Genomic DNA, 144,179 nt, shown 5'->3' on the forward strand with positions numbered 1-144,179 from the left:
GAGTTTTGAATGGGCAATGGAGACTCAGGAACAGATAGCCTCAGTTGCTTTGCCATAAACACAAAATACGAACGCACTGGGAACAGATTAATGGTCACAAATAACACCTCAGTGCGGTAACTTCAAATTATATGTATACTGATGAAAGTATATTCACATATTTATCGGTTGTGAAATATGTGTGTTTATTTTGTTATCTTGTGCAACCGCATGCAGGTATTAAACAGACCTTAATAAGACAAAGATTCTTCATAGAAACAGAAGTGCAGAGGTCTGGTTTCTGTTGTATGATCAGTTTGTCATTCAATTTCGTGTCCACGGCTCATAATTGTGGCAGCAGTGGAATGTTTGGCATGTTCTAGATGGAACGCACACCGTTCCGGGGACCTGTCTTGTCTTGACTTGGCGCCAATTTCTGAAGCCTATTTTCATCTTTTCTTTTGAATATGCGGTGAACAGGATCGTCTGCTGCTTATCCTTCATCGCTAGCCGCTAGGGTCCTCTCTAATAATTCCAAACACACACTTCTACGGAAGCAGTAGGCCTAGTCTGGCAAGTCGATGGATGCCGCTGTCCTGACAGTTTGCCCCTCCAGAATTGAACAGCCATGGGTCGAGGTCACGGTTCGCGATCATTCCCATGAACCTAACAAAAACAGCGCTTCATAGGGACTAATTTGGCAGTGTGTTTTAATGATGCTTAAAGTTAGATAGTATATGTGTTTAATAAATAAGTAAAACAAAAAAAAACAGTTTTTTTTCTTGAGGCAGGACACAAAATTGAACTGTATTTAAAACGATACATTAAGTGTATAGGTGTACACTCCAACATATCACAGAATAGTTGCCGAGTAAAGGGCCAGGCACTGGAGACAAACCACCTCCCAGCTATCCAGCGTTAAGCCTAAAGGTTTATAACAGTAGAAAAACAGGATTCGATACCCGTGATGGGCACAGCGCAGTTGGTCCATTGTGTAGCTTTGCGCTTAACAACAATACAGAAAGAAACTAAATAATACAAGGTTACTCTGTCTGACCTTGCTCTATTGCGTGCTTAACAATTAATTAATACTTTTGAAAGCTGTAGGAGTGTTTTTAGCCTTTCATGAATATTAGATTACCTTTTCAAAAGTATAATTTTTTCTTTTCTGTTAGGCCTTATTTTAGCAGTATTGAAGCCAGAAAACGTTTAGTCTTAACACGTTAGTACAGCGGTATGTCTCCGGATTTACAACCCTAAAATCAAGGGTTCGATTCCCATCGGTGGGCTGAGCAGATATCCATTTGTGGCTTTGCTATACGAAAAACACACACACACTTAACACGTTAGTATTCTAAACAAATGTAATTATATTGCATTATTATTGATATCATTATTTATAATTAATATAATAATAGGTTAACGTGGCTGTGAATAAATAATAATATCACTGAAAAAATAAGTCGTTGGACTGCTTTTAAAGATTGAAAAAATAAATATATGTCTTATTCATCTATAAAAAAATAAAATCGAAGTATTAAGTTCTTTATTTGTTTTTAACTTTACTGCTTGCCCCGGCATGGCCAGGTAGGTTAAGGCATTCGTTTAGTAATATTAGGGTCACAGGTTCAAATCCTCTTCACACCAAACATGCTCGCAATTTCAGCCGTGTGGGCGTTATAATGTAACGGTCTATCTCACTATTAATTGCTTCATAATACAATCGACGTTACAATATCAAGCTAATAATTAATATTCTAGTTTGATATGAATCGAGTCATGTATAACTTGATTTATCGTATGCTTTTTTCCCCTTTCGAAAAATTTCGAAGGCTCTTTGCTAAAATAATTTTGATATTTTATCATTTTTCACGATGTGACGAAACATTGGTCGAAAACTCAAATTTTCAATTCAAATACTAAGGAAACCCAGCAATATTTAGATTAGTTACAATGTCAGTGATATTTTGAATTTAATTTAGTGTATGTGTGTGTGTAACTTATATGTCATTGGAAACCCTATAACTAACAAATATTCCTTTAGGAACCCTGTAATTAGCTAATATTTCATAAGAAACCCGGTAACTAACAAATATCCCATAAACCCTGTAGCAAACAACTACTCCATTACAAACCCTATAACTAATAAATATTCCTTTGGGATCCTATAACTATCAAATATTCCGTTAGAAACCTTGTAACTAAAAAATATCCCATTAGAAACCCTGTAACTAAAAATATTCTTTTAGAAGCCCTGTCATTAACAAAGTGCTGGTCGTAACAAGTAATTTGGTGCATGTATATAGTTTAATGAAAGAAGGCATTTGAAAAGTAAGTAATTCTACATTTAATTGTAGTAAAACGGTTGTAATTTCTTAACTTATAAATGCTCGAAATAAGGAAAGCAAGAAATCGTCTGAAAGACTGAAGCAAAGACCCAACACTTTTTTAAAATAATTCATTACCTGTAGATTAAATTTCGAAGCGGTGGTTCGTCATTCAGGACGCAAAATGTAGAATGTTCTGTGCCTGTTTGGGAATCCTTATCTTAACACTGTGTAGATTCATAGAATAAAATATTACAAAGTTTAGTGCCAATTGTAACACTAAAAATTGGTTTCAATCTGCTAGATGAGCACTACATCAATAGCCCATTGTGTAGATTTGAATTTTTAATATTTCTGGTTATAACAGCAATAAACTTGATTCTTAGCTATCACTAGGCCTCCCCGTGGCATAGTGGTATGTCTGCGAGTGTACTACGTGGTGGGCAGAGTACAGATAGCCATCCCTTTGTGTAGCTTCGTGCTTTACTACACACAAACAAACAGATAGATATATATCCTGTGTCTGGATTTGACATTACTACATCGGTTTATACTGTCTCTCCAGGTGTATTTCATGTGTCGTACAGTGTCTGGATTCGACATTACTACATAGGTTTATACTGTCTCTCCAGGTGTATTTCATATGTCGTACAGTGTCTGGATTTGACATTACTACATAAATCTACACTGTCTCTTTAGGTGTATTTCATGTGTATTACAATCTCTACTCGGTGGTGTCCCTTACTACGCCCCGAAAAAAAAAAATCATTAATGGTACTAATACTTTACCCTCGTATTTAGGAATTCATGTGTTTGTGTACGAATAATAATCAGTGAAACATTCCACTTTTCAGAGAAACAAACTCATCTTATTTGACATGAGAAACTGAATATCACAGAATTGTACTTTAGAAAACTTCTGATCTTCCGATGAAATTCACTCAAGTCATATTTCTCAGTTAATTTTGTAACTTACCAAAATATACTCTTTGACTTATCTTTAAGGTTTGTAGAAAAGGAATTTCTGCTTCCGGTACGAGACTGTAACGTTTCACAGAAAATCTTACTTTACAAATATAATAAGAATATTGTTGTTTCACAAATTAATGACAGAAGAAAAAAAAAACTACCACTTTTAAAGAAAAGTCTTCCATGTGTGAACGGACAATCTCAGCACGGCCCATTACCGTGGCTTTCGTCGCCAGTCTGCCGGGATCGCAGACGAAGGGAAGCCGGAAAACCGGGCCTTACCGCTGACCCGATTGACATTTTTCATACTTTGTCTGCTACATTTACACAAATTACAACAGCGGAACTTTCTCTCTTTATATATATATATATACTAAATTGTCTCCCCTTTATACTACTTAAAGGAACGGTACAAATCCCGAGGAGAGACTGAGGGGGGTGGGAAAGAAGAAGGTTCTTTCTCTCTTGTTTCATCCATCTCCTTGACGTAGTTCTGGAGTAACTCAGTATTACACTTGAGTTTCTCCAGTAGTCCCCGTAAAGACATTCTTTTGACTGTCACCACTTTTTCGCGACGGTTTGGACGATTTTAAGTACTTTTTAATGAAGGGAAACTATCAAGAACGTAAAAGAGGCGCCAATTAAGCATATGTGAAATACCTAGGGCATTACTTATCCATTAAAATGTTCCTCAGTTAGTATCTGTTTACATAAATTCAGAGAGCAGTCTCGTATCAACTTTAGCTGAGGTGAGCAACATGTCAAACAGTTACATTTAATATTGTATTTAGAATGTTGGTTCACCTGCACCTAATATGGTTAAAAAGTAAATTTAGAGTGAAGCTGTTTTCTCTTTATAACTCACTCATATTCATTAAAAACACTCGCACGACTCAAGAACGATTCTATTCAACGATTAGATAAATACACAATAGTCTAATCATTACGAAGTGAGTGACTAAAGAAACTAATTGTTTGTAAAAAAAAAAAATAATACTTTATCTCAGATGGCGTTCCAGTTGAGATAGCGCTTAACTAGGTAGATCGATATGTTCTCTGAAAAATAGTGATAGAGGTTACGTGTGACACAACTGTAATAAAAAGTAAGTGATGAATAAAGTTTACAAAAACAGTAACAAAAAAAAAACTTCAAGTAACATTTATTATTACTGTAAATAAACATTAAATTACAGCGGTTTCTGTAGGTTCAAAAACATAAATGCAACTATAGAATTTCGATAAAACACCGAATTAAGCCTAATAAGTTAGAATAGAATAGAAATTAGAATAAGACTGACAAAAAATTAAATTATAGCTAAAAGCAGGAAATATTATTCACTGCAAGTTTAGAAGCGACATTTAAGTTCGTAGTTATAGATCATCACGATGTAAATTTCAGTTTTACCTTGTTTTTATAAACATCACAGAGAATTTTTTCATTAAGCCTTATTCGTCTACCCTAAACACAGCTTCAGCTTTAGCCTGAACAAGACCGTAACATAAGACTCAAAAACTGTAAAAAACTAATAAAAAAATGGGTAAACTCATTTATACATTATACATAAGATACAAAAAACAAAACAAAACTCAAACACTAATAAATAGAACTAAATTGCAATATATGGGAGGAGGTGGTTTTTGTGATTCATATGTTGTTTTGGGTTCTGTGACTAACAAATTCATGGTCCCATTAGTAATATCTTGCATAATAGTTCAGAAAAATAGTCTTAAATATATGGCTTTTCGGTAATTCAAAGGTCAGAAAATGTCCCATAAAAGTGATCATAGGATCAATAAAAAAAAGTTATGTTTAAAAATGCTTTTGTGTGGGAGGGTGGTGGTGCTTTGATACCCTTGTGTTTTTTTTTTATTTTTTTAAGGGCCCGTATGGGACGTATTTTGACTTCCTTGGCGTTGAAGATAATACATATTTAAAATGCTTTAATAAAACATTCCGAATTGAAGAATAAACATAGCTTTTCGTGTACTACTCTAGGATGAATTTAAATACGTTTTTCCTTAATTTGCACAAAGCAAAATTGATGTTTGGTAATAACTATCGTAGTTTAAGAACTTCTGTATACTTTTTTGGGGAGAGAAAAACGAAGAAGAAAGACGTATGATTGTAAATTTAAAAGAATATCACTTATGAAAAAAAAAAAAGACAAAAATTATCCGTCGTTGGTGGGCGCTACATCCTTCTCGACTACGTGAAATAAATTGTCGATTCATGCTAGTTAACCTCCAACCCAGTGCTTCATCGACCACAGATGGAAACAGTTTGGACTGTTGTTTGTTTTTCTGTTCAAAAATGGATGAGATAGTTTAATGTAAGGAGTTCATTCTTGTTCGCATCGTGACGTGTTGTTGGGCGATGTTTCATTTAAGAAGTGATCTTGAACGAGAGTATGTAACAGTAAAAAAAATGGAGACATTAAGTTATAATTTATCCCACAAGTTGACTGTTAAAAAAATTGATTACGAAGTGTTATCACAATAAATTATATTTGCCATAAGACAGAGTTATTAAAGTTATTGCAAAACACTAAATTTTTTATTCAGGCTCTGTTAAGAATGTAGTGTTTTAAAAAACCTGATACCATTGTCCCATCACCAAGGGTGAAATTTTCCCGGTATTCACTCAGTACCGGTTCTTATTTTAGAAAGCGGTACTTGTACCGGGTTTGGTTTGTTTTGAATTTCTCATAAAGCTACACGAGGGCTATCTGCGCTAGCCGTTCCTAATTTTGCAGTGTAAGACTAAAGGGAAGGCAGCTAGTCACACCACCCACCGCCAACTATTGGGCTACTCTTTTACCAACGAATAGTGGGATTGATCATAACATTATAACGTCCCCGCGGCTGAAAGGGCCAGCATGTTTGGTGTTACGGGGGATTTGTGCCGGTACTTATCTGAGATACTTTTTCGGATGCGCGTGCGTTCCATTGTTTCATCAGTAAGTATTTATTCATTGACACTTAACTATCGTTTTTATTTAAAAGTGATTACAATAATAATGTTTTCTTTTTATAAAACACCTTTCCTTGTTTGCAAATTTCACGCCTGCCAATGACAAATATAGCTGGATGTTACTACATTATCTAGTATTGTTCATTTACATATGAGATCAAACCAGTCGCAAGAAGATGTCATTTTATTAAATTTTTCTTGTTTTGTTTGTTTGTTTTTGAATTTCGCACAAAGCTACTCGAGGGCTATCTGTGCTAGCCGTCCCTAAATTAGTAGTGTAAGACTAGAGGGAAGGCAGCTAATCATCACCACCCACCGCCAACTCTTGGACTACTCTTTTACCAACGAATAGTGGAATTGACCGTAACATTATAATGCCCGCACGGCTGGAAGGGCGAGCATGTTTGGCGCGACGGGGATGCGAACCCGCGACCCTCAGATTACGAGTCGCACGCCTTAACACGCTTGGCCAAATTTTTTTCTTTATATTTGCTTTAACAACTGGTATTGTCACGTCTTCTTATATAAAACGTTGCAATGTTTTAATTATATGTACGTTGACCAATTAATTGTTCATTTTCATTATATACGTAAAATAAAATATTTAAAAAAAAACCTTTCCTCGTTCTTCTCTTGCAAGTATAATCGATGACAAAAGCGTAAAAAAAAATGATATATTTGTCAAACTGAACAGTTCGCGATAAAATAATATGGATCTAATATGGAGGAATTCACTGAAATAAAATATTTTGTTTGAATAAATCGCGTGCAAAACTTTCAATGCAAACGTCTCGTGTTATGAGTTGTGATTTTTTTGTTTCATTTAAGTTGTTTCTTAATAAAATTGTGATTATATTTAATCAGAGCAAAGCTCGTTGTGTCTTGCACTCTCGTTTTACTTCGCTAATGTTTTTAGTTCTACAGTTTGGTTTGTTTCTTTTGAATTTTGCGGAAAGCTATACAAGGGCTATCTGCACTATCCGTCCCTAATTTAGCAGTCTTACAAGACTAGAGGGAAAGCAGCTACTCTTTTACCAACAAATAGTGGGATTGACCGTCACATTATAACGCCCCCACGGCTGAAGGGGCGAGCATGTTTGGTGCGACGGGGATTCGAACTCGCGACCTTCAGATTACGAGTCGAACGCCTTAACCCACCTGGGTAAAGTATTTCTTCGTTAAAAGCAAACAATTCCCCTCGGGGGCTCAGCAGATAGCCCGATATGGCTTTGCTATAAGAAAAACAATAAAAGCAAACAAATATATATAAATACTTTTTATCAATATAACAGGCACGTTTTTATTTCGATTTCCTGTATTTCCGAAACATGTCACACATTTTACAAATACCGAAACAAAGATTGTTATCCTCCTACTACCACAAAATGTTACAATGTTCCACATTTTGATAAAATTTGAAAAGCTTTAGATTCAGCACAAAAACTCACTCAGTGGATCAAAAAACAAAAAAAAAAGAATGAATAGCTTATATCTTTTTCTCTCTCTCTCTTTTGCATATGTGTTGAATCGGCCCGGCATGGCCAGATATTTGGGGGGCGCTCGACTCCTAATCTGAGGGTCGCGGGTTCAAATCCTCCTCATACCAAGCATGCTTGCCCTTTCAGCCATGGGTGCATTGTAAAGTGACAATCAACTCCAGTATTTGTTGGCAAAAAAGTTGGCGGCGGGTGGTGATGACTAGTCTTTTACTGCTAAATTAGGGATGGCTAGCGCAGGTAGACCTAGTGTAGCTTTGGGCGAAATTCAAAAACAACTAAACAAACAAACAAACCAAAAAAATCCAAGTTTTATCAAACTGGAATTCCATGAAAGTTTGTGGTAATGGGTAAAATATCAGCCTTATATGTATATATAAGTGAGGCACTGTTTTACGTGTTCATACTTTGAATCGCTTGTTCACGTTAATGTAGTAATTGGCTTCTTTTTTTTTTTATTAAGTTACTTCGACTATTTCTGTTTATATTTCGGTCGATGCTTCTACAACATTCTTCTCGTCCAAACTCCTTAATCAACCCAAGTTGTAGGAATCTCAAAGTATAAGGTATTTACCTACAAGAGTTTGTTTGTTTGTTGTTGTTGTTGTTGTTGTTGTTTTTAATTTCGCGCAAAGCTACTCAAGGGCTGTCTGCGCTGGCCGTCCATAATTTAGCAGTGTAAGACTAGAGGGAAGGCAGCTAGTCATCACCACCCACCGCCAACTCTTGGGCTACTCTTTTACCAATTGACCGTCACATTATAACGCCCCCACGACTAAAAGGGCAAGCATGTTTGATGTGACAGGGATTCGAACCCGCGACCCTCAGATTACGATACGAGTCAAACGCCTTAACCCACCTGGCCATGCCGGGCCCACCTACAACAGAGTTATTAAGCTTTCTTGACTCATTTGAATTGCTAGACAATTTTCTGGGGTATATTTTGAAGTGGACGAGTTATTACTTTAATATATTTCAGTGAGCTTCTAGTGACGCTCTTACATTTTATTTGATTTGTTAAAAAACTTTAAAATTAATATTTTATAAATAGTTTAAAATAAAAAAAAATATTTATTATTGCTGTTCCTTGTTCTGCGATCCACTCATCTGATACCTTTTGCTGTCCACTAGAGGTCGCCACTTAAAAGTTTGGTCCCTGACAAAGGATTCGAAAGTATTTACAAGATGTGCCATCTATTGAGCATTATGATATTTTCTGAAATGTGTCTTTTTTTTTTCATAAGATTTAGAACTGTTTTAAAAGTAGTTTAAAAAGTTTTTATTGAAACACCAGAGTATAAAAAATATGGAAATTTTCTTTCTCTCTCTCTCTATCATTCCATCCTGTAACTTAGTCAAAATATTGTAAGATTTATTTAAGTTACATAAAGTTTTCAAGAATATGAGCTATCTTTGGATGGAATAAAATGAAATGTAGTGTACTTATTCGCAACTGCAAAATTCTACTATATTTTGTTATTGTTTTCGCTTGCGTGTTTGTGTTTTTCTTAAAGCAAAGCCGCATTGGGCCATCTGCTATGTCCACCGAAGGGAAATCAAACCCTAATTTTAGCGTTGCAACTCAGCAGACTTTCCGCTATCCCATCGGAGGACTTTACGCTCGTATGGGAAAATAAAAAAAGTTGTGCTAAGGTGAGAACATTATTATGTTGATTGTGAAATACTCTTGTCAAATATTTAAGAAATGTTTTATGGCCGGTGATAATTAATTCTGGTGTGTATTTTCTTATAGCAAAGCCACATCGGGCTATCTGCTTAGTCCACCGAGGATAATCGAACCCTTGGTTTTAGCGTTGTAACTCAGTAGACTTACCGCTGTACCAGTGAGGGACATTAATTTCCATATCTTGCATTTAAAACTTTCCGCTTCTTACCTCCGACATGAAATAAAAAAGGATTCCCCCTCGGTAGATTCTGCAGATAGCCTGATGTGGCTTTGCAATAAGAAAACACACACACACATAAAGCAACTAAGAATTTGATTTAATCAGAACTAATTCTAGCTAGAATTGAGTACCTGTTGAATTTTAAAGAATATGGGTTTGAATGCCACTTGGACAAAGTGACCACGGCTTTTAATCATTAGATTATTATTATTAAGATTTTTTTATAAGAAATAATCTATCAATACAGGTTACACACTATTTAATTTTTGTAATGCGTCTTCTGTACACCAATAATAAATAAAAATCTTATAACATCAAAATGTAGTCTTTTACTTAATTAGACAATTAGTGTTTCTCTTTACAGCTTCTTCGTAAACAAAACAACCATTATAATTCATTGACATTTAAAAGTTAATAAAATTACATGACTGATAACAATTACATAAATTATCAATGTTAACTTTTTATGAAAGCAAGCTGTCTGCATAGACTAACATTATGCACTTGCTTACTCATAAAACAGATGAGCCATGTAAATAATGTTTTCAATTCTCTTGTGTATTTTTTAAGGTATTTGATGTATTCGCATTTACGTTTCATTTGTTGGCTTGTTTGTGATAACGCAAAGTTACTCAATAACCTATATGCACTATATCATTGCGAGGAATAAAATTATTGTAAGTCCATCAACTTACCACTAAACCACCGAGGGACTAAGTTTCATTTACTGACCACATTGATATATAAATAACTACAGTATCCAAGTTTCATTTACTGACCACATTGATATATAAATAACTACAGTATCCATAATGTTAAAACGTACACGTGTAATCATTCAGTTTGGAGAAAATTTTCATTTTCTGTTTACTAGTTTTCTTCTCCAGTTACGTTACAAATGAGTTTCGAAAACCAGCAGCAAAGTCAAAACTTGTGCTCATTTGATTACAAGGGCCTGGCATGGCCAAGCGCGTAAGGCGTGCGACTCGTAATCCGAGGGTCGCGAGTTCGCGCCCGCGTCGCGCTAAACATGCTCGCCCTCCCAGCCGTGGGGGTGTATAATGTGACGGTCAATCTCACTATTCGTTGGTAAAAGAGTAGTCCAAGAGTTGGCGGTGGGTGGTGATGACTAGCTGCCTTCCCTCTAGTCTTCCACTGCTAAATTAGGGACGGCTAGCACAGATAGCCCTCGAGTAGCTTTGTGCGAAATTCCAAAACAAACAAATAAACATTTGATTACAAATAAAATGTCAAAAAATGCGTTGCTTTTTTCGTACTGATGTGCAGTATTAACGGATATGTATCTGCCTGTTTTGGTTGTTCTTTGTGTCTTTAAAGCAAAGGCAGAAAATTAGGTTTCTGTACTGTTTTAAAAGCAGGTACCAATCTACAATTTAGGCTTTATGTAAGCCATCAAATCTAAAGCTGATTAATTTCAGCATCTGTTTTGTAGTTTAAGTAATTTGATTAAGAAACTCAAAATCTATTCATATAAATTTGAAACCGCATGAGTTTGCAAATAAACTTAGTATTACTTTTTTAAAAAGTAATATAACATTGTGTATTCGTGTTGCGTTAATAAATACATTGAAGTTGACACGTTTGAAACTTTGAAAATAATTTTATTTTTATGTTGGAAATATATGAAGATCTGAGAACGAGAATATGTTTGTATACCTGCACTATACATACTATCTAAGTAATAAGGACGACAAAACTGGAATAAATTCCATAAGCATCTTAAATTTACTAGTTGAAGTGTTTTATATGATTTTAGTTAGTTATATCAGCTTATGCTAGACATAAGGTCAGTGTTTAACGTTTTATTATTTCATCATGAGTGTACTACTTAAACTTTGGAAATGGGCTCCAGGATAAGGTATGTATCGTTTGGTGTTCGTTATATTACAACAAAAGGTTGTTTGATATTGGTACTACTTGCATTAATGTTACTATGGGCTGTTAGTAGTACATTAAAATTTGAATTAGGTTATATCATATGTATTATAATGATATAGATTAGTTCAGTCGGTTGGCATATCTCACTGATGGTAGTTCTTACCGAAACTAGCCCTACTCTTCTAGGCCTATTTCATCTGTTGGTGTGTGTCTTAGTTACCTATGTACTGGCTATTACTATATATTTATTTATTTATTCGAGGATGTTACTTGTTATCTGGATGGTGAAAAGGTAGTAAATTTGATTACAGTATATAGATTTATAATAAACTTTTGATAAGGTGTGACATGGAAGATTATCAAAGAGTAACAAAGAAAAACTGAGATAAGGGAGAGGCTAGTTTGAATTAACATTATATGAATAGTGATTAGTATTACTATTAGTAAGGTGGTGAAGGGAGAGAAATATGATGTTGATATTTTTTTTATATTAATGAAGTCCAGCTAGAATGGATCTTTATTTCTAGTACTGTGTATAGTTTTGAGCTCCTTGTAATTATATAACAAAAGGTGTTGGCTTAGTGGCAAGACTTCAGAGAGGGGCCATTAAGATAATTCTGGTGATGAAGAGATTGTCTAATTGAAAGAGGTTAAGATTGCATCGTTCTTTTCTCTTGAGAGAAGAAACCTGAGAAGTGAATTTGTTGAAGCTTACTAGATTATGTGGGTAATCAATAGCATAAAAATCTCTCATCTCCTTGTGCCATACCCTGGTAATAATAGAATGAGAGAACGTGATTTTAAGGCTTAGAAAAAAATAGGGTAGACTCCAACCAAGCCAGTGTTATTTTTCCTATAAATGATTACATTATGAAATGAGTTGTCATTTAACAGTAATTAAAAAACATCACTCCAGAAGTGAAGAGGTATTATTAATTTCCTTAAAAAGAAATAGTGGGTTTAAATTTGTTCTTTTTCTTAAGAATAGGTATGCAGGAATGGCCTTGAAAGACAAATTATCCATTGTTGACTGTATAGAATGATATTTAAAAACTGGTATGTTTGTTTTTTTGTAATTTTGCACAAAGCTACTCAAGTGCTATCTGTACTAGCCATCCTTAATTTAGCAGTGTAAGACTAGAGGGAAGGCAGCTAGTCAACACCACCCACTGCCAACTCTTGGGCTACTCTTTTATCAACAAGTAGTGAAATTGACCATCACATTATAACTTCTCCACAGCTGAAAGGGTGAGCATGTTTGGTGTGACAGGGAATCGAACCTGCAGCCCTCGGATTATGAGTCAAATGCCTTAACTCGTCTGGCCATGCCGGGCCAACTGGCATGAAAAGAAACTATCTTGCATCAGATTTATTATCTTGATTTAACTACTTTATCAAAAAAAATCTGACTAGAATATTCCATATCTATTTTTTTTACTTCTCTATAATGTAAATTTTATTGAGAAACATTTTTAAAAAATGACTCATAATAATTGTAAAATAATTTTTGTGGCAGTGGTAAACATTGCAATTCTTTTATATTTTTCTATTAAAAAATGCAACAGATTCAGGTTTTATTTATCCATTTTAATTGTTGTCACTGGAAAATGCTCTTTAAGTTCCAACATCCACACTTCAAGTTCTTCAACTTTACACGATAGAATTTTGCTGGAAATTGTTCCTGTGGACAAACACAGTTTATGTTAATACCCACCAGTTTCACAATTTAAAATAATTGTTTATTTCTATAAGTTTTTTGAATTTGGTGACACACTGCTATTAACAACATAGAAAAAAACTTGGAACTTAAAGATCTATAATATGTTATAATATCTCTTCAGTAAGAAAACTTTTATATTTGTTAATCAGAAGAGTAGAAGACAGATATTTATACAATTATCTAACACAGATCAATGGACAATAAATTACTTAAATTGTAGATGATACTAACATCCTGTGTATTGATGCTTTACAAATAGATTTAGATCATTTAGTGAGTTGAGCAAATAAATGGCAGGTGGGTTTTAGTTATGATAAGTGTAAAGTAATGCAGGTGGGTTATCATAATTTGGATAAGAATGATAATAGTGTTATGAAGGAAAAGGATCTTGGTGTAATAGTTGATCAGTCTCTAAAGCCATCCAAACAGTGTGCTGTTGGTATTGGTAGGGCAAATAAGATTTTAGGTTGTATCTCTTTGAGGATGTTACTTGTTATCTGGATGGTGAAAAGGTAATAGATTCGATTAGGCTACCTTTGTGTTGTGTGTTTAGTCTTGGACTCTTTACTTTCAGAAGGACGTTGAATCTTTGGAAAGAGTTCATAGGAGGGTTATTATAATGTGTCTTGAATGCAGGGGCGTAGCTTTTTTACACCCGATGGGGGGGGAGATGATTTTTGCAACCACTTATGTGCACTATTTGATTTGCAAATTTGTAATATATGATTACATGAACTTGAAAGCTGTAAACATGCAGTCAGAGAGTAATCTTGTTGCCACGATATTTGCATGTATACTTAGGCCTATTAACTGAAACTTACGAACTATCGCTTAGATCGAAAAGCTTAGAAGTACGCCTATATTAAAGATGTACATTTTGGCTACTGAAAAAGCCTACATCTAGACCTAATTATGTAATTCGATTGGTAAGAACACGAGAATCACAAGAACAAACATAATTTGTAGGCCTGTGATGCAATAAAACAGTTCAACAGACCAAACTGTCGGGGGGATGATTGTATGCATCATACCTCCAACCTAAAATGAAGGTGGGATGTCATGTGTGGAGAGATAAAGATATTTAAAATTGTTTCCTACAAAAAAAATCAGAAAAGGTTTAATTGAAGTATTTAAGATTATAAAGAGAATTTATAGCGTTGGTATGTCATTGCTGGACTGTAACTCGGTTATGAATTTGACTAAAATTTATGAGAAATGTAAAAACAAATTATTTTATTCAGACTGTATTAAGTTCATGTTTTAGGTGTATTTGTACTTTGAAAATAATGTGTTATTTTTGTGAACTTGTGTCTTTCTTCGTGAGATGTTAATCTAGTTTTTAATACATTTTACTACTTGAGATCGTTATAAAACATAGCTAATTTTGTGAATCTATTTTAAAATTTTTCATATAAATATTACTAAAAGATCTTATCAGTTATATATGTAAGTAGCAACAGATCTAACTTCAATAAAGTTTTGATATATTGAATTAGAAAATATGAAAAGTTATTAGAACTCTGAAAATTGGTGGACTTCATATACCTCTAAAGGTATTTTGTTTTGTCATATTTTTCACTGAAATTCTGTCTGTCTTTTATTTGCCTTTTATTTTGTACTGCATGAAGTTCCTTCTTATAGAACCCATCTCTAAAACCTCTTATTGTGTTCACCTACACAGACTTTAGTTTGTATCATCAAATGTAATTATTATTTTACCTGAACAGTATGTTCTGGACTTTGTTATTCTCCTATTTTTCTATTTAAGTGTAACTTCTGTCATTGTTTTTCTGAGCTATAACACTCTTATGTATCAACTCGTATTTTTCCTCTTGAAATATTAAAAAAAAGGCATTTTAGAACAGTTGAAAGTGGTTTATTTCTTTTATGTTAGTTTTTAAATCAAAACTATTATTTTATTCTTTCAGAGAAGATCCACCTCATGTTTTTGAGTGTTTTGTGAAATATCTGTACCAACAAATTCTTCTGAAGGTAAAAAATGTGTTTTGAGTGTAATAAATGATAGAAAAGAAAACCATCAAACTCGTTCAGCTAAACAACGATGCAACAAATTGTTGTATTTACAATGAATATAAGTTCATGTGAACCAGCATATTCATGTATTTTATGACCATTGAAATCACTATTAGTTTCAATGTTTACTAGAAAATATACTTAATTTTTTATATTAATCCATTCTAATCCATTTGTTGCACAATTTTGAGTTTTGAAACTTTTTATTAAAGTTCTAGATTTTAACTAAATTAATGTAATTGTCTTATGTTATTGTTATGTTTTTGTTTTTGCATTAATTCACTTTTATAGTTGGAAGCTTGATAATAAACTTTAAAGGCTGTTTAGTTTATTTAATAGCACACTAAAAATAAAGTGTAACACCAACAAATTATTGAAAGTGTAGCCTTGTTCTTCATATAAAAATAATGAAGAAACTCGCAAATTATTTAATTTTAGAAGTTAATATATTTGTTTATTGGAAACTGAAATATCAAATCTTGTGAAATTTAATTACTTTTTTTCTATCATAATTATTTTTATAGCCTGGAAAACGGTCACCTTCCAACAGTAGTCTGAAGATAACACTATGTAACAGAATTTTTATTTGTTCCTGGGCAGAAAGTGTTATTTCCTAATTGTTTGTGTCTAAAGTAAATCAAAAAGACCTATTTTTCTATTCAAACTTTGCTTTTGTGGCCTGGGAGTGTATAAGGAAAACATGATGGGAGACTATATTTGGGTGCTGATATGTGAAAATGATTTACATTACAGTCGCAAATCTCGAAAAACTACCCACTTCTAAACATTTTTGTATAACTTTAGTATAAATACATGTAAATCTTGATTCATATGTTGTTTTATTCAGACCTTATGTAAATGAAAATGTGCAAATTTGTCTGTTTTTACATATAAAATAGGTTAATTTCTAAATTTCATTATTCAGGTCACAAAAGCAAAGTTTGAAGGGAATAATGGCCATTTTCTATACTTTTACAACATAAGCAATTAAGAAATAACACATACTATCCAGGAACACAATTTGTGTTACATTGTGTAATCAATGTGGGACATTATGGACTTGAGCACCCACATTTTAAAGTGTTTCTTTTGATGATTTTGTGTGAACAGAGGTTGGGTCTGATAGAAGGTGTATTTCAACAGCAGTGTTGGTTCCACTTCAATAGTCACCTCCAAAACCCATAGCACATGTTATATCCCAAATTATAGCCTGTATCTTGGGGATCCTTAACTTGTGTAGTATTTTTATATTGAATTATGTTTTTTATTTGGGCTTGTTTTTTATTCATATAAATTTCATCACAGGTTAGGATTTGCTGATTTTCATATAGTCCTTCTGTTTGCTCGAATGTTTAAGTATTTTTATCATGATTAACTTGTCACTTTTTTAAAGTAACTAATTGAATTATTGAGTTGATATCTGTCAAGTTAATTTTTGTGTGTGTGTTACTACAGGTTACTTAGGACCATATACAATCTTTTAATTTTCAAATATCACAAACAAATTGAATATTTATGTTATTGCCTGTTGTTCCTTTCAGTAGCTTCAATACGACAGAGTTATCCTGAAAACTACGCTGAAGAGGTGAGTCTAGTATTGATTCTCCTGGTACCAGAACTTTCTGGGCCAATGAAGAAATATATCATTTGTTGTAAGTGTCCTGATTTATAAGACGAAATTCCCTCATGATAAATTGACTGTTTAATCTTTTCCTTTGGTTAATCCATGTGTATTCCATCTCTGCCATTACGACGTACAGTGAAACGCTGTTAATCCAAATGATTTTATAATGAAATATTTCACCAGTCTTTAGGAACATCTGGATAGTTATAACAGTCCCTTTGAATATAATGATTACTGCAAATGGCATATATTATGGACTGATGAATGCTAGGATGGGCATGTGATTAGTAAACAGAAAACAACTTTATACAGAAGAAGTTGAGGTACCTGTCCTTTGTTCAAGTTATGAACTTAAAAAAATATAAAAGAGAATTCTGTAATAAAGAAAAATTAATAATCCTAACTTTCACACAATTTATTTATAAAATATTCTTAAAATATTTGTTGTTATCTCACCAAACGTTTTGTATAAACTTTAAAAAGTCAGTATGTATAAACTTAAAACATAGTATACACTGTGTGATGTTTAGGGTAGCTTTGTATCAAGAGGTAATAGCAAAAGTTGTGGCAGTAGGTGTACTTTCTGTTACAAACTTTCAACATGCAGCTCTTAATGTCCTTCCAAAGTGTTTAATGCGACTAGTTAATAGATGGTCATCGGCCACATAGAGGTCAAAGTAGGAAGTGGGTGAGAGTCAAAATAACTTTTTATATCAGCCTTATGGTGGTGGTTGCAGTAGTAACTTCAATTGAATTTATGTAGTATTACAATTGAATTCCAAACAGAGTGCTGTTGCACTGCCTGAGATATATAAACTGTTTGTGTGCTCTCACCTGTACTGTATGTACCTAGTATCTTTACTGATGAGCAACAATTCCTGTGCTGAAATTAATAAAAACACTACAACCTGAGTGCTTTTGAAAGGTGGACCATCCTTGTTCAAGGGCAAATGGTAGTGATTTCCAGTGAGTAACTTTGATTCTAATTCAGTTACAAATATATGCAAAGATACTTTCCAATCTACAAGTAGGTTAATAACAAACTTTTATTCACTTCTAAAATCTTGTATTGAAATAAAAAAAGACCAAAGTAAGTTCCATTGACTACAATTTTTTCTGTAACACATTTGAGGTTGAAGCTATGTACAGCTATATATCTGTAGCAGACAGAAAAGGAAGTTTCATCGTATAATCAGCCATTACCCAAGCTCAGTTTTATTTACCGAGAAAATAGGATAAAATTAAACTTGATCATGTTTGTTTTACAAAGTTTTGAAAACTTAGTTTTGTTTTCAATGGTGAAAAGAAATTTATCAAGATATTATAAGTGAGACTTTAGGTTGACTTCCCTGTGTTAGTTATAAAGGAAGGCCAACTTGTAAAACATCAGTATCAGAAATTAGTTTCAGAACGTAAAAGGCCTGGCATGACTAGGTGGTTAAGGCACTTGGCTCATAATCCGATGGTTGTGGGTTCGAAATGTTGTAACACCAAATATGCTCGCCCTTTCTGCCATGGGGCATTATAATGTGATAGTCAATCCTACTATTCATTGGTAAAAGAGTAGCCCAAGAGTTGGTGGTGGGTGGTTATGACTAGCTGTCTTCCCTCTAGTTTTACGCTGCTAAATTAGAGACAGCTAGAGGAGATAGCCCTCATGTAGGTTTGTGTGAAATTAAAAAAAACAAAAAACAATCAGAATGTAAAGGTAGATATGTAATATTAGTATAGCAAAAAATAGTCTCTGTATTGTTTTTGTAAAACTCTGTTTTTCTATTTTTTTGCATAACTTGTTTTAATTTACTATTTTTTTTTATCTTAAATTCTGTAGTGATCCTTTTTCACACAATGAACCAAAATGCAAGGTTAAGTGACTCTGGAATGGTAAACACTTAATTAAAGTTGTTTAAATAGAGTTTTTTAAAAGAACAATTATTTTGAATACATTAGATATATGATGTGTTTTTCATTCCTTTTATCTTTTTCACACCCATCCCCTCCACCACTCTCTCAGGGGTAAGTCATAATACTAAAAACTATGTTTTGAATCTCCTGATGGGCAAAGCACAGATAGCACATTGTATTGTGTATAAATCTATGCTTAACTAACAGTTTATCTTTGAATGGCTCTGTGGTGTCTTAGCAGTATGTCTGATGACTTACAATGCAAAAAAATATGGTTTTCATACCTGCAGAGAGCAGATCACAGATAGCACGTTGTGTAGTTTATGCTTAATAACATACAGACTTTATCATTGTATAGTGCACATGTGACTTATTGTTTGTAACTTTAAGAGTCAATAATATTCTTTGAGCATTTAATTTTCACTTTTATGTGATGTAACGTTCATCTTGGAACATAGTTTGTTTTTCTGGATATTTAAAAACTTGTGCCAGTTCCCTCAACATATTTCTTAATATGGAATAGAAAGTCTGATTCAAAAATTCCTAACATGTTAAAAGGACAAAACAAAAAGAGCTTATTGGCTTACAAAGGATAGCCCTTCCAGTTCTTAACTATAACCACCCTTTACTACTCACATATTTATTCAATCTTTTCTTGAACTAAGTTAACTTTCCTGCTTCTGCCCACCTTGAAAGCAAGTCATTCCAAAAGCCAACCAACCTGTTTGAAAAGTAATAGTTTATAAACTTATCCTGCCAAAATTTGAACTTATGACCTCTCATCCTGTTGTTTTTGGGTGCTAAAGACAAAAAAGTTTGTTGGATCTGTATTATCAATAACCTTTAACATCTCAATTAAATGCATACTACCCCTCTTCACTCCAGAGATAACAAGTTTATAGGTTATAGTCTCTTCTCATAGGACAATCCCACCATCCTAGGTGGCATCCTAGTGGCTTTTCTCTGAACCTCCTCCAACAATTCAGGGTCTTCTTGAAGAAGGGAGCCCAAAACTGTACACAGTATTTTACTCGTGGTCTTGCAAGTGACCTATACAGTGAAACAATAATATCCTTTGTCTTAAATTCAATATTTCTGTAGATGCTACACAAGATCGTATCAGCCACAGTACACTGTTTAGGTATTTTTCTTTAACCACAATATCTAATGTATTCCCATTTAAATTGTGACAGTAATTTGAATTTTGAAAATCTACATGCATCACCTTATATTTTGGACAGTTAAACATCATATGCCACATATTGGTCCAGCAGATAAAATGATCTAAATCTTCCTGTAAATCTGCAACATCTTTGATACAGTCCAAAAATCTTAATGTCATCTGCAAACTTCAAAATTTGTTAGTCATTCCAGGGTCAATATCATTAGTATAAATCACAAACACCAGAGGACCCATTGCAGAGCCCTGATGCACACTACTTGCAAGTGTGATTCAGTTAGATCTAACTCCATTTATTACTGCTTTCTACTCTCCAGCCAGTTTTCTATCTAATTTAATAACATTTCCTCCATGTCCACAGATTTAATATTTGTGATAAGTTTTGTGTGAGGCACCTCATAAAATGCTTTCTGAAAATAAAGGTAAACCAAATCCACCATATTTCCTTCACCAACTCTTGCAGCGACATCTTTAAAGAATGTTAGAAGGTTTATTAAACAAGACTTTTCCTTAGTGAAACCATGCTGGCTCTTTGACACTATCAAACTGTTTTAATCACATTCTCTAAAACCTTTCCAACTACTGATGTAAGACAAATTGACAAATAATTGTCTGAACAGTGCTTATAATCTCCTTTGCTTTTGTGACCTGGATAATGAAATTTAGAAATTAACCTATTTTCTATGTAAAAATGGACAAATATGCACATTTTCATTTATGTAAGGTCTGAATAAAACAACATATGAATCAAGATTTACATGTATTTGTACTAAAGTTATACAAAAATGTTTAGAAGTGAGTAGTTTTTCAAGATTTGCTACTGCAATGTAAATCACTTTCACGTATAATCCCCCAAATATAGTCTCCCATCATGTTTTAGTTATACGCTCCCAAGTCGCAAAAGCAAAGTCTGAAGAGAAAAATAAGTTTTTTCGATTTACTTTAGGCATAAGCAATTAGGAAATAACATTTTCTGCCCAGGAACAAGAAAAAGTAAAAATTTTGTTACATACTGTTATCAGTGTTGAAGTTCCCAACTTTTCCAGTATTGGAACTTAAAATGATATATTTTACATCTATATTTTTCCCATATAAGTGACCATTATGGGATTGGGTGCATTCTTTGTGTATTTTTTTCTTTTTTGTGTGAAAATATTTCCTGAAGTTAATTTACTTAAGTAAAGAAGTAGACAAAAAAGATCACTATTGTTTGAGAACTGTTGAGCCAGGTTTTGAGTAATTGTCAGTATTTCAACACTTTGGCTGTTAGATAACATATACCATATTGGTCTGATCATAGGACAATCTTGAATATGAGGCAACCCCATTTCTGAATTCCTTGGGAAAGTAAATATAGACTGAGTGTTACAACATCCTTTTTTTAGACCGTAAAATCGGTACTATAACTGAACAGCCTGCAGGTGGATTAGTTGTAAGAATTAGTGATGACCTGGGGTAAACATCTGACGAATGTGTGTAGACAGATGCTAGCTGGACGTTCAAGATTGCAATGGGCTAGAGTATGGGGAAGCAGTGTATGGTCAGCTGTGATTGTAAGGCAACTATGAATTTTACAGCCTAATTATGAGCCAAAAAACATCACTTTATAATTGGGCCAATACAGTATTCTTTAAAGTTGGACTTGTACTCTTGTGGACTGAGCATGGACTATAGAGCCTAACTTTCCAATCTGTGAATTACCACAAAAATTATGCACTTTTAAACTGTTATTTTATAAAAGTGTTGATTATATCCCACTAGTTAGTTTAACAAAAGTACCTGAAATGTTGAAAGTGAATACTGTTGACCAGTTGTCATCCTTCTGCTAATTCAGTCGAAAATTAAGGACGTCAAGTGCGGATAGCCCTTGTGTAGTTTTGTGTCAATATCCAAAACAAACTGTGTTCTTTCTGTGAATTATTTTAACATGAAAACAAAACTTCTACACTGATATACTCTGTCCTTCACATGTTCTTCTCTACTACTTGTCCTAAACAAAACAATGTACTGAATGCTTTCTTACAAACTTTGCTTAAGGGTCATTCCATGCCAACTCACCCAGAAAATAAAAAGAACTATTCCCAGTTTATATCATAGATTTCCTTGAAAAACATTCAAGCAAATTCTTCATTTTTGATTTATTCAGCCATTCAAAATCCTAAAGCTGTACTGCATAGCTGAATAAATCAAAAATGAAGATTTTGCTTGAAAATTTTCAATGAAAACTGTAACATGAACTGGGAGGTCCTAGGTGGATTGGCATGGAATGACCCTATATCATTATCCTTGAGACCCACTTGTGCAACCAAGATCACAACGTAATGTTGCATAAAGGCTATTGCTCTTTGTTACCCATGAAAAAAGTTAGATTTTTCAAGAATTTGAACATTTCTGACCATACAGACAGTTAAGTTATGTAATTTCATTCTATTCCATTTGATAATGTAATGTACTTTTATGTTTCACAGGAGATTCTCAAGTCAGTGCCCCAATTTGCCTTTCCATGTGCATTTAACAAGTAAGTAAGAAACCATTTGGTCTGGTTTTCTAAGTTTAGAATGAAATACAGGGATATTTCAATGATACACTTATAAGGGCCTTAAAGTAGTAAACTTTGTGTGAACAGTAAGTGTGTCAGGAGGACTTGGAAGTTTTTTCTACTGTTCTGAATGTTTCACGTGTTCTTTGTGCCAAATACTTGAATCATGTGAAGTTATTTGCTCATTTTGACAACCTTGTAAGACAAGATGTTATTAATCTTGTTAAATTTGGTAAAGGTAGTTGCTGATTAATCACCAAGACACTGCATTTATAATTCATTATGGTTTTTAACACATATCTAAATTGAAACAAAATAACCATCTTACAACTCTAGAACAACTGCTTGGCTAGACATGGCCACATGGTTAGGGAGCTCGATTCTCAATCTGAGGGTCGCTGGTCCGAATATCTGTCCCATCAAACATACTTGTCCATTTGCCCATGAGGGCATTATAATGTGATGGTCAATCCCACTATTCATTGGTAAAAGAGTAGCACAAGAGTTGGCCTTCCCTCTAAGTCTTACACTGCTAAATTAGGGAAGGTTAGCACAGATATTCCTCATGTAGCTTTGTGTAAAATTTAAAAACAGCCAACCAACCATAGTCTTATCCTGATGCTGAGGAGAAAACAGATACATTGAAGTACTGTTTCTTCCACAAATTAAATATCAAAGTTTTAAAGTGCCTGTTAACAATTTATCATGTTATCAACAGTTAAATAATGACCCAATCGTTACTGTTAACAATTCATCATGTTATCAACAGTTAAATAATGACCCAATCGTTACTGTTAACAATTCATCATGTTATCAACAGTTAAATAATGACCCATTCGTTACTGTTAACAATTCATCATGTTATCAACAGTTAAATAATGACCCAATCGTTACTGTTAACAATTCATCATGTTATCAACAGTTAAATAATGACCCAATCGTTACTGTTAACAATTCATCATGTTATCAACAGTTAAATAATGACCCAGTCGTTACTGTTAACAATTCATCATGTTATCAACAGTTAAATAATGACCCAGTCGTTACTGTTAACAATTCATCATGTTATCAACAGTTAAATAATGACCCAGTCGTTACTGTTAACAATTCATCATGTTATCAACAGTTAAATAATGACCCAATCGTTACTGTTAACAATTCATCATGTTATCAACAGTTAAATAATGACCCAATCGTTACTGTTAACAATTCATCATGTTATCAACAGTTGAATAATGACCCAGTCGTTACTGTTAACAATTCATCATGTTATCAACAGTTAAATAATGACCCAGTCGTTACTGTTAACAATTCATCATGTTATCAACAGTTAAATAATGACCCAGTCGTTACTGTTAACAATTCATCATGTTATCGACAGTTAAATAATGACCCAGTCGTTACTGTTAACAATTCATCATGTTATCAACAGTTAAATAATGACCCAGTTGTTACTGTTAACAATTCATCATGTTATCAATAGTTAAATAATGATTCAGTCGTTACTGTTAACAATTCATCATGTTATCAACAGTTAAATAATGACCCAGTTGTTACTGTTAACAATTCATCATGTTATCAACAGTTAAATATAGGGCTATGACGATTACACGATTAACCGGTTACGGTTCGGTTACGAGGGAAAGATTAACCGGTTACAAAAGTCCGTAATTGTTGCAGCCCTAGTTAAATAATGATCCAGTCGTTACTGTTAACGATTCGTCATGTTATCAACAGTTAAATAATGACCCAGTCGTTACTGTTAACAATTCATCATGTTATCAACAGTTAAATAATGACCCAATCGTTACCAACGTACATTCTTTTGCCAGAAATGCCTGTGTGGACTCATATGTACAATACTTGTTAAGCACAATTTTTCTAATATTTTTATTCGGGAAAACGATATCTCAAAGATTTAAAGTTCGTCTTATGAAGAGCAGTGTAAGGTATGAAAACATAACTGATGAATGATTCCATTATAAATATAACTCACACTAAACAGTTAATTCCATTATCAGTATGTAATAGTCTGGAGAGGAGCACCATTATATGTGTTATGTGCTAAACATTCTCTGAACAGTTGTGAGTCTACAGACAATGTTAAAATCTGGGACTCGGTTCTTCATTGTGGCCACCACAAGTAGCCAGATATGACTTTGTAATAAAGAAACAAACAGGTCATTAAGTAAACTGGGGATTTATTAATGGGTGTGACTGAACTCTGAAAGATCGTGTGGGTGTCTGTTTACAACATTCTGATACATCTAATCTGAAAGAACCCTAGTGCAAAGTATTGAAAATTAGTTGAAGAAAACACGATGATGTATATAGATGCATGAGGAGAAAAAACAGTGTTGTGTGTGAGGTGTACAGATTATCTTAAAAATAAATTATCATGACTTGCACAAATTTGCTTGAGGTAGAACGTACAAATTTACCTGATGAATAATTTTTTTTTTTTAATGTTTGAATGACATAAGTATTTGAATCAACTCAGCATTTAAGACTCTTTATATTTTACTTGGAAGTTTTAGTGACTTCCAAACAAATGAGAATGAAAGTATTCAAATACCTAATCACATATGAGTTACTAGTTGATTCTGAGAAGTGAATGGAACTGTTAAATGGTCTATAAACAGTGACGTAGCTAGGGGGAACAAAAGGGTACATCTGTCCCCAGGCGCAGAAAACTGATTTTGTGCCTGGGAGCTTAAAACTTTAGCTACGCCTCTGTCTGTAAAGGAACATTGAAATTGCAATATTTGTTTTCAAAATGGTTTGTTATTTATTCAAGTTTCAGGTTGTAATATTGTACACTACACTAAAGTGTTCTGGTTTGTGTAATTGTAGTAACCATGTCCAGCTTTTTACGTTTGTCCTCACAAATGTTGATAGCAAGTGGACCTTTGGGTATTGTCGCCATGCTCCTGGTGTTCCAACTTATGTATTTCTCAGGTGGGTGTCAGTTTATTTTATTTAAATATTTTAAAATACATTATTGGTGTTTATGAGTGAAATATCACACCTAACCATGATCATAGCACATAAAAGTTACATGAATTATGATAACTAGATAATTATCTCACATTTTGAACTCGTGACATGTTGTAAATCATATTTTCTAGTTCTGATGTCTTTTTTTTCTTTTTTAACGTAAATAATAGTTATCTTCCTTGGCATGAAACGTTTTACACGATCCTCAATTCCATGTCTGAAATTACATCAAAAAATGAGGTGAGTTTGAATTTCGTGAAAAGAAATATTTATCTTTTTATCTTTTAGTTTCCTCCCATTTAGCACCTCCCATCAAAAAAAAAGAACACAACAGAATTTCTTACTAAATAAGATATCTTGTCCATGAAAATAAGTTACTCTAAGTACATGATTATTAAATAACTTTGGTCAGTATAAATCTGAATGTGTTAGCTATGTCATTAACATGTTGTTTCCAGTGTAAATTTTTATCAGCTTGTAAACCTGAGTTTTATGACATCCAGTCTTGATTTGTGAATGTCTGCATTCTACAGTTAATATTGTATACAATCCTGTTTTTGTTAATATACAGTTAAAAAACATTTTCATTTATGTTCACATAAATCTTTAACTGAAAGAACATCTAATTTATTTCTTTTATTGGTATTGTTTAATATTGGAATACTTCTACACTAGCAGTTAACTCTGCATCTGTGGTAAATGTGGTACTTTTCTGTTATAAACTTTAGTTACAGAAATCATTTATGTATGCTGTAACTAATATTGGTCAATGTGTAGAACCATATGATGATATAAATCATCACTAGATTTATTATTTATTTTTAACATACATGCTCATTTCAATAAATAAGTTGTAAACCATTTTAATGTAACGTATCTTATTCCAAAAGTTTTCATTCTGTCTGTTACATTTTTGGTGTTGCTATACAAGTGTTATGGTTGAATCTGTTACAAGAATTTAAAACAAATTATAAGTGTGATGGTTGGATCTTTTAACAAAAATTTAAAATGTGTAGTTTTCATCATTGTCTCTTGTCAAGATATTGTTAATAATCCCAAAAGCATAAATCAATAACATTGTGTTTTCATTTTTTTTTTTCTTTCCAGAAAGCTATCTGGATATTTCTTAAGGCTTTGTATCATACACCAGTCCCAGTACCTGGACACACGCTTCGTGTATTATGGAACAACGGCCAGGAAGTGAGATATTGTTCTGACATAGTTTTCACATCAGTAGAAAGATAATACATGAGTGATAATATGTGTAACTCTGCAATCGCTTGTTTGCATTTGTTTTTTAGAAGAAACATACAGATTAGAGAATCCAAAGAATACACTGTTGTACTTTGTCTTCTTCCATATTGGTGAAATTATTTTTAAATAATCATTTATCTGTTCATATCGGATATGTTACTGAACTGATGTGATCAGGTATCTAATTTTGAATTGCTTAACAAAAATATTGTTTGCGAGAAATGACTGTTAACATTTTTGCTTTAAATTTAGGTTTTGAACAAACCATAAACCATTATTATGTTTGTGTATATTTTGTTACAAATTTAGATTACTGAACTGTTACTGATGTATTTGAATTTTGACGAATTGAACCTACAGTCTAATAGGAAAGACAATTCTAGTGTAAATTATTCTATCTTGTGCTAGGTTTTATGAATGTTTCTGAGATTCATTGGTGGTGCTTGAATGGTAACACACACAAAAATCGTATCTTCCATTACTGTAAAAATTTTGGTGTGGTAATTTGTTTAGTGTATCTTGAATTTACAAATTTGCATTCTCAAAGAGAGCTGAACACAAGCATAGACTATCTGTTAACTTAAAAACTAAACTTACATTAATAATACAGTTATCATTTGTGGTTGATTATCCAGAACAGTGTTTCTCAACCACTGGTCTTTTATTGGCACTGTTCCATGATATTTCACAAAACTAACAGAATATTCATATGTAAGTTGTAAGAGTTTTTCATCACACTTTCCTATCAGTGATCTGAGACAATTAAAAATGCAGTGAGTCAGTCTCTGGTGTCAAAAATGTTGAGATATGTTGCTCCAGAACTTAAGTTATCGACATGCACAAACTCTATTAAAGTGGTTCAAGGAAGTGTTATGTAATTATAGAAAGGAAACTGCAAAGTCTTAAAGACTGGTATAGAACTAATAATGTAACTGTATACATTGAAAATATCAAGTGAATATAAAATGTGTGTAACACTGTATATGTGGTAAAACAGAGCAGTTTTTCGGTGAATTAAGGATGTTTGAAACCCAGGAAATTCCTCATTTTATTGAGATGGCCTGCCAGTATTTAAAACTAACATTTGGGTATCCACAAGCTAGAAAACATTCAGAACCAGTGCTCTAAAGACTGGATTATTTTATAAATATATGTAACAAAATCAGATATAACATGTTTGAGATGGAACATCAGAATTATTCTAAAATACATTTGTTTTAATAAATTTTCAGCATAAACATAACAATGTTCTTAACTTCTTTATCCATGTGGCTGTTTAATATCATGAAGTTTCAGAGGTTACTAACTTGGAACTCACTTTAGGAGTCTATATTTAAAACTTAAAACTAATAGTTGCTGAAGGTGTTGTTTTTTAAACGTTTTTTATTTACTTTGTATGAATATGCCTGGTATGCTTGCAGTAATACAGTATTGGAATATTTACTTTGTATGAATATGCCTGGTATGCTTGGAGTAATACAGTATTGGAATATTTACTTTGTATGAATATGCCTGGTATGCTTGGAGTAATACAGTATTGGAATATTTACTTTGTATGAATATGCCTGGTATGCTTGGAGTAATACAGTTTTGGAAGAATACTGAAAGAGTGCAGGTATTTTTTTAAACTAGGAAATGTACAGTTTTAAAATGTTTTGGAACATTTGTTGTACTGAGGATTGAAGTATGTGGGGAGTTAGGGGGGTTAGACTAGTTTTACCTGTACTATTAATAAAGATTTATCTGATGAAGCATCTCCCCTTTGTTTTCATATTGAGCTTGACTGTTCTCTCTTTTTATGGAATTAATGATAGTCATGATATGTATGGGTTTAAAAAGAATTCAGTCTTTACAAAACAATATTTTTATTGACCAGTTTTGTTGTCTTTGTCACACCAAATAAACAAACATGTAGAAACTAATATTTTTTTTGAGTCAGAAAGAAAGTAATCCACTTGTTTATGATTTGTCTTATTTTTCAGATATTTATGACACGTTGCCCTGACCACAGAAAATTACCGGCTATTCCTGAAAATGTGAGATTGAAGGTGTTATAAAATTAAAATTGTGTCCAAACTTTTCCATGTTGAATAATGGTGGCTTGCTTTTTCTTTGAATGTAATATTGCAGAACCAAGAGCAAAATAAAACTTAAGTTCTCATGTGAATAATTTTGAACTACAGAATAAGCTTAATCAGAATATAAAAGTTTGTGTTATAATGAACTGAAATGTAAATAAATTTTTATAACATATTTAAGATATTTCTGACTATCGTAGCTTTATTCCATCATTGGTATGTGTAAGCCCAGCATATTGTGAGAACAAACATGAAATTAGGAAATCTGTGTCTTCATATGCTATATAAAAAATTTATAATGGATGTGGTGTATTTTAAATGTGCTATTACCCCTTTCATGATGGGTGAAGGGTCAAAGGACATGTCTTCACATTTGTTGACTTGCATTCAACATTTTAATGAACTACTACTTTATAAATTTATGTCAATAAGTTTGGTATCTAATTGTAGATTATAATTCAAACTTTAATATTATATATGAGGTAATGTCTTAATTTAAAAGTAAATATTAAAATAACACGTCTAAATATCAGTTTTTTGAATCATGTCATATGTTGAATGCGGTAGTGGTTAAAATTAGATGTTTGTGATGCCTAAATATTAAGTCTATAGTTTCATACAAACTAGGAACTCAAATTACCAATACTGACAAACTAGAATGTAAAATAATAACATCATATCTTTTTAATTTGCTGAGATATGACTTGTGTGTACTAAATCAAACACAGTGGCTCTGTTCACCTCTTCATATTTGGAAACAGTCCTATATGTACAATATATGACATGTCAGTAACTAATCAATAGCTTAGAATGTTTCTAGAGTGGTTTTCTCCACCATTTTAATCTTTTAAAAAGCTTCCACGTTCTTTTGATCCAAAATTTTGATGAGGTAGGTTGTGTCTTTAGTCTGCTCAAAGTTTCATATTTTTTTAAAATCTAAATAAATCCTTTCAGCCATAGGGGCATTATAATGTTATGGTCAATCCCACTATTAGTTGGTAAAGAGTAGCCTAAGAGTTGGTAGGACTGGAAAGGCCAACTTCAGGTGACTAATGCTGATGTTTGAACTTACCTGTCAGTCATCCTGGCGAGTTATGATAATTAAACTTATGCTACAGAAGGACATTTACAACTTGTATTAGTGTTGTTTCTTGCTTACTGTTGTACACGATATAAAAGTTGGATTTAATGTTATTTATGTTTTTAATTTAAAAATTAAACTTTTGTTTTGTTTTACCTTGATTCCTCTTTATCAATTTTAATACATTTACTTTAATTTTAACTTTTTACTAGATTTTTGCTGCAGATAGTGTAGTTGCTTTGCACCATAAAATGTCAAACCAACCAACTAACCCACGAGTTGGCAGCCCTCTTGTTTTACACTGCTAAATTAGGAACAGCTAGTGTAAATAGCCCTATTGTAGTTGTGCACGAAATTCAAAACAAAACAAACCTATCTTTAAACTAAAGATTTGTATTTTTATGTTATAATTTGTATTCATTCTAGCATGCAAAAAAAATAATTTATATTTATTTCATAACCTTTTTATGATGGTATAAAAGGTAGGTCAAATTGACAGACCCAACATAACTATGGTAGAGAAAACAACAGATAAAATATAAAGTCTCACTGACAACAAATGTTTGAAATGTATTTAGGAGGGTCTAGAGATTTTTGGGATGAAGAATAATGTTTTTTTTTAATCATAACATGAAATCACTTCACACTTGAACTAGTAATAAAACAGACTTTGTTATGTTCACAAACAAATCTATACTAAAGATACTTCATTAAAATTTCTTAATTTTGTGTACAAAAACCTATATAATTTTTACTAAAAGTCTGCCAAGTTTTGTGAAGATACACATGCTGCATCTGAAGTTATGCTGTAAATATTTAATTTCTGTGAATGTGTATTTGATTTTATGTATATTGTGCAGAGACCGTTGAGAAAGGGTTATACATTGGTCTTCTTGGCCTTATTGTGTAGCTTTATGAAAAGTAAATTAATGTATAAGTGTAAAAAATATTTTCTACGTTCTCCACAAAATATATTTCTTATTGATAGAAAAATGTCAGCTCATATTAAAAAAAACACCTTAAACATTACTTAAAGGAAAATAGACATTTAATCAATAGAAACCTGTAAAATGTTAATGGTCAAAGTTCTATAATTTTTGTACAAAATAAGTTGTTTATAATGCATTGAATATATTTTTCTATAATTGCTTTAATACAGCAACAACAGAAATAGTCTTAAAAATATTGTTTTTATTGAAATTAAAATACTAACCATTACTCAACTGTTGTCAGATTTTGATGTCACATGTCACTGGTACTTTTAAGTGTTTCTATCAGTATTGTAACTCTCAACTGACCATGGCTGCATGATTTTGGATCACAGTTCATTTTTTACTTTATATATTTACCACAATAGATGTTTACATCAGAATGGTCTGTGATGTGTTGAGAGATGTAATTTCCATTTTTCTCTTTTTAATTTTTGGCTAATAACATTTTATCTATACCTTTCCAGCTCATAATTTCTTTCTTATTACTTGTATTATGAAAACCTTCAGTGATTTATTTAGTAAAGAATATGTTTGTATGTTTTATTTATATATATATATCGAAACAACTTGTGTGTCTTTTTAACAGAGAAACCTTCTAGAATACATCAGTGCTGTTGACATAAACAATATGATGGTGCTTTTTGCAAGGTAGATATTTTTATGTTTGTTAAAATTATACCTACATTTTGTTTTTGCACAAAAGAAAACTTAAAAAAAAATCATTTTGTGATAGACAAACTAAAACTTAAATTTAGGGTTAGCAACTCTAGTGGCTACGTTCCATTGTGCTTGTTTTATTACCAGTACAGGTTACTTATTGAGTTTACTGTGGGAGTGATCTCTCATACATTGTACTTGTTTTATTACCAGTACAGGTTGCTTATTGAGTTTACTGTGGGAGTGATCTCTCATACATTGTGCTTGTTTTATTATCAGTACAGGTTACTTATTGAGTTTATTGTGGGAGTGATCTCTCATACATTGTGCTTGTTTTATTACCAGTACAGGTTGCTTATTGAGTTTACTGTGGGAGTGATCTCTCATACATTGTACTTGTTTTATTACCAGTACAGGTTACTTATTGAGTTTACTGTAGGAGTGATCTCTCATACATTGTGCTTGTTTTATTACCAGTACAGGTTGCTTATTGAGTTTACTGTGGGAGTGATCTCTCATACATTGTACTTGTGTTATTACCAGTACAGGTTGCTTATTGAGTTTACTGTGGGAGTGATCTCTCATACATTGTGCTTGTTTTATTATCAGTACAGGTTACTTATTGAGTTTATTGTGGGAGTGATCTCTCATACATTGTACTTGTGTTATTACCAGTACAGGTTGCTTATTGAGTTTACTGTGGGAGTGATCTCTCATACATTGTACTTGTGTTATTACCAGTACAGGTTGCTTATTGAGTTTACTGTAGGAGTGATCTCTCATACATTGTGCTTGTGTTATTACCAGTACAGGTTGCTTATTGAGTTTACTGTAGGAGTGATCTCTCATACATTGTGCTTGTGTTATTACCAATACAGGTTGCTTATTGAGTTTACTGTAGGAGTGATCTCTCATACATTGTACTTGTGTTATTACCAGTACAGGTTGCTTATTGAGTTTACTGTGGGAGTGATCTCTCATACATTGTGCTTGTTTTATTACCAGAACAGGTTACTTATTGAGTTTACTGTAGGAGTGATCTCTCATACATTGTACTTGTGTTATTACCAGTACAGGTTGCTTATTGAGTTTACTGTAGGAGTGATCTCTCATACATTGTACTTGTTTTATTACCAGTACAGGTTACTTATTGAGTTTACTGTAGGAGTGATCTCTCATACATTGTACTTGTTTTATTACCAGTACAGGTTACTTATTGAGTTTACTGTAGGAGTGATCTCTCATACATTGTGCTTGTGTTATTACCAGTACAGGTTGCTTATTGAGTTTACTGTGGGAGTGATCTCTCATACATTGTGCTTGTTTTATTACCAGTACAGGTTGCTTATTGAGTTTACTGTAGGAGTGATCTCTCATACATTGTGCTTGTGTTATTACCAATACAGGTTGCTTATTGAGTTTACTGTAGGAGTGATCTCTCATACATTGTACTTGTGTTATTACCAGTACAGGTTGCTTATTGAGTTTACTGTGGGAGTGATCTCTCATACATTGTGCTTGTTTTATTACCAGTACAGGTTACTTATTGAGTTTACTGTGGGAGTGATCTCTCATACATTGTACTTGTTTTATTACCAGTACAGGTTGCTTATTGAGTTTACTGTGGGAGTGATCTCTCATACATTGTACTTGTTTTATTACCAGTACAGGTTGCTTATTGAGTTTACTGTGGGAGTGATCTCTCATACACTGTACTTGTTTTATTACCAGTACAGGTTGCTTATTGAGTTTACTGTGGGAGTGATCTCTCATACATTGTACTTGTTTTATTACCAGTACAGGTTGCTTATTGAGTTTACTGTGGGAGTGATCTCTCATACATTGTACTTGTGTTATTACCAGTACAGGTTGCTTATTGAGTTTACTGTAGGAGTGATCTCTCATACATTGTGCTTGTGTTATTACCAATACAGGTTACTTATTGAGTTTACTGTAGGAGTGATCTCTCATACATTGTACTTGTGTTATTACCAGTACAGGTTGCTTATTGAGTTTACTGTAGGAGTGATCTCTCATACATTGTACTTGTTTTATTACCAGTACAGGTTACTTATTGAGTTTACTGTAGGAGTGATCTCTCATACATTGTGCTTGTGTTATTACCAATACAGGTTGCTTATTGAGTTTACTGTAGGAGTGATCTCTCATACATTGTACTTGTGTTATTACCAGTACAGGTTGCTTATTGAGTTTACTGTGGGAGTGATCTCTCATACATTGTGCTTGTTTTATTACCAGTACAGGTTGCTTATTGAGTTTACTGTGGGAGTGATCTCTCATACATTGTACTTGTTTTATTACCAGTACAGGTTGCTTATTGAGTTTACTGTGGGAGTGATCTCTCATACATTGTACTTGTTTTATTACCAGTACAGGTTGCTTATTGAGTTTACTGTGGGAGTGATCTCTCATACATTGTACTTGTTTTATTACCAGTACAGGTTGCTTATTGAGTTTACTGTAGGAGTGATCTCTCATACATTGTACTTGTGTTATTACCAGTACAGGTTGCTTATTGAGTTTACTGTGGGAGTGATCTCTCATACATTGTACTTGTGTTATTACCAGTACAGGTTGCTTATTGAGTTTACTGTGGGAGTGATCTCTCATACATTGTACTTGTTTTATTACCAATACAGGTTGCTTATTGAGTTTACTGTGGGAGTGATCTCTCATACATTGTACTTGTTTTATTATCAGTACAGGTTGCTTATTGAGTTTACTGTGGGAGTGATCTCTCATACATTGTGCTTGTTTTATTACCAGTACAGGTTGCTTATTGAGTTTACTGTAGGAGTGATCTCTCATACATTGTACTTGTTTTATTACCAGTACAGGTTGCTTATTGAGTTTACTGTAGGAGTGATCTCTCATACATTGTACTTGTGTTATTACCAGTACAGGTTGCTTATTGAGTTTACTGTAGGAGTGATCTCTCATACATTGTACTTGTTTTATTACCAGTACAGGTTACTTATTGAGTTTACTGTAGGAGTGATCTCTCATACATTGTACTTGTTTTATTACCAGTACAGGTTACTTATTGAGTTTACTGTAGGAGTGATCTCTCATACATTGTACTTGTTTTATTACCAGTGCAGGTTGCTTATTGAGTTTACTGTGGGAGTGATCTCTCATACATTGTACTTGTTTTATTACCAGTGCAGGTTGCTTATTGAGTTTACTGTGGGAGTGATCTCTCATACATTGTACTTGTGTTATTACCAGTACAGGTTGCTTATTGAGTTTAGTGTAGGAGTGATCTCTCATACATTGTACTTGTTTTATTCCAAGTACAGGTTGCTTATTGAGTTTACTGTAGGAGTGATCTCTCATACATTGTACTTGTGTTATTACCAGTACAGGTTGCTTATTGAGTTTACTGTAGGAGTGATCTCTCATACATTGTACTTGTTTTATTCCAAGTACAGGTTGCTTATTGAGTTTACTGTAGGAGTGATCTCTCATACATTGTACTTGTGTTATTACCAGTACAGGTTGCTTATTGAGTTTACTGTAGGAGTGATCTCTCATACATTGTACTTGTTTTATTACCAGTACAGGTTGCTTATTGAGTTTACTGTAGGAGTGATCTCTCATACATTGTACTTGTGTTATTACCAGTACAGGTTGCTTATTGAGTTTACTGTGGGAGTGATCTCTCATACATTGTACTTGTTTTATTACCAGTACAGGTTGCTTATTGAGTTTACTGTGGGAGTGATCTCTCATACATTGTACTTGTTTTATTACCAGTACAGGTTGCTTATTGAGTTTACTGTGGGAGTGATCTCTCATACATTGTACTTGTTTTATTACCAGTATAGGTTGCTTATTGAGTTTACTGTAGGAGTGATCTCTCATACATTGTGCTTGTTTTATTACCAGTACAGGTTACTTATTGAGTTTACTGTAGGAGTGATCTCTCATACATTGTACTTGTTTTATTACCAGTACAGGTTACTTATTGAGTTTACTGTAGGAGTGATCTCTCATACATTGTGCTTGTTTTATTACCAGTACAGGTTGCTTATTGAGTTTACTGTAGGAGTGATCTCTCATACATTGTACTTGTTTTATTATCAGTACAAGATACTTATTGAGTTTACTGTAGGAGTGATCTCTCATACATTGTACTTGTTTTATTTCCACTACAGGTTGCTTATTGAGTTTACTGTAGGAGTGATCTCTCATACATTGTGTTTGTTTTATTACCAGTACAGGTTGCTTATTGAGTTTACTGTAGGAGTGATCTCTCATACATTGTACTTGTGTTATTACCAGTACAGGTTGCTTATTGAGTTTACTGTAGGAGTGATCTCTCATACATTGTACTTGTGTTATTACCAGTACAGGTTGCTTATTGAGTTTACTGTAGGAGTGATCTCTCATACATTGTACTTGTTTTATTACCAGTACAGGTTGCTTATTGAGTTTACTGTAGGAGTGATCTCTCATACATTGTACTTGTGTTATTACCAGTACAGGTTGCTTATTGAGTTTACTGTGGGAGTGATCTCTCATACATTGTACTTGTTTTATTACCAGTACAGGTTGCTTATTGAGTTTACTGTGGGAGTGATCTCTCATACATTGTACTTGTTTTATTACCAGTACAGGTTGCTTATTGAGTTTACTGTGGGAGTGATCTCTCATACATTGTACTTGTTTTATTACCAGTACAGGTTGCTTATTGAGTTTACTGTAGGAGTGATCTCTCATACATTGTGCTTGTTTTATTACCAGTACAGGTTACTTATTGAGTTTACTGTAGGAGTGATCTCTCATACATTGTACTTGTTTTATTACCAGTACAGGTTACTTATTGAGTTTACTGTAGGAGTGATCTCTCATACATTGTGCTTGTTTTATTACCAGTACAGGTTGCTTATTGAGTTTACTGTAGGAGTGATCTCTCATACATTGTACTTGTTTTATTATCAGTACAAGATACTTATTGAGTTTACTGTAGGAGTGATCTCTCATACATTGTACTTGTTTTATTTCCACTACAGGTTGCTTATTGAGTTTACTGTAGGAGTGATCTCTCATACATTGTGTTTGTTTTATTACCAGTACAGGTTGCTTATTGAGTTTACTGTAGGAGTGATCTCTCATACATTGTACTTGTTTTATTATCAGTACAGGTTGCTTATTGAGTTTACTGTGGGAGTGATCTCTCATACATTGTACTTGTTTTATTACCAGTACAGGTTGCTTATTGAGTTTACTGTAGGAGTGATCTCTCATACATTGTGCTTGTTTTATTACCAGTACAGGTTGCTTATTGAGTTTACTGTAGGGTGATCTCTCATACATTGTGCTTGTTTTATTACCAGTACAGGTTGCTTATTGAGTTTACTGTAGGAGTGATCTCTCATACATTGTACTTGTTTTATTACCAGTACAGGTTGCTTATTGAGTTTACTGTAGGAGTGATCTCTCATACATTGTACTTGTGTTATTACCAGTACAGGTTGCTTATTGAGTTTACTGTAGGAGTGATCTCTCATACATTGTACTTGTTTTATTACCAGTACAGGTTACTTATTGAGTTTACTGTAGGAGTGATCTCTCATACATTGTACTTGTTTTATTACCAGTACAGGTTACTTATTGAGTTTACTGTAGGAGTGATCTCTCATACATTGTACTTGTTTTATTACCAGTGCAGGTTGCTTATTGAGTTTACTGTGGGAGTGATCTCTCATACATTGTACTTGTTTTATTACCAGTGCAGGTTGCTTATTGAGTTTACTGTGGGAGTGATCTCTCATACATTGTACTTGTGTTATTACCAGTACAGGTTGCTTATTGAGTTTAGTGTAGGAGTGATCTCTCATACATTGTACTTGTTTTATTCCAAGTACAGGTTGCTTATTGAGTTTACTGTAGGAGTGATCTCTCATACATTGTACTTGTGTTATTACCAGTACAGGTTGCTTATTGAGTTTACTGTAGGAGTGATCTCTCATACATTGTACTTGTTTTATTCCAAGTACAGGTTGCTTATTGAGTTTACTGTAGGAGTGATCTCTCATACATTGTACTTGTGTTATTACCAGTACAGGTTGCTTATTGAGTTTACTGTAGGAGTGATCTCTCATACATTGTACTTGTTTTATTACCAGTACAGGTTGCTTATTGAGTTTACTGTAGGAGTGATCTCTCATACATTGTACTTGTGTTATTACCAGTACAGGTTGCTTATTGAGTTTACTGTGGGAGTGATCTCTCATACATTGTACTTGTTTTATTACCAGTACAGGTTGCTTATTGAGTTTACTGTGGGAGTGATCTCTCATACATTGTACTTGTTTTATTACCAGTACAGGTTGCTTATTGAGTTTACTGTGGGAGTGATCTCTCATACATTGTACTTGTTTTATTACCAGTATAGGTTGCTTATTGAGTTTACTGTAGGAGTGATCTTTCATACATTGTACTTGTGTTATTACCAGTACAGGTTGCTTATTGAGTTTACTGTGGGAGTGATCTCTCATACATTGTACTTGTTTTATTACCAGTACAGGTTGCTTATTGAGTTTACTGTGGGAGTGATCTCTCATACATTGTACTTGTTTTATTACCAGTACAGGTTGCTTATTGAGTTTACTGTAGGAGTGATCTCTCATACATTGTGCTTGTTTTATTACCAGTACAGGTTACTTATTGAGTTTACTGTAGGAGTGATCTCTCATACATTGTACTTGTTTTATTACCAGTACAGGTTACTTATTGAGTTTACTGTAGGAGTGATCTCTCATACATTGTGCTTGTTTTATTACCAGTACAGGTTGCTTATTGAGTTTACTGTAGGAGTGATCTCTCATACATTGTACTTGTTTTATTATCAGTACAAGATACTTATTGAGTTTACTGTAGGAGTGATCTCTCATACATTGTACTTGTTTTATTTCCACTACAGGTTGCTTATTGAGTTTACTGTAGGAGTGATCTCTCATACATTGTGTTTGTTTTATTACCAGTACAGGTTGCTTATTGAGTTTACTGTAGGAGTGATCTCTCATACATTGTACTTGTTTTATTATCAGTACAGGTTGCTTATTGAGTTTACTGTGGGAGTGATCTCTCATACATTGTACTTGTTTTATTACCAGTACAGGTTGCTTATTGAGTTTACTGTAGGAGTGATCTCTCATACATTGTGCTTGTTTTATTACCAGTACAGGTTGCTTATTGAGTTTACTGTAGGAGTGATCTCTCATACATTGTGCTTGTTTTATTACCAGTACAGGTTGCTTATTGAGTTTACTGTAGGAGTGATCTCTCATACATTGTACTTGTTTTATTACCAGTACAGGTTGCTTATTGAGTTTACTGTAGGAGTGATCTCTCATACATTGTACTTGTTTTATTACCAGTACAGGTTGCTTATTGAGTTTACTGTAGGAGTGATCTCTCATACATTGTACTTGTTTTATTACCAGTACAGGTTGCTTATTGAGTTTACTGTAGGAGTGATCTCTCATACATTGTTCTTGTTTTATTACCAGTACAGGTTGCTTATTGAGTTTACTGTAGGAGTGATCTCTCATACATTGTGTTTGTTTTATTACCAGTACAGGTTGCTTATTGAGTTTACTGTAGGAGTGATCTCTCATACATTGTACTTGTTTTATTACCAGTACAGGTTGCTTATTGAGTTTACTGTAGGAGTGATCTCTCGTACATTGTACTTGTTTTATTACCAGTACAGGTTGCTTATTGAGTTTACTGTAGGAGTGATCTCTCATACATTGTACTTGTTTTATTACCAGTACAGGTTGCTTATTGAGTTTACTGTAGGAGTGATCTCTCATACATTGTACTTGTTTTATTACCAGTACAGGTTGCTTATTGAGTTTACTGTAGGAGTGATCTCTCATACATTGTACTTGTTTTATTACCAGTACAGGTTGCTTATTGAGTTTACTGTAGGAGTGATCTCTCATACATTGTGTTTGTTTTATTACCAGTACAGGTTGCTTATTGAGTTTACTGTAGGAGTGATCTCTCATACATTGTGCTTGTTTTATTACCAGTGCAGGTTGCTTATTGAGTTTACTGTAGGAGTGATCTTTCATACATTGTACTTGTTTTATTACCAGTACAGGTTACTTATTGAGTTTACTGTAGGAGTGATCTCTCATACATTGTGCTTGTTTTATTACCAGTACAGGTTGCTTATTGAGTTTACTGTAGGAGTGATCTCTCATACATTGTACTTGTTTTATTATCAGTACAAGATACTTATTGAGTTTACTGTAGGAGTGATCTCTCATACATTGTACTTGTTTTATTTCCACTACAGGTTGCTTATTGAGTTTACTGTGGGAGTGATCTCTCATACATTGTGCTTGTTTTATTATCAGTACAGGTTGCTTATTGAGTTTACTGTAGGAGTGATCTCTCATACATTGTGTTTGTTTTATTACCAGTACAGGTTGCTTATTGAGTTTACTGTAGGAGTGATCTCTCATACATTGTGCTTGTTTTATTACCAGTGCAGGTTGCTTATTGAGTTTACTGTAGGAGTGATCTCTCATACATTGTGCTTGTTTTATTACCAATACAGGTTGCTTATTGAGTTTACTGTAGGAGTGATCTCTCATACATTGTGCTTGTTTTATTACCAGTACAAGTTACTTATTGAGTTTACTGTGGGAGCGATCTCTCATACATTGTACTTGTGTTATTACCAATACAGGTTGCTTATTGAGTTTACTGTAGGAGCAATCTCTCATACATTGTACTTGTTCTATTACCAGTGCAGGTTGCTTATTGAGTTTACTGTAGGAGTGATCTCTCATACATTGTACTTGTTTTATTACCAGTACAGGTTGCTTATTGAGTTTACTGTAGGAGTGATCTCTCATACATTGTACTTGTTTTATTACCACTACAGGTTGCTTATTGAGTTTACTGTAGGAGTGATCTCTCATACATTGTGCTTGTTTTATTACCAGTACAGGTTGCTTATTGAGTTTACTGTAGGAGTGATCTCTCATACATTGTACTTGTTTTATTACCAGTACAGGTTGCTAATTGAGTTTACTGTGGGAGTGATCTCTCATACATTGTACTTGTTTTATTACCACTACAGGTTGCTTATTGAGTTTACTGTAGGAGTGATCTCTCATACATTGTGCTTGTTTTATTACCAGTACAAGTTACTTATTGAGTTTACTGTGGGAGCGATCTCTCATACATTGTACTTGTGTTATTACCAATACAGGTTGCTTATTGAGTTTACTGTAGGAGTGATCTCTCATACATTGTACTTGTTTTATTACCAGTACAGGTTGCTTATTGAGTTTACTGTAGGAGTGATCTCTCATACATTGTACTTGTTTTATTACCAGTGCAGGTTGCTTATTGAGTTTACTGTAGGAGTGATCTCTCATACATTGTACTTGTTTTATTACCAGTACAGGTTGCTTATTGAGTTTACTGTAGGAGTGATCTCTCATACATTGTGCTTGTTTTATTACCAATACAGGTTGCTTATTGAGTTTACTGTGGGAGTGATCTCTCATACATTGTACTTGTTTTATTACCAGTATAGGTTGCTTATTGAGTTTACTGTAGGAGTGATCTCTCATACATTATACTTGTTTTATTACCAATACAGGTTGCTTATTGAGTTTACTGTAGGAGTGATCTCTCATACATTGTACTTGTTTTATTACCAGTACAGGTTGCTTATTGAGTTTACTGTAGGAGTGATCTCTCATACATTATACTTGTTTTATTACCAATACAGGTTGCTTATTGAGTTTACTGTAGGAGTGATCTCTCATACATTGTACTTGTTTTATTACCAATACAGGTTGCTTATTGAGTTTACTGTAGGAGTGATCTCTCATACATTGTACTTGTTTTATTACCAGTACAGGTTGCTTATTGAGTTTACTGTAGGAGTGATCTCTCATACATTATACTTGTTTTATTACCAATACAGGTTGCTTATTGAGTTTACTGTAGGAGTGATCTCTTATACATTGTACTTGTTTTATTACCAGTACAGGTTGCTTATTGAGTTTACTCTAGGAGTGATCTCTCATACATTGTGCTTGTTTTATTATCAGTACAGGTTGCTTATTGAGTTTACTGTGGGAGTGATCTCTCATACATTGTGCTTGTTTTATTACCAGTACAGGTTGCTTATTGAGTTTACTGTAGGAGTGATCTCTCATACATTGTGCTTGTTTTATTACCACTACAGGTTGCTTATTGAGTTTACTCTAGGAGTGATCTCTCATACATTGTACTTGTTTTATTACCAGTACAGGTTACTTATTGAGTTTACTGTAGGAGTGATCTCTCATACATTGTGCTTGTTTTATTATCAGTACAGGTTGCTTATTGAGTTTACTCTAGGAGTGATCTCTCATACATTGTACTTGTTTTATTACCAGTACAGGTTACTTATTGAGTTTACTGTAGGAGTGATCTCTCATACATTGTGCTTGTTTTATTACCAGTACAGGTTGCTTATTGAGTTTACTGTAGGAGTGATCTCTCATACATTGTGCTTGTGTTATTACCAGTGCAGGTTGCTTATTGAGTTTACTGTGGGAGCGATCTCTCATACATTGTGCTTGTTTTATTACCAGTGCAGGTTGCTTATTGAGTTTACTGTGGGAGTGATCTCTCATACATTGTACTTGTTTTATTACCAGTACAGGTTGCTTATTGAGTTTACTGTGGGAGTGATCTCTCATACATTGTACTTGTTTTATTACCAGTACAGGTTGCTTATTGAGTTTACTGTAGGAGTGATCTCTCATACATTGTACTTGTGTTATTACCAGTGCAGGTTGCTTATTGAGTTTACTGTGGGAGTGATCTCTCATACATTGTACTTGTTTTATTACCAGTACAGGTTGCTTATTGAGTTTACTGTGGGAGTGATCTCTCATACATTGTACTTGTGTTATTACCAGTGCAGGTTGCTTATTGAGTTTACTGTGGGAGTGATCTCTCATACATTGTGCTTGTTTTATTACCAGTGCAGGTTGCTTATTGAGTTTACTGTGGGAGTGATCTCTCATACATTGTACTTGTTTTATTACCAGTACAGGTTGCTTATTGAGTTTACTGTGGGAGTGATCTCTCATACATTGTGCTTGTTTTATTACCAGTACAGGTTGCTTATTGAGTTTACTGTAGGAGTGATCTCTCATACATTGTGCTTGTTTTATTACCAGTACAGGTTGCTTATTGAGTTTACTGTAGGAGTGATCTCTCATACATTGTACTTGTTTTATTACCAGTACAGGTTGCTTATTGAGTTTACTGTAGGAGTGATCTCTCATACATTGTACTTGTTTTATTACCAGTACAGGTTGCTTATTGAGTTTACTGTAGGAGTGATCTCTCATACATTGTACTTGTTTTATTACCAGTACAGGTTACTTATTGAGTTTACTGTAGGAGTGATCTCTCATACATTGTGCTTGTTTTATTATCAGTACAGGTTGCTTATTGAGTTTACTGTGGGAGTGATCTCTCATACATTGTACTTGTTTTATTACCAGTACAGGTTGCTTATTGAGTTTACTCTGGGAGTGATCTCTCATACATTGTGCTTGTTTTATTACCAGTACAGGTTGCTTATTGAGTTTACTGTGGGAGTGATCTCTCATACATTGTACTTGTTTTATTACCAGTACAGGTTGCTTATTGAGTTTACTGTAGGAGTGATCTCTCATACATTGTACTTGTTTTATTACCAGTGCAGGTTGCTTATTGAGTTTACTGTGGGAGTGATCTCTCATACATTGTACTTGTTTTATTTTCAGTACAGGTTACTTATTGAGTTTACTGTAGGAGTGATCTCTCATACATTGTGCTTGTTTTATTATCAGTACAGGTTGCTTATTGAGTTTACTGTGGGAGTGATCTCTCATACATTGTACTTGTTTTATTACCAGTTCAGGTTGCTTATTGAGTTTACTGTAGGAGTGATCTCTCATACATTGTACTTGTTTTATTACCAGTGCAGGTTGCTTATTGAGTTTACTGTGGGAGTGATCTCTCATACATTGTACTTGTTTTATTACCAGGACAGGTTGCTTATTGAGTTTACTCTAGGAGTGATCTCTCATACATTGTGCTTGTTTTATTACCAGTACAGGTTACTTATTGAGTTTACTGTAGGAGTGATCTCTCATACATTGTGCTTGTTTTATTACCAGTACAGGTTGCTTATTGAGTTTACTGTAGGAGTGATCTCTCATACATTGTACTTGTTTTATTATCAGTACAAGATACTTATTGAGTTTACTGTAGGAGTGATCTCTCATACATTGTACTTGTTTTATTTCCACTACAGGTTGCTTATTGAGTTTACTGTGGGGTGATCTCTCATACATTGTGCTTGTTTTATTATCAGTACAGGTTGCTTATTGAGTTTACTGTAGGAGTGATCTCTCATACATTGTGTTTGTTTTATTACCAGTACAGGTTGCTTATTGAGTTTACTGTAGGAGTGATCTCTCATACATTGTGCTTGTTTTATTACCAGTGCAGGTTGCTTATTGAGTTTACTGTAGGAGTGATCTCTCATACATTGTGCTTGTTTTATTACCAATACAGGTTGCTTATTGAGTTTACTGTAGGAGTGATCTCTCATACATTGTGCTTGTTTTATTACCAGTACAAGTTACTTATTGAGTTTACTGTGGGAGCGATCTCTCATACATTGTACTTGTGTTATTACCAATACAGGTTGCTTATTGAGTTTACTGTAGGAGCGATCTCTCATACATTGTACTTGTTTTATTACCAGTGCAGGTTGCTTATTGAGTTTACTGTAGGAGTGATCTCTCATACATTGTACTTGTTTTATTACCAGTACAGGTTGCTTATTGAGTTTACTGTAGGAGTGATCTCTCATACATTGTACTTGTTTTATTACCAGTACAGGTTGCTTATTGAGTTTACTGTAGGAGTGATCTCTCATACATTGTACTTGTTTTATTACCACTACAGGTTGCTTATTGAGTTTACTGTAGGAGTGATCTCTCATACATTGTGCTTGTTTTATTACCAGTACAAGTTACTTATTGAGTTTACTGTGGGAGCGATCTCTCATACATTGTACTTGTGTTATTACCAATACAGGTTGCTTATTGAGTTTACTGTAGGAGTGATCTCTCATACATTGTACTTGTTTTATTACCAGTACAGGTTGCTTATTGAGTTTACTGTAGGAGTGATCTCTCATACATTGTACTTGTTTTATTACCAGTGCAGGTTGCTTATTGAGTTTACTGTAGGAGTGATCTCTCATACATTGTACTTGTTTTATTACCAGTACAGGTTGCTTATTGAGTTTACTGTAGGAGTGATCTCTCATACATTATACTTGTTTTATTACCAATACAGGTTGCTTATTGAGTTTACTGTAGGAGTGATCTCTCATACATTGTACTTGTTTTATTACCAGTACAGGTTGCTTATTGAGTTTACTGTAGGAGTGATCTCTCATACATTGTGCTTGTTTTATTATCAGTACAGGTTGCTTATTGAGTTTACTGTGGGAGTGATCTCTCATACATTGTGCTTGTTTTATTACCACTACAGGTTGCTTATTGAGTTTACTCTAGGAGTGATCTCTCATACATTGTACTTGTTTTATTACCAGTACAGGTTGCTTATTGAGTTTACTGTAGGAGTGATCTCTCATACATTGTGCTTGTTTTATTATCAGTACAGGTTGCTTATTGAGTTTACTCTAGGAGTGATCTCTCATACATTGTACTTGTTTTATTACCAGTACAGGTTACTTATTGAGTTTACTGTAGGAGTGATCTCTCATACATTGTGATTGTTTTATTATCAGTACAGGTTGCTTATTGAGTTTACTGTAGGAGTGATCTCTCATACATTGTACTTGTTTTATTACCAGTACAGGTTACTTATTGAGTTTACTGTAGGAGTGATCTCTCATACATTGTGCTTGTTTTATTATCAGTACAGGTTGCTTATTGAGTTTACTGTGGGAGTGATCTCTCATACATTGTACTTGTTTTATTACCAGTACAGGTTGCTTATTGAGTTTACTGTGGGAGTGATCTCTCATACATTGTGCTTGTTTTATTACCAGTACAGGTTGCTTATTGAGTTTACTGTGGGAGTGATCTCTCATACATTGTGCTTGTTTTATTACCAGTTCAGGTTGCTTATTGAGTTTACTGTGGGAGTGATCTCTCATACATTGTACTTGTTTTATTACCAGTACAGGTTGCTTATTGAGTTTACTGTAGGAGTGATCTCTCATACATTGTGCTTGTTTTATTACCAGTATAGGTTGCTTATTGAGTTTACTGTAGGAGTGATCTCTCATACATTGTACTTGTTTTATTACCAGTGCAGGTTGCTTATTGAGTTTACTGTGGGAGTGATCTCTCATACATTGTACTTGTTTTATTACCAGGACAGGTTGCTTATTGAGTTTACTCTAGGAGTGATCTCTCATACATTGTGCTTGTTTTATTACCGATACAGGTTGCTTATTGAGTTTACTGTAGGAGTGATCTCTCATACATTGTGCTTGTGTTATTACCAGTGCAGGTTGCTTATTGAGTTTACTGTGGGAGTGATCTCTCATACATTGTGCTTGTTTTATTACCAGTGCAGGTTGCTTATTGAGTTTACTGTGGGAGTGATCTCTCATACATTGTACTTGTTTTATTACCAGTACAGGTTGCTTATTGAGTTTACTGTGGGAGTGATCTCTCATACATTGTACTTGTTTTATTACCAGTACAGGTTGCTTATTGAGTTTACTGTAGGAGTGATCTCTCATACATTGTACTTGTGTTATTACCAGTGCAGGTTGCTTATTGAGTTTACTGTGGGAGTGATCTCTCATACATTGTGCTTGTTTTATTACCAGTGCAGGTTGCTTATTGAGTTTACTGTGGGAGTGATCTCTCATACATTGTACTTGTTTTATTACCAGTACAGGTTGCTTATTGAGTTTACTGTGGGAGTGATCTCTCATACATTGTACTTGTGTTATTACCAGTGCAGGTTGCTTATTGAGTTTACTGTGGGAGTGATCTCTCATACATTGTGCTTGTTTTATTACCAGTGCAGGTTGCTTATTGAGTTTACTGTGGGAGTGATCTCTCATACATTGTGCTTGTTTTATTACCAGGACAGGTTGCTTATTGAGTTTACTGTAGGAGTGATCTCTCATACATTGTGCTAGTTTTTTCTTTTAAAGTGGCAAATATGCGTGTGTTCGTGAATGATATACGTAAAAGCAAATACTGTGCATATTTGATGTGCACAATTCGTATATCTAATGCACGTTTCATGTAAGCAGGTGCTTATTTAGGTTGATTTGTGTCTTATCTGTAGCACTGAGTACTAGTGATTTTATAATATAATGAAGTGATTTGTATTTATGCTGCAAGAAGAATGATTTGTAAACTATTTTAAGGCAAATAGAAAATAATTTAAACAGTTGTATTTTGTGTATCAAATATAATATGTGTGTGTTTGTGTGTATACTTCAAAGCTGTATCATTTTATATCATTCCAATGTTTTGTATTACAGTTATATTTATTTCATTATGAGTAGTTTTCTTCTTATGATGCTGATGTTTCAAGATTCATTATTAAAAATGACATTTTCTCTGTATTTTAACATTTTGTTTCGAACATTAGTATCGATGGAGTATATATTAACTTCGGTTTTATTTTCTTTGTTTTTAGTGCATTGCATGAAAGAAGAATAATGGTGACTTCTAACAGATTAAATCGCTTGACAGCATGTGTTCAGGCAGTTAATGCACTTTTATATCCTATGCAGTGGTGAGTTCTCTGTCTTCCTACTGCCTTACCAGTGGAACTTACTTTTACAGTTTACTGTGGGAGTGTTCTCCCTTACATTGTGCTAGTTTTATTACCAATACAGGTCACACAAAGTGTTTGTGGAAAGTTCCTACACTTTCATAAATAAATTAAGTGAATACATTCATTGGTATGTGTGTTTGTGAAAAGCTGTGGGTTACTAATGTATTTGTTAATCTCGCTTACCAAGATAAAGCCGTGAAAAACCGTTTTCTCCCCGAAACTGAAGTGGTCTTGAAACAGTGAAAACTAAATGTGCTGTAAAACAAGTTTTAATGGAGTCAGTATTAAAAAAAAAAATGAAGTAAATATTTGAAGCCTCATATTAAAGTATTTTATAAAATTATTCACATAGTATTTTAATAGTTATAATAGTTTATGTATTTAGATCTGTATGAGGTAATTGAGGCAATTATAGTGTTTCTAAACCATTGGTCTGTTTCAACTACTTTGCCAGTTCACGGGATTTTGCACAAACAAAAACAGGTAGACTATTTGTAGGTAAACTATAATGGTTTTACTTTGTACTAGAATTTCAGTGGTTTACAGGAGCTTAGGGAGAAAGGTTGAGTAACCATAGCTGTACACCCTTTAATGTTAAAACTAAATGAAGTCGCTGTAACTAAAAGTGTTTCAGTACCAGTGATTAAATAAATTATTAAAAAACTTTTACCATTTATTATTTTGTTGGTGTTGCATAGTTTTAGGTGTATGGGTGTACAGAAGCACACACATGTATGTGTAATAGCTGGTGCAAAATGGTGAGCTAACATTGTCATTAAATTTGAGCATAGTTATGTTTTATGAAATAAAATATTTCACACATACATATTAATATTACTTATAACTGTCCTACGTAACTATATATCTTCAAAAATGCAACTTCCTTGCTCAACACAGGTCACCAATGCCTCTGTTTTCAGAAGAAACAAAAAGTTAGTATTTTTGGTTTATGTTTCAGGCAACATATATTTATTCCAGTACTGCCTGGAAGTCTCCTTGATTATTTAAGGTGAGTCGTTTGAATGTGTGTAAATAGTATTTTAAGATGTACAAAATATGAGAACAATGAATAACATTCATAATTCATGATGACAAAAAACACCTACTTGAAGTAAAAATGTATTCTAAAGACGGCTGGTGTGGGTATTAAAACTTTAATTGAAATAAAGTGGAGAACAGTGACCCACTTGGGTCATTTTCAGGTTAATATGGTTTGTAACTGACTGGTCGAAGTGTTGTTTGGTACTTTGTTTTAATTAAAGTTTTAATACCCATACCAACTCTCTTTGGAATACAATATATATTAGTTTTTGTAAGTTATGAAATTGTTCATGAAATTTGTAACGACCTTCATGCATGGAAAGTTAAATACATTTTACAATATGAAATATAATTTTATTTACTATTTCTTGACAAGTTAGCTATAAAAAAACAAAATGTAATAAAACATAAGTAACAGACAGAAACCATGTAAAGTCATGTGGCTTTCACACAAGTTCCATAAGGACGAGCTCCATGAAGGTTGCAGATGTTAAACTGACTTCAGATTGAACTGAAACCTAATCCATCTTTCATTTAACTTCTTTAAACCATATTTTCATTCTTAAAGGAATCCAGAGTTTTAGTGGAGAACACGTAGTTAATAAGAACTGATATTTATATAACACAGACATGAAAGTTGTATGAAGCAAACATTTAATCTTTCCAAACAATAAATATTGAGCTTGAAACTTTGAGGGAAAACTGAACATTCAACCTCTTCTTTAAACCCCTAACCTCCAGTTGCTGAGCATTATGTCTGAGGGTTTATAGGCCTAAAATTTAGGTTTTGATACCTATAGTAGGTAGATCATAGATAGTCTAATGTTTATTAACAAATAAAACTTAAACCGTGTTAATTTCTTTGTATGTTCAATATACAATACCACAGGTGTTCTCTCCCCCAAATGGCATAGCAATAATCATGTCAACTTGTACGCTAGAATCCAGGTTTTAGTAGCCATGGTTGGCTTAATGCATACAGCCCATTGTGTAACTTTGTGCTTGACTCTAAATAAACAAACAAAACCATGAGTGTTTGTATATATGCTATCTTTCACTGAATACAATCTTCAAAACCCTGAGATTCCATGCCCAGTATCTATTCATTTACTGTTCTTTGTTTTGTTTTTCACGTAAGAAAACTAGTGATAGTTTATTAAAGTGTATTGACTTGTATCACGATGAAATTAAAACAGTTTTCATTTTGTAGCCCAAATAATCATATGGTTTTGTTTATATTGCAGTGCTCCAATGCCTTTTTTTGATTGGTGTTCCATCTGTAACAATCTCTGTAAGTAAGCCTACTTATATAGTATCCTTTTAATTATTGTTCTATAACAAATAACACTTTCTTAGATCTCCAGTGATACTGTTCACATTACCACACTTTTTTTTTATCTATTGTCCAATGCCCTTTGCAGGTATTAGAGTTTGGACAAACTGTTGTAACCGTTACAACAGTTGACTTTTATAGAAAGACAAAGTACGTGAACTAAGAATAATTTAACTCGTTTTAAAAAACAAACAAGAAATTATTTGCTTCACTACTGTTTAAAAACATCTGGGAAGTTGAACATAAGTTAATAAAAAGCGAGATAAATTGTGTTTTTGTTACCAGGGTTCCAGCATGGCCAAGCGTGTTAAGGCGTGCGACTTTCAGCAGTGGCGGTGTTATAAGTTATGGTCACTCCCACTATTCGTTGATAAAAGAGTAGTCCAAGAGTTGGCGGTGGGTAGTGATGACTAGCTGCCTTCCCTCTAGTCCCACACTGCTAAATTAGGGACGGCTAGTGCAGATAGACCTCGTGTAGCTTTGCGCGAAATTCAAAAACAAACGATAAACTTGGCCAGGCGGTTAGGGAGCACTCGACTCGTAACCTAAGGGTCGTGGGCTCGCAATCCCATCGTGCCAAACATGTCCTCTCTTTCAATCGTGTGGGGGCATTATAATGTGACGGTCAATCACACTATTCATTGATAAAAGAGTAGCCCAAGAGTTGGCTGTAGGTGGTGATGACTAGCTGCCTTCCTTCTAGTCTAACACTGCTAAATTAGGGACGGTTAGTACAGATAGCCCTCATGTAGCTTTGTGAAAAATTAAACACAAACCAAATCATGTAGCGTTTTCAAATTTAAAATTGTTCTTAAAAAAATATGGATGGTAATTATGAAACTATTGAAACAGTGCAATAATATTTCTAAGTAATTAGTATTTACTACCCTGGCATGGCCAGGTGGTTAAGACACACGACTTGTAATCCAAAAATTACGGGTTTGAATTCCTGTCACACCAAACATGCTTGCCCTTTCAGCTGTGAGAGCTTTATAATGTTACAGTCAATCCCACAATTCGTTGGTAAAAGAGTAGCCCAAGAGTTGGCAGTGGGTGGTGATGACTAACTGCCTTCCCTCTAGTCATACACTGCTAAATTATGGACGGCTAGTGCAGTAAGCCTTTGAGTAGCTTTGCGCGAAATTCAAAACAAACAAACTTCTGTTGCCAGAATTGAAAATATATGTTTGTCTTGTTGTAATTATTTGTTGATGTTATAAAATAATCCGAAGCACTGTCTGGAGTGCTTTTTCTTTATTTCAACAAGTGCAAACATTTAACACAAGTGTTTCACCACATGATGTGGTTCTTACGAGATATCAAATATATTTGGTTTTGTAACTAATGAATTCCCTTGTTGTACAAATGATTAACATGTTAATATTATGGTGTTATTGTTCAGGTTAAGTAGTTGGCACACAGCATCACCTACAAAACTTGTAATATCTTCCAAACGAGACCCAACACTCGAGAGCTTTTGAATAGTCAACGATTTTAAAGTGCTCGAGATTTGTGTCTTGTTTGGAAACTATTGTGTTAGTGTTTTTAGTTGAACTGAAATTTCAGTCTAATAACTTGATACTTTCAAGGTTAACACCACTGCAAGTGTAAATAGACATAAATCTTTAAATTATTTGAACCTCTGATTTCCTGTTTTATTTTAAGTAACAAAAGTTGTAAACTTATTGACCTTACAGCAGGTTGATCCCTCTGACCTGGAGGAAGTAGTGTTCTGGGATGCCGATACTAATAATATCATCACACCTTTTGATGACCTACAAACATTGCCTAGTGAAGTAGTAAGTTTAAAAACAAGTCAGAACTTCATAATAGTTTGTAAAAATAAATTGTAATAACACTAGGGTTTTGTCTGTCCTGAATATATGTGCATATCTAAATGAGCATGTTTGTACACTTCATTTCAATGGATACAAGTGACACAAGTGTAAATACACTTTAGTAGACACTTCGTACAACAGCGTATTAAAAGCTTGTCAAAGTTTTTCAAAAGGTCTAACATTAGGTCATAGAGTAACATTTTAAGTTTTTATTTAATGGTAGCATTAAGTATGGTAAAATTTAGCCCTAAAGTAAAGCAAAAAATGTACACAACTTACTATTAATTTATCTCTTTATCAGATATGGTTGTAGTTAATAAAGGCTTAGGCCTGTCATGGCCAGGTGGGTTAAGGCGTTCGAGTCGCAATTCGAGGGTCACGAGTTTGAACCCCTGTCGCTCCAAACATGCTAGCCCTTTCAGCCATGAGGGTGTTATAATGTGACATGGTAAATCCCACTATTTGTTGATAAAAGAGTAGCCCAAGAGTTGGCAGTGGGTGGTGGTGACTAGCTGCCTTTCCTCTAGTCTTACACTGCTAAATTAGGGATGGCTAATGCCATTTGCCCTCGTGTAGCTTTGCTCGAAATTCAAAAAGAAACAAACAGTAAAGCTTAACTCATGTTAGACCTAAGACAAGTGGACCTGCAAATAATGATTTCTGTAGTTAGAATTATTTTGTATTATTCTATAAATCCTGTACTAATATGAAAGCAAATGTTTTATGGGTCTCAGCTGGTTTTTTTATTTTAAAATTAGTATTAAATAATGGTATTAATCCTTAAATACTGTACAGTCAGTTTTAAAGAAACATTTAAATCTGTATTGTTACTGAAATATAAAAATTGAAACCGAAGGTTGAAGTTGAAACATTTGTAGGTAAGGAAACAGTAGTGGGGAAAACATACATTTAACATGCTTCATTTTGACATTTGAACATTTTTAGATAAGGAAACAGTCGTGGAGAAAACTTACATTTAACGTGCATCATGTTGACATTGGAACATTTTTACACAGTAGTGGGGAAAACATACATTTAACATGCTTCATGTTGACATTGGAACATTTTTACACAGTAGTGGGGAAAACATACATTTAACATGCTTCATGTTGACATTGGAACATTTTTACACAGTAGTGGGGAAAACATACATTTAACATGCTTCATGTTGACATTGGAACATTTTTACACAGTAGTGGGGAAAACATACATTTAACATGCTTCATGTTGACATTGGAACATTTTTAGATAAGGAAACAGTAGTGGAGAAAACTTACATTTAACGTGCATCATGTTGACATTGGAACATTTTTACACAGTAGTGGGGAAAACATACATTTAACGTGCTTCATGTTGACATTGGAACATTTTTAGATAAGGAAACAGTAGTGGAGAAAACTTACATTTAATGTGCATCATGTTGACATTGGAACATTTTTACACAGTAGTGGGGAAAACATACATTTAACATGCTTCATGTTGACATTGGAACATTTTTACACAGTAGTGGGGAAAACATACATTTAACATGCTTCATGTTGACATTGGAACATTTTTACACAGTAGTGGGGAAAACATACATTTAACATGCTTCATGTTGACATTGGAACATTTTTACACAGTAGTGGGGAAAACATACATTTAACGTGCTTCATTTTGACATTGGAACATTTTTAGATAAGGAAACAGTAGTGGAGAAAACTTACATTTAACGTGCATCATGTTGATATTGGAACATTTTTACAAGGTTTGAACACCTGTCTAACTATGATAATGTCTTATTGAAAGTGATGAGTATTTGAAAAATGTAATTTTGTTGATTAATTCCATGAAATTTCAGAATCATAAAACAACAAAATATTGTGTTAGTATTAAAGGGCAAACTGACAGAGGTCTTATTGATATCAGAGAAACCAGTCTGGGTGTACGATCACGTAGAAACTGGTTTTGCCTGTGTCAAGACTTCTGATAGTTTTTTCTATTAGGTTTTTTTTTGATGTTCCATGTCTTTTGATATTTCAATTGACTGTGAAAATATTTTTTTATGTTCTTGTTACTTTGTTTTACGTCTGTAAAAAAAAAAAGAAACTTGTGTTGTAATTTTAGTGACTGCATGGTAAAAACCACTCGGAAATATTGATATATTGTTTCTTCATTAGAATTTTTGAGGTTGATTTTTTTTGTAGCTTATTTACAAAGTATTCTTAACATTCAGTTAACAAAATGACAATGTAACTTGTCGTACACTTACGAGCGTGAAATGGTTGTCATCTACCGTGCTCTTTACTAAAGGTCACCAAGTTGAAGAAGAAGTTAGAAAATCCGAATGCGATGTTAGGAGATGGTGTTGCTCGTGCTTTTTTACGTGCTATGGTTCAGTTAATTGGAGGTTATAGAGATGCTCTGAAGTTAAAACAAGGGGAGAAAATTAGCTTTGATCCAAAAAAATTTATTCAGTCGAGAACTTCTTCCATGCAGACGTTACTAAAAAAAATACTGAACCGTCAGTTATTCCAACAGGTATTGTTTCCTAAATTGTGCAAACAAATATTGCTTATTTATTGTTCACTTACCAATCACAGTGCATTATCATTAACAGAGTGTCTATTGTACATAACAAGTTAGTTTTAGGTTCGTCGTTACAAGATGTGAAGTCAGTTAATATCAAAATGTATATAAAACTAAGAGTCTTGATAGTGGAAAAATCTGAAATATAAAGAAAATAATTTTTATGAAAGAGTTAGAAAACGTTTCATTTATGGGATATTTAGTTACGGTTTTTAAGTAAACCTTTAACTTAATCATGTTGAGGATATTATACTGACCAACTCTTGCTGTGCAGTGATAAAAATAAATAATCATAAAAGTTATTATATCTGGAACACAGAGCTGGAAGGTTGGATTTTTTTCTTTTAGATTTTCTAACCAAAACAAATGTTAATAAAACATAGAACAAAAGAAAATTTGAAATTTCAACATCTCAGGTCTTAATTTTTTAAGGGAATTTTCAAAACTCGCACCATCATTTCACTCCTGTAAAAAAAAAAAAAGTAATTGGAGTAGTTGGAAAGGGAGAATTATATGAAGTAAATAATTAACATGTGAATTATTTATTATTAGCTACTTTATTTCCTTAACATTTGAAAAGAAATTATACATTTTTTTTTCAGGTACATTTTTTGAAGGAATTTTGTTTAGTACCACAAAATGTTCACATTCTGCTGTGGAATTCAAAAGTTACCCCATGATTCACAGAGACTATAAAGTACCATTCAAATTTCCTGATTATTTCCAGTATTTCTGTAGTTACTGTGGATGGGAGGAGAGAAAAAAATTCTGTTAGAACATCTGCCAGTGACACTTTAGCTAATGTGCCAAGTTAGGCCTCATTAGTTTGTAATTGAGGATATAAAAACGTTTTGAAACATGTTAGGACATCTGCCAGTGACACTTTAGCTACTGTGTCAAGTTAGGCCTCATTAGTTTGTAATGAGGATATATAAATATTTTAAAACTTGTTAGAACATCTTCCAGTGACACTTTAGCTACTGTGTCAAGTTAGACCTCATTAGTTTGTAATTGAGGATATAAAAACGTTTTAAAACATGTTAGGACATCTTCCAGTGACATTTTAGCTACTGTGTCAAGTTAGGCCTCATTAGTTTGTAATGAGGATATATAAATATTTTAAAACTTGTTAGAACATCTTCCAGTGACACTTTAGCTACTGTGTCAAGTTAGACCTCATTAGTTTGTAATTGAGGATATAAAAACGTTTTAAAACATGTTAGGACATCTTCCAGTGACATTTTAGCTAATGTGCCAAGTTAGGCCTCATTAGTTTGTAATTGAGGGTATAAAAACGTTTTAAAACATGTTAGGACATCTGCCAGTGACACTTTAGCTAATGTGCCAAGTTAGGCCTCATTAGTTTGTAATTGAGGGTATAAAAACGTTTTAAAACATGTTAGGACATCTGCCAGTGACACTTTAGCTAATGTGCCAAGTTAGGCCTCATTAGTTTGTAATTGAGGGTATAAAAACGTTTTAAAACATGTTAGGACATCTGCCAGTGACACTTTAGCTAATGTGCCAAGTTAGGCCTCATTAGTTTGTAATGAGGGTATAAAAACGTTTTAAAACATGTTAGGACATCTGCCAGTGACACTTTAGCTAATGTGCCAAGTTAGGCCTCATTAGTTTGTAATGAGGATATATAAATATTTTAAAACTTGTTAGAACATCTTCCAGTGACACTTTAGCTACTGTGTCAAGTTAGACCTCATTAGTTTGTAATTGAGGATATAAAAACGTTTTAAAACATGTTAGGACATCTTCCAGTGACATTTTAGCTAATGTGCCAAGTTAGGCCTCATTAGTTTGTAATTGAGGATATAAAAACGTTTTAAAACATAGTGACCATAGGATCTCAAGGGGAAGAAAGAGGGAACACAAAAATTGGTGTCAGGTTTGGGTTCGGTGGTCATGAAAACCCACTCATACACCACCATCATGGCAGGGTGACCATCCAGTATGACATAATGGATCAATGAATTTTAATTTTGCAAAGTTTGACTTAATGATTTTGAAGCCAAAAAAGGATGAAAGTTTAATTGATAAAAAAGTCAAAGGTAAAACATTTTTGAGAAATCACAAGAACTGTTCTAGATTCCTGTTCAAATACTCTGCCAACTTATCAGAGAAATTAGAATTCAGTATGTTATATTAAAACCACTTTCAGACACCTATATGACAACCATGCTTATTGGCAATAGACTTGTGTAGTGTAGTTTTTACAATAAAACATTGACATATTCAAAGTACATCATTTCTTCCTGTGTGCTTTCACTGTTCACTGTACCATCTTGTGAACAAAGAAGATTGTTTCAACATTCTGATCATACAAAACTCCCTAGGAGCTGCACCTCTCAACATGATTAATGTTTCTTCATAAGGAATAATATAAATTCCCATTTCATTTTCCATGAGTTTGTGGTATGTAGTGGTTGAATCGATATGCTGTGGAAGCAATTTATGAACAATTGACTTACAATATTCTTTATGATTATACTATGTAACACAGATTTTGTTCCTGGATAGTATGTGTTATTTCTGAATTGCTTATGTTGTAAAAGTACAGAAAATGGCCATTATTCCCTTCAAACTTTACCTTAGTGACATGGATAATGATATTTAGAAATTAACCTATTTTTTATGTAAGAACAGGCAAATTTGCACATTTTCATTTACATAATGTTTGAATAAAACAACACATGAATCAAGATTTACATGTATTTATACTAAAGTTATATAAAAATGTTTAGTTTTTCGAGATTTGTGACTGCAATGTATATGACTTTCACATATCAGCCCCCAAATATAGTCTCCCATCGTGTTTTCATTATATGCTCCTTGGTAGTGGCGTTCAAAGTCCAATATATCTTGGTGGAAGTGCTCGCCTTGCTCCTCTGAGTATGTTTCCATGTTCTCCTTAAATTTATCATGATTGGCATCAAGAATATGGACTTTCAGGGACATCCTGCAGCCCATTTTGCTTAGTTCTTCACCAGAACCTCAACCAGTTCCACATAATTTTTGGCCTTGTAATTGCCCAAGAAACCCCAAATCACTGTGACAAAGCTGCCCCAAAGTTTTTTCCCTACCTACTGTGCTACTTGGGGAATTCTATGCACTCCAGGATATTCTTTATTTGTGGTCCAACGAAGACACCAGCTTTGGCCTTTGCCTCAGATAGCTTGGGGAAAAAGTCTCAAAGGTACTTGAAGGCTGCAGACTCCTTATCAAGAGCTATGACAAATTGTTTCATAAGACCCAATTTTATGTGCACTAGTGGAAACAATACATTCTGGAGGTCCATTAGTGGCTTAATATTAATATTGTGCCTCCCCACAGAGAACTTGGTTCGTTGTAGTCAGTGCTTTTTGTTGTAGTGCGCTGTGGTGTCCCTGCTGTCCCAAAGGCAAAGATAACAGGGAAACTTGGTAAAGCCTACTTAAAGACCCATCAGGAATGCCACCATTTTGAAGTCTCCGATAACCTCCCAGCCATACTCATCATACTTCAAGACTTGTAGCAAGGTCTTGATGCTGTTTTATTCCTCTTTGAGGTGCACCAAATGAGCCAGGGGAAGAGACGGATACTTATTCCCATTATGGAGCAGCACAGCTTTGAGGCTTCTGGATGAGCTATCAATGAAGAGGTGCCACTCGTTCGGGTTACAGACAATTCTAGTTGCCTCGCACAGACCGGATACATTGTGGCAGAAGCAGAGCCCATCTTGACGAGTAAAGAAGCTTGAAAAATGTCGGTGATGCTTCCTCTGACTTGTGACTTGCACTTGAAAATTATTGTAAGTTCTACAACATTCTAGAAAGTTCTTGAAAATTCTTGTAAGTTTGGAGAAAATTTTCTATCAGCTACTCAGCACTGAATCTACCTGAAATGTTCTGGAAAATGGGTAAATTTGAAAATTTCATTACCCAGGTCACAAAAGCAAAGTTTGAAGAGAAAAATAGGTCTTTTCCATTTACTTTTAGGCATAAACGATTGGGAAATAACACTTTCTGCCCAGGAACAAGAAAAAGTAAAATTTTGTTACGTGAGTGTTATGTGTCATAATGTTGCTTGGGACACACTGATGGTTTTTGCAAGCGACTTTAAGTCCAAGGGTTCTCACCTGCTATAAGATACTGCATTTTGGTTACTACTGCTGTTGTCGTATGACTTACTGCAGGTCTCTCTCCAAATAGTCACAGTACCCCATGTTCATCCATATTACTTTGCTTTTGATTGCCATTAAGTACAAGATATATTCCCATCTTGAAAAATCTAAATCCCTATTATTTATTGTGTGATCACATGAATATTTTGCATTCAAAGGGTTTGACACATACTCTTTCCAATGGTATTATACTACCAATAAAAGGTCAGACAATGTCAAAATATACAATGAAAAGCCAAACAATGTCAAAATGTACTTCTGATACATGCAGTTTTATCATGATTTTATCCCATCTGTGGTTAGTGTATAACTTTACTGAGTTGAATACTACAAATTACTTTAATATAATATACCTAACTCTAATTATTTAGTATCAAATGTTTAAGGAATATCTCCCTGTAGGATGAGAGGTACTGTACAGGTACGATATTTTTCAAGCTTGTAGTCGGTAATTAAAAACTTGCAATGTTATTGGGTACATCACAGCTAACATTTCAATATTTTTCCTTTGTTTGAATGACTAGTTTATTGAAGGACGACTTGAGTTGCTAAACAGCGGGAAAGGATTTCGTGATGAGTTTGAATTTGAAGTTAATAGTTACGAGGACAGGAGCAGCAGTTGCCTAGCAACCCAGTATAAGGAGTGGTTACATGCTATGAAGGTTAGCTGATGATGTGTGAATATATTTGCTGCTTAGCTCTTTGAGATATTATTTTTGAGTTCATGTCATCGAAGAAATTCTTTTACCCCTCAAGTGTGTTTAGTTTTGTAGTCCAGTATGAACATTTCTAGTTCTGTGGTCCACTAAAAGTATGTCTAGTTTTATGAATAATTGTTACTAGTGAAATTAGCACAAAAATATGTTATTTATTATATGTCACTTTGTACTTTTCATAAAAATCCTTAATATTTTGTTCACTTCAACATTCTTATTTTAAAAAAAAATCCTTGCTTTATCGTTTTATAACTTGCAAGAAAAACTGTTGGTGTTTCGTATAAGGTTACTACAGGAAAACTGGATAGTGTGGTGTTTTATTAAATGATATGCAAACCCATTAAGGTGTATGAAATATTAAAATTGTAAAAAATAGAAGAAAAGTACTGAAATGGTACATGCACTTTCCTTTACAAGGACTTGGTCTTGCAGTGTATGAAGTACAGAGCTTGCACAAGTTGTGAAAATCCTGGAAATCGTGCAATTTTTTAAAAGAATGTTTTCACTATCAGGACTACTGGAAAGTCAAGTTTTTATTCAAAGGTTCTGGTAAAGTTTGGTCAGATATGATCTTTAACTTTTATCAACAAGAAACTATACTGTTCTGTTTATCTCGACAAGAAACTACACTGTTCTGTTTATCTCGACAAGAAACTATACTGTTCTGTTTATCTCAACGAGAAACTATACTGTTCTGTTTATCTCGACAAGAAACTATACTGTTCTGTTTATCTCGACAAGAAACTATACTGTTCTGTTTATCTCGACAAGAAACTATACTGTTCTGTTTATCTCGACAAGAAACTATACTGTTCTGTTTATCTCGACAAGAAACTATACTGTTCTGTTTATCTCAACGAGAAACTATACTGTTCTGTTTATCTCAACGAGAAACTATACTGTTCTGTTTATCTCAACGAGAAACTATACTGTTCTGTTTATCTCAACGAGAAACTATACTGTTCTGTTTATCTCAACGAGAAACTATACTGTTCTGTTTATCTCGACGAGAAACTATACTGTTCTGTTTATCTCGACGAGAAACTATACTGTTCTGTTTATCTCGACGAGAAACTATACTGTTCTGTTTATCTCGACGAGAAACTATACTGTTCTGTTTATCTCAACGAGAAACTATACTGTTCTGTTTATCTTCGTTTTTAGGAAAATTATCTTCAGAAAATGTGACTTGCAAAGTGGGAAATGAGCTAACTTGGAAACACTGACCAATATTGGGGTTTTAACTGTGCATCACATGCCTGTTATTAGAACCATATCATTAGGGTGATGAAAACCACACGGATCAGTTGTTGAAGATAATTCGAGAACTTTTTTAATTCCATCTTCAATGTAAACTCTTTAAAAAATATATTTTTAGTTTCATTTGTTATTAACAAAAATTCTTTAATACAAGGAGAAACGGAGAAATGCATTTCCAACCTGCAAAAATATATTAGAATTATTGACATAAACTTGACCACCTTGCACGAAATAGTGAAATGTTTGCCATTTAAAGACAGTCCATCAGCTTATTATCTGGTGAGATCATCCATTATTTACACAGTGTTCAATCTATGTTAGTTTATTTTGATTTACATTTTGTGCCTTATTACTAAGTTTTCCATAGGGTAATTTTTTGTTTTCAGGGGACAGTTAGGGATGTAAGTTTAGTATTTTGATGTTTGTTATTAATATTATTTTTTCTCTTTGTGTGTAAGTTTCTACTTTCAGATCTAGCAGAAATAAGTCTTAAAAAAACTTTTATTTTATTTTATTTGTGGTATTATACCCATAGCTGTAACTAGCCACAAGGTCACCTAGATTTGTACTTGGTAAAATATTCTAAAGATATTGTGCTATTTAATTTTAAACCTATATGTAAAAGGTATACAATATATACAGCTGGCACAATGTGCTTGAACCTTTGCTAAGTTTTTTATTATAGTTATGACTACAGTTGTATACTCTGATGACTGCTACACTTCAAAACACCTTTAATGTAAAATACAATTATTCAGAGTAATTATTGTATTAAATACCATTTAGATTGTACACAGGAAAACTTATAGGCTGAGTTTCACACTAACATTTAAAGGTTTTTTTGATCCAGAAAGTTTCCAGTTTCTGGAAAAGTCCTTTATTACGAGGAATTGGTACAGTAAACTAAGACTATGTTGAAAAGTAATGGAATACAACCATGTGGTATAACATTGTAATATACAACACTGTCAGTGACTACAACCGTGTGGTATAACATTACAATATACAACACTGTCAGTGACTACAACCGTGTGGTATAACATTACAATATACAACACTGTCAGTGACTACAACCGTGTGGTATAACATTACAATATACAACACTGTCAGTGACTACAACCGTGTGGTATAACATTACAATATACAACACTGTCAGTGACTACAACCGTGTGGTATAACATTGCAATATACAGTGACTACAACCGTGTGGTATAACATTGCAATATACAGTGACTACAACCGTGTGGTATAACATTGCAATATACAGTGACTACAACCGTGTGGTATAACATTGTAAGTTACAACACTGTCATCGACTACAACAATATGACAGTGGCCTCAATAGCAACATGAGCACGAATCTTTGTTGGCATGGTTCCATGTTGTAGTACATGTTACAAAATGTAACAAACAGCTGGTTTTAATAAATTAGTGTTTAAATAGCTTCTGATCATCTCACCCTATGTTTTTACTTTTTCAGAAAGGAGGTGGTACTTTCTTGAAAAATATAAAGAGCAAGGTAAGTTGATTTTTAATGTTTATACAAATGTTTTATCCAACATCATATAAACATTTCTAAACATGTCAAAGGATTTGTTTGAGAGTCTTAGATGGACAGCTTGTCCGACAAGCCAATGGTTAGAAATATTCTCATCCAGTTTTATGTACCGTTTCAAAATCTGTTTCATGTGTTTTACACCATGATTTTACAGGTGGATTTATTTACAGCCATAATAATATATAATTACAACAGATATAACTTTGAGTTTACTTTTTTCTTACACTAATTGTCTAATTATTCAGAATTAATTATATTTATTGTTAGTTCAAGGATAGAAGCAAGCAAGACTGTAAAGATGTCAGATTACAAGCTAATGACAAGAAGAAGGAGGTATTGTAATATTACCTTTATATTTTACACTTAAGTACTTGCTCTGACCTTATTTACATGTTATGTAAAATATTTGTTTTTAGTAAACTTTTCAAATGTTGATTAGTGTTATATTGTTTACGGCATGATTGCTCATCCACTTGACTCACAATCTGTGAATCACAGGATCAAAACCCAGTGCCAAACATACTTACCCTTTCAACGTTGGAAGTGTTGTACTGTGATGGTCAGTCCCACTGTTTGTTGGTAAAGAGTGGCCTGAAAATTGGTTGTGGGTGTCACCAGCATTTTCTCTTTCCTATAGTTAACAGTTCCACATTGATGGGCCTAGCATGGCCTTAAGGTTAGAGTGCTTGATTCACAATCTGAAGGTCATGAGTTCAAATCTCTATCACACCAAATATGTTCAGATGGAAGGGTGTTATAATGTGATGGTCAGTCCAACAATTCTTTGATAAAAATGTAGACCAAGAGTTGGCAGTAGATGCTGTTGACAAGCAGACTTCCCTCTAGTCTTTTACTGCTCAATTATTCTTGTGTAGATTGCCTACAACTTGCGAGTACTTTAGGTTTTAGTTTTCTTATGTTTTGACGTGTATCATTACTTATTTATTCAGTAATATAACCACATTATCTCATTGGTTCCAGGGATATCCTTGTTCAGTAATATAATAGATGAAGTGACCATATTGTCTCATTGGTTCTATGGATGTCGTTGTTCAGTAATGTAATAGATGAGGTGACCACATTGACTCATTGATTCCAGGGATGTCCTTGTTTAGTAATGAAATAGATGAGGTGACCACATTGACTCATTGATTCCATGGATGTCCTTGTTTAGTAATGTGATAGATGAGGTGACCACATTGACTCATTGGTTCCATGGATGTCCCTGTTTAGTAATGTGATAGATGAGGTGACCACATTGACTCATTGGTTCTAGGAATGCCCCTGCTTAGTAATGTGATAGATGAGGTGACCACATTGACTCATTGATTCCATGGATGTCCTTGTTTAGTAATGTGATAGATGAGGTGACCACATTGACTCATTGATTCCAGGGATGTCCTTGTTTAGTAAAGTAATAGATGAGGTGACCATATTGACTCATTGGTTCTTGGAATGTCCTTTTTCAGTAATTTGATTGATGAGGTGAAGACCTGTTCCAGTGGTAGAATGTTAATTTTATAAGTCTGTGATTCTAGGTTAAATATCTTAACCTCAACTTTTCTATTTCATTGTATCAACTTTGTAACATATTTTTAAGTTATATTACCTTTAGTTAAATTATGACAAGTTTCACAGTGCTCTTCTTATCTCTGAATCCTTCTGGACAGCACATAATTTGTTATTTAAAATAAAACCGCAGGCTGTTAATCTGAGTAAATTACTTGTAATATCAATAAAACATGAAAGTGTATTAAAACTAGTCTTAGAAAAACTTATTATTCACTTGTTTTCAATCATGTAGACTTATTATGTTCAGCCACTCTCTTGCCCAGCAGTACGTCTACAGACTTACAATGCTGAAAACTGGGGTTTAATACCCATGAAGGGCATAGCACAGGTAGCCCATGGTGCAGCTTTGTGCTTAACTTCAAACAAACAGTATTCTATCGATTCTTTGAGAATAAAATTATTTGTTCAGTTATCAGTAAGGTATTTGTCTTGATGTATACGTTGCCATCATTTTCCTGAACTATAAGCTATTTAACATATAACACTTTGCTAGTAATAAGTCTAACCTATTTGGTATTCTAACATGTAACACTTAGCTACTAATAATTCTAAGCTATTTGGTATTCTAACATATAACACTTAGCTACTAATAATTCTAAGCTATTTGGTATTCTAACATATAACACTTAGTTACTAATAATTCTAAGCTATTTGGTATTCTAACATATAACACTTAGCTACTAATAATTCTAAGCTATTTGGTATTCTAACATATAACACTTAGTTACTAATAATTCCCCACAATCAGTGTATGAAATAATTAATTATCAACCTGACTTTATTTTGTGAATTCATACCAACATGTATCTTTATGTTAATCAAATATGGTGTTACATTTTGGTTGTCAAATCCTCTTGTACCTTTTCTGTAAGTTATCTTTAGTTGATACACTATCTATACATACCAGTCAAACTTTTTATTTAGTGTGACTTAACATCTGTGTATAGTATAATTACTGAGAGTAATTTTGGAAACAACTTGTAGGACAGCACAACTGTAAAAAGCCAAGATAAGACCCAATCAAGAAGTGCCCCATCAAGCCCAGTATTTTGTCGAAATCGTCACTCTAGTAAGGTAAGAAGTGTTAAACTGTGTTTGTTTGCACGAATTATATTAATCATAACACGAAAAATATTATGTATTAGGGTTCTGATAAACAGTTAACTAAGCATGTATGTGCAGTGGCAAAAAATATTAGGTGCACAGAACTGGTAATGACTGTTTCCAGAGTGGGTAAGCAGTATTTAATGAAATTTTACTTAATAAAAAGGTTTAATGAATACTAATATCTGAGAAACTAATAATATTACCCATTTATAAATCACAGTCACCTCAGTTAGCACTCAGAGACTCTGAACCAGATTTCAAGAGTATGGATTCAGTTCTAGGTCTTCTTGTTAGATAAGCACGTGTGCTGTCTTGCCAATAAGCACATTTCTTCTCAGGACTTACCTGATCATAGCAGGAAATTAGAATCAAACACAATATCTCATTTCTCTATAACAGTTTTGGCCTTCTACACTCACTATTACTATAAAAAAAATATCTTCAAACTAAAACTGTGTAACAATTGAGAGGATTTATCAAACTTTTGGATATGTTACACCCAAAACTTTTGTAGAATGTTAAATAATGTACTGAGAAAGTTGTAAGGATATTGAAAATTGGATTTGTTTATTCTGTGTTTTACATAAGTTAATAAAAACATCGTAACTCAAGTGTAAACAGCGTTGTTATTACCCTCTGGAGTTAGCTGTCATGTAAACATCTGGTTTACCTTTAAAAAGCTCAAATTTTGGACGAAATGGGAATTACTAGCCAATAACGGACAAACATTAGATGACTGTAACATGTAGATACTCAATGATATGTACGTATTAGTCTAGATATATACTCGCTCGTTTGCATTCTCAAACAAAACACCATGGCAACATCTCCAGCTGTAGCTTAACATTTTATATTTAAAATTAATGTGATCAAGTAGTTAACAGCTACAGTAAATCATCATGAACTGCATCACCTATCTACTAACTGTGGTTATTATCATGACAGTGTATAAAGTTAACTACTGTATTACGTAATCCTTTACCCTTAGTTGAGCTTAAAAAAAAATAAAACAGAAAATAAGATGAGTAAAAAATTGTGAATTTAAAACTCTGTAAACAGGGATCATAAAAAGTAAGAAAACAAGACTGGGGATACTGAAGACATTATTTATTCAAACTAAAAAAAACTTATTTTTGCTCCATGCTGTTACTTAGAATTACATTTGGTGAAGTCAAAGAAATTATTTGTAATTTGAGTATATAATGTCTACAGTATCTCTAGCCTTGTTTCCTTATATTTTTTATGATTTGTAACTGCAGGTTTTTACATTTCAATTTTCCTATTTATGTTATATTAAAATTTTTGTTGAAACTGAGAAAATGCACTTTTTGTGATTGCCATACAAAAATGTTAGGCTTAATTAAGACTTACCTCTCAGCTTTTCATTAAAGATTTTTGATTCAGTTTTTGAAATGCTCATGTTTTGTCCAAAAGTGTAATTTCACGATTGTGTTTCGTCATTTGTTGTTGTCTTTATTTTCCCAGCAGTGTTTTTTAAACATGGTAAAGTAATTATCCTGGTTACTACTCAACATACAGTACTTTTGCTGTGTAGATAATGTGTCCTGAAGACTTTAAGAATGTTTTCATCATTTTTTTTCTTCAGGTAAAATATTCTACCAAGTCCAGATTTTCATGTACTATGTCTGTTAATCCACTAACTGCTAAAGAAACTTGCCCTTCAAACAGGTTGGTCATCCTTCATTTTTCTTGTAACAGATCTGCCAAGTTGTAAAAATGTTATCAAATTACTTTGTATTATATTGTACAGGTTTTACCCATTATGTGTTTGTATTTTTAACTAGTAATTTTAACAGAAGAATACTACTTTTGTTAATCTGAAAACTTATAATGCAATAAAAATTATTTTTAAAGCACCTTAACTGAATTTCCAGTTTGTACTGGGTTGGTCCAGTGGACAATAACAAGATCATTTGTGAATAGTATTTTTTTATAAGTAAGGATCTTGAAGTGTTTCTTTAATAAAGTACTTCGTTGAAATCAAAGGCATCACAAAATTATTTGCACTCAAAATATGTCTGAGAAGCGGCAGTGTCGGTCTGGCGGTACCCTAACAGGCTGGAATACAAGATGATCTTGTATTAAGTTTAACAATATTTTTTATTTTTTGCAGTTTTCATATTCCATTTACATAACATCTAGAACTTCCAAAATGCACACGTGTTTTTCAGTACTGTTTTGTAATGTACCCAGTTTTCACTTTTCTTTCCCATCAACTGTTATTCTAAATCAGCACTGTAGAGTGAACTAAATGATTGATATCTCTAATATCTAATACACATTACAGTATCGAATGTCACTCTCTAATGGGTAGGAGTATGTGCACTTTGACCTTGTGGTTTTGTTTTCTTTCACTTTGGTTTTATGTTTTATTGCTTGTGTGCTTTACGTTGGTCATGTATTATTTAATTTCAGTCAAATTAGGCCTTTGTTATTTTAAGATACATTCCCGTTACTTCAACAATACATTTCCTTGTATGATTGCTGTGGTAAAATGAGGTCACTGTTAACATAACCACATAACATTTTCATTTTAACTCTGAATTCATCAGACTCGTAGGTTTCTTTGTTTTTATGCAAACAGATGAGATACCTTGGTGAAAATATGTTTATTTATCAATAGGTTTTCTGATGATAAAAAGATGATTTGTCAATAGTAATTTATATAGGGAAGAATCTTGAATGTTTCTTTAACAAAATAGTTTGTTGAAACTCATAAAAAAAATCATTAACTCGGTACATTTTTGATTGGTTAGTTCTTGCTTTTGATGTATTGAGTCATTCTATTTTCTGTAGTCCCCCACCAGTACAGCAGTAAGTCTACGGATTTACAACGCCAAAATCAGGGGTTTGATTCCCCTCAGTGGGCTCAGCAGATGGCCCAGTGTGGCTTTGCTATAAGAAAACACTGATTCTATTTTCTGTAACTTTAGACTATTTCTTGTCAGTTTCTACAGTATGTGTATGTGGCGATACTGTGTACAAAACTGTTTTAAATATATTTCAATCTTTTACATATCTATAAGCTTTAAGAACTTATTTTCATTTCTTAAATTGGTTTCAGTTTTGATTTATAAAATATACACTTTGTGGTAGATCACAGCTAATGAAGCTATTAGATGCAGAACAAAACGTGAAAGGGACAAAAACCTCGGTGTCCAACAATACGCCTAGTCCTTTCCCAAGTCTTCAGAAAATAAACATGGATCTCATGGGAGATCTTCAAGATTTAATTTATACCCAGTGTGCTCATGGATCCTTGAACAGCATAGCAGATTCTTCAGTAACCAGTGACTCGACCTCTGTTGACCAGGTAACATGTCTCTGGTTAATTTCCAAAATGTAATAAAATGGTATATATACAATAACATCTGATTACGACAGTGTTTTATGTTTAGTTTAGATTAGTGAGAACCATCACAACCTTAGGTAAATTTTAAAAGAATAACTGACCTATAAAAAAATTTAAGTAAACAAAATTGGTATCCATTTTTCATTACCTACCTTATGTACATAAATTTAAAAGGTACATATAAAAATTAAGTATGTATATAGAATAGCCATTTGGGAATGACCAACTAGTCTTCTCTTCACTCCATTACTACTGTATAATATTCATAGGAGTCTGGTTCTAGACATCTGGAACCCTGGTGGGCACTCGTCCACTTACACACCATTCGTTACTGTTTAACTTCAACTTTCATTACCCACACATAATAGGGAATGCTGGTGTTAAACCGGTGTTAGAGAGCTTTGATTAATGTATCTACCTGTAAAATGAATGAGATGGATCGTTTATGTTGTGTAGATCATGTTATTATTAGTCAATTTATGTTTAACGAAACTGATTTTGATTCTTTGTGTTGTATTTGCAACAAAAACATTTCTTGATGATTTACAGTTTTTCTGTTAATTAAGATTCATTGAAGTAAGAATACATTACTTCTGTGAAGAGTAAGTTACACGTGAAGTAAGAATACATTACTTCTGTGAAGAGTAAGTTACACGTGAAGTAAGAATACATTACTTCTGTGAAGAGTAAGTTACACGTGAAGTAAGAATGCATTACTTCTGTGAAGAGTAAGTTACACGTGAAGTAAGAATGCATTACTTCTGTGAAGAGTAAGTTACACGTGAAGTAAGAATGCATTACTTCTGTGAAGAGTAAGTTACACGTGAAGTAAGAATGCATTACTTCTGTGAAGAGTAAGTTATTAACGTGAAGTAAGAATGCATTACTTCTGTGAAGAGTAAGTTACGTGAAGTAAGAATGCATTACTTCTGTGAAGAGTAAGTTACGTGAAGTAAGAATGCATTACTTCTGTGAAGAGTAAGTTTACGTGAAGTAAGAATGCATTACTTCTGTGAAGAGTAAGTTACGATGAAGTAAGAATGCATTACTCTGTGAAGAGTAAGTTACGTGAAGTAAGAATGCATTACTTCTGTGAAGAGTAAGTTACACGTGAAGTAAGAATGCATTACTTCTGTGAAGAGTAAGTTACACTTGAAGTAAGAATGCATTACTTCTGTGAAGAGTAAGTTACACGTGAAGTAAGAATGCATTACTTCTGTGAAGAGTAAGTTACGTGAAGTAAGAATGCATTACTCTGTGAAGAGTAAGTTACAGTGAAGTAAGAACGCATTACTTCTGTGAAGAGTAAGTTACACGTGAAGTAAGAACATTACGTCTGTGAAGAGTAAGTTACATTGAAGTAAGAACGCATTACTTCAGGTGAAGAGTAAGTTACGCGTGAAGTAAGAATGCATTACTTCCGTGAAGAGTAAGTTACGTGAAGTAAGAATCGTTACTTCCGTGAAAGAGTTAGGATTACGTGAAGTAAGTATGCGTTACTTCCGTGAAGAGTAAGTTACGTGAAGTAAGAATCGTTACTTCGTGAAGAGTAAGTTACCGCGTGAAGTAAGAATGCATTACTTCCGTGAAGAGTAAGTTACGTGAAGTAAGAATGCATTACTTCCGTGAAGAGTAAGTTACACGTGAAGTAAGAATGCATTACTTCCGTGAAGAGTAAGTTACGTGAAGTAAGAATGCATTACTTCTGTGAAGAGTAAGTTACAGTGAAGTAAGAATGCATTACTTCTGTGATAGTGCTACAAACTTATTCATATGTTTTGGTGTTTTTTCAGAATTTAGCTAATGGAAATGGGAGGTGTCTTCGGCCTGGAAATATGGTGTCTTGTTTTGAAGTTATCTTTGTTTAACTTCCTGTCCTGTAACAACCAATTTTCTTCAGCTTCAATAATTTTGACTTTGAAGTTAATTTAGTGTCATTTAAGCTTATATATTTTTCAATGATGTGTTTTTTCTAGTTCCAGTCATTTGAAAGTGTGGAAACATTTTCCTTGGAGCTTCTCTCCAGCAAGGATGATCTGTTAGCACATGACAACAAACCTATTCCCCCACCCAGGTTCAAACGTAAGAATAAATCAGCTTTAGCATCACTACAACCAGTGGATCCTGATTGAATTAGTAACAACACATGAATAAGTCACAAAACTCGCCAACTCTTCAGTAATTTTTGTCGAGCTTGCTGCCAACTATCAGGTACTCTTGGACATCATGGATGAAAAACTCTTGTCCAACAACCTGGTGCAGAAAGTATGAATATCTCATACACTCCTTGAACTACTGAAATAATGTTATCCAAGTACAGGAATGATAAATGGCTTATCTAGTTATAGTTATGGGATGTACAAAAAATATATTCTTGGGTAAGTGATCTGTGAAGACCATAATTATTTAAAGAGAGAGCCATTTTTCAAAACTGTGAATAATTTGATATTACTACTTGTAGTTGTAGCCTATGACAGACTCCAATATATATATTCTTGTACATGTAATTTGTTCAGGTTACGAATTCTGTAAAAGAAAATAGACACGCATCCAAGAGTGAAAACTAAATTTTGATACATTGTTTGTGATATAGTGTTTTTAGATGATATATAGGAATATTTACTATATTTACTCAGTCCTGGGCTAATGGGCATTGTGGTTTGGTTATTCCAATTTAGGTTGATTTTATTTCTAATGATCCAGACATAATATTTTATAAAGGTTAATAGCAGTCACCCAGGGGTTGTAGTATTCAGTATATACAGTGAATAATTTATGTTAAACTGCACTTATTGTATTTGTTGAACACTTCTAAAAACTGACTGTATATGTTGAAGTTAAATTCCTTCTAAATGTTAAGGACTTTAACTTTTGTTCCCCAATTGGAAGAAATGTGTTTTTTAAAAAATATTCAGTTCTACCTTGATTTTATCTTAGCCTACCTTCAGATGCAAACATAATTTAATTGAAAGCTATTTGGGTACAGCAACTAAAGTCGGGTAGAAAGAAAACATAGTTACTTCTTAGGTTAGAAAATTAGTATTTACAATATATGACTAGTCATGAACCAGAAAATCGTCCTAACAGAGTATCCAACAAATTATTTGTGTATCATAACATTTACCATTTATATATACACTAGTATTACCAAAACCAGACATTTGTAAAGAGTCGGGAGGGGGGGGGAACTACAATTGAAACTACGTAACAAGCCAGTGTAGTTCCACCATTTAACATGTTACTAATTTTCCATAAAGGATAATATGCTTTAAATAGTATTAAAGGGTCAGTCATTTGTGTTCCTGTATTATTTTGTTTACCTTCCACAAACTATATGCCTTCATATCATTAGGCCTCACAGAGAAACCTTTTCATTCCTATATTTTTCCCCTGAAATTCACCATAAAACCAATTTGAAGATCAACACATACTGCTAAAAAGAAATTTGTATTATATGTACTGTAGTTATGGTTATAATATAATTGCCCAATAAAGATCTGTGAAAATACAAGGTGGTACAAATGTTGTGCTCCAAAGGAAATTTGAATACAAATAAAGAAAAGGTAATCAGTATTTTGTTTATTAAACTAAATGTTCAGTTGCCGGCCATTACTTTGGAATCGATAAGTGCTTCGATGTATATGGCCAGCATTTCAAACCTTTGTTTCAATAAACAAAAACTAATGACTATTTTTTAATTGTTATCCAAATTGCAGGTAACTTTTGTGATTCTCTTATGATGATTTGTCAGTAATTTTGACATGGTGGAAAAATTCATATTTCATTATCAGAATTGGTACAGTAAAATCTCTCAGATTCGTTAAAATTAGGTGAATGTTTTCATGGAAACTTCATAGGTTATTATATTAATTCATATTTATTATTAGCAAAATATAAATTATTTTTTATATATATATATTCATGATGTTAGAAAAATGTACATTCAAGAAGTCTTTAAAGAAATCAAATAAAAACCTATAACCCTAGTACTTTTTAAAGGCCTGCCTTTCAAAAGAGCTTGAGTTATAGGTTTTATTTTATTTATATGTATATATAAATACTTTGCATTTTGGTCTGTGAAACCACAGTTTGATCTATACTTTTAGAAAAAGGAACCATTTAAACAAACTATTTTTGTATGGCCCACTGGAAGACGTGTGATAAAGACAGCGTGTAAGCATTCACGTGTTATAGTTAACAAATATGTTATGGCTTCCTTTATTCAAAATTACTATTCATATAAACATTATATAATACTTGTTATTATGTTGTTAAAGATAAAAATAATTTAAATTTTATCTTTTTATACGAATGTTTCTTGACAAAATTAAACTTTATAATGATGAATTTATTCGGGTTTGCAGGAATGTTCGTGTTTTTTTCAAACCAAGGTTATAAAGAAATATCCAGATGATTCCAATATGAACTGATATTATGTTGTTCTGAAAAATTGAACTATTATAAATGTATATCTTCCACAACCATCTGTAAGTTGTTTTCAGAATTGTACTTTTTTTGCTTCCAGCTTTATTATCGAATGTAGAGTTAGGAATAACATTATATTTCTGTACAAAAACCAGTAACATGGGAATATTTTTCATTACACTGTGTATTTAAATTGAGGGAAATACACTCTACGAGTGTCGAAATGTATCGCTGACTTTCACAAGAGTTTTAAAATGTTTAAAAAATTATTTAAAGATAAAAACAGTCATCAAAAATGTCAGGATAATATTTGTGAAGTTGTCAGTTTGGATGTGGTGAAATGGTCAGTTTGGATGTTGTGAAGTGGTCAGTTTGCTCCTGTACTAATACTTTAATGTTATGCAGTGTAATATGATTGATTAAATGTTAGATTAAGGCAGTGTTTCATAGTTCTTGGACCACGGACCACAGCTGGTCCATCATAACCACCTTGTCAGAAAGAAAAACTGATGGAGTAAGTAGATCAGTATGTCAGCAGTCCTCGATAATTTATGGAACTAACGAGCCGGTCCCTTGTATTGAAAAGGTTGAAAAGCAGTAGTCTAGGAAACTAAAGCTAGAAAATGATTATATCCTGAATATTAAATCCAAAGCTTCTGTTTAATATGTATATAGTTTAAATTGATAAGGTTTTAATCACAAACACCAGCCATTTCTTATGAATAAGCCAACTAATTTGTTTTTTACCATTTTTAGTGTATCCAGTTTTTTGTTTTTTAAATACAAATGTGCATTTTATGTTCTCTGCATTGTTCACACTGTAGTGATCAAACTCTGATTTGTTTAGCATTATAAACCCTCAAGCTTTCAAAATAAAGTGTTATTTATTTTTTTATGTATTTAAAAGTGTGTTCGTAACCATGAACCTTATATCGCCTCTGCTCATATTGTGGACTAGTGTAGTGTTTCTCAGCCGTATTTGTCACACGACCTCTGGGTTAGATCTCTGGTCATCGCAAACTCTGACCCACATTCCCTATATCTGTAAGTATGAAAAAAAAACAGTTCGTCATAGTTCCTAACAAAGGTGATACGCGAAACACCACGTGGATCCCTCTGGAAACCTGCTCGCGACCCATCGTTTGAGAAACTATTGTGTTACTGTTGAATATGTTTTGTTTTCAAAAAGTCAACTAGTGAAATACCTTTAGCTCTCTAGAACATTAAAATGTTTTTTACATACGTATTATATGTTATATAAAGGATTTTTTATTACAACGAAGTTTTGTGTTTGAACTGTTTGTAAGAAGTACAGCACTGAACATGAAAGCATTAAATAAAAAGATATTTTAATATAGTTATTTACTCAATATATATATTAAGTGATTAATTTTCAGTGAAAAGGCTTTTATTTTGTGTGGCAAGAGTTTTATGGTTATGTTGAATTTTAATGAAATAATATAGACTAAATGTTACCATTGAACGACTATGAATCCTGTAGATTGCATCGAATGATACGTTTTTCTGTTGTTGTTACAGTTTGATATATTATGATACAGTATCTAAACTCCGGGCTAAAATAAAATAATTGTTAGTAAAGTTACTGTAGATCCTCACAGAGAAACAGAAATATGTTCGAGTCAGTTGATTGCTAACGTGCTTAAGTTACTATACGACTGTGTGATGTCCCGAACAAGAATGGTTTAATACAGCTGTGATACATATATTCTAATTTTCTCATCAAATATCAGACTTGTTTATAGAGACTACTGAAATATATGGATCCTGATGTATTATTTCTCTTTGTTTTACATTAAATGTCTCTTATAACAATACTTTAATGTTTGTCGTGAAAATGTGCGCTCCATTTATTATATAAACACGTACGAGTGCACATAATTTCAACTTAGTAAACAAAAGGTGGATGTGGATATACTTTAGCCATTTTGTACAACGTATTGAAAGCTTATAAAAAAAATTAATGTATAACGTTTGATCGTAGAATAACATTTTAAGGTTATTTATATTATTAATTATGGTAAATTTTAGCTCAACCTAAAATGAAGATAATACACACAAGTTACAGTTAATTTATCAAACATAGACCGTATTTAAAGACTTAACTGATGTTAGGTCTAACACAAGTAGGCTTATACATGCGATATCTGGATTTAGAAGCCTTTGTGTTGTTCTATAAATCCTGTATTTAAAGAATTTTTTGCAATAAAAAATTTAATTTGATCGCAAATGTTTCGCGGGAATCTGTTAGTGAAGAGAGTTTTTAATGAAATACTGTTCTTATATCGACTGGAAGAAGTTTATGATAATACAGCAAATATATATGAATATTTTGGTAAGCTGTAGATGGGTTCAAGTATGAACAGTTTTATCGCATTACAGTATGATACAATGCAATTTTTATTGTATTATGTTATTTATGTAGTTGTAAAAAATATTAAATATAACAAATTTTGCGAATTATGTTACGTTTCTTGAAATAATGTATCTTAGAACGGCTGGTATGGATATTAACACTTGTATTGATAAGAAGAGAACAACTTTCGATCTTCTTAGATCATCATCAGGTTTAGAAACCTCTCATTCTGAGATGCATGTGTTACGTTTATGAGTTTTACGTGTTAGGTAGAGTGGCTTGAATTAAACACGACAAACAAACAAAAAATTAATATGGAACATCAGCCTTTTTTCAAATGCATTGAACTGTACAAGTGTAAAAATTTTCTTTCGTGTGAGTCCCCCACTGGCATAACGGAAAGTCTACGGATTTACAACACAAAAATTGGGGGTTCGATTCATGTTGGTGGACACAGCAGATAGCCTTATGTAGCTTTGATATAAAAAGTACAAAAACTATTCTGAAGAATTCGCTCTAATTCATGTATGAAGTTCTCACTAGTTTGTTGTTATACCCATATATGTCATGTAGGTATGGAATTTTAAGGTCTCATTAAAATTTATTTTCGTTATCGCCAGAGAAGTCTCAAAAATAACGGCCTATATATCCTTAAATTTTCGACATACTAGTTACTTCAGATAAAATTACATTGAAACTCGGCATGAGCAGCTGGTTATGGCACTCGACTCGTAATATAAGGGTCGCGGGTTCGAATCCCTGTCACATCAAGCATGCTCGCTCTTTCAGCCGTGGGTGCGCAATAATGTTATGGTTAATCCAACTATTCGTTGGTAAACGAGTAGCCCAAGAGTTGGCTTGGCCGTGGGTGGTGATAACTAGCTGCCTTCCCTCAAGTCTTACACTGTTAAATTAGGGACGGCTAGCGCCCAAAGCCCTCGTGTAACTTTGCGCGAAATTCAAAACAAACTAAACGTGCGTGCCCTTTCAGCCGTGGGTCGTTATAATTTAACAGTCAATCCCACTATTCGTTGGTAAAAGAGTAACCAAAGAGTTGGCGGTAGGTGGTGATGACTAGCTGCTTTCCTTCTAGTCTTACACCGTTAAATTATGGACGGTTAGCACAGGTAGCCATCGTGTAGCTTTGCGCGAAATTAAAAAACAAACTTATTTTATTACGGACATTTATTCATCTACAATCACCAAATCTGAATAGGTATTGTTTTACCTTCCGATACATAAACAGTTTGACTTCTTTCAATAAACTAGGTTTTTAGCCACACAGTAACTGAATGGTATGCTTGTTTGTTTAAGAGTAAAAGTCGTGTTGAGTTATATGTTGTGTCCACCGTTGGGAAGTTCGTGGACTTACTGTTGCCCCACCGGAAGAATAAGTTGCGAGTCCGAAGATTTGTGACGCTAAAAATCATGTTTCGATTCCCCTGGTGGGCACATCATAAATATCTCACAGTGTAGCGATGCGCTTAACAGCAAACAATTCAATTTTTGAACTAGAGGTCTCTTTCATTTACCTTATAGTGTTGGAACTTGAAATGACCAGTAAACAACTTGTTCTTTTTACAAACGTGTAATACTTCAATCAAAACGTAATTAGTTCATGAATGAAAACGTTTATGCTTGTATGTAATTAATCTTAATATTTTTTATTTCATGTCGAAATACTGACAGAAAATCTCAAACATAATGATTATGGCTTTTCTACTTAAAATATGCAGATTGTTTTTCATTAAATATAATTGCAATTCTATTTAAAAATATATGATTTTCAAGCGTAAAAACACTCATTGTGAATGTGTCGACCTCTGTCATCTTTAGTGCAATTAATATTATTCAAGAACGGTTCGAACGTCTTATCGCCTGACTCTATCTCTCAGTCAAGCGATCTTTTTCAGTTTCTTTAGGCTTGTTTTCTTATAGCTAGTCCAACGAGGGGAATCGAACCCATGATTTTAGCGTTTAAAATCTGAAGACTTATTGCTATACAATCAGAGGACATTTTAGGCTTGACACAGATGATGTCTTACTCTATGCTTGTCTTTGTTTTATCGCACCTAATTTTAACTTTATTTTACTTTCCAATTTAAGTAGAATATAGCAGGAATGACCAATTTCACGGCGAACTAAAATGTCTTAAAATTATAGTGTTTTACCTAATTATCTATCTACGATATGATACATGGTGCCCTTTCACTGGCGTCTTATTTTTCTTTTCGCATTCAGTTCCAAAGGAAAGGTTTGAGCTGCTTTTAATAATTGTGTGGTTAAGAAATATAATCCTTTTCTACTTAATTTTTTTTCATTTATTTTACCTTTCGTATCTTATGATTATTTCTGTTCTGTTACTATTCTGAATTATCTAATTTACCTCTGGTTCAATTGTTTAATATTTATTGATTTTGTTGAACCGTACATTTTTACCATCGTCAGTGTATAATTCAAGACAAGTCCAAGATTATGCACCACTTATGCATGCTAAGTAGGTCTTTTTTTGTTTTCACTTTTCGGCATGTTTTGTATTTGCGCATTTTTGGATTACATTTTAAGGCCTATATCTGTTTCTCTCTCAGTATTTATATACACGTATAATGTTGCCCATAGCAATGCATCTCAACACGTTTCAAAATTAATAACTTCCGGGGTGGATAGCAACAATAATAATTTTTTTTATTGTATTATAGCAGTAAATGTTTCTACTTGTGTCGAAAAGCTCGTAAAATTAATGTTTAATTCCTTCTTGTGTTTAACAAAGGCGACATGAGAGAACTTTGAATGTATTTCGAAACGTTCATACATATTTAAACAAGGCATCAGAAAATATTAAGGTTGAATTGTAATTCAAACTTATAAAATGGTAAAAAAAACAATCATACTTAAGCACACGCCACTGTGGATAACAGTGCTCAGTTTTTAATACTTATATTATTATCCGCTTATTTTCAATAAACGTAAATTTTCCGTTTGTTTTTTTTGTAAATCTGTTCCGATAGAGGGCTTTTTCTTTTCGTAGTCGTGTTGAGGAAGGTGTATTTTTTTGAGTGACATCGACAAATAAAATCGCTACCAACAAGGAAAAGAAGCAGGAAAAATTGATTCTACATTCAGCAAATATGTTTTGTATGATTGATCCCCTGGTTGAGGAAGTTAATAAACAACCATCGAATGATGAAGAAAGTGAATCAAATGATAGTACGAAAACTCGGAAGGAATCCAAGAAGTTGGAGTTCAGAAATCGTGGAAGTTACCTGGACAGTAACGACAGCATGATTGATCTCGGAGAGACAAATAATTCCAGTTCTTTCCTTTCCAGTCCAGTTGCTGTGATTGTGTTTTTTTGTGCTCTTATGTTTGTTATCACTGCCAATTGGGTGAACTATATCGAACTTCTAGCATTTTGAAGCGATTTATGTTTTTTTAAATCGCTGTTTAGAGTTTCATCAGTATATTATTTGTTAAACTGATTGACGAAATGTATAATCAGTGTAATAAGACTAATATGCATTTACTGAGTTACTGATGCTACTAAAGAAATATGTGGGTTATGGTTTTATATAAGAAAGGGTAAACTGAAGCCACTGGCTTTGTTTTTATAATCATTGAAACTTTTTTGTCAACTAGTGACAAACTAATGACTTATTTTTTGTTGTAAGTAACTTTATAAAATATAAGAACGTATTATCAATTAAAATTATTCTCAAATTATAACAGTTGTATTAGTATCTTACATGAACTATAAAAACTTTATTTCAGTGTATTTTGAGTAAGTTGTATAATATTAATAATATTGTATTTCCAACAGAAGATAATTACTGATACTCAGTACTTTTGAGGTTTCCCCCCTGTAAGTAGAATGTTTTTATTTTCGTAAGAACATATTTTTTTTTCCTTCTTAACTCTCTTTTAAGAGTTGCACCACCACAAATAAATTTCTAATTATAAGTAAATATAAAAAAGTTATTCTAGATGTTACCAAAAATCATGATTTAAGAAAGACATCAAATTGTTGTAATGTTCTCTATCATAGGGCAGGCTCATTTTGAGTACTTTGTGAAAATAACGCAAAGATGAGTTAATATAACTACTACAGGTTACTTGTTTGATAACGGCCAGTCTCGGTTCTAATGTCCTTGTTTCCAATAATTGTTTTCAGCATTCCTTGGAAGCAGTTTCTATTTCATGCAAACTTTAATATACAACATATTGTTATAAGTTCCAGTTACCTGACCAGTTTGCTGCTCTTACATTATCGTGGGTTCAGTTCACTGATGTAAATATGTTGTTACTTTTAAGAAGTTGAAATACCTAATGGAGGGCCTTAGACATTTCTGAAATGAAGTTCTAATAAAAAAATCCATTTCAACCAACACTTTGCTGTTTTTCAAGTACCGTGTTTCTCCGAAAATAAGACAGGGCTTATATTAATTTTCACTCCAAAATATGACACTAGGGCTTATTTTCGGGGGATGTCTTATTTTGATATATTAAAAAAAATGAAGTCACAAAGTAAAACTATTAAACTAACCATTTAAAATAAACTATTATTAAACTATTAAACTAACTGATTAATACTTAAACAAACTAATTAACTAACTATTAAACTAATTAATAAATTAATTATTTTTATTTCTTTCCTCTTCCTGCCACTCTTAACTAGGGCTTATTTTAAGGGTAGGGATTATATTAAAACTATCCCCAAAAATCACACTAGGTCTTATTTTATGGGTAGGTCTTGTACTGCTAGGCCTATTAAAGCCACAATCGTGAAATGTTAGGCTAAAATAAAGTTTTTTTTTTGTTATCTAAAGAATAAATGCCATTTTCTTTTATAACTTCATTACTGACTAGACATCTATTGTGTGACTGGTTTATTAATTCTTGTATTTCTTCATTATTACAAGACCTAAAGATCTTGTTCTTGTAGATTGTTCCATGAGTAGTTCATCTGCAACTTTATTGGACTTAAATTCCATCACTAACTGGAGAGCTTTCTTTGAAGGTGTACACCTACTTCGCTTCAACATAACTTTCATATCCTCATCTGTTATGGGATCTATGAAGTGATCACATGTGAACAAATCCATAATTTCAATAAGATGAATGGATAAGACTTTTCCAAATCTCCTGCAAGTTCAGTTTAGGTTTCTTCTTTCCTCTGTTCCAGAACTTTATTCTAGATATCTTTTCCTGGTGTGCTACTCCAAACATTTAGGATAATTCAGCTACCAGTGTTTGATAGTTGTCATGTCTCCAAGCTGGAAAACCACTTAATATCACTTTTCCACCTGTTCACTCCAGAAATAATTTTGAATTGAGCCTAACATGCTTTCCATAATACCAATCCTCCATAGTCTGTTGACTTTGGAACTGATATGGTTTCGAATAGTTCAGGAAGAGCCTACACTAACAAATACTACCACTACCAATTTTGTAGTAGATAGTGTTTTGGGTTGGAACTTTAGAGACGATATAGCTGGTTTAGTCTTTGCATATAATAATTCATTTTACTTGTGCTTTCCTTACCTCATTAATATCTTTCTAAGCCTTGTTGACATTTCTTCACACTTACATTTTCTCATTAGAGCCATTCTGTAGTTTTTAATTTTGATGTTATAATCTCTCATTGCATCTCCAATAAATTTGTCAATCTTGTATTTTCTTTCTTAGCCTCTTGTTCTTTTTTATTTATCTTTTCTTGGTTTTGTAAGTTGTTGTTTTATTTCTTCATAACCTACTTTTCACTGTTTCATCACCACAAATAAATATCCAATATTACTTGATGAAATAATCTTGAAAGTTGAAGTTTATTCAGAGTTTGGTTTTATTTTCATCAAAATAATCTCACTTCTGACACCAGTATTGTAATATATTCAATGAAGTAGCTGTATGTGAAAGTCAACAAACAAACAAATCTTCATTACTCGTAAATAATGTACCAATCCAAATGTCAGTTGAAACTTCTTTATTATATCATAATAACAAGTACCTGCTCACTCTAACAAACATTTAATTTAAATGTTAAAAATATGCTTTATAATAAAACAATCAACTTTGGATGCTTTACAATTAAATTTTAAAGTAGTTATGTAACAAAACTGGAAGAGTAAATAAGTTGTTTACATATTTAATTTTAGGATACTGTAACCTCATATTTACATGGAAGTCTGGGTTAAGTTGATGAGCATTGTAACATGATTTAGTAATAATATGAACCAAATTGGTGAGTTTCAGTCAAAATCGAGGGTTAAAAAAACTGGGTTTAAATGTATAGTATGAAGGCAGACTATGTGTGTTATACATCCTTTGTTTATGTGGCTACTACAAAATTCACCAAACAAAATGTGTGTATACACCTGTATGGAAGTTTACAATTAGAACATTGGTTGAAGAATGATGCTATTCTTCTTTCGCCCTAGTAATCTATTGTTCTGAGCCATCCTGTTACAGTAGCACATGTATTTTCTTGTTTGAATCGAACACCCAATGTAAAGGCAATCATCTGTGTTCGTTCACTGGCAGGTTAGTGAATGTGTCACCCTTTACATTTCTTTTAGAACTGACTAACTCATTATACATTGCACTGAGAACAGCAGCATGAACTGTTTCATCAGTCAGGAACAGGTGGATTTAGATTTTAAAATTGTTCTACAAGCTTTCAACTTCCAGTAAAGACACTATATTTTTGTTTTTGTCTTACACACTCAGAATTTTATTTTCTTTATTTAACAATGATTGTTTCCAATGTGTTTGCAAAAAGGTACCTGGTCTCTCTCTTTCTCACAGTTCAGTTGAAATCAAGAGAATTCAATTTAACCCTGTAATACATTTTGTATGGGAAAATAACTTCATGGGAAACCAGTGAAGCTAGAAATACCAGAACCTAGGTAGGAAAAAGATATTTGGTTTCATGACTTTTTTATTATTGCAGAGTTTTTTGATGAGTGTGTTTGCTTGTGATGTTCTTCACTCTTGTGTTTCTAAAGTGAGGAAGTCTTCATTCTTCAGGATGTGATATTTCTACAAGTCAGAGAACTTGTAATCAGAAGAAAGAGTCTGTTACTTGCAGTAGATGGCTGGTTTGAGAGAAGTCCTTTTTTATATGCCTGACTTTTACCAATGATGTGAAGGTTCATGACTTCATTTTCATTGCATCCAATTGTTCAAGTCTGCTGATGAAAGCAGTGCTCCCTGGCATATAACAACCAGGGTAGATCAACTTCAGTTGTGGCAGTGGAGAGGGTTGGCTGGTCTGTGTTGATGATGTCTTGTTTTTTGGATGCGTGTTCAAGTCTGCTGATGAAACCTGAACCTGCCATTTCATTGGATAAGGAAAGTAGTTGGAACTTCATCAGTTATACTGGGGTCAATCTAAAATTTTATATGTTTAAATTTAAAACATTCACATACAAACTTTGCATATTGCAAGGAGGCACTTCTTATTTCTATGCAAGAAGTACTGGATGGATCTAGTAATGAAAACACCATAATGATCATTTTGAATTGTAGATGTAACCTATTTAATGTGAACTGCTGTTCATGTGGAAAATGTTTAATACTGTTTTTCTTACTTAAGTCACCCAATCTTCTTTTTTCTTTTTAATATGTGAATTATCTCTCTTCCAATGTGCAAGGTATGTGAATATTTTGAATTCAAACATATTATGCATTTTAAAATGTTTGACCAAATTCTAGTGGTTTCATAAATTCAGTTCTAGTGACACAAGTATTTTTTGTTTTCCGAAATGCATATTTGAAATCTACACAAATTATTTTATGGATCCAAATTTGAATGAAACTTATCTCGGACGACTATGGATTTGGATTACGAGAGACTGCAAATCAAATTCATAACATCTTAAGTAATATGGATCACAATTTTCATTTACACTTTATACTTCCAAATATTTTTTGGATAAAAAATAGCCAAAATTCAAACATTTATAAGGAAATTCATCTTTTACCCTCAGAGTGACACAGTAAAGGCTCTCTAAACTTAGTAAAATATCCATAATCAAAAACTTCTGTACAAATGTATACTTAAGAATTTGAGAATTTTCAGTTATTAAGTGCACCTTGGCTCGGCATGGCCAGGTGGTTAAGACGTTCGACTCGTAATCCGAGGGTCGCGGGTTTGAATCCCTGTCACACCAAACATGCTTGGCCTTTCAGCTGTGGTGGCATTAATCGTGACAGTTAATCCCACTATTTGTTGGTAAAAGAGTTGGCAGTGGGTGGTGATGACTAGCTGCTTTCCCTCTAGTCTTGCACTACTAAATTAGGAACTGACCAGTTAGCACAGATAGTCCTCATGTAGCTTTGTGCAAAATTCAAACCAAACCAAGTGCACCTTATCAGTTATATAAACAAATTTGGGGTGCAAAGTTTATGTGAAGAAAATGTCAGACAAGCTCCAATACTGCCAAATTCTTTCAAACTTTAAGAAAGTTACACAACTTTTAAAGTGGTATATTTGGCCACTCCAAAATTTTTAAAAATAATTTCACCAGATTTAATTCTCACTTTTGTAATATATACATCTATAAACTTTCTATTTATCAAACAGTTTAATATTTACAACAAATATATTCAAAAAGTGTAACTATGAGCTCACGAAGTTCAAACCTCAATTAAAACTTGAAATTCGTTGTAACATAGTGTTTAATTTCACTATGACAAACTGTAGAATGACCTATGTACATTGTCACCTATGTACGATGTTAGAACAAACCTATGTACTTGTTGGTGTTTGGACATCGGGAACATTTTCGTTCTAGCTACGACCATGGCATGTTCCTTCACGAAGAAATATTTAGATCCTTTGGTTATGTAACATATACTGGTAGTAATAACAGTAAAACTTAGTAAGAAATAACAGTATTACTTAAAGCCAGTTATATGATTATAGCTGTGTTTGTAATATAAATAGATTACTATTTGTTATAGTATTTCAATGTTTTTATTTGTTTATTCATAAGTAGTTTAAATTTAGAGATTATAAAATAATACTAAACGTATATGATTAGCCTTGTTACAGGTGTTTTGTCAAGGTATTACTTTATAACAAAGAAACTGAGAGTTTGTGAGTCATACTAATATTATTCGATAAACAAAACTGTACTTTACATAGTCTTACAAAATATGACACTGAAGAAATTATTCAAAAAATATATGTGATTAGTTAATCATTCAAAGTAACTGTAAAAATATGTTAGATTTTAAAACAGTATGGTTGTCAGCTAGTTATTTAAACAAGGTAGTTTAATGTCCATAAATGATCAGAACATGAAGAAGCGGTCTCCTTTGTGATATGCCTACATGTCTGTCTCTTCACCTTACACATATTCCATTCTGGAGTTTCTCAGAAGCCACGTAGTCAACAAACATTTAAGGTCACCACAAACAGAAATGTTTATTCTACCATTTATATCTTGTGTATGGCATACATTAAATCTAATTGCAAGTAAACAATATTTACACAATTACCGCTGATGAAAATTATATAAAACTGGTCAAAACGTAGCAGCGGTAACGGTTTTTAGGCTTACTCGTTTCAAACTGATTTGGAACAACTATTTGAAATAATTATTAACGATGGAACTAAACAAGATAGAGGAAACTTGTTATGTTATCTTTGTTGTTGTTTTTCTAATGGCACAAACTGTTGCTTTTTGTTGTGTGTGCTTTTGTTGTTTTTTTGTGTTTTTTTTTACTTTCGTATACATCAAAGAAAATCGGTTATGTTAGAAAGCCTGGGGTTCAGTGTTGTAAAGAGAACAAAAGATACGCAAGTTCCCAAAATATATTTTCAGTGATGAAGTATGTGGTAATGGATTCACTTACTTTAGGGCCCGGCATGGCTACGTAGTTAGGGCGCTCGAGGGTCGTGGGTTTAAATCCTTGTCGCACCAAACATGCTCGCCATTTCAAACGTTGGTAAAAGAGTAGCCCAAGAGTTGGCGGTGGGTCGTAATGACTAGTTGCCTTCCCTCTTGTCTTACACTGCAAAATTAGGGACGGCTAGCGCAGATAGCCCTAGTGTAGCTTTGCGTGAAATTCAAAAACACACAAACAAACGTAAAAAGGGATTTTTTCGTGCATTAATTTGTTTCGAGAATTTGAATGATGATGTAAATATTTAAGGTTTTACGCTGATTTCCCCCTAAGAGTAATCTATTAGGTTGTTCTACAGAATATTGTATGCAAAGTTAAACTGTGTTTTTCTACATTTGACTATATTTTGAGTAAAGAAAGAAAGGGAACACAAAGAAAGTCATGTAAAACAGTGTTCAAAAACGCAAAGCAATCAAGTTTATTCACGAATGATACTATCTTTACTAAATATAGCTCTCAAAATTAAATAACCCACAACAACAAGTAACTAGAGTGAAAGCAACTGAGCGACTTTTATGACCAACGTTATGTGTTACAACCTTATACAACTGCGTGTATGAACAAAATTTAACTGGAGGAGAGAATAGAAAACATATAGTATGCCTGCATAGTGTAACTACTGTGAACGTTGGCTTGTCAATAATTTACAATTTTTTATCTGTTTTATAAGTTTTAAATTACTAATACAAACCAAAAGGAAAATTGGTAATAAACTTAGAGTTCACGTCCTATCCTTTATTGGCCATTGTAAATACGAAATGAAAAAGATCAACAAGTTACAACCATCATCACCAATCCATTTTAAACGATCTAGCTTCGAACAAAACAACACGTAAATATAAATATAAAAAACAAATATCAGAGCGTTTATATTATACCACACCAATCCTGGAAGGAAGTTGATGAAGGTGAAACTGGAAGAAATGTTTACACCAGTGTTTTTGAACATTAAAAAACACATCAAATACAAAATTAAACAATGCTATATTTTTTCATACGAGAAACTATGATGACAAATTGAATTGTTTGTCTGTTTTGAATTTCGCGCAAAGCTACACAAGGGCTATCTGCGCGAGCTGTCCCTAATTTTGCAGTGTAAGACAAGAGGAAGGTAGCTAGTCATCACCACCCACCGCCAACTCTTGGGCTACTCTTTTACTAACGAATAGTGGGATTGACCATCACATTATAACGCCCCAACAGCTGAAAGGGCGAGCATATATGGGGTGACGGGGATTCGGACCCGCCATACTAAAGTTATGAGTCAAGTATCTTAACCACTTGGCCATGTCAGTTCGAAGTGAACTTGAAATCAATAAGATATTTGAACAAAACTATATAAAAGGAAGAAACATTGAAAATTGCTTGATCAAAGGCTTGCTTAACTTCAACATCTTCAAAGGTCACATGAAGCTGAACAGCTGCCTGATATCTTATGTTCTTAAAGGAATTCAAAGTTCGGGGTTTACGGGGGTGGTGTTGACCAGTTTCTCTCTCAAAAGATAACTTGAGGCCCAAGAGGACACACAAGTGTGTCGAAATTAGTTTCTAAAATATCAAAACTTTTAACATTTCCATTTACTGTGTTTTTTTTTTTAACCATGCTGCCACTTTTACCACACCGATGATGCTAAATTCATTGTTGGCATTGTAATGACATAACAGGTAGTAAATCAGTGCAGTAGCATCCCCTGCTGGGACAGTAGTAAGTCTTCGGATTTACAACACTGAAATCAGCGATTCAATTCTCCTCGGTGGACACAGCAGATAGACCGATGTGGTTCAGCTATAGGAAAAACACATACACTACAGTAGCACGTATTGTAGGATGTTTTTGTCTGTTGTTGTTTTTTTGTGTTTTTTTTTGGTAGGAGAGCATAGCCACAGCATAGCCTCACCAATATAAATATTCATTGACTAAATGCCCCTTGCCTTCTCTAACTGGGTGATAATAACAATTACTGAGCAGTGAGATGCAAGAGACAAAGTGGACTATTATTTGGAAGTAAACTATATCTTTATTCATGTACACAAACACATATGTACCGCATTTAGTCACAGTATAGGTGGTCACTGTAATCTCAGGCCAAGGTGACACATGACAGTAGTCATTCAAGAGACAGTTTCTGCTTGTGTGGCAAGGTTTCTGATTTTTGAATTTTGACCGAGAGTTGGATGTAGATGAGGCTTGAAGACGTAATGAGTGCACAATCAGAAAGATCACTAATGTAGGTAATCTGGGATTTTGGGATACTGCACAAGGACCTTATTATAGAAAAATAAAGTGTGGTATTAACACAATGTTTTACCCTGTCACAGACGGAAAATTATAACTTGTCTATGCACTTTTAACATTTGTAATGTGGGTGTTGTACATTTTGTGACGCCTGTGTAATGTGAGTAACGTCTTCTGCTTTTTTTTTTTTGTTATATTCCCGCGTCTGTTTTATTTTTATTGTTGTTTCTGTACAATTTATTCTCCTATAAATATTTATATTCGAATCTCTGCCTTGAGTCATGTAACTTACCTGTGATCACTGCATAATTTCTTCCAACTCTAAATGGTGGAGACACTGTTATCAACTTCAAGACTGTCCTATTTCATTTATATTTGACATTTGACCCACGTGGTCAACTACATTACGTAATTCCAGTCCATCGTCAATGAGTCATGTAATTTACCTGTGGTCACTGCTTGATTTCTTCCAAATCTAAATGGTGGAGATACTGTTATTAACCTTTAAACTGTCCCGATTTCAATTCAATTTGACATTTGACCCACGTGGTCAACTACATTATGTAATTCCAAATCCATCACCAATGAGTCATGTAATGGTAGCCTCACTAATGTTTGGATTATTATCTTCCAACATTCGTACCTCTTCCTTTTGGTTATAGTTTCACACGAGATAAAAAATAAACACAAATCTATTGGGGGTAAAAAATTAACAAATTTCCAAACAAAAAAATCACGTATATTTCTACTTATTTTTCGTTGTCCTTTTTTTCCTATAAAAATAAAAAATCGAGTTAACACCATACAGTTAACGAATATGTAATATATATAATATGAAATATAAATTAAGTAACAATTACTGATTTTTGTGTATTTATTGTAAAGTTATAGTAAGCTATTTATTGCAAAGATACATTAGGACTAAGCTATCTGCAGCTAACCCTAATTTTGAGACACCGATCAAAGTGAAATCGAGCCAGTCAGCTACACCTAACCACATACTGCCAATCCACCTCCTGAATTTTTATTTTTTACCAAGAAATTTCCGACTCAACTGCATAAAATATGACAATTTTGTTATGTGGTGGGATATCAATCAGTTCCGGAAGCCTAAGAGTGCTTTGTTTGTTTGTTTAGAGTTAGGCACAAAGCTGCACAATGGACAATCCGTGCTCTGCCTACCACGAGTATCGAAAATTGGTTTTAACGGTGTAACTCCGCATACATACTGCTGTGCCACTGGAACGGGGGCCTAAGAGTGAGGTATAAGATTGTATAGGGTATGGTCCATTTTGTCATCTTGTTTTCTTTAATTCGAGTAGTTGTTACGGTCGTGAAATTACGTCATTATATTAGTACTCATATTTTCTCTTATCCTTGTAATATTCTTGTAAGTCAGTCAGTAGACGTCTTCATTAATCTAATCTTACATTGATCGCTTCCTTTTGCCCTCAGCCCCTGAAGAGAAGTTTACCGCTTCTTTGGGCCCTTGGCAAAAACTTCTCCAGCAAAATGTTTCTAACCTGCTTTGCTGCTAACATTTTGAACAACTGGCGTGCATTTGCTACACTTTGGCATTATACTGTTTTACATTTGTAGGTTAGCTTTGAATCCGATCTCGTGTCCATCTTGACACCCAGAGACTCTAACTCGTTGTTTCAACAGTTCCTCGCGGGTTTTACAAAATGGTTGGAAAAAAATTATAGATGTTCCATAGATAATATACTATAACAATGCCATGACCATTAGCTGAGTCAGGATTAAAAAAAAATACCCAATACTACTGACAAAAAGCGAATCATAACTTATTTAGTTGTTGTCCAATTATAGATCGGTTTAAACTTGTGGATTGCCCATAAAATAATATATATTCTTGTAGGTTTTCATATGAAATAACTGTTTGTATATAGAATACATTCCTGTTCTCTCCTGTTGTTGGGTTTATTTGTGAACGTTTATTTCTGAGTTAGTGTTAAATTTATGGACTTACAACACCAAAAGCCAGGACTCAATTTCCTGCGGTAGACACAGCCGGTTATCAAAAGTGAATTTGCTCCAACTGCGTTTATTTTAGACAGAATTATTTTTTTGCTGTCCTCATTTATTGTTTATACCTTATGCTGTTATGTTTTCATCATCTTCTCAGGTGATTCATTTGGAAAGTTATCATCCGGAAATATTTTTATAGATATATGTTTGATTTGACTACATCAGTCATGCCAATTAAGCTACACAATGGGTTATGTGTGTTCTGCCCACCATGAGTATCGAAGACAGGTTTCTCGCATTGCAGGTTCGCAGACATATCACTGTGCCACTGGGGGTTATCATAAAGTTAAGTCTGTTCGTTGTAGAGAACAAAGATACAAAATGAGGCCCAGCATAGCCAGGTGGGTTAAGGCGTTCGACTAGTAATCTGAGAGTAGCGGGTTCGAATCCCCATCTCACCAAACAATCTCGCCCTTTCAGCCATGAGGGGCATCATAATGTGACGGTCAATCCCACTATTCTTTGGTGAAAGAGTAGCCTAAGAGTTGGCGGAGGGTGGTGATGACTAGCTGCTTTCCTCTAATTTTACACTACTAAATTAGGGACCGCTAACGCAGATAGTTCTCGTGTAGCTTTGCGCGAAATTAAAGAAACAAACAAGATACACAAAGGATTCTTTGTCTTGCGCCCACTACTAGTAGCGAAACCTAGTTTGTGGCGGCGTGAGATAACAACACTTATCAATGGGATTCTGGTTTTATATTAAGGTCCAAAATATAAGAACTATTCCGTATCCGGGAGCTTCTTAGTTAAATACAAAATTAACCTTTTTAAATATACATTTCGGAGTGAACAATACTGGGTCATTTGGCTTTTCATACTTAGCACGTGATCGGAAAAACATTAACAAAACCTAAACAACCTTGGAGATAATCGGTATTACAAAACAGTCGACTTATGTAAAAGGAAACTCCGTGGTCGTGTAGGGAATAGAAACATATATGGTACATCAAGCTAATAAAAATTCGAGAAACTAATACACCTAATCATTATACAAGTAGCTTTAAACAGACAAACAAGGAAAACATATGAATAATTAGAACTTGAATGTCACATGTCAAAAAAAAAAAATGAAAACAAAATTATAGATTTAGTGTTCAGTTCTCTCTCTTTTTTTAGAATACTGTTAAAAAATGGCATGCTGAAAAAACAAACAAACGTACTTCTTTCAATAATGATAGATTGTTTATTTGTTTTTTGCTCGAAGCTACACGAAGGATATCTGCGCTAGTCGTCCCTAATTTAGCAGTACAAGACTAGAGGGAAGGCAGCTAGTTATCACCACCCACTGCCAACTCTTGGGCTATTCTTTTACCAACGAATAATGGGATTGACCGTCACATTATAATACCTCCACGGCTGAAAGGGCCTTTAGGCTGTCACACATACAAATTTTTTTTTTACCAGTGACGTTATAACTAAAGCCATCTCTACCAACAAATTTTTTCGTGTGCCATAATTTTGATATATTTTATTATTACTATTGTCAGTTTGGTTGTTACCGTTTTGGTCCTCAGTGGCATAAGAATAATTTTGAAGACTTATAACCCTAAAAACCGCTTAGTGGTCACAGCACTGATTGTGCTCATTGTGTAGTTTTGTGCTTAATTAAAAACAAACAAGTAAACTACCGCTGAAGTTATTATATAGTGTCAATGGTCTGACAATCACAGTGGTTTTATTTTTGGCTTTAGGTATTAATTTTTATAATTGAGCATTGTTACTTTAACCAGATGTGGCTTATTATACAGTGTCATGGGGACGTAGATTAAATATCCTACTTTCAATTATGAGGATATTATAACTGATTGTTAGTGCCATCTATTGTTATAAACCAGAAATATTTGACTCCGAAAGAAAACTCAATTTTTACGAGCAGCCCGGTGAGAGGTGGATTCTCGTTGATGGTTACCTTCTGGGGCCTCTAACCTGAATCATAAGGTGTTATTTAGGTTGAAATTACCAACTGCTACAAATTTTGCTACGGTGAATTGAATTGAATTATTAACTTTATAAACTTACACACGTTATATGTTGACATTTTGTTGTTTCTAATTAAGGATAAAGCTACACAATGGGTTATCTGTGCTCTGCCCACTACGAATATCGAAACCCGGATTCTCGTGCTGTAAATTAGCAGACATGTCGCTGTGCCACTAGGGGACGTATGGGGAAATAAATGACTTATTCGAGGTTAAAGACAGCTGTTACAACAATGACAATACATCTAGGCCTCAGTTTGTCTTTGTTTGTTGTTAAGCATACACTTACACAATCAGCTACCAGTGCTGTACCCACAAAAAGTATTGATATCCGCTTCTGAACTGTTGGGGGTGGGGACGCCTCATTCTGTCACATTTAAAGTTTATTTATAATTTTGCTGATGCATTTTTTATTTCAAGAAGGAAGTGCAAACGATAATAATTTTGAATTTTCAACCGGTTACTGAAAGCATAGAATTCTTCACAGCCACGAGGCCCAACATGGTTGTCACTCGCTACATGTGGTATAACGACATTGGCCTGTGACTAATTGGTGATTTAATCCTACCTCCTAGTTTTTTTTAAATGTAATTACTTCTATCAATAAATAATTGTAAACTTTATTGTTATTTTTCTGTCCCTCTATATCTATAAAACCGCAGTTTTTGTTGTTTTTGTGTCATGTAGCGAAAATGTTTTCTACAATTTTGGCAATTATGAAAACAAACAAAAACTGTTGGACACTGTTACTTTATAGAAAAGCGATTCGCTTAGGTGACAAGACCTTGATTTTTATTTTTTACACCCCATACATATATACAGACATGCAACAGGGATTCATAGCAAGGTGAGACCTCACACAGGAAAAATAAAATAAATACCAGTACTAATATGTTTGATTTCCTTTTCTTACCTGAACACACACGCACATAATTTGAACGTTTATATATTTCGAAAATTACTAAACAATTACCTACACTAGATTAACACTGGACATTAGCATTTTTACAAAGACCCAGTATCGTTTGTAAATTATTTGTATACAAGTCATTATTTATAATAATCGTTATCATACATTGTATCACAACGCTAAAATCAAAGGTTCGATTTGTTCCTAGTTTTAAGTTTAGTTCTGTGATTTTGAGCCAATAGTAACCAAAGTTACAATTATGTCACTTCATTTATCAACGTTGCGTAAAGATCACATAACGGTGCTTTGGATGAGAATTTATATCAATTTCTATTTAGTGGAACTATACAATTATTTATAGAAATGCTTTTGTATTGTAAAGATAATGTTTTAAAATAAAAATGAAGGCAAAATAAAATAAAATATCGTTTTTTAACTAAATGTAATAAACATATATATATGTTTTTTGTTGTTTTTTAATTTCATTGTTTTCCTATTATAATCAAATGGTTTTGGCTACAACACAGCAGGAAGTAATGACAAAGTGTTTCCAGGTGTTTGTTCGTATACAAAGTGCGAAGGTGGAACACAAGGAAGGTTTAGTGACTTTGTTATTTCTTGATCGTAATAGTTTTAAAAATGATAAGAGGTGTAGTTTGTAAAACTATGTCTGCAGTAAGCACCCATTGTATGTACGATCCATTTGCTGATGATGAAGACCAACAGCCACAAAGTACAAGACAATACGAACCAGCAGAGGTCAACGGCACATGCCATACAAACTGTAAGCCTAATAGCACTTGGAAAACTCAAGATGTCGTCGCTACTGACGTGACAGACGGCACGAAAGAACCGGACTCAAGTTATGGTTTAGATTTAATTTTCAACAGATGGTTTATTGGTGTTGTTTTCATAAGCGCTTTCGTTTGTGAACTCATTATAAACTGGACAAGCTATAGAAATTTGTTTAATTTATGAACTGCTATGACATTTTTATCTAGAAATTGTGTTCCTGGTAAAGTTATGTTAATAGTTGGGGTTCCAGTGTTTATATATAATTATACTATATAAATTATTCAGATCTTTATATAAAGGCCTACAAATGCCGTAGTACTACACATGTATATTCAGGTGTTTTTTTAAAGTGAAAAACTTAAAGTATAATTTTCACAATTCATATATACAGTTAATCTGCTGGTGTTACATTTGTAACTATTTTTTTACGTAATCTTGTTACCGTCCATACAACTGAAATACCGTATCATGTTTATGATAAAAGTACGTATATAAAGTCATTCTATGAATAGTCTGATATATAATAAAGGATAAATAAGATTATATTTTTACTGTGACTGTCTTTTAAAACCTTAGGCCTATGTATCTACGCAAAGTTATACTTTTCGGTTGTTTTAAAACAAAAGTATTGACATTTTTATATGATTTAACATCATCAGTTAAGTTACCAAAGTAAGTTATTGGTTTCTTATTGACTATTTTTTTCTGTGAAGACAGTATAATAGTCTGTTTTGCGTAACATATTAAGAAATTGCACTCACAAAACGTAGCGTTTTTCACGGGTGATTATTATTCAAACTTTAAAGATGTTTTCACTTAATAAAACGATTATTTATCATGTACTTACTGATTAACAGTAAGATGGTACTTGTATTGTACAGGTTTTTTGGTTTTTTTTGCACAAAATTAAAACAGTAATGTGTCTCCGCTTATTTGGACTAAATTTTTTTTTATTAATTTACTAAGTAATACAGAAATTTGTTGCATTTCTAATAAGTCCAAAAGTTAATTAATGCAACTAACGTAGGTTATATTAAACCATTTTGAATATACAGATCAATAAGGGTCGTGACAACCACAGTCGATGTAAAGTCGATATGTAACGTCACGTATTAGAATCATGTTTTAACTTCAGTGTTTCTCACCAAGTATAATACTACCGAAAATTTGTGTGTTTGATTTACGGCTTATTCAAACGCAACATATTAATACACCCAGATCGTAAATACATATGTAGATAAGGGATTTCCATTTTTATACTTTATACTAGAAAACAGTATGGATCAACTTGAGTACCAGGACCAAACAGGAGAACTAGTTGTTCCCAAGTTGTGATATGTACAACATTTCCTCTTTTAACAAGTGCAAAGGCCGTCCAAACGCCCTACGTAAGAAGAATCTTCGTAGAAGACAAGTCATATGTACACAAGTTAATTTCATGACAGATTCGTTCAATCGTTTATTATAAGCAGCTGGAGAATGAGCCAGGTGTTCATGCTAAAACACAAAACGTCACATGTCAAATCACAGGATGCATGTCTATGGATTTCTCTGTAACTGGAGAACTGCAGTATTGAATGCATGACAGCCCAATGCCAGGTTGACATATGAAGACAAATTATGATATCTGAAATTGTTTTGGGTCGCAAAAAAATAAAAAAAATACGAGATAGAGGGGGTCTGATTGGATGTTAGAAGATTAAGATAATAGATCTTGGTGCGTCATATTTTGTACTTAACGATAAAGCGTGAGGTTGTAGTTAATTTAAGGACGTTGTAAAAGAAGGCCTGATGAAGGATAAGAGCTGGCTTTAAGTGTTTTGCTTCCATTTGAAAGTTTAGTGGATGGAACAACCTAGATGTATTAGCAGGTGTTTTGCTGTTTTATATAGATGTATGGATGCTAATATTCGAGTTTGGTTTTAGTTAAGAAATTTCTCCTTCTGAAAAATCTTTGAGATAAAAGGAGTCTTTCTTGTACAGTTGTTTTTTTCTTGCACCAGAATTTTCTCAAAAAGCTACACATGGGATACCTGCATATAGTAGTCTTAATTTTTGAGACTATACAACTTTGTGGCTACTACCATCTGATCACCAATTCATCCTCCATTCTTGTAATGGATTCGAAGTGGATTCCCCCTCAGATTCACAGTCTAGACATAATAGCTATGCCCAGTTCCACTATAAAGGTTTTCTTTACTAAACACACAGTTGCATCATACCCTCCTTTCCTAATTTTCTTTAACAAGACATTACTTGTATTTTCCATTTACCAATGGGATTAACTTTGTGCTGAAATTACAAGTCAAATAACTTCAAGAAAGGATTACAATGGTTTTATAAATATTCTTACTTCGCAACATTCTAAATTATTATGTAAATATGCACTTTACATTTTTACTATTGTTTAATCTATACAATAAAGCTCTTAGTGTCTGGGGCAAAAATTCCCTCCACCTCCGATTACCATGGGCATTTTAGGGGTTCTTGGTTACATTTGAGACGTGATTAAAACCTTTATCAACATTTTATTTTATTTTGTGAATTTGCTAGACATAAATGTTCCTCTCATGTCTGCCAGTGAAGCCAATGAGATACATGCTGTGACTGGTGCAGGTACATTGGTTATTATAATTGACTGTTTCTAGGACAGGGTAGTGCATTAATCTGCTCCTTCAAGTTTTAATAACTCTAAATTATCTCAACCAAGTGATATGTTGTATCCCTACCAAAACTGATTACTCAACAGTAAGCTTAGTTTTGATCCTTGTTGTACCAACCTTAAAATTTGGAGTTTGATGCCTACAATGCTCAACAAGTTTCAGTTTTACCACTGCTATACTGAAATTAAAATTAGTGGTTTGATTCCTATCATGAGCCAATCCATTTTGTAGCTTAGGACTCTTGACACAAAATCAGTTCTAGTTCTAGTGAGGAGCCTGTCTGTATAATTTTATTTCATTCTTGGGTAAAGAGTTTTCATATTTGCCTATCAAATGATTACAAGGTGTCATCCACTCCAACTATAATGAAATTGAATGGAAGGTAAAAAGGTGTTTGCTTCAATAACAGAGCTTATTACCTCATGTTATTAATTCATCCCAGAATATCTTATGTTCCCCTAAATGCAGTGGATGCATTTTTGTTACAAACAGTTGCCAATACAAAAAACCTTTTATGATATGCAAAACTCCATATGGAATACTCAGGTCAGTTTAAAGATGAAACTACTGGGACATTTTTATAAGCAGGCTCGTAGATTACTTTTTGGACAATATTATAATGTTTTAACCTTTTTACTATCTTGTACATTGGTGTTGTTTTGAATTAAGCACAAAAGCTACACAATGGGCTATCTGTGCTCTGCCCACCACAGGCATCGAAACCCAGTTTTTAACATAGCAAGTCCCGACATACCACTGAACCACTGGGGAGGTGGGGGGGGGGGGTAACTTGGGCACAGATCAAAGTTCTTTATATAAAAATGACTGAATATTTAAATCATCAAGTCACATAAGTGTAATCAAAATAGTCATGATGTAACAGACGTACAAGAACCACCATTTGAACACTGCCTAACATTCTATATGCAGCATGTGGGGGCTTAGAATGTAGATATGGATATCCTTTGTACTTAAAGGGATTGGAAGCTGCAGAGATATGGATATTAAAATCAATTTGGACCCTTAGGTCCACTCAAAAAGGGACTTAAATTCCACCTGAGCCATGGCAAGGGATACATGGTATTTAGTAACAGATGAGTATCTACAGGCAAGAGGAAAAGCTATCCACGTGTTTCAGACATAAAACAAATTTAACACTACACTAATTCAAATACTGTGAAACATTTGACACCTTCCCATTTACACAAACTCAATCAATGCCAGACATTCTTCACAGATATCAAAAGTAATGTTTATTCTATTTAAGAAATGCTATTGTAATGACTTGGAAGACAAGCAAGATGAATTGTTTTAATTTCACTCATTTTACCTGTTGTCCCAACGTTTAGAACAAGATTGGTTTTTGAAAGGCAAATCAAAATTTACTGTTTGTGTTTCTAACTATCACATTACAGTATAATCCTAGATCTTATGTGACAGACAAAATACTAAGTTTCCACTTAATGTTTGTGTTTGAATTTCATGCAAAGCTACATGACAGCTATCTGCTCTAGCCATCCATAATTTAGCAGTGTAAGACTAGGGGAAGGCAGCTAGTTATCACCACCCACCATTAAATCTTGGGCTACTCTTTTACCAATGAATAGTGGGATTGACTGTCACATTATAATTGCCTACAACTAGAAGGGTGAGAACGTTTGATGCGACGGGGGATTTGAACCCACGGCCCTCAGATTGCGAGTTGAATTCCTTAACCCACCTGGCCATGCTGGGCCCTCCACTTAACATACAAAAATCTATTCTCTTTAGAAAATATTCTACTTGAATAGAATAGGTTGTGTTTTCATATTTTGAAATTTAGGAAAAGATAATGAATACCACATTTCCACATGAAATAACCATGTATTTAACTTCCCCAATTAAAAAAATATTTAACTTGTTTCAAGCTAACTGTTTTTGACACCATCTTCATATCAGTTAGGATTATATACACATACATTATGACAGCTATACAGACATTTTTGGTAGAAAAAAGTATATTTTCTAGTAAACATTTCAAATACATAAATATTTTTTAAATGCCTGTTTACACAAGTAAAAACTCAAAAGCATTTAAAAAGATTTTAAAATTGCACTGCAGATAATATGCATTTCAAATTCACTCTCGGTTGTGATTTGCAGAAAGAAAAACCCTATTATTATTTACATTACACGTAAAATTCGTACAGAATTACACTGATAAATATTATCTGTAAATCAAATTATCTGACTGCAAGTGAAAATCTTGGAATATTTCAATTTGTTTAATGACTTAAAACTATAGACAACTCAAAAAGAAACAATAAAAAATACAATTATGCACCGTTTCAAATATTTTGACTAAGAAGAAAACAAACAATTTAACTAATGTTACAAATTTTAACTTACAGCATAAAAATATATGTAAACAAGTTTCATAATTTCCTTCTAAGTTTTATTCATCATAGGAAGAAAATTACCAGATAGTTATATGATTTTAAACAGTTTTCCTTAATTATAAACAAATTAATGCTTAAAAATAAATTTTGAAGATTAAATTATAAAAAATCTGAATTTCAGACAAAATCCTTAATATTCAAAATTACAAAAATAGATTTTAAAGTTAACAAAATTAAGTGTTAAAAATTCAACTTTGAAAATATTCGTTTTGATAAAAAAATTTCAGGAGTTGATTGGTAGTTTACTTTTCACAAGAATGCATTTTACAATTAAAAGGAATTGAAGTTCAATATTTTTCTCTGTAAATCTTTTAAAATCAATCAATATTTTAAATCTGAATTAATTACAAGTTTTCTAAAAGAGGTTAAATAATGACAAAGTACACATTTTTTTTTGTTTAAGTACAAAACAAAAAACAGATAATAACTAAGCATTAACAAAGTTTAAATTACATTTAGTTTTCATTTTTAACCCAATAACCTTCGAACCCATAAAATGAGAATTTCATAATTTGAAGAAGTAATTAAAACACATTTACTGCTGCACATTTGGTAGCAAAGAATATTAACTTGATACTTAAAGGAACATAGATGAACAGAAAGCAAGATAAAGTAACACTTAACAAAGGCTGCATTTATGATCTTCCATTTGTGTTTAACAGTTACATAAAAACTTTCAGATGGCTTGTTTCAACATTCAAATATAAAAATAATGAAAGTAACAATCTGATATTTTCACAAGTGTTCATTCTTTTGATTTTTACTTTATGTAGAATCATTTCTAATTACTTATTGCATGTTTACAATTCATATTTGTTGCAAAAAAAAAAAACATTAGAAACATCTGATTGCATATTTTTCTAAGTTACTCTATTTAACCAGGTTTTTAAGTCTCAGGTTTCCTGGTTTCATGATTGCTCATTTGAAAAATAAACTGTCTGTATCAGCTTAGTACCAAGTGCAAGAAACAAATTTTTAAAGATATAGAAACAATCAAATATAAAATAGATTTCTTAAAGAAATTTTGGAAACTAAAAGATAATAGAAATTCTTATATTAATACTGACTTGCTGTAAAGATGACTGAAAGCCATCATAGAATAAAAAAAATAGAGAAATACATTTTGTCAGCAGTAACTACATCTATTCATACACAACATTCAAATCTTTTTCTCAGGCACAATATTTCTTTCAAATGTGAATTATTTTGATTTCAGCTCCCCCTTTTATATTTAGAAATAAAAAAACATTTAATTGAATCTAAAACTAATGAACTATAGCATTTACAGAGGTTAGTTTTAATTAATTTAGGGTGATTGACATTTCCAAGGACTTCATACTTTACATTGATACAAACCAAAACGTAAAGAAATAACGAATGCACAATGACTTAAGTAGGGAAAAAATATTTTGTATCAAACTCCTCTCAAACAAATATCCTAAATACTTCCTTTATAAAACAAAATTATTCCCAGTGTAAAGTTCTGTCCTCCAAAAGATTACATATTTCAAAACTTTATGGCATCATAGAATTAAGAGACATTACAAGTTGTAATTGTTTATCACAAAACATTTTGCTCATGGACAACTTCATTGTTCAGAAACTTAAAACTGCTTAGGACTAAATGAGCTTCAAACGTGTAGTTTCAAAGTAACTTCAGACATAAGGACAAAAACGTTGAGAATACAACTTACTGAGGTTTACTTGTAATGTATTTTAAAGAGTACTTAAAAGTTTGACATACAAACAAGATGTGGGTGATGCATTAGACCAATAAGTTCTTTCTCACTTGGAACTTTCAACCATTTTCACAATGGCTATTATCATCTGTAGGGTACAGTACAATGTTTATTAGATGGTGACTTAAAAACAGCTCTTGGCTTTCTATAAAAACTACCAGAAGGAACATTCACAATACAGAGCATGTTTCAATTTACCCAAAGATAAAATAAATAGTAATGCACAATGGAGAAGTTATTTCCTTTAAAGAAACCTCTCGAACATAAAACAGAACCTAGCATACAACATTTTCCAAACAAAAATAACTCAATAAAAAATTTCAAACCCGAGATATGACCTATAATTTATTGTACTCTTTTTTTGGTTGTTGTGAGCAAACACAATCTGGGCAAAACCCTTTGTGTAATAACTTCCTCAAACATTACTCTTAATAGCTACAGAACAAGCTACCTGAACCTGGAAGTTTCAAGCTCTCACAGAGAACCTGTGTCAGTAAAACACAGGACTGTTCATATAAATATGGAATGCCTATACACAATTAAAGGCAGATCATTTATTTTTTGGCTTTTCCAGTCACTCATCACTGAAGCTCTACAGCCTTTTGAAGAACCTTGTGGATATCCATTTCTGGAAAGTTCTGACATTTGATGGAAAATAAAATATTTAAATATGAAAAAACCTCTTAAATTAAAATCTAAATATTTTTGGTTGGTTTATATTACACTGGCAACTTTAATAAAAAGAAATGATTATTTTAAAATAAATACATTTATTAGTAAACATGATAGTAACTAAATTTTGCTTTCTAAAAAAAAAAAAAAAAAAACATTTTACTAAAATCTAAGTTACATCTGCTATTAAATCTTTAGTGTATTAATTTTCTGCCCAGTTTTAATTTTAGAATGTGCTTTCAAGCACTGTATGGAGGGAAAGAAAAGACCTTAAAAACTTGAAGTAAATTTGTCATTCATTATAAGAAATTAAAAATCAAAGTACCTATGAAATTGCCAAAGTATATCTATCTTTAAACAATGTGATGAGGAAAGATAAAGCAAGCAGATTCCTGTGCAAAACAAAACCACGTTCACCAATTACAAGAAAGATTGTGTAATTAAATAAGTAACTTTGAAAAAATACTTACCTGAAGAAGTTTCAAGTTCGAAGGGAAGTCACCAGCTAACAGAAGATCTCTCAAAAGGCTAAAAGTAAGAGAAATTATAGTGTAAGAAAGATAAGTGACAGAATAAACCATCATCTTTGGTTATCTATTATCTTTCAATATACTGACAGAAGAACATGGGAGTAGACTGACATTACCTACAAATTGGCTTGCCATTAGATGGCACCACCAACACAGATAACGGAGACGAGATGAAATCAAGCCCTCTGCATTATTTTTAACCAATAGGAATAAACTGAACATGATTTCTATGTAGTTTCTATAAATAAAAAGTGGATAATTGTGCGATATCTAATTAGTCACAACTATGCACTTGTTACCTATATTGTCTTTCAAGTTCATTATTGTAAAGGTACTAAGGCTAGCTATTACTATTCCTAATTTCGAACTACTAACCAGAATGAAAGCAGTCAGAAGTATGCTACCACCTACACTAAGGGATTGACTGTTACTCTTATAATGCACCCAGATTACAGTGGAATGCAGGGAATATTTTATGGCATTTCATAGATTCAAACCTGGCTCACATGCTCAGATATTCAGAACTATCACATGACCAATCAGAACACAACATTTATGTTTAAACAAAGAAAAATCTGAACAAGGCTTAATGACAACATTCAGCCTACTCATAGGAACATAATTCATAATTATATTTACTTCTGTAGAACTAGTAATGATGAGAGACACCTGTTAAAATAGAAATGCATCTCCAAATGGCTGGTATGGGTATTAACACTTACCGATAAGGAGAGAACAATATTTTGACCTCCCTAGTTCATTTTAAGAAAGAGGTTCTTCTCTGCTTGTCAATAAAATCATTAATACCCATACCAGACATTCCAAGATGGATTTCTATTTCAAATGGGTTTCTTGTCAACAAGAAACTTACAATAGGTTTGTTTTTATTTTTTTCCAGGCTGTAAAAAAGGTATAAACTAGAAATAAACATAAGAACTATTTAATACTATGAAACATAGCTTATCCATAAAGGCTTTGGTCAGTTTTAAGAAACAGTTCAGTGATTTAATGTAGTAACTGTCACTTTGAAATTTCATAAAAAAACTAAAAAGTTAAATGATTTGGACCCATTTTCTAAAGTACATCACGATTCCAGAAATGGTTATAACCCTAAAAGTTCTATCTTGATTCAACTAGGAAAGAATTCCGAGGCAAAAACTTTAAATAAATACTACAAAAACAATATATTGATAAAAGTTGCACATTAGTAACAACAACTTACATCATCATGGCACAACAAACATATATAAGGAAAGAAAAACGTGAAGAGTCAGCCAGAAGGGAATCCCATATTCGTATCACATCTGAAAATAAAATAAATTAGGCTTAGTAGAATAGAAATGTCCCCTAACTTACTTTTCTGTCTGTAAATCTGATTGGTGTATATTTTGTGGTTAAGTTTTGTCTATTACAAAGAAACACTGCAATCGTTTTAAATGGTGTCCGACTTTCCAACTCCAGAACTAACAGGGCTCTTCTCCAGATTCTGGAAGTTTGATTAACATTTGTGATTGAGAAATACATGAGGAAATGTCTGTAGAGGTATGAATGATATTGTATATACCAAGATGGCTGGTATGGGTGTTAAAACTATTTTAATGGAAAGGTTTAATGTATTATTCATCAATGACCAAAGTTATGAAAATTTAACCAAAAGCTGGTATTGTGTGCTTCAGAGTAAAGGATTTATTTTGTTTTAATGTTAAGACAAAAATTTGTTTGATCTTATTGAAAAAAAACCCACACCGAGATACTTTATCACAATGCAACAATCCTATTCAAAGTTATTATTTTGTATACTCTTTACAACTAGATAATAATTAGTTTGTGTTACTAGTTTACCGCCATCTTTGATCTCATTTTCATTCAATCCTGACAACAATTAACTCAGGAACAGCACCAGAAGTGGTAATCGAAATATCAGATGAACACTTATTAGTAACTAAGTATGCAAAATAAACAAATACATAGTGTGTGCGTTCATGTGCGTGCGAGTTACTAATTAAGACCTTTGTGGTGATACAGTCTAGAAACCATGACAGTTGATACCTGATCAACCGATCATAATCATTTGACTAACATTTTATTAAACATTCTCCTTATTTGCACTTAGTACAAGACCTCACTAATTTTATTAAAAACAGAAGTAGATCTTACATGTCACAAGAGATTTTGTAGCTCAGAAGTCAGAGTAATGTTTAAAAACAGTAGTAGATCTTAGATGTCACAAGAGATTTTGTAGCTCAGAAGTCAGAGTAATGTTTAAAAACAGTAGTAGATCTTAGATGTCACAAGAGATTTTGTAGCTCAGAAGTCAGAGTAATGTTTAAAAACAGTAGTAGATCTTAGATGTCACAAGAGATTTTGTAGCTCAGAAGTCAGAGTAATGTTTAAAAACAGTAGTAGATCTTACATGTCACAAGAGATTTTGTAGCTCAGAAGTCAGAGTAATGTTACTTATATTCTCGTGACTAAAAACAGAAAACTTAGTTTATCAGTCAGTACCGTAAAAAGTGCTACATTCAAATTTACCAGGTAAAGGAAATTCCTGGGACAGGAGTAGGGTTATCCAACGAAAGCTGAAATACTGGGGTCTTATTTCCTGCTGGTTCAACTTCAACCACAAGGTGTAGTCATACCGTTGTAGCATCTCAAAAAGCTTCGTCATCATGGAACCAATTCCACTCTCAGAGTCATCCAGTGTCTTGATGAAAAAATCTCTGATTTCAGCCATTAGATTCGTAAAACAAAAGAAAGTGTCTGCTTCGGCATGTTCTATAAACCCAAACATTACATGTTTTTAATACAAAGACCATACTAGCTCATCATGTTCTGACAAACTTATTTCTTCTTTGACAAAAGAAATTATTTGGTCATAAAACCTAATACAAAATATTTAACAATTTAGAAAAGTGAAAAGTGTTTTATTTGATCTTTTGAAATAATGTTACACTTGTAAAAATAGTTCCTTTCTTTGAAAACTCAAACCTTTTTCATCATCTCATTATGCAACATAATGTTACATCAATATTCCACAAGATAAACTTTATACGATACTATTTGTTATACATAATTAATCGTAAATAAACTGGTTCTTGCACTATACACACACACACTGTTATATGTAATGACTGAATATGTGAAAGATTTTAGCTCCAATAACACATGAAAAATTACAATTATTCTTATTAAAAATAACAAAAGATATAAACTTACTTCTCCACTCTGCATTTGGATCACATGCAAAGGTGTAATATATAGGTCCTATGATTTCATTCATCCCCTAGCAACAAGAAACATTACATCAAATGTAATAAGTAACTGCTGCGTCGTTTACTGAAAAATATATCCTGAAATTTTGATGATACAAGAATCTCCCATAACGAAGTTGATACACATTAGAGGTTTTAACATTTTAAACCAGGAATAGTATTCAGTTTCTTTTTTAAAAGGGGCTACTTACTGGCTGGGACATAACAGCTACAAATACAATCTTCTTAAAAAATAACTGCAAAAGTACTAGTGGGACCTTTGAAAATACTGGCAAAATAGGCTTAAGTAATGTATGCAATCATATCCAAGATGACTGTTCTTGTAAGCATAAATCCAATCATTTATCTTTGTTTTAAATTTTGACAATCTAGTGCATGCATTTTTCAAAGTAATTAATGTCATATAGCTCAGCCTTGAGGTTAGGAAACAAAAAGACAAGAATTGCCAATTTAAGTTTCTCTCTGGCTACAAAACATTAAGTGATATTTTACCTGTACATAACTCTGGCCTGGGTTTAGTTTTGCATATATGAAAAGGATTCTTTCTACCACTTCCCAGTGAGCTTCTCCTCCTGGGGGCAGAGGCTGATATTCTTCAGTTGCTCGTCTCCTTGACAACGTAATCTTTTCATTGAAACCGCACAAAAAAAAAAAAAAAAAAAACCTTACTTATTGAATCATTACACATTACTAAAAACAACAAGCTTGAGTTATTACCATGACCTTTTTACGAGATACAAATATTATAACGTTAGCACACGAGCCACATTGTGCTTCATATTATGCTTTAATATCTCATTGGAAAAAAGCAAACAAAGATACCCATACTCCCCCACATACCAGCTTTAATATCTACATTTATTCATAATTTCCTACAAGTACTATTTTTCTTCCCTTTTTGTGCAACTAAGATAAAATCATGGCCAACATACACAGTTACACCTAAATCAACATTACACGTTTAACTCAACAAGCTTTGGATCATGTGTTCTTGTACGATCAATGATTTATAGAGTTCTGATGAGAATTACGTGCACATATTCTTACATTTGTTATTCCTAATCTATTTTGAGTTACGTTAGCAGAGTTTAGGACCGTTTGCTCCACTCGTTTCCTTAGCGTTTCCACATGAGGATTCTCCACAACTAGTTTACATGGAAATTCTGTTGCCTGTTGAAAGAAAGATATATCTGGGCACAATCTCCTGCCCAGACAATTCACTTTAATGTTTTTTTTATAGTAATAAAAGTAAAGTTCTTTTCTAACCAATTAAATGCTAGCTAGTACAACTGGGTTACGATGATAAATATTATTACAATTCTAGTTAATATACAACTTATGTACTTATCTTTAATTCAAGTGAAAACAAGAGGTTTTTTCAAGCTAAACATTTCCATGAAGAAGTCAAGTTTATAGGAATGAGAAAGTACAAATAAAAAGTTTGAAATTGAGAAAAATACTTTAAACGATAGTTAAACTGACATGACCAACAGAGGTGAAGACCCACCTAGAATAAAAGTCTGTGTCACCGTCAACTCAGCTATTTGATTGAGCTTTATGAATACCAATTAACTTGTACGATATACTTGTGTAACCAATCATGTACACCCTATGACTGGATGGGGTAACTGATTTATGTGACTGTCAGACAAAATGACAAGGTCTGCATACCACTCTAACTAGATGACTGGCTTCTGTAACTATCAAGCTATATGATTAACGTGTACAACGATTTAGTAACCTACACAAGTAGTTTGTACAGATAGCAATGAACTATACAACTAGATCACATGACTAAATTAAACTGCACAACTGGCTTATATGACTGATTTGAATACCTACAAATTGTGCTGTAGAACTGGTTTGTGTTAATATCAAACAAGTTATGGTTGGCTCACACAACCATCAAGTAAACTACACGATGACCTGTTTGTTCAAGTAAGACAATATAAAAATTTTACAAATTACAAAGAACAATTATGGTACTACAAAGTTTTATATAGTAACAAAAATGGGATAGCTTCTATTTTATTAACACCTCAAAATGTTTACTGTAGGAAGGCCTGAAGGAATAACTGAAGGTAGGGATACTTTAATTGTATAAAAATAAATACAAATTAACCCATAATAGTAATTCAAACACACTGACTGTTAGAAACCCTATAACCCAAGCAGTTCCAAAAAGGTGGATCTTTCTTTTCCAAGTGTAAAACTAGGAATGCTGATAAAGCTATTGAATCTCCTTGGTACAATCATACCAAGGATAACAACAGAATATACTTAGTACAAAATCTTAAATTTTTACTTTGTTTAAAGTAGTAATTGAGGGGTTGGGGAGGAGAAAGATTTTTACTCTGGTTAACATTACACTTACATACCTGACATCTTTATCAATCTGAAGCAACACCTCGTTATCTTTGAAGAATGTTACCCACTTACTCTCTGGATTTGGATTTAAAGGCTAAAAAAATAAATTTCAATCGTTACAAATATTACAAACAGTATCACAAAAACATTTTATAAATAAGAAATTGTGAACCAAGTAAAATATTTAAACAACGTTCCCTCGTTTGTGAATTAGAATGAAATGGACTACACACCGAGCTACAGACTTCTTCTCCAACTACCAAATGCAGCTTTGTCTGAAGAAATGGAAGCCATGACTAGACACGATTCAAATCCATAACTCCATTTACAGTCATGTTCAGTGTGCTTTAGAGCTGAGGAAGTTACTTTGCTTTAATATAGTCTCTTATGAGACTGTACTTCTGTATCTACTCAATGTTTTTGAAATACCAACTGAGAAACAATTACAGTATTATCATGAAAAACATAAGCAATTGGAAGAGATTGAGAGAGTTAACTACTTAATGAGCACGTGTGAAATTATAAGATGAAATATGATAAACGTTTAGCAAAAATAAGTCAAACGAAATATTTTAAAGAAATACGGAAACTTTGAAAAACTCAAAGATTAAGCTAGTGTCAATTTTTAGCTTTGTTGTTAAATCAAAGCTACAAACAATAGACTATCTGTGCTGTGCCCACCACAAGTATCAAAACAAAGTTTTAAGCAGTGTGAGCCCTAAGGATTTACTAAGCCACTTAACCTGGTGTCAGTTTGAACACAGTACATCAGTGAATATGTAAAGGCAACTATAGCAATTCCATAAAATTTTACTACAAGTGTTGAATAGTAGTTTATATACAATTACTCTGAGAAAAGAATTCCATTATGAATGTATACAGCCCAGTTTCTAATTGTGATTAAATTTAACTTAAATATAGAAATGACAAAAAGATCCATGCAATTACATTCACAACTTAGGGTTTTGAAATAAACAAATGGTGTAATTCAAATAACATACATGGTCCTCCAAGAGAGCACCGGATTCCAAGTCACGGTTTTCATTCAATCCCAAGTTAACAACGGTTTCTCGTACAAAGTTATCATAAGTCTCTCTAGAAATGAAATGCAGGAAGTTATGATACACAGACTCCTGTACAAAAACAGCTTTACTTATCAGTTCTCAAATTGTTAATCTTAGCTTTAACAGCTTCATTAACATAATAAACCACATGTATATCAAACTGAATATCTTTGTCATCCCACTGTTGTACAGTGAGGGTGTACAAAGAGACAATTTCATTACAATTACATTAAATATGTAAATACTTTGTTAATAGTATCACGTACACAAGGAACACGTTTGAGACAGACTTCACTCAATGACTCAGAGGAGACAAGTACATATATAGCCAGTCATATTGACTTACTGAGTCAAATACTTTGTCCATACACTACTTACAAAGAGGGTTTTTATTCTTAATGCTTGTCTTATGTAATGTTATTGTGAAGTCTCAATTATCTAATTAGTGACTGCCAAATAAACAAATTTATGGTATCTATAAACATGACAGTACCATTATAGTATACTTTTCTTTCATTAGAGTTCCTTTTAATGCATGGTAACAATGCGAACACTACATAAGCTAAATTTAAAGATAATATACAATAAATATAGCTTTGTTCTACTACATATCTACTCTCACTGTTGTCTACCACAACTTCAAATCCATGGTTGTGGAAAACAAAATTCAATCAAGGCATAATGAGATACATTTTGAAATGACCACTTGCATTGCAACATTTTCAGCAGTTGGTGTCAAGACATGAGAATGGGGTACAGTGAACAAGTCTAATTACTTCTGTAAACTTCCAACTATAGCTTTAAGTGCACGTTCTGGTACATCAGGTGGTAGATATATTAAAAGAATGCAATAATTCGTTTTGGTGAATAGCAAAACAAATTGGACGGTAACCAATTTTTACCAGTTACGATAACACTTCTGGTATTACAAATTTCTTTAATAATTTCTGAATAGAAATGTGCATCATGTTTAATACACGAGTAAAAATAAGCAGCTGGGCCACAAAACTAAAATTCAGTACTGATATGCATTGGTTCTCATTATCAGATGCTGAAATACACATCTTTGATTATAAGACTCCCCGTTTCTGACTACAATTTTCCATTACTGAACAAATTTACCTAAGCAATAGCTGTAAGGATAAACTGGTGAATTTTTAAATAAAAGAAACAAATTTAAAAACATTCATCTTGTACATTCAGTGTCTTGATATGCAGCCAAGGTTTTCTATTGGCTAACATTTGCAACTTTTAAAGTACTTTTACATTAGCATTGCACAAATTAAATTTTATGTTGACGTGCACGTGGATGCACATACATTTATAAAAAGATATTTGTTCCTTGTGCACCAAGCTATACAAATGACTGCTTGTAGTGTTTGCCAATGAAAATAATTCTCTTTATCATTATAAGCACTTAGATACACTATGTATTACTGGCCCTCTGGAGGTTCACATAGTTACAAGTTAATTTCAAAAGAAATTATCTTAAAAATATTTGTATACATCAAGAACAAAAACGTAGAAACAATCAAGTTTAAAAACAAATAAAATACAATTAGGAAGCAACCTGTAATAATTAAATATTAAAACATTCTTCTAATTTTGATGTCGTAAAAGTATATAGATACTTGTCTCAAGTTTACACAAACATGTTCATTTTTGTAATTTGTACAACTAAGTGCCAACATTAGTTTGGAAACTTGCCAAAAGCCATTTTGTTTCAAGTTTAAAAAAAAATGCTTTTAGGTAAGGGTTTCATTAAATATTTATGGTTCCCAATTTGTAATTTCTGAAGGAGTTTTAAAAATTACCAAAGTACATAATGTTTTCCAAGCTCAGAATATACTTCCATGTACACAAGTTACACCAAATGAATGGCATATAAAGTTATTTTTAACAACTCAGATATTTAAAACAGCAATTAAATGTATAGGTTAAAAACTTTACATATACATGCATGCATCTATAGATCTGAAATATATATTTATTCAGTTGCAGTATAACAAATTTTCTATTAAAAGCTACATGCTAATACAACAGTAAGGAACAGTAGATAAAAACCTAACTACACTTTTCTGCCACAGCTTGAACCTTCTTTGCACAAACTTAAATTTCAGTTAAAACACGAACAATAGTGAACAGAGGTTTTACACTAATATATTTTAATACATTAAGAATAACAGTATCAAACATGTGGAGTGTTTAACCTGTTTGTAGAATTCAGGTCTTCGTAACACATACTGTGGAAGAAATCGCTGTAATAAACAGACAGATTTGTAAGTGTTTACATTGTAGTAACTTATAGTAGGATTAAGCAAAGAGTTCTAGTGTCAGTTCTCACACCTGAAGTCATTACATTAAAAACTTCACACCTCCCATTACAAACTGGAAGAAGAACCTGAGGAATTGTTCCACAACAGAATTTATCATACCTTTGTTTCTTTAGGAACTCTACCCACTGACACCTTACAGGTGGTAGGAAGTTGAGAAGCAACTGCAAAAAAACAAAAACAACAATAAAAGAAAGTAGGTTTGATATTTAGTGAGGAACCTGCTGCCATACAGGATATGATCAGCCTGGTAGTTGAATGAAAGTGTGCCATTACTGGTGTGTGGCTTGCAAACATTCCGTTCACGTTTAGACCAGTTCTGTTTTATAGGTTTAAAAACTGCACTGAATGAAAAAACAGAACAAATGAATGGTAAACTAACAAACTTGCAGAACATGAATATTAAAAACAAAACATTGCAATAAGAGTAGTTAAGTAAAAACAAATGAATGGTAAACTAACAAACTTGCAGAACATGAATATTAAAAACAAAACATTGCAATAAGAGTAGTTAAGTAAAAACAAATGAATGGTAAACTAACAAACTTGCAGAACATGAATATTAAAAACAAAACATTGCAATAAGAGTAGTTAAGTAAAAACAAATGAATGGTAAACTAACAAACTTGCAGAACATGAATATTAAAAACAAAACATTGCAATAAGAGTAGTTAAGTAAAAACAAATGAATGGTAAACTAACAAACTTGCAGAACATGAATATTAAAAACAAAACATTGCAATAAGAGTAGTTAAGTAAAAACAAATGAATGGTAAACTAACAAACTTGCATAACATGAATATTAAAAACAAAACATTGCAATAAGAGTAGTTAAGTAAAAACAAATGAATGGTAAACTAACAAACTTGTATAACATGAATATTACTATTGTTAAGGTTACATCATTTATAATATAAAAGAAACTATGCTAACAGCAGACATGTGCTTTAAATTCATTTCAAATTTCTAATACCAACCAAGTAGGAAGTTGGGAAGACAAATTAATACCTAAAACAGTATTAACAATATTTTAGTTCACCAAATTTTATTCTTTTACAAAAATTCTAGGTTTATATTTCTAAATTATAAAGAAACTATTGAAGTAACAAATCAATCTAGCTAGTACCTGTTGAACAGTGACTTGTGAAAACAATACAGACAAACTGTCATGTTACTGAAGTGATTAAGGTCGTGCTCACCCAGAATAAAGAGCTTCCCAGTTCATGTCATTTCTTTAAAAAGTTTAAGCAAAATCTTTATTGATTTATTCAGCCATGCAAAATCCTAAAGCTGTACTACAAATAGTTTCTTAAATATGATTTGTTTTAAAGAGTGCCACTCAAGCCTTTGTAGAACAATGACTGTCCCCAACGATCCATAAAAACTGTTCTTTTTAACGTATTCCAAGAGTAGGACCAGAAATGTTTCATACCCTTATCTCTTCATAGCCAATAGCTCGTAATAAAGACTGTTTGAAAAATGTCCCAAAGTGAACAAGGTATTGAATTTTAAAGATTACTTTAAACTTGAATATAAGAAACTGATACCATCCATTCAGTCACCTTGCAGTATGACTATTAACATGAAAACAGTTCATTGTAGGCAAAGTATCACTTTCAGCTCAATACGTTTAGATTCCAGAATTCTGGGAGCAGTTAGTCAAAGTTTTAAGTGCGATTTCAGAAAGACAAAAGGTAAATCAATTTGATACTGATTTTTAGGCATTCACAACAAGCTTCTACAAGCTCTGAAGAGACAAAGGTATAGAGCAGATTTCTGGTCCTACTTTTGGGATATGTTACAAAAGAAAAAGTTTCCATGGATTTGATGGTGACTGTTTTACCAAAGGCTCATGATGCACAGACTTGCAATAAAAACAAGGTAAAATTTTTGCACGAGTGGCAATCTTTAAAAACAAATCATTTGGAGTACAGCTTAATAAACCAAAATGAAGATTTTGATTGAATTTTTTTTTAAGGAAATTTATGACATGAATAAGGAAGCTTTGAGGGAGTGGACATAATGACCCATTGATATACTGTCTATTAAATGTGAAAATATTGATAAAGACCCAGAAACTTGTTTTCATTGATGACTCATCTTAGACGTGAGCACTAATTATAAAGTATATACACAAAAGAGGGGTTGTGGAAGAAATTTACAATTTTCTTTAAACAATTTTGAAAGACTCAACCTAAACTTTCATTAGTTTGTGAAAGTTATTTTTCTATATAAAAAGCTTAAAATCTTCCAGTCTCTCACACAAGAAATTTAGTTGATTGTTCAAAAGGCAGAGTGATGACAGCCATACGAGAGCTGATTTGTTAGACTCTACAAGGGCTTCTTTGGCACTAATAACATCAAAATTACCATATTAAATTTAAATTTTTCCCTTGTTCTTAATAAATGTAAAATACACTTCTAAAAAGTACTAATTAAAAGAAACAGTGAAAAGATATGATTCAGTTACCTTCCAACATAAAGGACGATATCCACTATCATCTGGAATACCTGAAACGAAAAGAAAACGTGTCATACCTTACAGCTACCATAAAGATGGTATCAAAAACCATTTAGGTGACCTACTTTTGCAAAATTTAAACAAAATTTGCCTAAGATTACTATAACAACCATGGCCATTTGAAAGATTTCAGAGTACTTTTTGTGCATGAGCAAAAATTTTAAGTAAACACACATTAATGTAGACATCAAATAATTTCTTTGTGAATGTTCTTTACACAAATAATCATGAAGAATATTTTGCACATTTACTTTTCAAAAGAAGTTTCTTATGAATAAATTAAAACATGATAAACTGCACACATTTTTTAACAAAATTTTGTCTAATTAAGAATTGTATTTAAAACCTTTGAAGCTTTTTTTTTTTTTTTTTAAATAGTTGACATCTGACCAACAATAAATTTTAAAATTTTATTTGAATTTCATGTACATATTTTTTATGAGTTAAAAGACAAAATACAAGTACAGAAAAACTATAATGTTACACTTTCTTAAATCCAACACTCACCATTAAAACAAAGTTTCCTCACTTGATGGAAGTCAATGCAATCAGTTTCTAACACTTTTTGGAACTCACTCAACCTAAAAGGACGGTATAAAAGAATATATAAAAATGTACTTACAATAGTTACTAAACCTGCACTCAATAAGAACATTTGTAAAAGCAATTAGCATATTGGATAAATATTTAGTAATAAACAGTAAAGGTTTAAATTAAAACAAAAGTTTAATGCAACACCTATGATGTTTGAAAGAATTTTTGTAGAATGGGAAAAAGCAAAAGAAAACTGGTTATTTGTTAATATAAATACGTTATAATTATATAAATAAACACTGCTAATATGACTTATAAAATCCAGGTATTCTATTTTCAACTGATGGTAATTAAATATCTGTTACAGAGAAAGTTTTCTTGATCAAAGATGACATGGTTAAACAAAAGGACTAGTTTAGGACTTAGAAAATACTTTTTGATAACGATAAAAGGACACCTAGATGAAGACCTGTTCTTAATCATACAAAGAATTGACACCTTCATATTATTCATTCATAGAACAGCTTATTACAGGTGTACACATAATAGTATGTTTAGTTCTTTCAAAACTGTCAGATGGGTTTATGTTTAAAAATAATAATTTAAATATCCGATACATTGTTTAGGCAGAATACTCATGACAAAACAGCAACTGCCTGTCGTGGAGACGAAAGGCGGAAGACTTTCGAAACTTCATCCTCTAAACTTGTCTCCACAACAGGCAGTTGCTATCCATTCTACAAAGTTTCATCAATTTAATTTTTTTTGCTAGTCGATATGCGAATTTGATAGGACAACACTTTCATATACTTCCCTCCTACTGAAAATACTGACCTTATTTTCAAAGTTCAATCTCGACTCTCTACAGCTTACAAGTACAACAAACAGCAATCATTAACTTTTGTCACTTAGGAGGTTCTGCCTATAATACGCATTATCAGATTTAAAACACGTAAAAAGTTGATCTAATACTCGCACTGAAAACAGGAATGAAAGTAAAAAATTAAAATACGAAGCACATGCACACAGCTAAGCCTAAAATTAATTTTAATTCAGCGTTTCTTTAAAATATTATTTTGCGTTAATTTTACCAGGCAAAAGCAAAAAGTGTTTAATTCTATTTATTAGATTAAACATCCCTTACCTGCTTCGGTAAAATGACATGATAAAAAATAATTTAAGTACTACAAATAAAGTTGACCACTTAAGTTAAAATCCACATCAAAGAGTGTATAGACTACAATACAATTAACCCACCCCCTCGGTATATCAGTGAAGTATTAAGACAGTGGCAGAACTATACAACCTACATATAAAACTACATGTATTATTCCCTAAATGGAACTATCTCAGTTGAGTGCATGTGTGATGAGCACGTGATATTTAAATTATGATGTTTAATAATATTCGATGTATATTTTGTTTTTAATTTACAAAAAATAAAAAAATCAGAAAAATAATTTTTTTCTATACATTTTCAAATGTGAATAATATTATTTGTAAAATAATATTTAAAGTAAGTGCGTACATCAAAATGTTATGATAATAATTGTTTTTCCACTTCTTTATCTTGTGAGCGGTTCTTCGATAGAACAGCAGTAAATTTATGGACATACAATGCTAAATTTCGAAGTTCGAATCCCTGCAGTAGACATAGCAGATAACCCATTGTGGCTTTGCTTCTAAAATAAACGAACAAACAGCCTCGTTATATAATCCAGAATCTGTCGCACACCAACTGTTTATCAAATGAATTAATGCGCTAACCTCTTGATAACTGTTATTAAGCAGAGACGTAGCCAAGGGGGCCTCCTCCTTGAACATTTGCGCATACTGAACACATATTTTTCAGCTTTTATGTATAATAAATCGTTTTGTATCACTTAATAATTCTCCTCAGTGGACTCAGTAGATAGCCCGATGTGGCTTTTCTATAAGAAAACGCACACACACTCATCATTTAATAAATATAAATACTATAACATGTCATTTGACTCGATTTATTTTAATGATCGTTTTATTAAAAAGTCTAGATAAAATTCAGGTTTTTAATTCATTGTGCCTTAAAATGTTATGCCCCCGAGTGGAAACTTACATACGCCACTGTTTGTAAGGCAGACAAATCCGAGTTTTAATTACTCGGATCATCTTATTTCTCCATTGTTATAAAATACTGCCTGCTATTGTTTGTTTTGGGAATTTCGCGCAAAGCTACTCAAGGGCTATCTGCGCTAGCCGTCCCTAATTTAGCACTATAATATTAGAGAGAAAGCAGCTAGTCATCACCACTCACCGTCAACCTTTAGGCTACTCTATTACCAACGGCTGAAATGGCGAGCATGTTTGGTGCTACAGGGATTTAAACCCACGACCCTCAGATTAGGAGTTGAACGCCTTTATCCACCTGGCCATGCCGGGCCCTGCCCACCACGTGTTTAATACAGTAGAGAACTGGCTAAATAGCTTGACTGACTTTATTGGACATATCTACTCATTGGAAAGGGTTCAGATAATGACTCCTGAAATGGGAAAAAAAGAGTAAAAGGTGAATTGAGTGAAGTTTACAACATGATTAAGGCCTCTGGTTTCCTTGTGCTGTATTCTGAAAATAATAAAACAATATATCAATAGTTTAAGGTAGTCTACGGTGAAGACATTTGTACTTTTCTAACATGGTTATAAACTTATTGAATGAGTTGCCGATAGCAATAGTGGATGCCGGCACTTTGCAGGAACTTATGGTTTGTTTGAACCATAGATGTTCACAGCTGATCCCGCCACATTCTTACGGATTTTGTTACAACTAAACCATTTAAGCTCCGAACAGAGACTTTATATACTTTGTTTATTTTTCGTGCAAAACAATAGGAAATCGTCAATAGCCCCGACACTTGAAATTATTTCAGGTAGGATTAGAGTAAATTTAATAAACGAGTTTTGGTTTGTTCTGAAAACAATAAAAAAGCGATTACTAGTTTAAGATGTGGAAAAGGGAGTCGACAGTTAAGATAGTTTTATTTTTTTAACTTGGTTATTAGCTTATTGAATGAGTTACCGACAGCAGTAGTGAAAACCAGCATTTAAGAGGGGAACCAATGATTTCCTTTGAATTTGTTTTGAATTTCGTGCAAAGATACACGAGGACTATCTGCGCTAGATATCCATAATTTAGCAGAGGGAAGGCAACTAGTCATCACTCTCCACCGCCAACTCTTGAGTTACTCTTTTACTAACGAATGGTGGGATTTACCGTCACATTATATCGCCCCCACGGCTGAAAAGGCGAGCATATTTGGTACGACGGGGATTCGAAACCCCGACCCTCTGATTACGAGTCGAGCACCCTAACCACCTGGCCATACTGGGCCTACATTAAAATAAAAGTTGGGTTTATGTTTTTATTCTTCCCGTTAATGGATGTGTAAAGACAATCCTTTCGGATTTTCCATAGGTATTCTTGAGAAATAAAGAGAGATTGAACACCAATGTACTATGAGAATAAATAAATATTGTATTAAAAGATACAGTGAAAATATGTATTTTACCTCCCACAGTCGACAGTTGCATGAACTGGAGGAGTATGTTTGAAGTTATTCTATATCGGCTCAGATCACAAATAGGGCTATTTCATTTAATCTTCTATTTCAGACTGAATACATTTCACTTTTCTTACTTGTGGCGTTAAAGAAAGACTTATCCAAAACAACTAGCGCTACGAACGTAACTGATCGTTCCAACCGAAACTCGAGATATCACTTCACATAATACGGGAGATCTTCCAGTTGTCTTTACCACACAAAGACAAAAGGTGCTATTACAGGTGAATGACGCAGAACACAAGGTAGTTAGATCGAAAGGAACTTAGTGATTTTTTTTTGTGTGAAGAAATTGTACTTATCTGCACAAATAATAAATTATGTAAATCTTCTATAATGCAAGGATGTGGAGAACACATAGAACACTTATACAACACATCTCCATGTAAAACCGACTGCATCGTCTTCTCTGACATTTCTTATCAATTTAACTTTGATAACCGGGTTTTAGCGTTGTCAGCCATAGACTTACCGTTGTCTCACTGTAGGACAGTCTCATAAAAATTCTGATCCTGACGTTAACTCATCTGACAGAGATGATCACATTGTAACCTACAATCCCCCGGTTGTATATATAATCGTAATGAAGGAGAGAACTTGATTGTTTCGAGACCTCCCTTTAGTCATAATCTTTTGAAGTTTGCGCAGAAAAATTCATTCTAGGAAAAGTCGTATTTAGATAACCGAATAATTATGTCTAAAGTGAACTACTTTAAAATAATGAGAAATGTACTGGTTGTTTGTTATTCGTTCAGTAACCATTACAGTATTTACAGATTTATTTCACTTTTTCAGATGTGAGAACTAGTTTGAAGAGGGTGTACAAATTCAACATAAGAGTGCTAACCCTAACACTAAGTAATAACTTCGTCTTTTGCATATCGCTATAACTTGTTATAAAGGTAAAATAATTTTGATTTATATTCACATATATATATATATTTGAAATAACGCTAAAATATTATTATTTAAAAGAATAAAAGTCCTGTCGTTTTGTTGACGAAAACAGCGGCTTTATGAGGTATCGTCAAATATCCTTAACACTAGGCTAGTAAAGTACAACCATTATTTTAAAACACAAGCTTATTATTGTATTGTATTTACAGGAAAAGCTACTAAGACTGTCTACTGCAGTCTCTTAAGTTTGAACTACTGAACAGAGGAATGGCAGCGAGAGATGTTCGTATATTAGGCCAAAGCTTTGATATGTGGAAATGTCTCAATCCTTGTCCATGACTTGGCTACATGTCTATAAAACTAGCCGCTCCATACCACTAACTATCTCGGCAATTTCAAAATTCAGAGCTTTACGACAGGCCGAATCTGTAAACTCTTAAATATATGTATATATATACATATATATACACTTCATCATTGCTTAACATTTTATATGAGATGTACTTCATGTATATAAAATATAAATTATAAATTAAGTTAAATTTATAAATCATTTTTAAAAGATAAGGCAAAATATTATATTACAAACTTCCAAAACTACAACATCTTTAACCTTTAATATCAATATTATGTTATTTTCTTATCAACTATATCTGTAGATGTTTTTGTTTTTAGTGGGTTGAAATTGTTGTTGGTGCTTGTAATTAAAACAAAGCGTTGTAAGTCCGCAGACATACTGCTGTCCCACTGGGAGGGTCAGGTTGAAATAGTCCTCTTTTTAAAAATTATATAGTTCACGTGACAATGTTTTCATGGTAGTGGAAACAAGTGTTGGTTAATTTCTGGACTTGTTTTTCGCTTCATAAAGAAAAGGAACTCTTAAACTGAAATAATTATTCCATTTTTTACAGCACTATTTGATCGTTTCCGAAGGTTTAATAAATACACTGGTGGCCAAAATCTTAAGGTCAATGAACATGAAGGAAAAATATGCATTTTGCGTTCTTAGACTCAACCACTTATTGAGTAGAGCTTCGAAAAATGAAAATAAGAAAAGGGAAAATAAAAATAAAAAACTTTTTAGTATTTAATAGGGAAAATGTAAACATTATGAAATTAGCCTAAATACTTGTTTTGGTTTGTTTGTTTGTTTGTTTTGGATTTTCGCACAAAGCTACTCGAGGGCTATCTGTGCTAGCCGTCCCTAATTTAGCAGTGTAAGACTAGAGGGAAGGCAGCTTGTCATCACCATCAACATTTGGGATACTCTTTTACCAACGAATAGTGGGATTGACCGTCACATTATAACGCCCCCACGGATGGGAGGGCGAGCATGTTTAGCGCGACCCTAGGATTACGAGTCGCACCCCTGCCTAAATACTAGCTGGTCAAAAGTTTAAGACTTTTTTTTTTTTTTTTACTAGCTGGTCAAAAGTTTAAGACTTTTTTTTTTTTTTTACTAGCTGGTCAAAAGTTTAAGACCATATTGAAACGAAGCGTTAATTGGTAAACAGTGACGAAATTTAGTCATTTGTGTTCAAGCATTAGCGTTGTCAACATCTCCCACTGATATCTCTTGTGTTACATTGGGTAAAAACATGGCAAAGGCTAAAAATTTGACAGAGTTTGAATGTGACAGAATTGTCGAGCTGTAAAAGCAAGGTCTTTTTCAACGTGCCATCACTGGTGAGATTGGGTGTAGTGAAACTGATGTTGCAAATTTCTTATAAAACCCTGAGGGATACGGAACGAGAATTTCAAGTGGTCGGCCCAAGAAAATTTCGCCAGCGTTGAGCAGGTGGATTCGACGGATTTTCCAGCAAGATACCAGCCGATCGTCGAACCAGACTAAGGCCCTTACGGACGCAAAATGCAGCTCAAGAACAATAAGACGGCATCTACGAGAGAAAGGCTTTAAAAACCGTAAACGTTTTCAAAGGCCACACCTCCTTCCACACCACGAAATAGCCTGGTTAAACTTTGCTGAGAAGCACCAAACATGGGACGTAGAAAAGTGGACGAAGGTTTTGTTCTCTGATAAGAAAAAATTTAATCTGGATGGTACAGATGGCTTCCAACGTTACTGGCACAATAAGGATAACCCACCGGAGACATTTTCTACACGACACAGTGAAGGAGATTCCATCATGATCTAGGGTGCTTTCTCCTTTCATGGAACAATGCAGCTTCATCTTATACAGGAGTGTCAAACAGCAGCTGGCTACATTGGCATGTTGGAGAGAGCATCCTTATTGACTGAAGGCCCTCGCTTGTGTGGAAATGGCTGGATCTTTCAGCAGGACAACGCTGCAATCCATAATCCCCGCAGGACAAAGGACTTTTTCATGGCGAATAACGCGATTATTTTGGACTATCCAGCGTGTTCGCCCAAACTGAACCCCATTGAAAATGTTGGGGGGTGGATGGCAAGGGAAGTCTATAGAAATAGACGACAATTCCAAACAGTGCATGATCTTCGTGAAGCCATCTTTACAACTTGGAATAACATTCCAGCCAACCTTCTGCAAACGCTTATATCGACCATGCCAAAGCGAATGTTTGAAGTTATTCACAATGATGACCGTGCAACTTACTACTGAGACCTCTTGTCGGGCATTTCCTACTTTATTTACGACTTCTTTGTGGTATGGTCTTAAACTTTTGACCAGCTAGTATTTAGGCTAATTTCATAATGTTTACATTTTCCCTATTAAATACTAAAAAAGTTTTTTATTTTTATTTTCCCTTTTCTTATTTTCATTTTTCGAAACTCTACTCAATAAGTGGTTGAGTCTAACAACGCAAAATGCATATTTTTTCTTTATGTTCATTGACCTTAAGATTTTGGCCACCAGTGCATGTTAATAATCTGTCATCATTTGATATTTATATTTTTGACACACGTTTTTTTTTCTTACTCTAGGTTCTATAATTGCTAAAACAAAAGCTTGCAGGTGAAGAAGAGAACATGTTATATTAAATTACACCATTCTATCGTTCAAGAGTCACCCAACAGTTGACGGTAGGTAATTTGAGTAACTACCTTTTTTCCAGTATATCAGTTTAAAATTAAGGACAGCTTTATGTTGGTTGTCCTGGTGTTGTTTTAAACAAATAACCGAAACAAATCAAAGCCTATTTTGATCCACTGCTCAGAGGGAGGGATACTATTTGTCAAAACGTTTATTAGAGACACGTGGAATATACAGTTAACCTTATTATGTTAATAGTAATAGCCCTTAGCTGACCATTCACGATATTAATGAGAGTATTACTGTAGAGGGCTGCCATCTATTATCAAGTATAAGAAGCTACAATGACGAAATAGTGGCATACCTACCTATGTGCGTACTTATGAGTTTTTTTATTTTTTTTTTACAAAATTAAAAGAGTGTACGCTTCACTCATTACGTTATTACGTCACAAAATTAATATCTTATATCGTAATGGAGCTTTTGATGTCTACGTCCAAGAAACTCGGATCTGTGAAGCTGTCATAACTGAGCAACATTTTTATAACCAGGCAGTTATTTTTACACAATAAATAAAACAATTGAAAATTTCACAAAAAATGATGAAATTAAAAGTTACAAAAAAGGACTAAGTTTTAAATTTAAAAGAATCAACAAATAAACTTTAAAAATATTATTTGTTTGTCTCTTGTGAAGATCTCACGAGTGTTAGAGTAGAAAAGCAAAGCACATTTGTTGATAACTGTGTCTACAAAGAAATACTTTAATACAATCTACTCTGTGATGTAATGCTGTGATGATAGCTCACGTTTAAACTAAAGTTTCGGTATAATCGTTTTTCTCACGAATGATGAATGTTATTGAATGTTTGGTATGAGCACATTATTGTAGAACTGTCAGACAATTTCAGAAAAGGCCGTAGGCCTAACAGCAGGAACTAACAGTTATGCCTGGCCAGAGGGCGCTGCTATATCTGTTATTTAATATAATAATTATAATAATCTGGCTTATCTTATTTATAATACGAATATTCGGCCTCGCAATAATGTTAGTAATTTGAATTTTCGTCTGCATTTGCTGAAAAATCGAAATAATGTCATTTAATGCCGCTAGAGGAAACTACTAACCTACCCTAACGTAATTTTGACAGAGAACAACAGTTCATCTGGTTTTGCTAGAATTGAAGGTTTAATCTTTCAGCTCACAACATTCGAAATTTTCAGAACTTTTGAAAAGAAATTCGAATTGTGAAGTTATAAAAGTGAAAAAAAGAAAATTGCCCTGAAAACATTTTCAAATGTTATTTTAATGACACAGAAGTAAACCAATAAAGAAAAAAAACACACACACTAATTCTCAGTGTAATGTTATAATTCATTTGAAATGAACTTTGAGATACATTTCGCATTTCCCATATCTTACCCCCCGCCCTCGAAAATAAAAGACATGAAAAACCTGTGTTCTTTTTCAGAGTCAATCATGTGTGTTGAAACAAATATACATTATTTGGTTGACAGATGCTTCAGTGACAATAACCACGTGGTCATAATGCTTATTTAAACCGCAGCTCGGGGGAGCCAAGTGGATTCGTAACAAACTTTCGTCACTTTAGGAATCGTTTGTCAATTTCACTAAGTGTCTTGCTAGAGACTTGCTCTGTTACTGTGACACCTTTGGCACTTCAGACAAGTAGAATAAAGTAATTACGATATTGAGGCCCAGGCCTAGCCTTCAAAAGTGTCTGAAATATGAAAAACAATCCCCGAGTAATCATGCATATGTCAGGTTTACAATTGTCACTTCTGTTTTCTAGTAGTATGTACGTAGCCGATGTTTTATCTGTCAACGTACGTGAATTCTTCTGAATACTTGGTTTTTAATTCGTGTGTCATGAACGTTATGAGAGGAGAGTCCACAAATACAATTGATTTAAGACGGGAATGAGTTACATACACAGCTATCAACGAGAATGGTTGTCTGTTTCCATGACACTTTTACAAAACACAGATATAGATAGATATGTACGGGTTTTTATATTTAATTATATATTGCTCTTATTATCACGAGTCAGTATATTTAACGTTCGGACGATACGTAGAGCGGATGATAGACGTGTCAGATTAGGACTTCCGTTTCACCCTAGAAGGCCAGTATTTCCAGGCGGAAGAAATAACTCGACACCATATTGTGTCCAGTACAATATATTCTGAATGGTGGTATATAGGCTCCAGATATACAAACATCCGATTTCTTTACTTTCAACATAGCACCGTAACCATCTAGTGTGTACGTCTTTCTTATATTTTCTGCTACGAGGTTTTTACTTTGCCTGATAACGGACATCAAGTTCGTTATTGGATGATGGATTAAGCCAAGTGGTTCGTTGGTTTATTTAATATGTTGTTGTTTGTTACTAAGCACATAGCTAGACAAAGGGGCCCTGGCATGGCCTAGCGCGTTAAGGCGTGCGCTTCGTAATCTGAGGGTCGCGGGTTCGCGCCCGAGTCGCGCCAAACATGCTCGCCCTCCCAGCCGTGAGGGCGTTATAATGTGACGGTCAATCCCACTTTTCGTTGGTAAAAGAGTAGCCCAAGAGTTGGCGGTGGGTGATGATGACTAGCTGCCTTCCCTCTAGTCTTACACTGCTAAATTAGGGATGGCTAGCACAGATGGCCCTTGAGTAGCTTTGTGCGAAATTCCAAAAAACAAAACAATACACAAAGAGCTATCTGTGCTCTGCCTACCACCGGTATCGTAACCCGGTTCCTAGCAGTATAAGTCTGTAGAAGTAGCGTTGTGCTACTGGGGGGGGTTATTCAGCATTATCACAAATTCAAAATGGCGTAGATCCACCATACTCAAAGTTTTTGAATTTTATGAAAACTTTTATAAACCTAATGCAGAAGCTTTGTTTGTTTGATTCAGAACAAAGACTCCACTGGCTTATCTGCTGTGTCCACTGCAGAAAATAAAACCCAGGATTTTAGCGTTTTAAGTCCTTACATTTACTGCTGATCCACCCTACCATGGTACCACACATAAGAAACTTGGAAATTTTATTTTTTCCAGTGTATCTCAGAACGGCTGGTATGGATATTAACACTTTTACTACTAAAGTTTGTTTGTTTACTTGCAGTTAAGCCTAAAGTTACACAGTGGGCCATCTCTGTTCCGCCCACCACATTGTAAGTTTGCAGATATACCGCTGTGCCACTGGATGGCGAGGAATTTAAAATTTAGTTGAACATGACGAACATAGCATCATCATCTGGACAATTATTTGTTCATCACGTGTAAGTTGCATTTCAATCTCATCCATGTTAAAACTATACAGTGCTTGTGTACATCGTTCAAGTTTCGATTAGGCCTGACATAAAGTGTTTCGTTTGTTTCTCTCTTACATTGAAGGATTAAGACCTAAAGTTTTAAAAATAAAAGGTAACTTACCATAACTGTTACTCTTATCACCTGTTTGTTTAATTGAAACCTGTGATTAAACTACATCTACTTACTGATCAATAGAAACGTAATCTAGAACACAGATGACGATACCGTCTGGGGTTTCCAGAATGTTTGTTTGTTTTTGAATTTCGCACAAAGCTACTCGAGGGCTATCTGTGCTAGCCGTCCCTAATTTAGTAGTGTAAGACTAGAGGGAAGGCAGCTAGTCATCATCACCCCCCGCCAACTCTTGGGCTAATCTTTTACCAACGAATAGTGGGATTGACCGTCACATTATAACGCCCCCACGGCTGGGAGGGCGAGCATGTTTGGCGCGACGCGGGCGCGAACCCGCGACCCTCGGATTACAAGTCGCACGCCTTACGCGCTGGGCCATGCCAGGCCACTTTCCAGACTGTTAGCTTAACTTATGAGCCCGGCATTGCTAGATGGTTAGGGCGCTGGACTCGCAATCTGATGGTCGTGAGTTCGAATCCCCGTCACGCCAAACATACTCGCCTTTTCAACCGCTGGAGCGTTATAAGTGACGGCCAACCCCACTATTCATTAGTAAAGGAGTAGCTCAAGAGTTGGCGGTGGGTGGTAATGACTAGCTACCTTTCCGTTAATTTTACACTACCTAAATTATGGACCGCTAGCGCACATAGCCCTTAAATAGCTTTGTCCGAAGTTCCGAAAACAAACAAACAGAGCCTAACTTATAATATTGACTTAAACGCATGGACAGTGTATACGCAACATTCATAATGATTGACAAGTTAAAAAAAAGTTCAAGCTGTGGTTGAATTAACAGTATTTTTGACACAAAACTGTCGAAATGAAAACACAGGTTATTCTTGGAACTTAATTATTGTAAAAATTATCATTGGTTGCTCTTTGGGCCACCAGGATTCTTTATTTTTCTTTATTGTTTTTTTTTTTTAATTTCGCGCAAAGCTACTCGAAGGCTATCTGCGCTAGCCGTCCCTAATTTAGCAATATAAGACTAGAGGGAAGGCAGCTAGTCATCACCACCCACCGCCAACTCTTGGGCTTCTCTTTTACCGACAGCTGAAAAGGCGAGCATGTTTAGTGCGACGGGGATTCGAACCCGCGACCCTCGGATTACGAGTCGTATGCCTCGACCCACCTAACATAGCGGGCCTAAGATTCTTTCAAAATATGTTAAACAAATCATGAATCAACCATGAATGGGTAAATAATTGAGTAAATGTTGAAAACCTCTGAAAATTTATCATTTATTTTAACGAATGGACCAGACAAAAATAAACACCAGAGACAAGTTAAGATACACACAGTTTAAGGCTTAACGTTGCAGTTAAACTGTGAGAGTTTTCCCTCTTCCAGAAGTGGAAGACGTATCAGACTTCTTTAATATGACTTATCAAGTTTTTAACATCTACGCATTTTCTAAGTAATCCAGAAGTTCGTCAGTCACGAGGAGAATAAGTACTCTATTTTCAGAGTTCATGGTTTGTGTCCCGTTTCTGCACAAATGTGCTTCGAACATTGGATCCGTGGGTGCTCTATAAGGATATACAAACTTTTTCTGAGGGGTTCATAAATATTGGTCGGAAACAAAAATGCCGAATGAATTTCAATTCTAAATAAACAATAATCCTCCAGTCTGTCAGTGGTAAGTTATGGACAGCTGGAGTAGATAACCTTAGTGAGGTTGTGCACGAAGTTTGAAACAGATGTTAATACAAAAAGTTCACGAAAAGGTATTTTTTGAAGCATTACATTTTGTATTGAAAGGTAAACTTTTAGCCGCGGCATAATGGCTGTTTTTTCAAGTTCACAATTTTAGCTCACAACTCCGTTATTCTTGATTAGTTTGAGTTCTAATGACAGTTTTGGACTTTGTAGGCTCAAACCTTTCGAATGATGTATTTGACCACGCCCAAAGTCTCATACATTGATTTACCTTAATCCTACCGAAAAGGATTTCAGTTTGAGGGTAAGCTGGTAAAGATTATGATGTGTAATAAAACTGAATTGGGTATGCACTAGCCCCACATTTGCTACTGCTGGGGCTCAAACATATAGCCAATAAAAAAAGGGGGTGGAATTATGTATTAGGCCCAGCGTGGCCAAAGGAGTAGGTGCAATCGAATCGCAATTTGAGAGTCGCAGGTTCGAATCTCGGTCGCACCAAACGTGCTCGCCCTTTCAGCCGTGGGGGCGTTATAAATTAACGGTCAATTTCAATATTTGTTGATAAAAGAGTAGCCAAAGAGTTGGCGGTGGGTGGTGATGACAAGCTTCCTTATCTCTTGTCTTTCACTTCAGAAGTAGGCATGACTAGCGCAGATAGCTCTCGTGTAACTTCAGCGAACTTCCAAACAAACCGAACCTCACAGATTAAGAATCTCAAAAAAATTCAAGATCGCGACTATTGAAGATTTCCTCTTGCTTCATAGAGAAAATAAAATAGGTATATGACGTCTGTGTTCGCAGATAAAATGGTTTAGTTGTAAAAATCCGTGAGGATGTGGCGGAACATCTGTGGTTTGAAGAAACCTAACCATGCATAGCGGTATTCTATTATTCTGTGTGCGTGCGATGAGCAACCGTGTATAACCAACGGTAATTAGAACGACTGACTTTCTAATTTCGTCTGCTGAAAATTGATCAAAATCAAAAGAGAGATAATTATATGTATTTATGACAGTAAACCAACCACGCCAAGAAATGACATTTAAAGCAACGTAAAGGTTACGATTTAAACAATGAAAAGTGATAAAACATCAAAAACAACTAAGCCTAAAATCTGTTTTAAAAATCACGTGAACTGAAGTGTTTATTGTGCGTATTGATGTGGTTTTGAATCAAGCACAAAGTCATTTGTGTTCTGATCTGGGTTGTGGTTCTGTTTCTAATATCGTGGGATGCGGCTCTCTTTCTAATATTGAGTGTTGTGGTTCTGTTTCTAATATTGTGTGTTGTGGTTCTGTTTCTAATATCGTGGGTTGTGGTTCTGTTTCTAATATTGTGTGTTGTGGTTCTGTTTCTAATTTGTGTGTTGTGGTTCTGTTTCTAATATTGTGTGTTGTGGTTCTGTTTCTAATATTGTGTGTTGTGGTTCTGTTTCTAATATTGTGTGTTGTGGTTCTGTTTCTAATATTGTGTGTTGTGGTTCTGTTTCTAATATTGTGTGTTGTGGTTCTGTTTCTAATATTGTGTGTTGTGGTTCTGTTTCTAATTTGTGTGTTGCGGCTTTTCTCTCTGTGTGTACTTCCTTCAGTTTGCATGTCAAGATTTACGAATTTTTATGATAAAAAAATCTCTTCTTGTTTAATGACCTTTTAAGTTTGTATAATCTGAACCACACGAACGTTGTTATAGTTTCATAACAGTAACGTGAGTTACGTCAGTGAATAGTTGAATGTCGACACTAAATATACACCGTGTCATTTTCCTGCAAGACGCTCCCTAGCGGAATGTCTGAGAACTTACATTTACACAAAAACTGGGTTTCGATTTTCGTGGTAGGCAAAGTACATACAGTCCATAGTGTAGCTTTGCGCTTAACTACAAACAGTCTTGCGAAACTTCAAGAATTGCCCTTTAAAAATGATAACGGTTTTGAAGTGTTTGAAACCACACTCGATGACGCAATGCGTTGAAAGTTTGCATAGAGCGTTTTCATTGAACAAGTAAAAACCTGTTGTATTATGGTCGTATTTATGTTTGTCTCCATATCAAATCGTTAACTGAATGATGTTAAACTTACGCTAAACCATTCAACTTTTGGTCATCTCGCAGGAGACGACGTTTAACAAATGAAGGACAATTTCTAAAGTGCACTTGTAGTATCAATAGGTTCTTATGCCTTAAAGTTCCAGAATATTCTAATTTTCTACGTCCGCCACGAGAGCACCGCGTGACTAAATTTTGTTTATGTTTAAAACATAATGGAAGTGGACCCGGCATGGCCAGGTGGGTTAAGGTGCGACTCGTAATCTGAGGGTCACGGGTTTGCATCCCAGTCCCACCAAATATGCTCGCCCTTTCAACCGTGGGGGCGTTATATGTCACGGTCAATCCCACTATTCTTAGTTGAAAGAGTAGCCCAAGAGTTGGCGGTGGGTGGTCATGAGTAGCTTTGTGCGAAATTCAAAAAACAAGCAAACAAACAATATGTATTAACGGAAATTATTACGTGACAGTTAGAATGAAACCAGTTAGTTATTTGTACAGGTCAATTTCAACCTTACTGAAAAATTATGTAAACAATGAAACAGATGAGTTGCTACAGTCTGACCTATTATCATAGCTGCTCCAGCATGCCCAGGTGGTTAATGCACTCGACTCATAATCTGAGGGTCGTGGGTTCGAGTCCCCCCACACCAAACATGCTCGCCCTTTCAGCCAAGGGGTTTTTATAATGTGATGGTCAATCCTACTATTCGTTAGAAAAGGAGTCTAGTCTTGCAATGCTAAATTAGGGACGGCTAGCGTAGGTAGCCCTCGTGTAGCTTTGCACAAAATTCACAGCAAACAAACAAACCATCATAGCTATAGTGAAGTATAGTGTAACAGCAGCTTACCGTCTGTTAGATGGAAAAGCGAAAAGCGCGCAATGACGGAGAAAACGTTACGTGGCGCCATCTCTTGGTACCTATAATAACTATAAATATATTTTAGGTGTCAGTATGCAATAGTGTTGAAACATGATCAGAGTGACCTTCACGACACCAACAGTGTTGAATGTGAGTCAGAACTTTTATCACGTGACACTCCCCCCACTTCTATGAGCACAGTAAATGCTGCGCCAAGGAATGCGAGGTCTACGGACTTATTACTCCTTCCCACACGTGTAAGAACCTCACAGATGCGTCTCTAAATCTGAGATGTTAAGAAAAGGAGAAACTGGAGCCAAGACCATTTGAAGGGAAGCCAGAGAAAGGTCCGCCGGCAAATCCGTTGAGTTGAAGGCTCTTCGCTGATGCACAAGTCGAGAATATTTGTAGTGGCAAATGCTACGAAAAACTAACGTGATTCGTGTTAAGTCTTAGGACTTCCGTGGTGAAGTGACGTGAGATTTTTATAAAAAATTCGATTATATTTAACGTGACTGATGAAACTAACGAAACTCGACGAGAACTGTTAAAACGAGTTAATTTGCGTAACAGTAAGAACATCTACTACAAGCTAAGTTAAAGCGAACCCATAATTTGCGTATCAGTGAGCATTGTAATATTATTCTTATGATCAATAAAGTCCTAGAATGATAGCGACTTAACAGTCGATGAACCTATGAGATTGATAGTTACTTCCGGACTTCAAAATTGACGAACCTATCAGATTGGTAGCTACTTCCAGACTTCACAATCGATGAACCTATCAGAAAGGTAGGTACTTCCGGACTTACAATCGATGAACCTATCAGAAGGTAGCTACTTCCGGACTTACCAATTGTTGGACCTACCAGAATGGTAGCGGCTTCTGGACTTAATAATCGATGAACTTATCAGAATGGTAACTACTTCTGGACTTAAAATTCATGAACCTATATCCGTGACTACATGAGATAAATTTTTAGGCCTATTAAGGTCTGTAAATCACTGTATTAATCTACCTTGAATTAACACAACTTAGGGGACTAACCCTAACCCAGTATAATTTTCTATAGTCCCTTTGTATCACACGAGGTCGCTCAAACACACCAGAGATAGTTATGTATAAAAGTTATACGATAATGAAGAAAGTGTGATAAAACAAATCGGTTTATGTCTCCTGTTTGAAGGAAATCAACTGAAACGTTGGGAATTATAATGAAGTATGAAACGAACAGTCATAAACCAGTCTTATCATCGTTTATATTCCTCATAGCGGTCATAAACCAGTCTTATCATCGTTTATATTCCTCATAGCAGTCATAAACCAGTCTTATCATCGTTTATATTCCTCATAGCAGTCATAAACCAGTCTTATCATCGTTTATATTCCTCATAGCAGTCATAAACCAGTCTTATCATCGTTTATATTCCTCATAGCGGTCATAAACCAGTCTTATCATCGTTTATATTCCTCATAGCAGTCATAAACCAGTCTTATCATTGTTTATATTCCTCATAGCAGTCATAAACCAGTCTTATCATCGTTTATATTCCTCATAGCAGTCATAAACCAGTCTTATCATAGTTTATATTCCTCATAGCAGTCATAAACCAGTCTTATCATCGTTTATATTCCTCATAGCAGTCATAAACCAGTCTTATCATCGTTTATATTCCTCATAGCAGTCATAAACCAGTCTTATCATCGTTTATATTCCTCATAGCAGTCATAAACCAGTCTTATCATCGTTTATATTCCTCATAGCAGTCATAAACCAGTCTTATCATCGTTTATATTCCTCATAGCAGTCATAAACCAGTCTTATCATCGTTTATATTCCTCATAGCAATCATAAACCAGTCTTATCATCGTTTATATTCCTCATAGCAGTCATAAACCAGTCTTATCATAGTTTATATTCCTCATAGCAGTCATAAACCAGTCTTATCATCGTTTATATTCCTCATAGCAGTCATAAACCAGTCTTATCATCGTTTATATTCCTCATAGCAGTCATAAACCAGTCTTATCATCGTTTATATTCCTCATAGCAGTCATAAACCGGTCTTATCATCGTTTATATTCCTCATAGCAGTCATAAACCAGTCTTATCATCGTTTATATTCCTCATAGCAATCATAAACCGGTCTTATAATCGTTTATATTCCTCATAGCAGTCATAAACCAGTCTTATCATCGTTTATATTCCTCATAGCAGTCATAAACCAGTCTTATCATCGTTTATATTCCTCATAGCAGTCATAAACCAGTCTTATCATCGTTTATATTCCTCATAGCAGTCATAAACCAGTCTTATCATCGTTTATATTCCTCATAGCAGTCATAAACCAGTCTTATCATCGTTTATATTCCTCATAGCAGTCATAAACCAGTCTTATCATCGTTTATATTCCTCATAGCAGTCATAAACCAGTCTTATCATAGTTTATATTCCTCATAGCAGTCATAAACCAGTCTTATCATCGTTTATATTCCTCATAGCAGTCATAAACCAGTCTTATCATCGTTTATATTCCTCATAGCAGTCATAAACCAGTCTTATCATCGTTTATATTCCTCATAGCGGTCATAAACCAGTCTTATCATCGTTTATATTCCTCACAGAAAATGAATGAAAACACAACGACGGATCAGTACAGTATCGAATTATCACAGAAGACTGCTTCTGATAAATTGCAAGTAATCCAAATCCACGCTGCATTCATTCCACCATGTACAAAATCCAAAGTAAAACTACTGCGTGGGATTCTGAAATCCCGCCATCCTCCACGCCAACCAGAAAATTTGTTAACCGCTGTAAACGAGGCTCAAACTTGTCTCCCACATTCAACAAACTCGGATACATTTAGTAACAGCTCCATTTCAACAAACCTTGGTTCAAACGTAAAGCCAACTGATGTAAACAACGCCAATAAGACTTCCCTTATTACCACGTGGAAACATGGTGGCACAAATGGTCGACCCAAAGTGGTAAGGATTGTAACCCCAACTGACGATACCCACACCAACGATGTGTATCCGAGCTCTAAGTCAGGAGATGCAGAGTCAAAAGAGAAACAGTCAGTGCCACAGGAACGGGAATTGGGCATGCAACCACGAGCACAGAAAGAACTGCTTTGTGATAATATATCTGCGATTAAAGAGCATCAACACCTTCTTGGACCAAAAGCCAGTGGAAATAAAGTTCCATCTTTAAAGGACAGTTATTGCGTTTCTGAGAACCCAACCCTCGATCAGTCTCTTCATCCGCCATTTAAGACCCCACTTTCTAAGAGCCCGGAAAAGTCTCAGAGTGAAGGTACTGATAAGGGAAAGAGACAAATTAAACATTTGTTGCAACGCACGACGTCGAAAGGTCACCAGAAGACAGGGAACTTAGTATCTCCCTTGTCATCTCCATCAGTATTATCTGTCGGTTCACCCCCGAAAGTTAGAGAAGGTATTACTGACTGCACTGAACGTATTACTGGCTACAAATCTGCAACGAAAGAGAAGGAAACTAAACCCCCGTTACCACCATCCCGTCTGCAAAATTTTATAAATGTTAAGCTAAATTCTGGAATAAGGGGTCGCATTGCCAGTGCTCGCAGACAATTTTTGGAAGCCATCCAGAGTATGGAAAATTTTAGAATTTATGACGGAAAACGAGACGGCGTGAGGCATAGACTTGAAACCTTCAAGCAGTCCACCGAAAGTGATAGAACTCGTCTGATAAACAGCAGCCCCGACCTCGTGGCGATCGAGAGTGCTGTGCGCAACAGTAGAAAACATATTGATCGGAATTCAGCTTCGAAAGCTTCGACGCTGCGAGAAGGTAACGCAGAGCTGAGTTGTTCGAAGCCTCGTCGCCATGCGGGTGATTCTTCTGTCGTGTGGCCGGATTATCGGCAGAAGCTGAACGGATACAGAGAGCTATGTAAGCAGGAGAAAGCGTCGAGAAGAAGAAGCAGGAGCCTAGGCTACCTAGAAACTGATATCGACACGTTAGAATGTAGGATACAGATCTGTGAACCTCGTCTCGTTGAAGATCATACAGACATCCGGAGCAAGCTTAGGCCTAGTGACAAAGACCTAGAGAATCAGAACACTACAATGGAAGGCAATCTACGGGCTCGGAGTATGGACTTTTTAATAGACGACGACAATCGATTGGCTGCCTTACCCCCAGAAAACACTTTGAATTCTACCAGAACTCTGTCTGAGTACGAGTTGCGGATAGAGAATTCTCTGCGAAACCTGAATCTTCCAGATTGGTATAGCAACTCTTCTGTGAGTAGGCGGTCACAAGATGGATTATTTTTGAAGCGGGATGAAGGCAGAAGACGTCCACGGTGGCAAGGGTTGGGGTCAAGAACGCCCTCGTCCACTAGCCTAACCTCTTCCAACTATTCGGAGAGAAAACTTACAACCTTTGACCGCATGTCATCCACTGATTGGCGTTATGTAGAATCTGTACACTCATCACGAGATAGTTTAACGGGAGTCAGTGTAGGATCAGTGTCGCCAGGACTTAGTGCCGGGTCAGTGTCACCTGCTGACCCGCTGGCAAGGCGTAGTACTCCATTAAGTGGGTGGTCAACCTACCGGTCTTTTCGACAGCCATACTTGGGGTGGAGAGCAGCATTTGACAAAATGACATGCACGAATGTTTCTGGAGTTTCTACCCCAGCTCATACTGTCCAAGTGACCAACAGCCGGTCAGGGTCACCTGGCTGGAGGCTCACAGATGCGCAGTTTGTTCCTTCTTTCATCAGTAATCAGCACGAGATGGAACATTATTTGCATCGAAAGGCAGAGGGCGCTACAGAAAGTGTTCTCTTCGCCGCTGTTAGTGAGAACGTAGAGAAATACGGTCGTTTACCTGAAGGGTTCAAACAGAAATCAGAATATGTTTCTCCCCCCGTGTATCACCTCAAATATCGCACCGAGCAGAGAAACGACCCAACTGACCCACACAAAGAAGATCCATATTCTTACGACTGCTATAAAACTAAGTTACCTCTGCGTTTCGATGGACTAGCTCACAACAGATCTCCGTCTCACCAAACAAACACATCGTTTTATCAGGGGGATAACACCCCGCGTTTATACGGAGAAAATTCCCTAACAAACGGAACATCCCCAAAGTTTCGGAGTTCTCGATGTGACGCAACTGGCTCTTCCTACAAGTCATCTGTGAAAGGCAGCCCGACTCTAGGGACCTCTAACCTAGAACACAGAACCTACAGAAGTCCAACAAACAAAGATTTCTCTTTCCGAAACGATATTTCGTCATACGGGGTCCCAGATAGGAGTGACTCGTCACATTATCACAAGAGAAGTTCCGGGGGTGAAGACTTGAAATCCACGTGTCTCCCCGAGGTTAAAGACAATGATGTTTTTACAGAAGCCGACATTTCTCGAATAGGAGAAGTTTCGATCTTGCAGGAGAAAGGGCAGGACGAGAAACTCTTCGTGAGTGGTTGTAGTGGACGAACTTCGGACGAACAAACCGACTTATTCTCGTCATTCATCCACGACTTCGACACTTGGTTCCAACGCACGCGGGAATTTGACCTCGAGAGGGACAGACTTTCGTACATTCGAAGAGTTAACAACGGTAGGAATGTTCCCAGTCCGATGACGGAGAAAGAAATTCTCCATCCAACTTTTGCTCGTGACAGGCTGCACGAAAACCAAAACCGCAGCACTTCTTCACCGCAGCACGTGACGAGGTCGAGACCTACTGCACACGTGACTCTGGTAAATTCAGAAGAAACTTCCACAGAAAGACAAAATGCAAGATACGAGGGTGAGAAGCACCACGATTGGTATGGTAAGTAAAGTGTAAACCAATCTACAAGGGAACTTCCAAACTATAGTTGAACAGATGTACAGCGTGCAAACCGACTTCTCTATTGCTATTATATATATATATACATACTAGAGAAATGGTTGTTCAGTTTTGTACCTTAATACGAATCAAATAGTCTTAGCACCCTTGTAAAATGTGGCTAAATGGTATCGAATCGATAAGGCTTTTTGTAATAATATATTTCTTCATACAAAAATAATTGTTTGCAGTTCGCCTGTATAATAATAACCTACGATTCCGCTTTTAGACGTTAATTGTTAGAGGTTTTAATGATTATTGTATTGATAACAAAGTTGATTTATAACGGTAAACAAAAACCATCTGAAAGAATACGTAATTTAAGTTTTCTGTAGGGGGGCGGACAGTTTGTATTGAAGATCGAAAGAATTTAGGCCCCTGTAGGGTCTTGACGTTTTAAAGGGGTAAAAACCAAATGTTAGTAGCATGTGATCGAGGTAGTTTTGTATATTATTTAACAACCAGTGAAATAATGTGAACTGCACATTAAATATACGCGTTTGTTTGTGTGTTATTCCCAAAATATATTGTATTAAGTACGGGGGGAGGCTACTGACCCCCAGTACTACCTAAATGGCGCTTCTGATCTAGTTAGTGGCAAATCAGTACGTCAACGGACTTACACACCTATAAATCGGGTTTCGATCCCGTTAATGAGCAGAGCACAGATAGCCCATTGTGTGCCTTTGTGCTGAATTGCTTTGTGTATGTGGACGTATCTCAGTGTAGGTGTCGCTTTCATTTTTATAGAATAATATCTCATGAGAGACGAAAGTTTTATTATTTACCTGTTTAATCTTTATAAAACAAGAGTTCCAATGCGCTTTTCACATTAAACCCTATTTAATCTTAATAAAACAAGAGTTCCAATGTGCTCTTCACATTAAACCCTATTTAATCTTAATAAAACAATAGTTCCACTGTGCTCTTCACATTAAATTTCACACCAGTAAAGGACGCTGGTGTAAAACTAATACTTAAAGCTAAAACCCCCTGGAGAGAACGCAACGTTGAAGACGTTTCGGGTTTTTCTCTATGCTCACACGTATTGAAAGATCTAACGATATATAGATTTTTATTAATATTCATATGTCCGTTTCAAGACACGAAACTTCCACCTGTTTAACCCTAACCCTGTTTCTTCACATAAACAAAGCTCTCTCAATCAATATAATCTCGCTTAGCAAGTATATCCATTCTATTTGTATTAAGTAAACGTAATAATTACTTTAATATGAGAGCTATGGCCGGACGTTGGCTTAGGGACGCCGTGCCCCGGTTCTATTTGACAGTGCGTAGGGACTTCCTGTTGGTGTCTTGAAAATCAGAATATAAAACCGTGATCGATAGCCTACTGAAACGCCGAAAATTCATGCACCTATGGGCTCGAGCCCTGAATTACTTTAAAATGTGTATCCATGTGTCCATCCGTATTTCTAGTCTTCTAAAAATCGATATTTTATACGTGGTGTTACGTCGCGCAACAATCTTCACAATAAGGCGACGTGTTCAATAAGTTTCCCGTACAAAATAATCTATAGGTAGTTTCAATGGATAAACTCTGTTTGGACAACGTCATATCTAATGAAAACAAACAAACACAAAAGTTGAATATAAAACACGAATTTCTCATTAACATAACAGATATATTTTAACAAGAGTTAACAAAAAGAAGTTTTTATATTAATGCGTTCCTAGTTTTCTGCTACAGATTTGTTACATATGTGACCACTACAACATTATTGATTGCCAACGAGCCGCAAAGCACCTGTGTATAGGTGTTATGCGCATGCATCAATACTCGTAAGAATAGATTTGCCTTGAGGCAGAATAGGTGGTGTTTTCTATGGTATACATTTGGTTACATATACATATATGTACATATTGGTGTAACAGGCATATTAAGGATTACCATTGTGCGCGAAACCTACATAATCAACTGTACTTTTAAGATGTACCTAAAGACGACATTGTTTAGTTAAACACGAAATTACAGGCAGCTGAACACGAAACTATAGGCTGATAGAGACGAAAGCAAATGTAGTTGAAGACGAAAATCTATTCAACTAAAGACCAAACGATACGTAGTTAAACACGAAACTGTAGGTTGCTAAAGGTGAAACTATATGCAGTTAAGGACACGCTATTCGCAATCTGAGGGTCGGGGGTTCGAATCCCCCATAACTCCAAGCATGCTCGCCCTTTTAGCTGTGGGGGCGTTATAATGTGACGGCCAATGCTACTATTCGTTGGTAAAAGAGTAGCTGAAAAGTTGGCGGTGGGTGATGATGACTAGCTGCCTTCCGTCTAGTTTTAGGGACGGCTAGCGCATATAGCCCTCGGGTAGCTCTGCACGAAATTAAATGAAAAAACAAACAAAAAGTAATCAAAGACGAACGTATACGAGGAAGGGCCGAACATAAACGTTGAAACCAAACTCAATAATGAAATAAATAAATAATAATACCAAGACTAAAATGACAAGACAGCAAAACTGTGTTTGAAATTAGTATCCAGCCCCCAATGTGACGTTTGGACATAAATACCAAGATGATAGTCCTAGCTTCATTTCCTCCACTACTGTCTGAACCTTCAACGGTTCGAAAGACGTTCATGTAATAGCAGGTCTTGTATATCGAAGGTGACGTGACTATATTTATCCACCTATATAATAAGATATAAAATGTCCGATAAGCGATTCCACTTATTTCCTTAAGAACGATTTTAGAAATTATTATTTTTATTTTACATATCAAAGTTTTGTTTGAATAACAATTTTCAAATTTATATAAATATCGGTTTATATTTGTTACAAAATAAGTCAGCCTCCTATCCCGCTAGTACAGCGGTAAGTTTGCAGATTAACGACGCTAAAATCAAGGGTTCACTTCCCCTTGGTCGGCTCTCCTGATAGCCCGATGTGGCTTTGATATAAGAAAACACACATGTAAAATATTTAATTGACGTGTATCGTGTGTTACGGAGGGCTGATTACTTTTTGTAAGATCCATTTGCTCGCGCTATTATATTTTCCGTGGAGAATTCCCAACCATACTTACGTCACAGCACGCGACTCGACATGAAGAAAAAACGGAAGTCTTCGGGTTTGTTTATTAAGCAGAACGTTGCGCGGTTATCAAACCCCGAATTTTAGAGTTTCCACGCTGTTCCTGAGAGTTTCGTATTCTCAAGGTGGCTGGAATAGATGTTAAAACTTTAATTAAAATAAAGTACAGAACAACGTTCTTAGGTCATCTTCAGGTTAACACAGAAAGTTTGTATCTGTTAACTTTCTATCGTCTTCTGGATTGCTAAAGAATAGACTTTTTTCAGTAAAATTACACTAGAATTTGCACAAGTTAAACGCATTTCATCGCGGTTCGGTATCTGCGCAACGTTCCGCTTAGATCATTAAACCAAACTAGAATTTATCTTCCAAAACCCAGTACCCGACAAAGAATGTTTCCACGTGCGGTTATCTCACTTCTTTGGCTTAACAAACAAACACAAAGAAAGCGTCAGGACAGAGCTACGAGTTTCCGTTATTTTCATCCGAGTTCTTGGTTTTGTTTTGTCCAGTTTCCATCTAAATTTAACCTTCATTTATATCTTTATCAACTCCCTCCCCTCCCATCCCTTCCTCTGCATCAATTTCCGGTGCGCGATAGACAGGCAGACAACTTTAGCTTGAAGTTGAAACAGACTCGCACACAAAAAAAAACACAAAAAAATGTTTGTCTTTTACCTTCAAGAGAAGTTATACTTAAACGGCTGACTGTAATTTACCCTAATCGTGATGTTAAAGCGATAGACTTAAGCCTTAAATCTCTAAATAACAATGATTTATTTTAAACTGATTTATAATTAATTCAAATAAACCAATCAAACTAAGCCTCTATTTGTTTTCAAGATTTTTAACTTTAACATTACGACAAAATACACTCTTTGAGTGCTTATGTTTCTGTTCTACAATGACGAAACATTTCCTCCCTTTTAAACATATACGTATGTATTCGGTTCTGTAAATAACTATACTGTAGACACTCATGGCGCCTGTTTATTACGTTTCTGGACTATCGTGCGCGAGACACGCTGCTGACGGAGTGCACAGGCTCGAACTTTATGTGACTGAAAGGAATAGGTAATTGAAGTTTCATATAGAACGTACTAGCTGAATGTGGGCCCTTTATCTTATCTTATGTGTGCGTGTACTTACTTGCGTGACTGACTAATTAATCTAGCTAATAGGGTCGTATTTATCTTACATTAATGAACTAAAGTTAGTTGGTTATATATGAAAATAAGATACGAGTTTATGGATAGGATATTAAGACATTAAAAAAAACAACATTTATATTTTTAAATCAGCCTCACGAATTTAAGATGTGGCTGCAATATCGTATTCTAGCTTATTATACGTGAGCCGGGCGTAGCCTTGTGGTTAAGTGTCCCGGCTTGCGAATACGATGGGCCGTGATTCGAATTTCGTTGTAGATGTATTATAGCAGTGAGAGTCAAATCCTACTATTCGATTAAAATAGCCAAAAAGTTTGCAGTGTAGAAAGAACAGCTAGTGCCATTAAATCTTACTTAGTTTTACACTTTCTAAAAATAAAAAAAGCCCAACAAAACAGAACTGGCACCCTCAACTCTCTAGTCTACCAGTCCATAAGAAAGGACAGCTCGTGCCATTAAATCTCACTTAGTTTGCTCAAATATCCGAAACAACATGTCCACTACTGATAGCATGTTTCATTGTTTTCTTTTTTGTGTTTTTTTCGCGAATCATTTATGCACGTAGCAGATTTTCGTTTGGCGCCATAAAACCTAATTTACAAATCTGAGACAATTCAACAGACAAACTGATTTCCGAGGAACCGAGCCATGCAAAATCAATGGTACAGAGCTATTAATGTAAACGTAAATCGACGTACACGCGGAACCAAAACGCGTGGAAAACAAAATCCAATTTGTATTAAAATTCCATCACTCGTGAGAATTGTTTGCGTTTTGTTTGAATGTTACGAAGGCTATCTGCGCTAACCGTCCCTAATTTAGCAGTGTAAGACTAAGGGAAGGTGGCAAGTCGTCACCACCAACTCTTGGGCTACTCTTTTACCAACGAATAGTAGGGTCGACCGTAACATTATAACGCCCCCACGGCTGAAAGGGCGAGTGTGTTGGGTGTGAGGGAGTTTCGAACCCGTGACCCTTAGATTACTGCCTGGTCATGTTGGGCCTCACTTGTGAAAAAAAAATCTAGAGGGAAAAACAGCCCGGTTTGTGCATGTCTTTTTAAAACTAACTCGTTGATATAATTAATAGTAATGTCGTGCACTCCGCCAGTGTAATTGTAGCTGTTAAGTTAGGGTTTTCCTAACACAACAACAATAAAAAATTTATGATTCATTTCTCAAACAAGAAAACTCTCAACAACAGCGGTGCTGGAAGAACCCTTCGGAGGGCAAATTTTGTAGGGTAATTAAGAGGTTTAATTTGTTGTTGATGTTTTTAAGGCCTCAATAAAGCACCTCGGTTCTAGTTTCTCATTACCCCAAATTCGGGCCCCCTAGGGTTGAGTTGGAACAGTCGAGTGACTAATAGAACGTTTATTGCCATCTCACTAATATGAATACAAGTGTCCTAGAACAACAATTAAAGTGCTTGAAATTTCAATCATATCAATTATTTTTATCTCTTGCCGATATTTTTGGTGACATATAAATTGAAGAAGTCAAGACAAAATGGTATTGAATGTACAGATGTTTACGGACAGAATACACAAAACTATTCTCAGACTTCCAACAAATCTTATCCCACTTTGTTTCGCTGCATGTTGTGACGTAGCTGCTGCGTCAGGTCAAAGGCTGTCTATACTTATTTCGCTCCATGCTATGAGTAGGGTGTTGCATCAAATCAAAGAGGTTCAGGAGCTAACACATTTATGCAAATGTCATTTAACGACTTACCAGTTACTCTTAATTTGACAATGTCATTGTTCGTGTTCGTGCAACAGACAACACGTGGACGTCTGTAAAACAGTGTTGTTGTTTATGTCCGTTCGTATCATACTATAATGGAATTCTTGCTTATATGATACTGGAAAAACATTTTTATTACGCAATGTGCAACCTCCAACTTTGCGAAATTTTTATCCTGTGTGCATTTAAATTTGCAATAGGGGTCACGATTTTCCAATTTCACCTCCGTTTCCCGTCACGAAGAATTTTATTTTGCTCCATTCTCAGGGTACAAATATGACATCGTGAATACATTACACGCAGATCTAATGCACTGGCGCCACGGGAAATCAGCTAGTGTGCATAATATCTGAATGTCACAAGACAAAATGTGTTTTTTGTGTGTTTTTTAATTTCACACAAAGCTACTCGAGGGCTATCTGCGCCAAGACAGAATATGATTCTTCAGTTTGTTTTGAAGTGCTAGAAAAAAAAAAATATTTAGTCGAAATTTCATAAATGCAGCTTAAGGACACATTTAGAGTTGATGTAGAGCAGTAGTTAACGTATTGTTTTTTCCTGACAGAAGTACACTTGATGAAGCTGTGAAAAAGAAGGGAGATTCTTTCGTTTATCAGATAAACCAAAGCTCGAACTAAAGGTCGCTTTTTGTTGACGAGTTCTGAAATTTAAAATTAACTTTTTAATAACTGAGTTTCCCTGTGACACAGCTGCAAGTGCGAAGGCTTATAACACTAAAATATGGCTTCTATACCTGCAGTAGACGAAGCACATGCAGCACATTTTGCCCCCCCAGTATGTCTGCGGACGCATACCACTAGAAACCGGGTTTCAATACCTCGCGGTGGGCAGAGTACAGATAGCCCATTATGCTCAATTGCAACCACACAAAGGTCCATCAGAACGGCTCCCTAATGGCACAGCTGTACGTCTTCGGACTTACAACGCTAGAACTGGGTTTCGATACTCGTGGTAGGCAGGTCATAGATAGCCCATTGTGCAGCTTTGTGCTTAATTACAAACAATTAAAAAAAAACTTCATATTCAAAACGACTTGTATTAATTTGTTTGCTTCAATTACTTACCGTCCTTAATTTTGAGATTCTGACAAAAGGGGTCGCACAGTCAGTTAGGCGCAGCACCCATCACTTAAACGACTTGGTCCTCCTCTTTGAACCGAATTACAGGTGATTGCCACCTTAATTTTGCGCATGCAGCTAAAATTACCGAGTGCGCTCAGAGGCATCAAATCTGGAATATTGGGCCTTTAAACCCACAACATGGCACGCCCATTCAGATAGACACGTTCTCTCTTATTTGAAGAAGAGCCATCGAAAATAGATTAGGCGTCACCAGACAGAGAGAAAAAACAAACAAAAACATTGTCGTTTATCAATCATAACTGTCTCAGCTCTTAGAGTTGATATTGAAGTGGGTTTAATATTTCTTTCCGTGAAAACGCGTACTTTCTTAAGACTCGTGTTACTTTCACGGATATGACTAATATAATATACGATGTGTTTTTTGTTTTTTTTAAAGGGAACTTGTTTACCGACATATAGTAATATAGAGACGCGTCTTATCTGGGCTCAATAACTGCAAACCATTAGCCCTTTCGTTACGAAGACCGTTAGAGGGCGTGTGTGTATATCACTTAAAGTTTTATGTATTTAGGTAATTTTAACGTAGTGTTTCATAAATGTTTAAGTCGTACAACTTTTCGCCTGATTGAGTGGTAATCAATAATTGATTTACGCAGTATACAAACTAATGTTTGTAACGAATAGTGTTTGTTTCAACTTCTCATTCTGATGTATAAACAATCATTTCATTTAGTGTCCGATATTTTTGGTTTATTGAATTTCGCCTCAAAAGCTCTAAGGAGAGAATTCAGTTAAAAAACAACTCTTGTCAACTATTGTACTAGTCTGTCAGACTAAACAGTAGAATTTACCGTCACTTTTATAACGCATTCAGAGCCCCAAAATTCGATTTTTAGCCGCGGCATATCGGTTCATAGAATGATTCTGCGTTTATTTCAAGTGGAACATTTTATTTCATAGCTCCGTCATTTCTTGACCAATTTGAGATCTATTTACAGTTTTGAATTCAGGAGGTCAAACTCTTTCGATTGATGTGCTTGACTGCGCTCAAGAACTCATAGATTAATTTACTCTAATCGTGCCTAAAGTAATTTCAGTTTTAGAGTAAGCTGATAGAGACTCTGAGTAACATAACAAAATCGGGTAAACGCCCATCCCAGCCTAGGTATTGCTAAAGCACAAAAATATAACTAATAGAAAGGAAGGAACAAGGTATCATAGATTATTTTAATCCTGCCTAAAAGGAATTCAAGTGTCGCGGCTAATGAGGATTCCATCTTGTTTTATGTGTATCTTGCGATAACAGTAGTCGAACCACGGAACCTCGGATCCATTTTACCTTACTTGTTTGAATTTGTTTTGAATTTCGCGCAAAGCTACATGAATGCTATCTGTACTAGTCGTCCTTAATTTAGCAGTGTAAGACTAGAGGGAAGGCAGCTAGTCATTACTACCCACCGCCAACTCTTGGGCTACTCTTTTATCAACGAATAGTGAGATTGGCCTTCACATTATAACGCCCTCACGATTGAAAGTGCTAGCATGTTTGGTGCGACGGGTATTCGAATCTGCGAACCTCAGATGACGCCTTAACCAATCTGGCCATGCCGGGCCTACATTACTTGTATTTAAGTACAAGTAGCCCGACATGGCCAAGCGTGTTAAGGTGTTCGACTCGTAATCTGAGGGTCGCGGGTTCGCATCCCCGTCGCGCCAAACATGCTCGCCCTTTCAGCCGTGAGGGCGTTATAATGTGATGGTCAATCCCACTATTTGTTGGCAAAAGAGTAGCCCACGAATTGGCGGTGGGTGGTGATGACTAGCTGCCTTCCCTCTAGTCTTACACTGCTAAATTAGGGACAGCTAGCACAGATAGCCCTCGAGTAGCTTTGTGCAAAATTAAAAAAACAAACAAACAATATAAGTACAAAGCTAAACAATGGACTATTTGCGCGGAGACCATCCCAGGTATTGAACACGAATTTTTAATGTTACAAGTCCTGAGCCTTACTGTTGAGCCAACGAGGGTTGGGTTGGAATGCTTTTTAGCAACGATGTGGCGTCCAAAAATAAAGCTAATAGAAAGAAAAAATATATATATCATAAAGTTATTTACTTTGATCCTGCCTTAAAGAAATTCAAGTGGGGTGGCTATTAGCCCGGCATGGCTAAGTGGATTAAGGCGTTTGACTCCTAATCCGAGGGTGGGATTCGCACCAAACATGCTCGTCCTTTAAGCCGTGGGGGCGTTATAAGTGTGGCTGGTGGGTTGTGATGCCTACCTGCCTTCCCTCTAGTCTTACACTGCTAAATTAGGAACGGCTGGCGCAAATAACCCTTAAGTAGCTTTGGGCAAAATTCAAAAACAAACAAAAGCCGTGGCTATTCAGGATTCTCTCTTATTTTTTATAATGTTGTTTCTGGTTATTCGACAAGGTTCGTAATTAACAACACTGCCCTCTATTGTTTAACCCTTTTTATGAGACGTGGTATTTAAATATTTCAAAACTTTAAATAAATAAATAACAAAACATAGATAAGAAAATGAAGGCTTCAGTGAAGGAGACGTCAACAACAAATAGTGATATTTGATGTCACTAGTAACATCTAGTTATTATAAAGTACGTTTTTACGGGTATAGTCAATGTAGAAAAGTTTATTTATTGTTAAGCGCAGAGCTCAATGCCGTGGAGGCGTTATAATGTGACGCTCAATCCCACTTTTCGCTGGTAAAAGAGGAGCCCAAGTGTTGGCGGGGGATGGTGATAACTAAGCTGCCTTCCTTCTAGTCTTACATTGCTAAATTAGGGATGGCTAGGGCGTATAGCTCTTGTGTAGCTTTGCGCAAAATTC

The 144,179-nt window shown here is 34.2% G+C and overlaps 3 protein-coding genes across 4 annotated transcripts in view; 2 read left to right on the forward strand and 1 right to left on the reverse strand.

Annotated features, from left to right (window-relative positions):
• Window positions 1-15,213: 15,213 nt before the first annotated feature.
• On the forward strand, window positions 15,214-74,719 carry LOC143247663 (uncharacterized). 2 transcript variants are annotated; one of them, XR_013026648.1, is made up of 20 exons: window positions 15,214-15,260; window positions 16,844-16,887; window positions 22,480-22,529; window positions 25,404-25,508; window positions 25,718-25,787; window positions 26,655-26,747; window positions 28,784-28,837; window positions 31,539-31,600; window positions 47,366-47,464; window positions 49,792-49,838; window positions 51,578-51,679; window positions 54,011-54,238; window positions 58,985-59,122; window positions 61,917-61,955; window positions 62,262-62,327; window positions 64,551-64,640; window positions 66,280-66,362; window positions 67,791-68,007; window positions 70,023-70,311; window positions 72,411-74,719. XR_013026648.1 is itself a non-coding variant. In XM_076496046.1 (19 exons), exons 9-19 carry the CDS (start codon window positions 47,440-47,442, stop codon window positions 70,176-70,178), a joined length of 1,191 nt encoding a protein of 396 aa, XP_076352161.1. In that variant the 5' UTR covers window positions 15,214-15,260; window positions 16,844-16,887; window positions 22,480-22,529; window positions 25,404-25,508; window positions 25,718-25,787; window positions 26,655-26,747; window positions 28,784-28,837; window positions 31,539-31,600; window positions 47,366-47,439; the 3' UTR covers window positions 70,179-74,719. The 2 variants fall into 2 exon arrangements, 1 of the variants encoding a protein (XP_076352161.1); XM_076496046.1 differs by having other exon boundaries at window positions 70,023-74,719.
• Window positions 74,720-97,365: 22,646 nt separating this feature from the next.
• LOC143247664 (TBC1 domain family member 13) lies at window positions 97,366-114,224 on the reverse strand. The gene is made up of 13 exons (XM_076496047.1): window positions 114,001-114,224; window positions 112,830-112,903; window positions 112,272-112,312; window positions 109,904-109,965; window positions 107,406-107,499; window positions 106,416-106,498; window positions 105,085-105,241; window positions 104,530-104,661; window positions 103,982-104,048; window positions 103,298-103,540; window positions 101,988-102,069; window positions 100,706-100,763; window positions 97,366-100,201 (listed from the first exon to the last, which is right to left on the reverse strand). The coding sequence occupies exons 1-13, from the start codon at window positions 114,018-114,020 to the stop codon at window positions 100,145-100,147; spliced, it is 1,170 nt and encodes a 389-aa protein (XP_076352162.1). The 5' UTR covers window positions 114,021-114,224; the 3' UTR covers window positions 97,366-100,144.
• A 16,579-nt stretch (window positions 114,225-130,803) lies between these two features.
• LOC143247665 (uncharacterized) overlaps window positions 130,804-144,179 on the forward strand; it is a 33,525-nt gene continuing 20,149 nt past the window's right edge. The window contains exon 1 of the mRNA XM_076496048.1: window positions 130,804-134,185. Coding sequence (XP_076352163.1) covers window positions 130,978-134,185 — 3,208 coding nt within the window. The 5' untranslated portion in view covers window positions 130,804-130,977. The remainder of the gene's footprint in view (window positions 134,186-144,179) is intronic.

This window comes from Tachypleus tridentatus, chromosome 3, assembly GCF_004210375.1.
Source record: "Tachypleus tridentatus isolate NWPU-2018 chromosome 3, ASM421037v1, whole genome shotgun sequence".
Lineage (NCBI taxonomy): Eukaryota > Metazoa > Arthropoda > Merostomata > Xiphosura > Limulidae > Tachypleus > Tachypleus tridentatus.

Bases quoted from the DNA above. Each gene is read 5' to 3' on its own strand.
- LOC143247664 (XM_076496047.1), bottom strand. From the start codon at position 114,020: ATGTCATTTTACCGAAGCAG. The intron at 105,242-106,415 runs GTATGTAAGTGT...TTGTCTGGGCAG, and splicing joins CAGATTGATAAAGATGTCAG to GAGATTGTGCCCAGATATAT. The intron at 103,541-103,981 runs GTAAGTTTATAT...TTGGGTTTATAG, and splicing joins TCCAAATGCAGAGTGGAGAA to AACATGCCGAAGCAGACACT.
- LOC143247663 (XM_076496046.1), top strand. From the start codon at position 47,440: ATGCACTTTTATATCCTATGCAGTG. The intron at 49,839-51,577 runs GTAAGTAAGCCT...TTGACCTTACAG, and splicing joins TTCCATCTGTAACAATCTCT to CAGGTTGATCCCTCTGACCT. The intron at 59,123-61,916 runs GTTAGCTGATGA...TTACTTTTTCAG, and splicing joins AGTGGTTACATGCTATGAAG to AAAGGAGGTGGTACTTTCTT.